Consider the following 121,896-nt stretch of genomic DNA (forward strand, 5'->3'; position numbering starts at 1 on the left):
ACTACAAGCATTCAACATATTTATACATTATTGGTCATGTACAAGAACAGTTTCCAGATTTTGATCTCGTCAACATACAGGTTTACATTAAACAGACATGTCTGGTAACTAGTACATGCACCATATGTCCCTATTTGTTTTCACCCAGGCAGAGACCTTCCCTCTTACCTAAACCTGGACCATCTGTTCTTCCCTTATCTGTTGAAGAGCACCCTAATCTTAATTGTTATTGCCAGTGCTCTGACTACAGTCCGGCCCCAAGGCCTTTCTGTTGTTTGCTGGCCCTTAAGGCTGTGCAAGGTTCATCTGGTAACCTTTAACTGCCAATGTGCTTGGAGATTTTAAGTAATTCATTCCCTTTCAATAAGTTCTTACTGTACCCCTATATTCCCCCTAATAATTACTGTATCCCTTTATTTCCCCCTTACAGCGACCCAGAGGGAGGGAGTGCAGGAGTGTGAGCCTCTGCAATTTTCCAACGGGTTTGAGGTTCTCTCAGCTTGTTTGGATGAGAGTGGGGATTGCAGGGTGGATAAGCAAACTGACCTTGGCACCATGGTACAGGAAGTCATCCAAGTGGGGGGGGAGCAAAAAGAAATGTAGTGGTAGCAGGGGACAGTATGGTAAGGAGTATTGACATTGTTTTCTGTAGCAAAGAGCGAGAGTCCAGATGGCTCTGTTGCCTGCCCAATGCCAGGGTTCAGGAAATTGCAGGGGGTTGTGGGGGGTGGCAAAAACCAGTGGTCATGGTCCATGTGGCTACCTGCCACAAAGGCAGGATGAGGAAGGGTGCTCTGCATCGTCAGTATGATGAGCTAGGTACAAAATTAAGAAGCAGAACCTCAAAGGTAATAATTTCTGGATTATTACCTGAGCCACATGCAAATTAGCATAGGACAAATAAGATTAGAGAAATGAATGTGTGGCTCAAAGGCTGGTGTGGGAGAGGTGGATTCTGATTTGTGGGGCACTGGCACCAGTATTGGGGAAAGTGGGATCTGTACCGTTGGGACGGTCTACACCTGAACCGTGTTGAGGCTGGTGTCCTCACAAGCTGCATAACTAGGGAAGTAGAGAAGGTTTTAAAATGAATAGTCGGGGCAAGGGATCAAATTTGGGAAGATGTGGTAAACCAAAGAGTAGAGACAAGGCAAGAGAGATAGGTATTAATCTGGAAAATGATAAACAGACCATGACAGGAAGGGACAGAGAGTACAAATCTAAGAGTAAATCAACGGATAAGGCAAGGCATTACAAAAATAATAAAAGGATAAAGCTAAAGGCTCTGTATCTAAATGTACATTGCATTTGAAACGAAACAGATAAACTGACAGCGCAAATAGAAATAAATAAGTATGATTTGATAGCCATTACAGAGGCATGGCTACAGGGTGACATAGATTGGGACCTGAATATTGAAGGGTATGTGACATTTAGGAAGGATAGGAAGTTACAAAAAGGTGGAGGAGTAGTTAGCACATTTCCTGACCTAAGTTCAGGAAACCAGGATGTGGAAGTGGTTTGAGTCGAGTTGAGTTGAGTTTGAGATGAGGAATGATAAAGGCAGGAAGTCACTTGTGCTGTACAGGCTCCCTAATTGTAACTACACAGTAGGACAGAATATAAAAGAAGAGAAAATGGGAGCTTACCAGAAAGGTACAGCAATAATCATGGGGGATTTTAATCTACATATAGACTGGAAAAATCAGATGGGCAAAAGTAGTGTGGATGAAGGCCAGAATTTGGTAGATGGAGTTTAACGTGGATAAGTGTGAGGTTATCCATTTTGGTGGGAAGAATAAAAAGGCAACTTATTACTTAAATGGAGAGAAACTTCAGAATGCTTCAGTGCAGAGGGATCTGGGTGTCCTCGTGCATGAAATGCTGAAAGCTAGTATGTAGGTACAGCAGGTAATAAGGAAGGCAAAAGGAATTTTGCCATTTATTGCTAAAGGAATAGAGTATAAAAGTAGGGAAGTGTTGTTGCAACTTTACAAGGCATTGGTGAGACCACACCTGGAGTACTGTGCACAGTTTTGGTCCTCTTATTTGAGGAAGAATGCAGTTGCATTGGAGGCAGTTCAGAGGAGGTTCACTAGATTGATTCCAGAGATGCAGGACTTTTCTTATGAGAAGAGATTGAGCAGTTTAGGTCTATACCCACTAGAGTTTAGAAGGATGAGAGGAGATCTAATTGAGGTATATAAAATACTAAAGAGGATAGACAAAGTAGGTGTGGAGCGGATGTTTCCCCTTGTGGGGCATTCTAGAATGAGAGGCCATAGTTTTAGACTAAGGGGTGGTAGATTTAAATCAGAGATGAGGAGGAATTACTTTTCTCAAAGAGTCATGAATCTGTGGAATTCACTACCTTAGTGCAGTGGATGCCGGGACGCTGAATAAATTTAAGGAGGAGATAGACAGATTTTTAATTAGTAATGGGTTGAAAGGTTTTGGGGAGAGGGCGGGAAATTGGAGTTGAGACCAAAATGAGATCAGCCATGATCGTATTGAATGTAGGGGCAGTCTAGAGGGGCTGAATTGCCTACTCATGCTCCTAGTTCTTATGTTCTTATGTTTAGAAGCAGTAAAGAAGATTAGTTCACAGAGGACATCAAAGACAGATAAGAGAGTGACCATATCTTTGACTTTACATGTGCAGTGCCTCAGGAAATAGAATTATTAGATATTTAAAACTTTGTAGTTCCTATCAATTGTTTATTTGTGCCAGAACACTAGGGGGAACACTTCCAGTGCAGTGTTGGAGGGTCAACTGGTTGCATTTAAACAAACAAGTTGGCTTGACACAGACTAACAATAAAGTTCAAGTTACCAATTTGTAGGTCCTATAGGCCTTAAGCAATTACAGGTTCTTGTATCTAGTTTACCTATCATTTATCAACTGTTCTCTCTGTAAAACGTGCTTCTGATGATTTAGTAAATGATGCATGTAGATATATGGTCAGGAACTTTCAGTAAATGAGATTCCAACTCCCAATGTGGAGAATTGGTTGTAGTATTTTTTGGTAAAAATCAATAAAAAAGTATTTTGAATAAAGTATTTAAGAAAAAAAGTCACATAGGATTCAAAACAATGACCATGGCATTAAGAATCCCATTATCAATCAAATGAGCTATCTGGGCTGTGTAGCAGCTCTGTGCACAAAGCTTTAATATTCTAGGGGGAAAATCACATTCAAAAGGAAAGTAAATCCATTTATTTTGTTTATTTACATGGTCTGATTTATTATGGATTGTGTCAAGTTAATTGGTATTATATGTGGGGTTTTAATGCCACTGTAGATTCAGCCGTTTCACTTTCAAAGCCCCTGGGTGCCTTTTTAGACACAGAGCAGAATGGGTGTGAGGCATGACATGTCAGTTTACTTTTGGTCCCTGATTAACTGTCTCAATCAAGGTAATTGTACAGGAGTTAGGCAAACATTTCACCCTGCTGCCAACTAGAAAGGTGCCAGGAACAATCGCGATTGTGCTGGCTGTTGCAGTGTGGGTCGAATGTGCATGTGAAACTGTTCCTGATGCCTTTCCAGCGGGTGCCAAGGGTTACAGTGTATATATTGGCCTGAATTTTCAGCTCAGTGGCTGGGCGGGCACGATCGGCGAGCCCGGGATCAGCCGGGAAATGGACCACCGACCATGATCGGCCCCCGACCGCAATTTCACACTGGCTGGCCAGTTAACTGCTAGCTAGTGTGAAATGTGCTGCCGGGGTGGGGATGGGAAGAGGGTGGGCAATGACGTCAACGTGGGTACAGGACCAAAAGCTCCCTGAAGGTAGAGAGCTGCCTCAGGAAGCTGAAGACCTGAAAATTTAGCGAATTAAAATGCTGTCCACAGAAATGTATTTATGTTTTATCTCATAATGGAAATCTCATCCAGCCTGTGGCTGAGGTTTGTTGAAAAATGCAAAGGCCGCCTGGCCGATTCACATGTCCGCCAAGGCTTGGCAGACCAGGTAAAATGACAGACAATTGCGCCATTAATGGACTTAATTGCCCTCTTAATTGACGGCGGGTGCACTTCCGACTTTTGCGTGTGCCCACCGACCGAAATATCGCGTGAGCGCGGGATGACATTGGAACACTCACCTGACGTCATCTCGCACGACTTCACACCCGATCGGGTTGGGCACCTGCCCGCCCAATCAGCGTAAAATTCAGCCCATTACCTTGTCAGGCTGAAATCGCAACTTCATCCCAAATGCAGGCAGTGCAGTGCCAACAGTGGCAAGAGGGTGTAATTACTTGTGACGTGTGACAATTCCCTGCACAATGCCTTAAAAAGCATGGGGGTGAGGGAACAACATTGGGGGGAGGATTGGAATGGGAGGGGGGAAAAGCTAGGTTATATGGGAAAAGTGTGGAGAAGGGCTTGGGCGGGGGATGGCTTGAGGAGAGGGGGAGTGGGACAATGGGGGGACAGCATTGGGAGTGAGGGGGATGAAGGTGGGGATTGGGGGACACAGGTAGATGGCATGGGAGGAATGGAATTGAGGATTGGGATGGCATAGGAAGAAAGGGTAGGGAGAAGGATGGGATGGGGTTGATCTGATAGGGATGTTATCATCCCCATAAAGACTGATAACTTTTAAAAAGAGACTTGAATTCCCACCGACTCAAAGGACCACACAACGCGAATTCACGTTTTAAGATTTTTACTGTAACACACGAACTGAAACGATATCGGCTAAGCATTACTTAGTAGACAATGAATATACTAAACTACAAAGATATCCCGCTTGTTTACTAACATGACCAGAAATCCCACACCCTGTTTATACATTACACCACGCACTCCACAAAATTTTAGTCTTTACAGGAATCAGTCCAAAGTAACTCCCAGCTTCTAATAGGCTCACTTCTTCCCGTTTCACTGAGTCATAAAGTCCAGTGTCTGTGGTAATTTCCCTGTCTTCTGAGAATCCTGGAACCAAATCCCAGCAGCAAGACCCATTCCCACAACTCATTCTCCCCGCCACACCTTGGTGAATCTCATTATCTTAAATCTCCACAGGTCTGTTCAAGCAGAGAATGAGCTCCCACCAGCATTCTGCCTGTTGGCTAACAGGAAAGCAGCCTTTTCCTTCTGCTGTTAACAGCAGCTGCTGTTTACATGTCTCTCTGTCTCTCTCTCTCCGGGACTCTCTCCAGGGTCTCTGAATCTGACTGGCTGAGAGCCTGTGTGTCTGCACACAGCAAGGCCAGGTGCTCCTTTCTTTGTGTCCAGGTGTGAAAGCTGTGACTTGAGTTTCGATAGCACTTGCCCTGGGACCCTGTGCCCATGTTAACCAGATTATAAAGGCTTATTGCTGGGCAGAACTAGTTGGAGGTCATATGTTCCCTCTTCACTACTGTCTTATAAAACCTTGCACCCATAACAGGGATGTATGCAATGTTATGGATATGGTATCAGGGGGATGGCACGGGAAGGATGGAATGGCAAGGGATGGACATTGAAAGAAGTACTGTTGCATTAAGATGCTAATCTTGCTGTAAATGCCTTTCAAGCCTCTGCTAGCACAAAGATGAAGACAGGTGGTACAATTTTAAAATGCAGAATTATATCTGTATGCCCTGATCCAATCATCCTCCAGTCTTTAACCCTGCTTCATCTGAAGGCTAAACTTGATGTTAACTCCCATTTTCCAACCTGTAGGAGATTGACTAAAAAGGGGATTGGATCACCGAGAGATGAAAGAGACTATTTTGAATGTGAAAGTAAAGGATTGAAAGTGATATTTAGTAACTAGTTCACCTCATGTTTACAGAAGGTGTTGAAGACAGAATTGCAGGAAAATTGGGACCAGAAGCAAGAAGTCATCAGCTTGTCATGATGTGTGTCACAAAATAGAGGGAGGTTAGCAAGGGGATGGTAGAGGCACCAATTATGTGTTTTCCCCAATTCTCTTAGGGCATTGCCTGCTTGCTGGATACACTTCCATGGGAGCTAATTGCCCTCTGGTATCTCTGTCAACTTGCCATTCTGCACTTTTGAGCCCTGTGAGTAATGGCAGCCTGTTTAACTATAGGGGCTATCACAGTTAAGTTGTGTGTTATTCTTGCAGCTTTCATATGCACTAGAACATTTCCGGCAGGGTTACAGGAAAGCAATCAGCAATGGAACTTCTTAATTGCACCCTATCCCCACCCTCTTTCCTGACCAGGAGGCATAGGGTTTAATATAACTGCCATACTGTCACCCTGGCTAAGATATGTTTACTCAGCATGGATGGATAAGGTCTTAGTACCATAAAAGGTGGTGCACTTATTCATTGAATTATGTAGGTTGACTTTTCAAAAGGGACTTTGATCATTAACTACTTGTTAGTTAGTGTGTAAAGATTTATTGTTAAAGAATAACCAACAATAGGGAAATCCATCCTTGTTGCTAGAGTAGCAGAATAAAACAATGCAGCAGGTTTAACCTAGTCTACCCGACCTGCCAATGCTTCACATTATTACTGGGAACAAAGTGGAAGGATGTGCCACTTCTCATTTTAGTGACTGCAAATTCACAAGTCAGAAAACATGGGGAAACTAAACTACATGGTATGACAGGATAATTAAACCCTACTGTCCATCATTGCAGTGTTATAAAATATCACATTAATGAGCTACTAACACGTGTAATAATGCTCTGTGATCTTTAAGGGGAGAATAACTGTGTTTATCTGCTACAAATTCAGGCCTGTCATACAGATCTACTGGTATTCAGCGGTATTAGTCACTCCTTTATGGAGCCTGACTGCCTGATTTTTATGAGAACTGACTGAACTGCTCCTTATCTTCTAGGAGTGCCGGGACTCAGGCACGTGACAGTGAAACTCACTTGTGACCTGGACTGGATTTCTGTCACTCACACACATGGATGCCTCCCATCTTTCTTAAGGCAAACCTAGGTGAGGCTTCATTTCCTTTTAATTTTTAAACAATTTCATCCACAGTAGGCAAACCATTTGAAATAAAAACAAAAAAACTGCGGATGCTGGAAATCCAAAACAAAAACAGAATTACCTGGAAAAACTCAGCAGGTCTGGCAGCATCGGCGGAGAAGAAAAGAGTTGACGTTTCGAGTCCTCATGACCCTTCGACAGAACTTGAGTTCGAGTCCAAGAAAGCATTCGAAACACCATTCGAAACACTGAGAATGATGAATCACTCTGTGCACCATTTGTTTTGACAACGTATAAGGTTCGTACTGGATGACTGCTAATGTATTCACTAACAATGAAAGACCTGCACTCTGGGGTAGAGATTGCCAAAGGTTCATGGTCTCCTGAGTGAATAATTTTCTGATCGATGTTGAATGTTGTTTCCCCTCTGGAATGGACACCCTTGCCTAGGAAGTCATCCTTTTGATGCATCAGAGAAACATAAACAGATAAAAATTAACAGTGAGCAAAAGCAGGCAGTCAGGCTTCTTAAAGGAGTGACTAATACCACCGAACACCAATTGTTCTGTGTGACAGACCTGAATTTGTAACAGATAAACAAACCTTAAAGAAGAATGTTAGGATGAGTGGCCAAATACTTGGGGTTCAAGAGGCAGGTTTTAAAGAAGGTCCTAAAGGAGGAGAGAGAGGTGGAGCAGGGGAATGGTTTATAGAGGGAATTCTCAGAGGACCTAGACAGTTGAAGGCACAGCCACCAATGGTGATCTGAAGGGGGGAGGGGGGTTTGGGGGTGGGAACAGGGGATGGATAGGCCAGAGATGGAGGAATACAGATCTAAGAGGGTTTAGGCCTGGGAGAGGTTACAATTGAAAAGGTTTTAGCGTTTAATACTGCAATCTTCATTCAAAGTAACATTATAAAGCATTGCTAATATAGCAATTCACTGCTAAAAAATATTGTAGGAAATAGGTCTAGAGAAATTTCAGATTGAAAGAGTCAAATTCAACTGTAATTGATACTAATTATTCAATGAAAATTCACAAGATAGAGTATGTCGGAAATTGAATCGCACAACAAACGCATTAAGGAGTATTATGAGTTTGGTTTTGAGTTGTATTAAAGAGCTAAAAGGGACATTAAGGCCTTTTACATTCTGGACCAAGCCTTGGGAGACTAATTTAACAGGCCCACTCGCATAAAATTACTTCCAAATCATGCAGTCTCCACTCTCGTGAACTGGTGTCAAAGAGAAAGCGGCATGCAAGCACAGATTGGTCATAAGATTTTGGCCATCATACATACATAGTATCAAATATGTAGTTATGTCAGTATAAAAACAATAAATATATATTGTACATGATGAAGTCATGATGCAATGTAATGACATTACAGAAACATGCTTCTGCTATAGACAACAGTTCCATTAGGACTAACAACAGTCAGAAAGACCTACTGAAAAATGGTTCTTTCTTACTGATGGTCTAATAATATCCAGTTTGGTGCATTCACTAACAATGCATTCTGCACTCTGCACTCTGGGTAAGTCAATGTTGAAGATTCATAGGGTGGAATTGTGCAGTAGCAGGCGGGTAAAATGATGTTTTTACCCATTGGCCGCGATGGTGAGGTTTTACGTTGCATCATCCCAAACCCGCCACATTAATTATGCACTCCTGGTAACCACGCCATTTCCATGGCGGGTGGGCTCTCACTCGCCTCCCCGCCATCACCCTGCCACTGCATCATGCCAGGTGCCATATTTAAAGTAGAGCCACAAACACACATCTGAGTGTTTCCAGACTATCACTGCTGCACGGAAGACATGGCCATGAAACTGAAGCAGACTGCAGCTCCCTAGTTCAGTAACACATCCCTTGAGTGCCTTTTGGGTGCTGTAGAGGCCCACTGGGATGTCCTCTACCCTGGCTCTGGCCACAAGATGGGCAGCAACAGCACTAACCCGGCTTGGGAGGTGCTGGTCAGCGCCAACGCCTTTCAAAAGAGGACAGTCACCTAGTGCCGCATAAGGATGAATGATCTCCTCCATTCTGCAGGGTAAGTCACTCTTCTCATCACTCTCAACTCACATACTCACAAACCCATCATACATCCACAGTGATCTCACTCACTGTCGGTTTAAGGGACATCACCATTCACTCTCTCACACTCACCGGCATTGTCCTCATCCTGTCCATGGGACCACTCACCTACACAGGCCAGGCATACTTATTATCTGGCCTGGCAGGCATCCTACTTACATTCTCTCCACCTCTGTTTATGCAGGACAAGCTGGCACACAACAAAATGGAGAGGTCATAGATCGGTGGTAGAATGCCCAAAATCAGGGTCCCCATGGACTTTGAAAACACAGCCATTCACCTGGCCAGCAAGGATCTGGATCATTCCTGTGCTGAAGGTGAGTTCGGTGCTGCTGTACCAAGTGAGGGTCCAACAGTGCAACATCCAGCAGACAACCATGCTGTGAGTGATGTGTCCTGTTTCACAGGGCACTGCCATGCATTAATTATCTCCCCTTGCTTCTGCAGGCACATCTGCCAAACAGCTGACAGAGTCCATGACCCAATCAAGCCCCAAAAAATCCTCTGAGGAATAAAGAGGCACCCTCCCTGAAATCCCATCACAGTGCTCACCCACACCCTCCACCAGTACAGAGGCAGTCACCTCGGTGGGACCGAGATTTAGACTAACCCCAGGATCACAATCTGGGAGCACATTACGCCGTCTTATCCATAGCAGGTGGAAGCAGAGACTTCCCAGGTTTCTGGCACTCGGAGGACTGCTGGACGCCAGAACTTTGCTGAGTCCGAATCAGATGACGAGCTTCTGGACTCAGTCATGTCACAGTTGCTGGAGCTGCAAAGGCAAGCTTGGGAACATCAGGAAGTGATGTCCGCTGCACTCCTCAGCGTGCAAGGCACAGTGGAGGAGTCCATCCGTCTTCAGGCTGAGGTGATAGCGCCAGCATGCCAATACACTGAGGTCAGCATTGGTAGGATGGCGGCCGCCATGGAGACCTCGGTCCAGGACTTATCTCCTGTGCTGCTGCACGGGCTCAACTCCTTCGCTGATGCCATAGTTGGCTTCCAACAGTGTGTACGTGAGGGGGGTGCCGGGCAGCTTGATCTCACTCCAGGTGCCCCTGCTCCTCAAGGAGTCAGCCTGGGGCCCTCGGGCACCCATAGGGAGGAAGATCATCAGGTGCACCCTCCAGGGCCATCCATCCAGGTGACTCTGAAACTGTCTGATTCCTCTCTTCCTGTTCCAGCAGTTCCAGCCCCACAAACCAAGGACGGTGCACTGTCACGCAGCAGGACCCTGAAAGCCAGCCGGGGCCCTCCGGCCCTCCCTCCAAGTCACAGAATCATAGAGCAGAAGAGGCCCTTCGGCCCATCAAGTCTGCACCGACATGTGAGAAATACCTGACCTACCTACCTAATCCCATTTACCAGCACTTGGCCCATAGCCTTGAATGTTATGACATGCCAAGTGCTCATCCAGGTACTTTTTAAAGGATGTGAGGCAACCCGCCTCCACCACCCTCCCAGGTGGTGCTTTCCAGACCGTCACTACCCTCTGGGTAAAGGTTTTTCCTTATATCCCCCCCTAAACCTCCTGCCCCTCACCTTGAACTTATACCCACTAGTGACTGACACTTCAACTAAGGGGAACAGCTGCTCCCTATCCACCCTGTCCATGCCCCTCATTATCTTGTACACCTCGATCAGGTCACCCCTCAGTCTTCTCTGCTCCAATGAAAAAAACCCAAGTCTATGCAACCTCTCATCATAACTTAAATGTTTCATCCCAGGCAACATCCTGGTGAATCTCCTCTGCACCCCCTCCAGTGCAATCACATCCTTCCTATAATCTGGCGACCAGAACTGCACACAGTACTCCAGCTATGGCCTCACCAAGGTTCTATACAACTCCAACATGATCTCCCCACTTTTGTAATCTATGCTTCGATTGATAAAGGCAAGTGTCCCATATGCCTTTTTCACCACCCCACTGACATGCCCCTCCGCCTTCACAGATCAAGTCTCGGCCCTCCAGAGGATGCCCACCAAAGTCATCACAGACAGGGCGTCACAGTCAGCAGGCTGTCTCCACCTCCGCTGTGGACGTCCAGGGAGCACCAAGACGTAGCGGCAGGATTAGGAAAGTTAAGGAGAATTAGTTGCACAGCTGGGGCACGGATGTTAATCACTTGTAAGTAATGTTCTTTATTGTCAATAAACTCCTAAAAATGTCTCCCTGCCAATGGCTCCTTGTTCTGATGAGCAGTTTTCTTGTCACTCAGATGTGAAACCTTTTTGCAGAAGATAAAGGCAGGTGTCTCAGCCCAGGGCCTCTTCCCTGTGCTTTGTGCAGCCTTCAGCCCAAAGTGATGGTGTGACCTCACACTGCCTGGAACCATTACTAATGCCTGCACTTCAGTGGTTGTTATAGGGTTGATTGTCAGGCAATTTTTCTTAGTGGAAATATTTAACTTTATTTGCAAGCCAGCAGTAGCATCAAGCTCCATAGCAAAAGAAGAGGATCCCTGCAGTGTTCACACATTGGTTTACACAGATCATGTGATCTTCCAACACAGGATTATTCTTAAAGCTACAGTTCAACATTTCCCAAAACTATAATTACTACATTCCTCCTCCTTTAACTTTTCTGTACATTTTGTATTTACAAGGATATTTATCTCATGACATTACAATATTTACACAGGTCATGAAATTACAAGTTCAGTCTTTCAGGTAGTGGAACCACGTGGAACGTCGCAGCTCCAGAACTTCAGATTCTTTTGTAGGAAACACATTCTCTGGAACTGCATTAACATCAGGTACCTCATTAGGCACTTACAGTTCAGTTCAGTTCACTTCCACTCTGACAGAGACATCAGGCATGTCTGTCCTTGGTTGAGCACCTTCAACAAGGACCACTGATTCAGCAATGGTTACAGGTGGAACATCATTTTGTTGGGGTATCTTTCTTTTTCTTAAATGATCCACATGCTTGTGGGTGATCCGGCCCTCCACTTCCACGTGATATGACAATGGTCCGGTCACTGAACTCACTTTACCAGGTAACCACTTTGGTCCTCAACCGAAATTCTTTACATATACTTCTTCTCCAACAGTAAATTGTCGCTCATGACTATGCAAATCATGAGTCGCATTTTGGTTCCCTTGACTTTTCTCCACCTTCCCATCCAAACTGGGAAGTATTAGGCTTAGTCTTATATGAAGTAATTCTGCAGGTGTTGCTCCTGTTGTAGTGTGGGAGATTGCTCTGTAGTGAAATAGAAAATGAACAAGTTTGGTCTCCAGCGAATCACCTGTTAACTTTTTCATTCCTGCCTTCAAAGCTTGTACGGTCTTTCCGCCAGTCTGTTTGATGATGGATGATACGGTGCAGCCTTCACATTGTTGATACCGTTGAGGCTGATAAATTGTTGGAACTCAGCGCTCGTAAATGCAGCACCATTATCTGAAACGATTACCTCTGGCAACCCATGGATGGCGAAGCTCTGGTGTAGTTTTTCTATGGTAGCGCTGGCTGTTGGTGACTTTACCTCATAAATATCTAACCACTTGAAATGAGCATCTATAATCAGTAGAAATATGATTCCAAGGAAAAGACTGACGTAGTCAATGTGCAATCGCACCCAGGGTCTATCAGGCCACTCAAATGGGTGTAATGGACCTGCCACTGGCAACTTTTGTAGCTGCTGACATTGCACAATGTTTTACCACATCTTCAATATCGCTGTCCATCCCCGGCTGCCAAAGTTAACTTTGCGCTATCATCTTCATTTAGGAGATCCCTGGATGGGCACTGTGTAGCTCTACTAAAAGTGATTCCCTTCCTTGTGCAGGAACTACTACCCGTGTGCCCCATAATAGAATACCATTTTGACTGCTCATCTCGTGTCATCGGTTAAAAAATGGCTTCAATTCATCGGAGACTGGTTCTTGGGGCCAATTATGTAACAACTGGTCTCTCACTCAAGACAGGAATGGATCACGATTTGTCCAGTTTCTTAACTGCTTGGCACAGACTGGCGAGGAATCTAGAAAATTCATCACTAATACGAGTTCCTGTGGAACTGGGACATGTTCATCATTCTCTTGCAAAGGAAAGCGACTTAGGGCATCGGCGTTTGCTACATGAATCCCTGGTCTATGTACAAAGGTGTGTTCATATACTGCCAAAATTAGAGCCCATCTTTGTATTCTTGGGGAGGCTATGGGAGGTATAACCTTTTCCTCGTTAAACAGACCCAAAAGTGGTTTGTGGTCTGATACTATTATGAAATGTCACCTGTGCACATATTGGTGGATTTTTTTTACACCAAAAATAATTGACAGACCTTCCTTTTCGATCTGAGAATATCCTTTCTCAGCTGTGGTAAGTGTCCTGGATACATAGCCTATCGGCCTCTCTGTGCCATCATCCATTTTGTGAGATCGTATCACCCCCACTCCATAGGGAAACGCATCACAGGTTAGCACCAATTCCTTTGGCTGGTCAAATTGCACTAACAAATTTGAAGAGTGTAAGAGCTGTTTTACTTTCATGAAGGCTTCTTTTTGGGGTGCCTCCCAAAACTAGTGCTGTTTTTTTTCTATGCAGTGAATGTAGAGGGGCTAGGACTGTGGATAAATTTGGTAGAAATTGTCTATAATAACTTATCATCGCTAAAAATGATTTAAGTTCAGAGTGTTCTTGGGTGCAGGTGCCTCTCTTATTGCTTTAACCTTCTCTTCAACTGGGTGTAACCCTTGGACATCTACCCGGTGGCCCAAATAAATGAACCCATTTGCTTGAAAAGTGCAGTTTTCCTTCTTCAGGTGCACTCCTGCTTCTAAGAATTGTTTTAAGACTTCCTCTAGGTTAGCCAAGTGTTCCTTTTCTGTGAATCCAGTTATCAGTACATTGTCCAGGTAGACAACAACTTGAGGTAGTCCCTATAGTAAGCTCTCCGTTGTCCTCTGAAAATTGGCACAGGCTGAGGAAACACTGAAGGGTAGGTGTGTACGTTGGTATTTTGTGGGTATTTATGGTGGCAAATTCCCAGAAGGAGCCATCCAGCTCTAGTTGCTGATATGCATGACTCATGTCAAGCTTTGTATACATTGTCCCTCCTGCTAGTTTGGCATATAGGTCTTCAATCTTGGGAATAGAATACCTGTCAAGTTCGGCTGCTCTGTTGGCCTTTAGTTTCTAATCCCCACCAATCCGGATGGCCTGGTTTGGTTTGAGGTGCTGCCCACTCTGAGAACTGAACTGCTTTTATGACACCCAGCCTCTCTAGCCAGTTCAGCTCAGCATCAACCTTCTCTTTCAGGGCACATTGCACCCTGTGGTGGGCAGGTGCCACAGAGTTCTCTCATTCTCTCTGTGTGCTCTCAGCACCTTTAAGGAGGGGCTGGCCCCCATCTCTTAGCATCTGTGACCAGTGAAGCTGTGCTCCTTAAGGGCTCAGGTGCTGAAGGCAGACAAAGGATCAGAGGCTTCTAAAATTTCATGGCTGCACCTCTGTATGATCCTGATTACAGAGCACAAGCAAGCTGCTCTTGGCCAGATATAAGTCAGACATTCACAGAGGCTATGTGAAGATTTATGGAGTGCCTTCACTGCATGTCGTCATCATCCTCCTGCAATCGAGCAACTATTAGGGACTCCACTGTGTCTCCATGAGAGGAACATTCTCACAGAGGGTATTTGTGCTTCCATAAGCCAGACTGGAGACAAATATTCACAGATGCGATGTGAGGATCTATGGGGACACCTCAGTGCATGTTGTCATCATCTTCCACAAATCTGGCAGCTATGTGGGCCTCCCGAGTGCACCTGCCTCGTCTAGCCAGTGCGAGAGCCTCATCCCCGTCATCGTCACCTCCGAGGACCTCCTCATCCTCATCCCTGTTGGCATCCTCCTCATTGGAGGAGACGTGCAGCTCCTCCATCTCCTCCTCATCCAGCTTGTCTCCCCATTGAAGCGCCAGGTTGTAAAGGGTGCAGCAGATGACGACGATGCGTGACACCCTCTGCGGACTGTATTGCAGGGCTCCACCAGACCAGTACAGGCACTGGATCCTCATCTTCAGCATCTTGATTGTCTGCTCCGCCAAGTTGCGAGCTGCAGCATGAGCCTCATTACACTGTTGCTCTCGCTGCAGCATGAGGCTGCTGCTTGGGTATCATCAGCCACGGCCTCTGCAGGCAGCCCTTTTACCCAAGGAGCCAACCCTGCAGCTTTTGTGGACCCTGGAAGACTTCAGCAATTTGTGACCGTCTGAGGATGTAGGCATCGTGCACACTCCCTGGAAACAGCGTACACACCTGCAGGATGAGTTTCTGGTGGTCACAAACCAGCTGCACATTCACCCTTGCGGTTGATGTAATCCACCGGGTGCAGCGATAGAGAGCTGAGCGCCACATGAGTGCAGTCAGTCTCACCCTGAACCTGTGGGAAACCGAGATCTGGGCAAATCCAATCACTCTTGCATCCTGGCTGTCCTGGTCCCTGGTGAAATGCACAAAGTTGTGTTCCCTCACAAAGATGGCATCCGTGACCTCATGGATCCATTTGTGGGTGGAGGCTTGTGATATCCCACAGAGGTCACCTGTGGAGCCCTGAAAGGAGCCACTGGCATTGGATGCCCTCCATGTCTCCGTGGCGCCAATTCCTGCAGTAAGTGGCAGATGTGACCAACCAGTTCCCTAGACATGTGCAGTTTTCAGTGACACTGGTTCTCAGTCATCATCAGGAATGAAAGGTGACATCTGTAGACCCTGGATGGCCCTCGGCGCTGACCAGTGATGGTTCGCTGTGGCTGCCCATCAGCGTGTGCGGGGGCACTAGCTGCTCTTTCTTCCTGAGGTTGCTGCTCCTCCCTCTGCACAGCCAGGGGCCTCTGTCGCTCTCTCTTCCATCGTCTTCGCTCTCTGTAGGCCATCAGGCATACAGCTCATTCACCGGGCTCCATGATCCTGATGTACTCCTCCTGCAGGATGAAAGAGAGAGACGTGGTTAGCCTGTGTGTACTAAGAACCTGAAACAAAAACAGAATTACCTGGAAAAACTCAGCAGGTCTGGCAGCATCGGCGGAGAAGAAAAGAGTTGACGTTTCGAGTCCTCATGACCCTTCGACAGAACTTGAGTTCGAGTCCAGGAAAGAGCTGAAATATAAGCTGGTTTAAGGTGTGTGTGTGGGGGGGCGGAGAGATAGAGAGACAGAGAGGTGGAGGGGGTTGGTGTGGTTGTAGGGACAAACAAGCAGTGATAGAAGCAGATCATCAAAAGATGTCAACGACAATAGTACAATAGAACACATAGGTGTTAAAGTTAAAGTTGGTGATATTATCTAAACGAATGTGCTAATTAAGAATGGATGGTAGGGCACTCAAGGTATAGCTCTAGTGGGTTTTTTTTTAATAATGGAAATAGGTGGGAAAAGGAAAATCTTTATAATTTATTGGAAAAAAAAGAAGGGGGAAACAGAAAGGGGGTGGGGATGGGGGAGGGAGCTCACGACCTAAAGTTGTTGAATTCAATATTCAGTCCGGAAGGCTGTAAAGTCCCTAGTCGGAAGATGAGGTGTTGTTCCTCCAGTTTGCGTTGGGCTTCACTGGAACAATGCAGCAAGCCAAGGACAGACATGTGGGCAAGAGAGCAGGGTGGAGTGTTAAAATGGCAAGCGACAGGGAGGTTTGGGTCATTCTTGCGGACAGACCGCAGGTGTTCTGCAAAGCGGTCGCCCAGCTTACGTTTGGGAGCAATGTGGTCTCCTCTACATTGGAGAGACCAAACGTAAGCTGGGCGACCGCTTTGCAGAACACCTGCGGTCTGTCCGCAAGAATGACCCAAACCTCCCTGTCGCTTGCCATTTTAACACTCCACCCTGCTCTCTTGCCCACATGTCTGTCCTTGGCTTGCTGCATTGTTCCAGTGAAGCCCAACGCAAACTGGAGGAACAACACCTCATCTTCCGACTAGGGACTTTACAGCCTTCCGGACTGAATATTGAATTCAACAACTTTAGGTCGTGAGCTCCCTCCCCCATCCCCACCCCCTTTCTGTTTCCCCCTTCTTTTTTTTCCAATAAATTATAAAGATTTTCCTTTTCCCACCTATTTCCATTATTAAAAAAAAAACCCACTAGAGCTATACCTTGAGTGCCCTACCATCCATTCTTAATTAGCACATTCGTTTAGATAATATCACCAACTTTAACTTTAACACCTATGTGTTCTATTGTACTATTGTCGTTGACATCTTTTGATGATCTGCTTCTATCACTGCTTGTTTGTCCCTACAACCACACCAACCCCCTCCACCTCTCTGTCTCTCTATCTCTCCGCCCCCCACACACACACCTTAAACCAGCTTATATTTCAGCTCTTTCCTGGACTCGAACTCAAGTTCTGTCGAAGGGTCATGAGGACTCGAAACGTCAACTCTTTTCTTCTCCGCCGATGCTGCCAGACCTGCTGAGTTTTTCCAGGTAATTCTGTTTTTGTTTTGGATTTCCAGCATCCGCAGTTTTTTTGTTTTTATCTCTGTACTAAGAACCTGTCCTGGTTAAGAGTGAAGGTGCCTTAACACTTCCTGGAGAGTGCTGGCCACCACTTGGATGACCAGAGATTAGTGCACTGGTTACCTTGTTAGTTCAAACCATGGGGGAGACTGGTCCAAACCAGGATGCTGACATTGCAAGGGGCTGTGAGCACCTCCAGCAGTGACTGCTCCATGGCCAGCTTTAGGGAGGAGATTGTACGATGTGTGCAGTCTTCCAACTGCTCTGCAGTCCACTAAAATGCTCATGAATTTGCTGTCAGCCTAGGGGTGGGGCGAGGGGTGGTGTGGGGGTGTGTGAAAAGCTTTGGAGCACTCGGTGGCATTTTGATGCCTCTGCAATGCTTGAGTGGGCAGATAAGCTAGAAGCCCAACTCCAATCGTTCCAATGTGGCAGTGCCTGAACTTCTCATTTGCGGGGGAGTGGTCACGTTACACAGGTTTCCCTAATGTGTGGCCACTTCCCTCACCCACCCTACCCCGACCCCGAACGCCTGTGTGCTATGTTCAATGGCAGGGCTGCCCTTGCCCGTGCACCCCCACCCCCCCCACTACCAAGTCATGGAAGGGCTGCCCTTAACTCCGACACCCCCCAACACCCCTGAAGCTTGAAGTCCAACAGGTGACCCTGGCGAGGGCTGCACAACGTTACTGTGTACTCACCTCCGAGTTCCATTCAAAGTGGAGGCCGCCAAGTGCACACCTTTTACTTGCTGTTGTGAAACACGTCGACGTGCTTTCCCGCCGATGTGGACTGACAATCCAGCAGTGGGGAGATGATTCCGGCGGGCTGGCCTGATAATGATATGCTGATGTATTACAATGAGGTTCCTGACGTCTGATGGTGGGAAATGCGGCCTGCCATTGGCGGGCTGGGCAAACAATCATGAACTGGTTTCCTGCCATCTTAAAACCGATCACTCCATATTGTCCGCTCACCCCACCGATCACACCCGACGCTGGCGGGCAAGGAAAATTCCACCCATAATCTTCTGAATGAATTATTTCCTCCATATATCTGTCCTAATTGGCCAGCCCCTGATCCTGAGATTGTAACCCCAGTACTAGGCTTTCCAGCCAGGGGAAACTGCCTCTCTGCATCTACCCTGTCAAGTCCTCAGACCATTTTATACATTTCATTGAAAGCACCTTACCTTGTTCTAAACTCCAGAGAATATTGGCCCATTCTATGCAATCTCTTAAATCCCAAGAATCATCTCAGTTGCACTCCTTCTAAGCATATCCTCTTTTTAAGGAGACCAAAATGTCACAGGACAACAGATGTGGTCTTCCAAAACTGTAAATAATTGCAGCAAGACTTCCTTACTCTTATACTCCAGCGCCTTTGCAATGAAGGTTAACATGCCATTTTCCCTTCCTAGTGGCTTGCCATACATACATGTTAGGGTTCAGTAATTCATATGCAAGGACACTCAAGTCCTTCTAAATACTAACATTTACCAATCTCTCACCTTTTATAAAAATCTGCCTTTCCATTCTCCATACCAAGATGGATAATTTCACATTTCCCCACATCTGCCTCCCTCTTGCCCAATCACTTAACCAGTCTATATCCCTTTTGCCCCATTTTTATGTCCTTAGTTTATTTCCCCACCTAGCTTTGTATCATCAGCAAACTTAGATATATTGCACTCGGTTCTCTTATCGAAGCCATTAATGTAGATTGTAACTAGCCGAGACTCAAACACCGATCCTCGCGACATTCCATTAGTTACATCCTGCCATCCCAAAAAATGATCCATTTAATCCTACTCTGTTTTCTGTCCATTAGCCAATACTTTATCCACGCTAATATATTACTCAAGTCCTATAAGCCTGAGCCTAAATGTTGTATTACAACCTCTTGTGTGATGTCTTATTGGATGCCTTCTGAAAATTCAAATATATTACATCTGCTGGTCTCTACATATCTATCCTGCTGGTTACACCCTCAAAACACTTTAACAATGATAGATTTGTCAAACATGAATTCCCTTTACTGTCAGGGACTAAGGCTCCACAATGTACATTTATAAAAAATATATATATATACATATATATATATATATATATATTCATTGTTATTTCAAAAAGTTAACTCTTGACCTTGGCTGAACAAGATCCTTGAAATGGCTGAACCTCTGTCTGTCTGTGATCCCAGAGCAAAAGAAGCCCCTTTGCAGTGTTGGGAAAACTTACACCTTGTTATCCCTAATGATCCAACTATTGGAATGTTACGAGGCTCAGTGTTTGAGTCTCAGCTATTTACAATCTACATTAATGACTTAAATGTGAGCACCGAGTGCAATATATCTAAGTTTGCTGATGATACAAAGCTAGGTGGAGAAATAAACTGTCAGGAGGACATAAAAATGGGGCAAAGGGAAATAGATTGGTTAAGTGATTGGGCAAGAGGGTGGTAGATGTGGGGAAAGTGAAATTATCCAACTACACAGCTGAAATTCAAAGAGAGCTATACAAAAGTCATCTGCATTTAATAACCCAGGCTAAGGCAAAAGACCCGGCAACCTTTCTTTCAATTCCTAATGGCTGAGAGATTTAGCAATCTTCGAAACCCAGCCACATTCCAAACAATGGATACAGGTCCTTTATTGGAGAACAGGTGGAAAGGTTGGGGTCATGTGACATAAGCCTTTGGCTTTTTAAACAAGTAATATTGTCTTGCTGAGCTGAAGAACTCAGTCTACTGTTTACCATCTAACTAGTAGCCTCACAGAAAAGGAGCACTGCCAAGGACCTATCTATGCTGTTTTTCTGCTAGAAATTCTGTACCATCGCCCACAAAATTGATTCATCTCTGCGCGCCTATCGCATCAGATGAAGTCAATACCACTGGAAAAGTGAATTATACAGCATCACTTTTCAAACCGCTGACTTCCATGAAGGAATACCTCATTGGACTTTCATTCTGGACTCTGGAACCCATGTGAAACAATATTTATTATCTCTGTGATCCCTGTATTGTAAAACCTTCTCTCTATCCCTCTTTTTACTGTACAAATGCAAGGGGGTGATGTTGCAACCCTCCTTTCTGTGTTTTGAGTATGTGCAAATAAACAAACCCTTTGAGTTCATCCCATCTCGAGTTTAATAGAAAATTGGATCACACCAAAACTGAGGGGTTGGGGAATACACCACTGCTTATCAACCTTTCTGTTTACAGACAGGTGATGAGAGGAGAAATTAATACTGTTTAAATTCGCCTCCCTCCTGTCCATAAAACTTTCATAAAAAATTGTTGACTCTGCCTAATCATTGTGTGATTTTCCAAGATCCCTGTTATTCCAAAGTTTGTAGCAGATTCTAGTATTTTCCCTATTACTGATGTCAGGCTAACAATCCTTTTAATTTTTTTTCTTTTATGGTATGTTGACATTGCTGGCTAGGCCAGCATTTGCTGTCCATCCCTAATTGCCATTGAGCAGCTGGTGGTGATTTGCCTTCTTGAACTGCTGCAGTCCATGTGGTTGCAGGTACACCCACAGTGCTATTATGAAGGGAGTTCCAAGATTTTGACCCAGCGGCAGTGAAGGAATGGTAATATAGTTCCAAGTCAGGATGGTGTGTGGCTTGGAGGGAAACTTGCAGGTGGTGGTGTTCCCATGCATCTTTTACACTTGTTCTTTTAGGTGGTAGAGGTTGTGGGTTTGGAAGCTGCTGCCGAAGGAGCCTTGGTGAATTCCTGCAGTGCATCTTGTGGATGGTACACACTGCTGCTACTGTGCGTCGGTGGTGGAGGGAATGAATGTTTATGGATGGGGTGCCGATCAAGCGGACTGCTTTGTCCTAGACAATGTCAAGCTTCTTGAGTGTTGTGGGAGCTGCACTCATCCAGGCAAGTGGGGAGTATTCCATCACATTCCTGACTTATGCCTTGTAGATGGTGGACAGGCTTTGGGGAGTCAGGAGGTGAATTACTTGGCGCAGAATTCCCAGCCTCTGACCTGCTTTCGTAGTCATTGTATTTGGTTGGCTGGTCCTCTGAAGTTTCAGGTCAACGATAAAACTGCAGAATGTTGATGGTGGGGGAATTCAGTGAGGTTTTGCCAATAAATATCAATGGGAGATGATTAGATTCTCAATTTTAAAATTCTTGGTCTTGTTTTCAAATCCTTCCATGCCCTCTCCCTATCACTGTAAACTTTTCTAACCCTACAACCCTTGAGATAACTGCACTCCTCCAATTTTGGCTTCTTGCGCATCCCTAATTTTAATTGTTCCATCATTAGCGTTCATGTCTTCAGCTGCCAAGACCCTAAACTCTGGAATTCCCTCCCTAGCTCAGTTTCTTCCTTTAAGACACTCCTTAAAGCCTATTTCTTTGACTAAGCTTTTCATCATCTGGTAAATGGGATTAGGCAAGTAGGTCAGGTGTTTCTCACATGTCGGTGCAGAATCGATGGGCCGAAGGGCCTTTTCTGCACTGTGATTCTGTGATCATCTGGTCTAATATCTCCCTATTTGACTCGGTGTCAAATTTTGTTTGATAATTCCTGTGAAGGGCTTTGGGATATTTTGCTAATTTAATTTAACTTGCATTTATACAAATGCAAGTTGTTCTTTTTTATCATTGTTGTCCCGATACCTCCTAATGTGGCTTGGTTACGGTTGCCAATCCTTTGGGGCTGGCTTGGAGCTTCCAAGGATTAAAGATCAATCTCCTGGATACTGTCGTGAGAAAGCCTGGAGAAAAATCATTGGGACTAAAAAAAAGTGTATTTTTTTTTCTTTTTCTTTGAACACTTCTGTTTATTATTGGTTTTTTGAGAACAAAGGCTATTGGATGGACAATCAAGAAAGATCTTAATGAGTAAGGAATGGTCTTTTTGCTTTCCATGTGGTGTGAGAAAGGTGTGTGCCATGAGCATGGACCCATTGAATGACCAATGGTGGGAGCTAGAACATGGAGCAGTGGGTGGCTAAAGCTCAAATGATGTAGTCTCCAGGAATACATTCAACATGAGGTGGCAACCTCAGACTTCTTGTCAAATTTTGTTTGATAAGCGCTCCTTGGAAGCACCTTGGGATGTTTTACTATGTTAATGATGCTATACAAGTGCATGTTGTTTTTGTTGTTGACAGAAGGGACCAATGGTATCTGCTTTGGCCCCCGACCATGTGACTCCCAGCCGGGAGTTAAAATGAATTGCTTGTCATAGGAAATAAAGATCACATTATTCAACTGGAGTATTGGGATTTCCATGATGTTTGGAGAGCCTACAATTTTGCCTTTTCCCGATTAGAAATTCATATTGAAAAAAACACCAGCTCGCTTTGTTAAGCTTAAATTCATCTGAGAAATCACCTTCTAATCTTACTCAAACTAGCCAATTGTTCTTTTCTGTAGAAAACGTGTTGCAGCAGCTCCCTGGAGACTAGTTCAGGTATTCCAAAGATCTCAGTGACAGACACTTTGATCTACAAACAGCAGCTGTAAGCGTATTAGCTCGGTCCAGACTTGTAGGCTGGCAGCTGTAGTCTCCCACACTCCACCCTCCCATCTGATTAAATGCCCTGCTCACTTCCAAACACGCCATGAGAGAATTAGGTCATTAAACTCCGCCATTAATTCTAATTCACCCTCTTACTTCCCTGATGAGTGTATCTAATATTTTCTGTCGAAAGTTCTGTCGAAGGGTCATGAGGACTCGAAACGTCAACTCTTTTCTTCTCCGCCGATGCTGCCAGACCTGCTGAGTTTTTCCAGGTAATTCTGTTTTTGTTTTTAATATTTTCCATGTTTATTTCATTTTGCACTTTTTTTACATGTTTATTATATATTCTGTCAAATTTCTTTGAAAACTTAACCTCCATTTTCTTTCAGTGTGGTTGATTAATGGAAGCACAGAAGTTGCACTATTCCTCTTTGCCAGAGGGTGAAAGAGGTGTTGATTTTAACTCCGTACACCCAATAGAAGTGGGATGGCCAAAAAAAATCAAAGTTGAGGTGATCAAATTACCAGTTGACACTCTACTATAATTTCAACTTGGACCTCCTGGTGGGTAGATTAGGCTCCCGCCTAGATCAGACAGAAGCTTCATTATCTCATCATGTCAGGATCCAATGATAAACTTTGGGCACTATTGCAATTCTGAGGCCATATTCAGAAGTATTAATCCAGATTTATGTGCTCAAGTCCTGGAGTGGGAGCTTGAACCCATGACCTTCTAACTGAGGCATGCCTGCTATTACAGAGCCAAACTGACCCATTGAGGAATTGAAGTTTATTCTCATACTTCATGGTATTAATCCCTTGGTATGATATGCATCTGTAATGATCTGCACTGTCTATTGTCACACAGGTAAGGATCGTTTTCTTAGATTTTTTTTTGCAATGTTTCAGTTACTCCTTACTTATGAAAAGCAATCAACCACATGAAGTAACCTAATTTTAATCCTGACCGCTCAACAGCATTCACACTTTCTATTATTTTAACCCATGAGTTTTAAGAACGTCAATCTACCCACACAGGTAGGCAAGAGCCTCACGAATATTTAGATGTCAGGGTCCAGTGACATATTTTGGCCTTACTGCTATATTAACAGTGAAATACATATTTTATACACAGTTCGAGAGCCGCCAGCAAAAGCAAGATGTTATTCTCTTATCCTGCTCAACTGCTAAAGTTTTAATGTCAAGCATGTCTTCAGATTTCTTGCTGTTCCTACATCTGGGGATGACTTCAGCTGTCCTTTCTGTAGCTTCCACCAATGAAACTATTTTATTTTTTATTCATTCTCCCTTCCCAAATTTGTGTCTAACAATCCACTCTGTCTTAATGGCTAGATTTGATCTCACTTGTTCAGGTGCCACTATATTCATCCTTTTGCTAGCAGCTTTGGGGGAGGTGGTTGCATAGAGGTATTGTCACTGGATTAGCAATCCTGAGACCCAGGGTAATTATCTGGGGACTTGGGCTCAAATCCCACCACCACAGATGGTGAAATTTGAATTCAATAAAAAAAATCTGGAATAAATCTGATGATGACCATGGAGCCATTGTCAATTGTCAAAAAAACCCATATGGTTCACTAGTGTCCTTTTGGGAAGGAAATCTGCTGTCCTTACCTGGACTGGCCTATATGTGACTCCAGATCCACAGATTGGCTCTTAAATGCTGCCTGAAACTCAGTTCTCAAGGGCAATTGGGGATGGGAAATAAATGCTGGCCTAGCCAGCAATGCCCCTGTGAACAAATAAAAGCAAATTTTTCTATCAGCATATGCTGCACCATACTTCCAGTCCTTGGGCACATTTTGCCTACTGAACCCTAACTATTACAGCCTTCTCCCATTCAGTATTAGTAGTCACATAAACTGACATTCTTCATTCTAAATCATTTTTTACACATAGAGTTTGCTGCATAGCGATGTCCACCATCACCTTCTCCAAAACAAAATGTTTAATCAGTACTTGCGATTTACATCATGATAAAACTCTCCAGTATCAGGAAGCTGAAAAAGCTGCTGTTTTATATTTCTAAAGAAGGAGAGATAATTATTTAGCACTTTTCTTTTGCAGTTATTCTGGAAGAAAACCAGGAGGTTTGTTGTCATTTGAAATGAGATGGATTAGGGCGTTTAACTGTAGATGGTCTGCCTCCAAATTTGAGGGAGGAAATCTGCTCAGTTAGTGGAAATAATGGAGGGCCAAATCCCACTAAACTGCCAAAGAGAGTTTGTAAACACATTCTAGTTTGACTTCTAGTGAGGTCAGACATACAATTCCTGTTAGACTCAGAGGAATTTGAGAAAACAAAAAAACCCCTGCATTTATATAGCACCTTTCATGACCATAAGGTGTATCAAAGCACTTTACAGCCAATGAAGCACTTTTAAAATGTAGTCCCTGTTGTCATGTTGGAAATGTGCATACAATTTGCACACAGCAAGCTGCCACAAACAGCAATGATAATCTGTTTTCGAGATGTTGGCTGAGGGATAAATATCTACTAGGACATTTCTTTGAAATACTGTCATGGGATCTTTTATGTCCACCTGAGATGCCAGACAACACATAAAACAATGTTTTGTTTTTAAAGACTACATAAAACAGCTCACCCATGTGTGCAGGTCACAATCTACAAATGCTGAAGTTGTGATTTAAATGATGTAAAAGTTGGCTTTGGCTTCATATAGTGAAAGAGTTCATGAACTGAAAAGTGCTACTGGACGAGATGGGACACAGGAGGGGAAGTGCTGAGAGAAGCCTAGTGCAAAATGAAAAGAAAAACCAACCTCACATCATTGTTACTTGCCTGTTAATAACTGGCTCAAATAAACACCCCTCATGCTTTTCAGTGGCAGATCTGTGACCTGAAAATTACTAGTAGAGTTGAGGGAGAAAATGGAAGGATTCACATCCTTACCATAAAAATGAAATAGAGGGATGTTTTAGTAAAACAATAAGATTTAACATTCGTCAATACTTTCTCTAGAAATCTAACTTGATTGTGTAGTGGTCTCTGCACTGCACTGCACTGAAAGTAACTAGAACTTCATCACTGCTTTTATGACCAAAGTTTCACTTATCTTAAGTGTTCTGGATACATCATCAGTTTATGCAAAATTTAATTGACACCACAACCAGAAAATTTGCTCCCAAAATAATGCAGCTCTGCTCTGCATGGGCTCCTATTGTTCATCTGTAAGGACAGAATAGAATTGTATTATCTGTCCTGAAGGTTTCATCCATTATGAATGAAGGAAGAACTGTACTCAATCCCCATTACTCCCTGCTGGTGATCAAATATGTCAGTAAATAAACAATCTTAAGAAAAGTCTCAACAACAGCGTTCATGTTAGAAGTCAAATAGTTACAATCAACTGTAATCAACTTTGATATTTATTCCTGCAATTTTTTTTTAACATGTTACTGTAAACGCTGAATCCTCAGGGTCAGTGGTTATAGAGGATTGACTAAGCCTGATGGTGCAAAACAATTGAAATGACACAACTGAACAGACTGGTTTAAAGAATGCTGCATTTGCTTCTGATTGCTAATGCGACCAAAATTATAAGTGGGTGTATAAGACGGATATGACCCCTGTACCTCTATTGCAACAAATTCAGCCGTTTGTTCTGGGGCTCAGTAGCTCTTCAAAGCCAGTTCTGGTGAAAGGTCAATGACTTGAAACGTTTTTATTCCAGTTATCTTGATGAGTCCCTTATGAATCGCTGGCATAAAATAAAGGCATGTAAATGCTAATCATAATTTCTATCTTCCCCGATTATTTAGTCCTGACTTTAGGCCTCCATAAACTGCCTAAAAGAAAGACTTGCAGTGTATAGTGCTTTTCCCAATTTCAGGTCACCCCAAAGCCCTTTACAACCAATGAAGTACTAATCTCACTGCTAATGTCCTATAAATGTATGAGTCATAGAACATCCCAAAAATCATTTCCTAGAAGACAACACATCCAACCACTATGATGTGGGATGTGGTTTTTAAAAATGTTTTCTTGCCCACATGTTTTTAAATCTGTCATGGAAAATTCACTCCCATGTATAATCCTAACCTTCCCTGGTTGGTTCAGTGGGCTAAAAGAATTAACATGAGTGCATTAATTCATTTACTGCTAATATCGCACAGTATAACTTTTACTCATCAGAAAAAAATTCCGAAAGAAAACAGAACTTGAAAATGCACAACAAGGGCAGGCCCCATCAGCAAGAGGAAGAGAAGTTAAAGTTTCCCTTCAGGAGAACAGCTCAACATAACATTTTGCTTACCACAAAGAAATATTAACCAAACAGCAATTTGTAAGTGATTATTTTTCAATCAGCAATTTTCTTTGCTGCATCTCTGACATGATTAACTCTTTGCTGGTGTAAGGTTCTGCTTGCCAGGGCAAGATTCAGCAGCGGCCACTGCATAATGATCAGGAGTAAAGACCCCTTGAATGATTTCCCCATCCCACAGCACAGGGTAACAGAGGAATCAACCAACTTAGTACAGGTCAGGAATTGAACCCAGCACCTGTAATACACTGCCTTTACAAACTGAGTCATCAGGGGAGTTTTTTTTTGTGTCTGGAAAATGCTTTTACTTGATGATGTTACATTGTGATGGTGCTGATAATTCTCAGTCAGTAGCAATGCTCTTTAACAAGTTTCATCCTGCAGGAATGTTGTATTATTCATTCACAGGATATGGACATTGCTGGCAAGGTTAACATTTATTGCCAATCCTTAATTGCCCATGAGAAGGTGGTGAGCTCCCTCCTGAACTGCTGCAGTCCATTTGCTGAAGGTATTTCTACTTTGCTATTAGGAGTTCCAGAATTTTGACCAGGTGACAATGAAGGAACAGCTACGTAGTTCCAAGTCAGAATGGGGTGCAGCTTGAAGGGGAACTCACAGTTGGTGGTTTTCCCATGCATATTCTGCCCTTCTCCTTCTAGGTACGGAGATTGGGATTTGCAAGGTTAAAGAAGCCGTGGCAATTTGCTGCAGTGCATTTTGTAGATGATACACACTGCAGCCATGGTTCACTGGTGGTAGAGGAAGTGAGTGTTTGAGGTGATGGGTGCAGTACAAATCAGGAAGGCTGCCTTGTGCTGGATGGTGTCAAGCTTTTTCAGTGTTTTTGGAGTTGCGCTCATCCAAGCAAGTGGAGAGTATTCCGTCGCACACCTCACATTTGCCTTGTAGACAGTGGAAAAGCTTTGGGCAGAAAGGAGGTGAGTCAGTGGATGTAGAATACCCAGCCTCTGAGCTGCTCTTGTAACCAAAATATTGATGTGGCTAATCCAGTTAAATTTCTGGTCAATGGTAAAACCCCTGGATGTTGATGGCGGGGGTTCAGCAATTGTAATGCTGCTAAATGTCAAGGGGAGATGGTTAGACTCTCTCGTTGGAGATGGGCATTGCCTGGCACTTGTATGATGCAAATGTTACTTGCCACTTATACTTGCCACTTGCTCAACCCTGAAGTTGTCCAGGTCTGAATGCAAGCGAGCATGGACTGCTTCATTATCTGAGGAGTTGGGAATGGAATTGAACATTGTACAATCATGAGCATTCATCCCAACTTCTGACCTTATGATGGAGGAAAGGTTATTGATTAAGCAGCTGAATGCAGATGGGCCTAGGACAGTACCCTGAGGAACTCCTGCAGCAATGTCCCAGGACTGAGATGATTGACATCCAACAACCTCAACCATCTTCCTTTGTGCTGGGTATGACTCAAGTGAGTGGAGAGTTTCCCCCCGATTCCCATTGCCTTCAATTTTAATAGGGCTCCTTGATGCTACACTCGGTGAAATGCTGCCTTGATGTCAAGGGCAATCACTCTCACCTCACCTCTGGAGTTCAGCTCTTTGTCCATGTTTGGACCCAGGCTATATTGAAATCAGGAGCCAAGTGGTCCTGTCAGAACCCAAACTTAGCATCCTTGAGCAGCTTATTGGTGAGTATGTGCCGCTTGATAGCATTGAGGGCTACATCCTCCATCATTTTGCTGATGTTTGAGAGTAGGATGATGGTGTGATAATTGACCAGATTGGATTTGTCCTGCTTATTGTGAACAAGTCATACCAGCAAAAATTTCCACTTTCTCAAGTCAATGGCCAATGTTGTAGCTGATACTGGAACAGCTTGGCTGGAGGCACAGCCACCTCTGGAGCACAAGCATTCAGTGCTACAGCCATGTTTTGTCATACAATAGTTTCTGCTGTATCCCATATTGTTTTTTGATATCAAGCAGAGTGAATCAAATTGGTTGAAAATTGGCATGGTGATGGTGAAGACCACAGGAGGAAGCCAAGATAGATCACCCACTTGGCACTTGTAGCTGAAGAAGGCGTCAAATGCTTCAACCTTGTCTTTTACACATGTGCTGCCCCACCATCAGTAAAGTTCATGGAGCTTCCTCCTCCTGTTAGCAGTTTTATTCTCCACCACCATTCACAGCCTGATTATGGCAGGATTTCATAGCTTAGATCTGATCCATTACACATGCAATCACTTAATTCTGTCTAAAATATGCTGCCTCCACCGTTTAACATGTCTGTCTTTCTGTGCTGTAGCTTCACCATCTTGGCATTTTATGTTAAGCATGCCTGATACTGCATCTGGGATGCTCTTCTGCACTCTTTATTGAACCAGGGCTGATCCCCTGGCTTGACAGTATGTTAGAGAGGGGGATATGCCAGAACATGAGGTTGAAGGTTAGAGTGGAATGTAATTTTGCTGCCCGCAGCACCTCATGGATGCCCAGTTTTGAGCTGCCAGATCAGTTCTGAATGTATTCTATTTAGCAGGCTGATAGTGTCACACAACATGGTGTATTCAGTATGAAGGTGGGACTTCATCTCCACAAGGACTATGTGGCGGTTACCCCTTCCAATGCTGTCATGGACAGAGTGCATCTGTGACAGGTAGATTGGTGAGGATGAGGGTTTTCCCTTAGTCTGTTCCCTCACCACCAATCACAGCTCCAGTCTGGCAGCTATGTCCATCGGGACTCAGCTAGCTCAGTCGTGGTGCTACTGAGCCATTCTTGGTGATGGATATTGATGTCCCACCCAAAGTACATTCTGTGCCTATGCTACCCTCAGTAATTCTTCCAAGTGGCACTCAACATGTAGGGGTACTGATTCATTACCTGAGGGAGGGCAGTAGGTGGTAAACAGCAGGAGGTTTCCTTGCTCATGTTTGGCCTGATTTATTGGGTCCAGATTCAATGCTGAGGAGTTCTAGAGCCACTCCATTCCGACTGTATAGCAATGTACCATGTAGTAGGACGGGACAGGAACGATGATGAAGGAGTCTGGAAACTTGACTGAAAAGTATGATTCTGTGAATATGACTATGTCAGTCTGTTGCTCGACCATTCTATGGGACAGCTTTTCCAATTTGGCACAAGTCCCAGATGTTAAGGAGGTGGACTTTGTAGGGTTGATTGGGCAGGGTTGTCTGGTACCTACATTGATGCCAGTTGGTCTGTTCAATTTTGTTCTTATTATATTATTTTATCTCTTTGATACAACTGAGTAACTAGCTAAGCCATTTCAGAGGGCAGTAAAAGTCAACCACATTGCTTTGAATCTGGAATTACATATATGTCAGACTGGGTAAGGCAGGATGTTTTGGATGGCGGGATTTCCTCCCCCACTACCCAAAGAATCGGCGGGGTTACTGGCTGCCCCCCTCAGTCGTTTAACATTCAGTGGGACATTATTTGGCTAAGGGAGAGGCTTCCGCCCCATCTAGGGAGGAAGGCCCGCCTTGGCGAGCTACCAGCCAATCAGATGGCCAGCAGCTTTGTAGTCGTAGCAGCTCCAGGTTTGAGCGGTGGCCATTGCTGGGATACAACCAGTGGGTAGGGAAGCCAGACTGAAGGTAAGTCCAGGGTATCGGCGGCACCTGGCTGGCAGGCCCCAACAAGGTGAGTGGGGAGGTTGGAGCGCGGGGTTTCAGAGGCCAGGGAGTGAGGGGGAGGTTAAAGAGGGATATGACCTTTGGAGGTGTCCCTCCAATGGGCATAGGGAAACGAGATACCATGCCCGTTGCCTGACACCAGATCGTGGAGTTAAAGCTGCCGGCCACCCATTTGACGTGGACCTCCCCCTCCCATGGTAGAATAGTGGTGGGGACAGGATGGGGCACTTAAGTGGCCCATGGGTGGGTGGGTCACCTGGTGCTTCCACTGCTTGTCTGTAAAACGGGAAATAGGTTGGGGGTAGACGGGTAGGAGATGGGTACAAACCGTACTTTAGGAGACTCCTCACCTTTAAACCTGCTGGCGGGGGTACTGTAAAATTCCACCCCAGATTTTCTTCGCTAATGGACATTAGCGAATCAAATGGCTTGTTTCATCAATGCAGCAGTTTCATAATCACCATTTCTGGTGGGGGCTTTTTAATCCCAGATTTTTTTAAATTATGTTAGTTCCAAGTGAATTTAGTTCAAATTCTCCAACTTCCATGATGGGATTTGAACTCCTATCACCAGAACATTAGTCCAGTTTTCTGGATCACTAGTCCACTAACATAAGCATTATGCTACTATACCCATAATGTTCCCTGTTGCTGAACTGTGCCAAGCCAAATCATGTCAAGTCAAATATACTCCTGTATGGTCTTGTTTAATTAACCAGCAAACATGTTCAGAAATCCTGGTTCTCCTGCTTGAGATAACTACCTACAGACTAATTGACCCCAGGGAAATTACCTGTGGCTATAGTCTTGTTGAAAATTATCAGCAGAGTTACACCCAAAACAAATATCTTCTGCTATGCATGAAAATTTAGCTAAGAAATGGACATAAAGTATCTTAGTAATCAAATCAGCTTTGTAGTATTACTGTCACGGTAATTTCCTAAATTATCAAATAAGTAGTCATAAACCATATGTATGGCAAAACTCCAGTGCCTATAGTTTGAAGTTGTAAGCAAGACAGAATCCATAAAACTGATTAATTTGTACATACAACAGAAAGGACTCCAACAGCAGGAATAAGAGTCAAACGGCATAGTTAGGTTTTAAAAAAATTCTTGCCCTGCATTTGAGGACCAAACAAAATGGTCATTTACATTGGTAAGAAAAAACTTTCTGGGATATTTAATGGAACAATAGTAACTTCTCGAGCCTATTCTGCCATTCAATTAGATCATGACTGTACCTTAACTCCATTATATTTGGATCCTATTGCTTAATATCCTTACCTAATAAAAATCTGTTTATCTCAGTCTTTTCAGGGAATTTTTACTGTCCTTTGTGTGAAAAAGTACTTTCTGATTTCACTCTGGTTCAACTCTAACTTTAAGGTTGTATCCCCTTGCTATGGATTCCCCACCAGGAAAAATAGCCTCTCTGTATCTACTCTATCAAATCTTTTTATTAATTTAAACAAATATAAACATGGGACCATGGTACACATGTGTCGTTCTCCTGAAACTGAATGAAATATAAATGTTAATATAAAAGTGCCTACAGTGTAGTAACATTTTAAAGAGCCTCACATTTCTTAGAAGGGAAGAAAGATCAAAGTAATTTCCTATTTAACAAATGCTTTAGGGGTGATTTTAACTTCCAGGTGTCAGTTACATACCATGAGACAGACTTCCACCTGAAATTGGAGGGTGGGAGTCAAAATTGGTTGGGATAAAGTCCCCACCTGTGACCTCCTTGCCCACAGGGAACCTTAGCATTATTTTTAGATCATTTATCTGAGATAACCATGGCAAGGAACTTTCCTGCCACTAACTTTTGCTAGTGGGTTGGAGACTGAAGGTATTAGTCAGGCCCACAGTTAAAATGTGGTATGTGTGTCTCAATTACGTCATGGCGACTCTGTTTTGACATTTAAATTAGGGCCCAGTTCCTCTGGGACTAAGAGTGTGACAGATCTCACATCTTGTTAGAAGTGTTAATGTCTGGAAGTTTGTCTCTTACTCCAAACATTCCCCCTACTGAGCCAGCAATTAGAGAAATTAAAACAGTCTATTCCACTATCTTGTCAATACGCCTATTTTTAACATTTCAAAAGAGCTATTCCAGCTAACCAAGTTTAATTAGCGCCTGAGCAAAGACACTGAAGTAAACAGCAAAGTAAGCTTGTTTAGGACAGATGTGCCTGAAGTCCGGCAAGTAAAAATGGTGTAGGATCAGAATTCATTGGGAACACATCACAAACCTCTGCAAACCAATCCTCCCACCCGACTCCCACCCACCGCATCACCTTATCGTTCTCCACCCCTTTTGTTCCCACTTGGTGGGGTTAAAATCACCTTTAGCCTCAGGAGAATTTTGATTGATCTTTTTTAGAATATCCATTTTCTTTCCCATGTAGATATATGGGAATTGGATCTCCTTGCTCGCTGCATGACAATATGACACTGAAGGTTGTTGACAGCTTCAAATACCTAGGCTCCACAATCACCAGCAATCTGTCAGTTGATGCAGGAATCAACACGCACATTGCAAAAGCTGCAGCTGTTAAGTTCAAGAGAGTGTGGAACAACAGCAACCTTGAGGAAAACGCCAAACTCCAAGCCTTCATCTTCAGTGCACTTCTCCACAGTAGTGAGATCTGGACAGCACAGGCTAGACAGGAGGAAAGGCTGAACAGTTTCTACCTCCGCTGTCTCAAACAGATCCTCAGCATATCTTGGCAGGACAAGATCACCAACTCAGAGGTCCTGGAATGCTAATTCCATCAGCATACGCTCATTACTAAGCCAAGGACGTCTACTCTGGCTGGGCCATGATCATCGGATGGATGACGGCCATATACCCAAAGACCTTCTGAACAGTGAACTGGCCACAGGTCATGACCTCAGTGGTGTCCATACTGCTACAAGGACACCAGCAAGTGAGAGATGAAGATGGCAGTCATTGTCACAGATAATATGGAGTCAGCTGTCAATAGCCATGACCTCTGGAGCCTGACTGTTTGCAGGGAAGACATGTGGAGAAATGGAAAACTCAGTGGCTGAGAAGAGGGCCCAGAGAAAACAGAAGTCAGTGAATGCTGCACCTTCTCAAGCTGCCTTCATCTACAACAATTGCAGAAGGGACTGCCATGCCGGAATGGGGCTTCTGAACCACATTAGGCAATGTGCAACACAGAGATAATCACAACAGCACAAAACCATCATCTCACAAGATGTGGAAGACTGCCAATGGGAACTTCCTGAGTGCTAAGTATATCACTGAGGAGAAGTATCCTACAGCTTCTTCATTAAAAAAACACACAGCACATGATAGTGAGAAATAGCAAAATTTCTTTATTTTGTGTAATGCCAGATAGCTAGGCCATAATTGAACTAATAATTCACTTTGTTCAACAATATATAAAGGAAGACTTCATTCTTCTGTGGCATTGGTGACCGATATAAGTAAATGACTACATGCAGCCATCAAACCTCAACAGTGTAAACATCTCTCCCAAACAGGTTTTCTTTGTTTGCTTCAGTATCTTTGCTTAGAAACTAATTAAACTTGGGAGCTGGAATAACTTTTGAAATGTTAAAAATATGCATGTTGACAAGGTAGTGGAATAGACTATTTTAATTTCTCGAATTTCTCAATCTGGAAATGTTTGAAGAAAGAGACAAACAACCAGATATTAACACTTCTCACAAGGTGTGAGAGCTGTCACGCTCTTAGTCTGTTTACATCAAGGAAATAACAGGAGAGGCTTAAAATAACAACTTGCTTTTATATAGTAAAAAAACAGAAAGTGGTGCAAAAAAATCAGCAGGTCTGGCAGCATCTGTAGAGAGAGAAGCAGAGCTAATGTTTTGAGTCATGTTGAAATGAGGGGAATCACGTGAATCTCACTCACAGGGTAATTAAAGAGACACATCGAAGAAGGATTGTGTCATTGACCATGTCGAAGGCTGCAGCGACATTGTAAAGAATGTGGAAAGATGGCACATCAGGGTCAAAATCTCAGAGGATGTCATTTAAGACTTTGTTAGGGCTGTTTCAGTGCTGTGGCAGGGTGAGAAACCTGATTAGGTTCCAACAGAGTTGTGGGAAAGATATGTTCGGATTTGGGAAGCAACAATACACTCAAGGATTTTGGAGAAGAAAGGGAGGTAAAAGTGGGGCAATAGTTTAGAAGGACAAATGCATCAAGGGTGGATTTTTTGAGGTGGCAAGGTGATGATGGCAGATTTGAAAGGTTGCAGAGTGGTACCTGAGGAGTGGGAACCATTACAATATCAGCTGGCATGGAGCCAGGAAGGGAAGTTTGGTGGTCAGCAGTTCAGCAGGAATTGGCTCAAGATGTTAAATTGGAAGGAACAATGAATCAGGAGTAACAAAATGGTTGGTAATGCAAAAATAGAAGCTAGGGTTATTTTTACATTCCACGGCACATCCCACAGCACTAGTTGTTCAGTTTTATTTTGGACAGGAGATTCAAACTCTGTATCTGAATTAAGAATTGATTAGGTACAATAATGCACCAGGAAGGCCTATGAAAAGACAGATCTTGGAGTCTAATAAGTGTTAAGATTTTTATTTCAGTAAGCTGTTTTGAACTCATTCCAGTTTTATAGGGAGTGAATTCCCACAAGGATTTTCTTGTTCGGTTGCCTCAAAATAGCCACTAATACCTTACAGAACAGCACAAACCCAATTTGTTGAAGGGTTTCCATGGTTCTTCCATCAGAATTACAACAAATAATTTTGGGAATCCTCATGGAAATTCATCCATGTTGCTTTTAGGGATTGTAATGATTTAGGACTTTATGGTATGATTTTGTTTTTGTTTCAATCTGATTATTTTTAGCCTATATGCACTTAGAACCATAGAAAAGTTACAGCACAGAAGGAGGCCATTTAGCCCATCTTGTCCATGCCAGCCCGAGGACACCCAGGTGCCCTTTCTAATCCCAGCTTCCTGCACCTGGCCCATAGCCCTGCAGCTTACAGCACTTAAGGTGCAGATCCAGGTACTTTTTAAAAGAGTTTAGAGTTTCTGTCTCTACCACCAACTTGGGCAGCGAATTCCAGACACCCACTACCCTCTGCATAAAAAAGTTCTTCCTCATGTCCCCCCCTACACCTTCTACTACTTATCTTGAATCTATGTCCCCTGGTTCTAGAATTCTCCATCAAGGGAAACAATTTTATTCTGTCCACTGTCTATTCCCCTCATAATTTTGTACACCTTAATCAAGTCACCTCTCAGCTTTCTTTGTTCTAAGGAAAATAACCCCAACCTATCCAATCTCTCCTCAAAGCTAGACTTTTCTAACCCTGGCAACATTCTTGTAAACCTCCTCTGCAGTCTCTCCAGAGCTATTACGTCCTTCCTGTAATGTAGTGACCAGAACTGCACACAATACTCCAGTTGTAGCCTCAACAGTGTTTTATACAATTGCAACATTATATCCTTACTTTTATATTCTATACTTGCATGGCATTTTCCATCATTTCCATGAATGAAAGGAAATTAGGCTTGCATTTATATAGAACCTCATCTCTTCTTTCAAATGTCCCAAAGCTGTTCCCAGCAAGTGAATTAGTAATCATTACTCTCATATATGATCACAACAGCCATCTTACAGAGTACCAGTCAATTTTTTTTTGATGGTAGTGGTTGAGGGATGAATGTTGGCCACAACACCAGAGAGCTCCTGCTCACTAAATGGTGTCATGCAATCTTTACAGCCTACTTGGAACTGGCAGAACACAATTACATATTTTATTTGAATTGTGTGCCTCAGAAAATGCAGCACCTCTCTAATGCACAGTAGTGCTAGCTTGTAATGCGTGCCCAATTCTTGATTTGAACACTATTTCACAATATTATGTGTTAATTGTCAGGGAGGCGATGACGTATTGTTATTGTCACTGGACCAGTAATCCAAAGGCCCAGGGTAATGCTCTGGGGACCCAGGTTCAAATCTCACCACAGCAGACAGTGGAATTTGAATTCAGTAAAAAGCTGGAACTAAAAGTCTAACGCTGACATGAAACCATTGTCAATAGCTGTGTAAAAATCCATCTGGCCTTTAGGAAAGGAAGTCTGTGTCCTTACCTGGTCTGGTCTACATGTGGTTAACTCTTAAATGCCCCCCTGAACTAAGGCAACTAGGGATGGGTAATAAATGTTGGCCTAGCCGGCAATGCCCACATCCCATGAACAAATAAAAAAAAACCTGGCCACACTAGTTCACACATTGCATGTACGGACTTGCAGGTTATAGGAAAATTAGCCTGCAAAAAGGAAACCACCTTCTCTTTGTCACAAAAACAAAACAAAGGTGTTGGGAAAGAGCCCGAACTGACATGTTAAGTTAGAAATCCTGTCACAGACTGGAAAATCTGCATCAACAGGCTGTAGCCCGAGGTCAGCTGTTAGTACAGTGGTGCAGGAGAGATTTATCCAAGGGAATGATCCAGGAGGAAAGTTCCTTTCATAAGCTACATGTAGTGGCAAAATAGTAGATATGGTCTTTTTGCCTATGTGTACTATTTCATAACATATAACGCCCAGAGGAAATATTCCTTAACCCCCCATACATCCCATATCTGTAACAAAATTTATATTTTTCAAAAAATTATCAAAACCCTACTGAGGTTAATATTTTCATTGGTAAGAGGAATACCTTGTAACAAAAAGATACTCACCCTAGATTTCCTTAATCTACTCAGCCAACTATAGAGTTGAATTTCATACGCTGATGTAGTAAGCTGTAGAGAGTTTCAAAGTATTGACACATTGATGTTTTAATCAGGACAGACTCCCTCCCTATATGTCAAATTCATTATGCATTATGGCTGATCATTTTTCCTCACCAAGCCCATCTGCCAATCTAATGCACTGGCAGTGTACAAATATCACATTCCTAAAGGAAATGTTCAGACGACACATCAAATATTCCTTACAAGCTAATAACGATGATGGTTATTCTGTTCCAATAAGTATCCAGGATAGAATTGAAAGATTGCAAATATAAAGTTAGAGGAACCTCTGCACATTTTTATGATTCTGTTTCCTCCACAACATAATGAATGAACTATTCTGTAGATGGTTTTGACAATGCAAAGATTCCTGTGTTTACCTTAGGCTAGTGTCATTCTATTGTGATAACACTGTGTGAATAACTCAATTCTAACTTTAAGATAATCATGAAGGACAAAATAACACAAAAGCAATTGGAGATCATGTGCTAACATATTGAACCCATTGAGAAAAATGCCCTGTTGATCAATTTTCTAATCAGCATTGTTATTAAAGTGTCACTTCTCTCTCCATTTCTGGATGAGATGCAGTGACTGACTCAGGTTTACTTTTCTCACATGGTGAAATGCTCTAGGGAATGATTCCTCTCATGACAGTATATAGTGACATCAAAATACATAAGAACGTAAGAAATAGAAACAGGAGTAAACCATTTGGCCCCCGGAGCCTGCTCCGCCATTCAATACGATCATGGCTGATCTTCTTGTGTTTCAAATCCACATTGCCATCTGACCCCGATAACCTTTATGATTCCCTTGCCTAAAAAGAATATATTTACCTCTGCCTTAAAAACATTAAATGACTCTGTTTCCACCACCTTCTGAGGCAGAGAATTCCAAAGTCGACAACCCTCTGAGAGAAAACATTTCTGTCCTAAAAGGGTGACCACTAATTTTAAAACAGCGCCCCCTAGTCCTGGACTCACCCATAAGAGGAAACATCCTTTCGACATCCACCTTGTCAAGGCTGTTCTGGATCTTGTATACTTCAATCAAATCACCCTTCACTCTTCTAAACTCCAGTGAAAACAAGCCCAGCCTGTCCAACCTTTCCTCATAAGATAACCCACTCATTCCAGGTATCAATCTAATAAACCTCCTTTGAACCTCCTCCAATGCATTTATATCCTTCCTAAAATGAGACCAAAACTGCACACAGTATTCAAGGTGTGGTTTCACCAATGCCCTGTATAACTGAAGCATGACATCCTTACTTTTATGTTCAGTCTGTTGATGATTTCTTCTATTTCACCTATTTCTGGTGAAATTGTAAACAGATCAAAAAAAGATCTTTATCAATTCACTCGAACAGAGGAAGGTCTGGAAACTTATTTGTGCAATTCTCATTTTTCAGCCAGAACTGACAGGCTGGCATTTTGCTGCTTTTATGCAAATGAAGAAGACCAATTTTCTATTGCCCTTTCACTGTTATCTTTAGTTGCACCTGGATTATGCCCCAATTCAGACACGGTCCAATTTCTCAGTTGGCGTTAATTTACCACAGGAATTTTATTGCATCATTACCACTCAGCTCCATGCTCACCTATCCCACCACTTCCTGTTCAAAATCTCATCCTGGTCAAAGTAGCCAACAACATCCTTGCAATGGTGGCTGTGTTGCCATACCCCTCTTCATTTTCCTCAACCTCTCCAAAGTATTTGGACAGAGTTGGACTCACCACCAGGGTACTGGCCTACAACTGTAGGCAGCTACACTTAACGTGGCCCATCTTTTTAGGACCAAGGATTCCCAGTGGGAAGTGGCCTATGTAGATACATCCTGAGGCTGATGCTGTGTGTGTGTGTTTGTGTGTGTGTGTGTGTGTGTGTGTGTGTGTGCACATGCATGTGTATAAAATGTATATAAATATACATATATCTAATTTGAGAGAATTTTCAGTAGATTGGCAATTTATAAATCCCAAGTTTCTGCCCTTAAGGGGGATCAAAATCAAGAAGAAATTATTGACATTTGCTGTCTTTTAAATGTTTAATATTTTGAAGTGTGACAAACAGGTGCTAAAATAAGTATTTATACATATAGACATGGTAGCCAAACTTCTCCTGCACTTCAAACAACATCAACTTGCATTTATATATCACCTTTAACTATTTTAATGGGTGTATTAAAGGAGAGAGAGGCAGAGAGGAAATTCCAGAGTTTAGGGCTGCCAATGGTGGAGCAAAGTCAAGGATGCTGACCCACAGACATAGAAACATAGAAAATAGGAGCAGGGGTAGGCCTTTTGAGCCTGCTCTGCCATTCAATATGATCATGGTTGATCCTCTATCTCAACGCCATACTCCCACTCTCTCCCCATACCCCCTGATGCCATTAGAGTCAAGAAATCTATTTCCCTCTTAAATATATTCAGTGACTTGGCCTCCACAGCCTCCTGTGGTAGAGAATTCCACAGGTTCACCACCCTCTGAGTGAAGAAGTTTCTCCTCCTCTCAGTCCTAAATGGGCTACCCCATATCCTGAGACTGTGACCCTTTTTTCTAGAGCCCCCAGACAGAGGAAACATCATCCCTGCATCCAGTCTATCCATTCCTGTCAGAAGTTTATACATTTCAATGAGATCCCCTCTCATTTTTCTAAACTCCGGTGAAATCAGGTCTGGTCCTCATATGGCAACTCTGCCTTTGGAGGAATCAGTCTGGTGAACCTTCACTGCATTCCCTCTATGGTAAGAGATAAAGTTCAGGGCCAGAAATAAAGGAGAGTAAATGAAACACCTACATTTCACCAGGTCGGACTCCCTAGAAATTCGGGTCCAAAAATATGCCGCATTATATCATCTAGAATTGTTTTAAATTCCCCGTACAGCCTAAATTCTGAATCTGATTTTAACATGCAGAATTACCTCAAACCAGCACAATCCACTCTCGCCACCCTTGTTGGAAACTTTAAACTGCCGATAATAAAAGTAAAATGCTGCTGCTGCTGGAAGTCTGAGGTGAAAACAGAAAAAGCTGGAAAAACTCAGCAGGTCTGGCAGCATCTGTGGAGAGAAACAGCGTTACCGTTTCGAGTCCATATATATCGGAACTGTGTAAAATCGGCAACATCTGAACACTCAATTTCCTTGTTTAACGATTTTTGCTGATCTTTTAAAGGCTGTGCATGACCGCAGGCTCCGCCCCGAGCACAGCTGCATATTGCTTTTTGGGATGTAACACATTGATCCCAGATGCTGCAGTGAGATCTACAGAAGTCCGAGTTGCCACACCGTTCTTACAGCAAGCAGCGTCAGCATCCACTGAAACTGGGAGTGGGTGGATTTACTGGACGAGCCTGAAATCACTGGGAGAGGTTGTTGCCTTTACCTGTCGCCAGGTAGTTCCCGGTTCACCCAAAATTGGACAAACATCCGGGCGCCAGCCAATGAGCGAGGGAGAGGGATGCACCTGAAGACGTCACCTGGATTTGGGGAGTGAAACAGATTTGGAGAATTGTTGAATGTTAAGTGGACAGAAGAGGGAAGTCAGAAAACAGCAGCCCAGCAAGCACACACTACCGCGCTTTGTAAACTCACTCGGATATTCCAATGAGGAATTTCACCCTCTCCACCCTGGGGATTCTCTTCCTCCTGCTCCAGGTAAACTCCGCTCTCGCTGGTTAAGAGTGAGCACCACATTAATCTGAAAGACCATCTGTCTCGTTCTGCCTGACCCTCATCTTTTGGTCGGACTCTTTTTACGAGGCGGATTCCTGCGCCGTGTCCCCCTGGCCGCACTCTTGAGATTTTCACTTTTTAAAAAATATCTTGGCCCAACTTTTAATCTGAGTTCGAGTTACTGGAGAGTGCGAACTGAGAGTAGGTTGGGGGTGGCGGTGATGTAAACTGGGGCGGGGGGGGTGGGGTGGAAACGACAGAGATAACAAAGCTGTCTTTTTCATGCTCACCTGTCCAAATTCACAGGTTTGTCGCGGCGGAACTTCGATGCGATGTAAAGGTTTCGACCAAAAGAGCTACATTTTCGCGGTGCCTGTCCTGGAGCCAGGACTAATCCTTGGCAGAGGTAAGAGCCCAGGAATTTCCTGAGTCTGAGCGGGGGAATAACGCGGCGGGGAAATGCAGGGGTGGGGAAGAGAGAGAGAGAGAATGGGGGGATTTACATGGGGAATGAGCTAGAAAAGAATTCGGCCAGGATCGGGAGTGATCCTGGAGTAACGTGGGTTGGGGAACGATATTGTTCAGTGAGAATGAATTGAAAGTAAAAGGTGCGCTGGGATGTGGAGGAATCTGAGATTGTCTTATTTTCCCTCAGTCGTCCGGAGATTTTAGAATGTGTGATAAATAGGTTTAAAGAGAATATTCTGTTACTCCCTATGCTAAGGGCGGTGGCTGGACTTTCGATTCTGAAGATCTGACCGTTTTAACTTCCTGTTAGAACTGTGGAGTACAGGTGTGTGTCTTCTAACCCCAAAGCCTCTGCGCTTACCCAGGCAACGTAATATTTCAGCAGTGAGTTGGGGGCTTTATCTGTTTTTCAGTGAATTTTTTGTTTGCATTTCGAATTCAGTGAAAGGAGAGTGAGTTCAGGTGTGTAGTCACCGAGATAACGTTATCTGGATCTGTTAACTGCGTCCCCTTGTCTAATCTGTCAGTCAACAGGGTCTGGTCTGTGTGATATTGTCAGGCTATTTTTTTCTATAGTTTTCTAACTATGGTGTACAAATGTAAAATTCTGATTAATCACTGTTACTTATATCGAGTGCAGCTAATTCTGAGAGCTTTTAAATTAGCCCCAGGGAAAAAAAAATAACTGAGCAAAACGAAATTTCATTTAGGAAAAAAACCCAATGCCTTTTGGCTTCCAAAAAAGCCCCTAATCAGGCTTTAGTGTCAATTATTGGATAGGCTGCACCCTGTAGCAGTGAGAACTTCCCTTATGCTTTAATCAATTATGCTTTCTTTCAGTTTATAAACTTCTTAGCATAACTTTGTTCAAAGGAAATGGGCTGTTAATTCTAGTCTTTTATTCTGTGTGTGTTTTGCCTACTTGTTGAAATCCCATGCGTGTGCTTGATTTGGATCTAATTTTACAAAATGGATGCCATCCAAACTTCACAACGTAGTCCAGCTCACCTGAAAATGTCTTCTGCGCCAGCAATACCATTTAGTGCCTGTAGGTGAAATGAGGTGTTTAAGATGGATAAAAAACAAAAAAACTGCGGATGCTGGAAATCCAAAACAAAAAAAAACAAAAACAGAATTACCTGGAAAAACTCAGCAGTGTTTAAGATGGATGCTTTCCACCAAAGTACTGTATTTTTCTATGTACTGGACTGAAATTAATTGGGAGAAAAATTGACCCTTGAATTCTTTGTATTTCAGTTGAAATCTGTTTTACGAAGTTTGAGATCCTCAGAGAGCATGCTGTATAATTTTCATTGTATGATCCACCACAAATTTTTCTAAAAAGCTTGTGTTGGGAAAAAAAGATAGCTGCTATCTCATTAAAGGATTTAGTTTAATACAATGCTGACTTAATGCAGCAATGATCCAATTCAGTCTTTGCACTCACTCTATGTCCACAAGTCAAAAGATCCTTTTAGTACCATTATCTGCTCCACTGGTTGCCACAGTACTAATATGTCACTGAGGTTTGCTCTACATTTAGTTTATGTTCGTGCCCTGCTTGCATCATCAGGGTAGATATAATTGAAGCACCCACATGACTCTGTAATATTGTTCCAGAGATAAAGCACAAAAGAGCAGATGAAGTGGTTCATTGAGAGGATTTTTTTCATGAGATGAAGAGTTTCATTACTACCCATGAATTGGGTAGTTCAACAAAATGCTGCAATGAATTTCTGAATGCATGACAACATAATGTATTCAATCTTGCATTTCTCTTTTCTTTCTCCCTACCTGCTGTTTGTTTTACTGTTATTATGTTTAATTGCACTTGTGATCTTTGCATTTACATGAACCTATTCACAATGAAAGGGTGAATCACAGGTGTGAAGAACAGGATAACATATCTTTTTGCATTAGAACTAAATGTACTATGTTTCCTGGTGAAGCAATATTTTTGATGTAGAGTAAGGTATCTCATAATATATTGTACTTTAATTACAAAACATCTTGCTACTTCATATCACTCCAGATGCCTTTCATTTCATATCACCCACAAACTGAGTTTTGGTTGACAACCTGAGAAATAATTAAGTTTCGTATGACTCAAACTGCATGATTATGACACATGCATATCTAATTGTGACGGAGTTTGAGGTGATGCTCCATTCTAGAAATCCTTTCTTAAACATTGCTGAAGAAAGATATATTTTGTCAATGAAAAGCTTTGGCAAAAGTCTTTTTTCAGCATTGCTCAAATCCTTTCCATCAATTCACTTACAATTATTTAACCTTGGCTACAACCTCACTTTCTAATTGTGATTAAAACTACTTTCTCGCGTGCAGGGTAAAAGCCAATGCAGACTGATTGGACTGACTGGCTTGTTTCCATGAGACAACATTTGTATGCCCCTTTGTATTGACTGGGCTTTTTATTTTAAAGAGGGCTTTGTGAAATTGTTTTGCAAGTTTATTCATGTATAGAAGTGAAGAGCCAAGATCTCATCATGTTTCCATTGTGATGGTAACACACTGAGACTTTCAATTATTTTTCTGAATCACATGTCTGCAAAAAAATGACAGGTTTGGGCGCAGAAGAAACAAAATATAGAAACTATAACATTATGCAGTTTAATTGGTTAATGGAGACAGTTTAACAAATTAGATTTTTGTAATTATCATGAATTGTACTATGCCATCAAAATCAATAGACAACTCCGCTTGTTGGAATGTGGGTATAGATAAGATGTGTCCCTTGGCTGATAAATCTAAAACTGGGGGTTGGGGGTGGAACATAGTCTTAAATGGCCTGACCCTTATCCTGAGATTGAGATGAGAAGAATATCTTCACTCCAGAGGTTGGTGAATCTTTGGAGTTCTCTACCCCAGAGGGCTGTGGAAATTCAATCATTGAGCATGTTCAAGACAGAAATCTGGATTTCTGGAGACATCAAGGGATATGGAGATAGTGAGGAAAAGTGGCATTGAGGTAGATGATCGGCCATGATCTAATTGAGTGGTGGAGCAGGCTCGATGGGCTGAATGGCCTACTCTTGTTCCTATGAATCCTGGATAAAGAAATTTGCAAATTATTTTAATGACCCAGTTCCAATTGAGAAAATAATTTACTGCCAGTCTTATCTACCAATAAACTTTCAAGACATCTATTCAAGTTCTCACAAGATTGAGTATCCCGTACCTTCTAATGCAGAGTAATAGAGTGGCCCTTCCCAACAGTAACACATATTTATGTGGGGTTGGTGGAAAGAGGAGGAAATCCCATGGTTTTGAAGTTGCTAAGAATAAGAAAGTAAGTTCTTGTTTGAAGTTCTATCAATATTATGGTACCTTTCAACCTACAACATCCAACATAAAGCACACACGGGTTCTGTTTGTCATTTAGTTCACTGGACTTGCCAAATTCAAAACAAATCTGTGTAATGAAAACAGTTTAATTTTTGCTTGAACATCATACAGGTTGTTTAATTCATTTCAAAGGCTACTCTCATCAGGAAAAATATTCTAGTTAAGCTGCCTTTTGTTTATAAATACCTGACTGCACTGATGCCATACATTACTTTGTTGCCCAAAGCAAGTTGGACTGAAGTCTATTCCCTCCTCGAATTGAAACAAAATGTATATCTGTTGAAAATAATGCCTTTTAGACTTCCAAGGGAAAATGAAGATTGACCAAATGAAATGGAAAAACAACCTTGTTCAATTTGTTTTAAGCATTAGTTGTTTGTACTCTTTGTGTGTGTGTGTGTTGTTCCCTTTTTCTTTTGCCTTAATTCCCCCTCCTCCGCCCAAAACTGTCTGCTCTAGTTTCTTTATATGTCCTGGGTTGGGGGAGAGGAAAAATACATGGTTCAATCCACATGAGAGCATCTGCCCTACTTCAGAGATATAGAGCAACCTGTAATTTGTCTGTATGTGTTTAACATATTTTACAATTCAATAATGAGTGCCCATAATTCTGAACGCACTCAATTGTTGCTCTTGGCAATCATTATCTATGGCAACCATGCGGCCTTTGGCTTGGTTGTTTTTACATTTTTGCAATGGTGCCCTGCCCAAAAGTCTTTTTAGCCACTGTGGGTATGATATGGCGTTAGCAGTAAAGTTAATTGCTAACTGGCTCAGTGGGTAGCAATCTTCCTTTGAATCACAATATTCTGGGTTCAAGTCCCACACCAGGGCTTGAGCACAAAGATCAAGGTTGACGCTCCATTGCAGTACTGAAGGAGTGCTGCGTTGTTAGAGGTGTGTCTTTCAGATGAGACATTAAACTGAGGCCCCATCTGTCTTTTCAGGGAAGGTGAAAGATCCCATGGCACTCTGTCAAAGAAGAGCAGTGTCCTGGCCAATTATTTATCCCTCAATCAACATCACAAAAATGGATTATCTGGTCATTATCACATTGCGTTTGTGGGAGTTTGCTAAGTGCAAATTGGCTGCTGCATTTCCTACATTGCAACAGTGACTACACTTCAAAAAGTGTTCCCATTCGCTGAGATAAGCACTATACCAAGTCTTTGTCTTTTTCTTTCTTCCCCTACTTAATCCATTCGTTATGCACCCAGTGAATCCAATATTTGTGGCTTTTTATAAGTCCAGGTTTTGCCTACAATGAGCAGATTTACATGTCTGAAATTTGAGGTGTACCCAATCTGTGCGTGCATTCAGGAGTCTGCTAAATTTGTCAAGTCTTTTTTTAAAAGCCCCTCAGGCAGTTGCTGAAAGCAGATATTAGGCCCCTCCATATATGAATTAAGATCTATTTGAAGACTACTGTTTCTGAATGGCAGAGAAGGTACCAGCCCTGCCTCACTCAGGAATCTTCAATGGCTGCCAACAAAGATCAGTACTTTTAAAATTACACTTTAAAAAAAATATTGGGCGAGTCCCTCTCTTCCTCAATCACTGTAGTTGACTAGTTGCCACAATTGCCGCCACCCCCACCAATGGATTTACTTTTGGGTAGCCGAGTTGAAAGGAACAATATTCAACTTCCTCAATGCGAGAACAGTCGCTACCCGAATTGCATAAAAAAAAAAGCTAGTTGGCTTTAATTTCTAAAGGTCATCAGAAATAGGAGCAGGAGTGGGCCATTCGGTCCATCGAGCCTGCTCTGCTATTCTGTGTGATTTATGACTGATTGGATTGTGTCCTTAACTCCATTTTCCTCCCCTCCACCACCACACACACACACACACACACACACACACACACACACACACACCCCACCACCCCCACCCCCCCCCACCCCCCACTCCCTGCTACTCCTCCCATAACCCTTGACTCCATGAACTGGAACAGAGAAAGCTCAAGATACCAGAGAATTTTAGGAAATTGCTGTTCACTATGGGGATCAAATTATTTACAATTTGTAAAGGTTTCCCAGATCCCAACAGAAGAACAAATCTGTGTTTTGCCTTGTTACTATGTGAATGAGTACTTGGACCTAATTTAAGTGAGATTTTGAGATGAAAACTAACTTCTGAAAAAATTTTTGCCCCTCTTTTTTTCTCTTTGCACCCACACTCCTCTAATTTCTTTGTACCCGAATGCAGGAGCCTTCCATTCTTGTCCAAACATAGTCAGTGAATGTTAGCAGGTTATCCTGCTATAGGAAATAAAGCTAGTCCCTATCCCAAGTCCAGTTACACTTTTTCTAATTGGGATTACTGGGTAGAGAGTAGGTATGAGGAAGTCGGGTTGATTGTCCTCTCTGTGGTCCTGGAGCAGTAATGCTCATTTTATACTCTAAAGACCCCTAAACTGAGATAAGCTAAACCAGCACAGACCAGAAATAACTCAAAAGATTTTCCTGGTCCATTTGACTCCATAGAATTCAATTTTTTTAAACAAACTCCCTTTTACAATAATGACATGGTATAATGCAACACTGTCATGCAGATTACATATACCATACCATAAACAAATGTAGTAACTGTCTAGAGTTGTGTATGATTTGTGACTTTACTCTGTCTGAGACCTATTTTTGAAATTGTGAAATGGAAATTTCAGCCTTTTCAGTGTTAAAAGCCATTTTCCTGCACTAACAGTGCCTTGGCTCCATTAGTGCATTGTTTAATGATAAAATGATAAATGATTATGAAAATTACCATGTAATTAAATATCTTTCTACATGGTTACAGATTCTCTTCCATTGGCCTTATCAAACTGCTCAGAGTTGACCTTTGTACCCATTTTTAGGATGCAAAGTCTTTGTGGTTACTTTGTTTTTCACAGTACAGTGTTCCTTTTGGCCAGGTTTATTTAATTAGTATTTTGCGAACATGATAACCCCTCTTGTGTGTACCTGTGTAGATCTGGCTGAGTCTCTGCAGCCACTCACTGTGCTTGGAAGGAAACCTCAAAGTGCCTGGGTGATAGAAACTCTGTTGCCATTTGCTTGACTTGGTCAGCCATAAAGATAAATCACCAACCCAAATGAAATCCATTTGCACTTCAGTAAGCATTTTGGATCAATATTGTTCAAGTATTTCTACTTGATTTGCCCAGCTGTGTTTGAACACCTTGGAAACCCCTCCAAAAATCAGCCTATTTTTCAGATGTATCCAAGATGTTACATGCACTTGATGAATGACCTCAATACACTTGATACTGAGTAATTCATTCTAACCACCATATTTTATGGACTTAGAATCTGAATTTTGTATTGTACATGGTTCTCTCCCCTCAGATACTGCTCCCCCTTTTTTCAAAACTGCTGTCACAACCATTCCCCCCTCCCCTGAACATTCTCATTCACAATCCCTTCATCCTTTTAAATGATTGCTCCCAAGTCCAACATTCCTTTGATCTCCAAAACCTTCAGTGCATATTGTCTCTCAAATCTATCTATCATTCCCACAGCTCCCCATTTGAATATCTTCAATTGTGTTTCTGTCAGTACAGCACCAAAATCACAAATGCCATTCTCTGTATGATTATACTTCTTCCTTTTCAATGCCTTTTCAGATGTAAACATGGTCAACCATGCTGGCCCCTCTGTTCTTCATCTCACTGGCAGTATCCTCACTAGGTTACAGTATTGCCTAACCAATCAAAGAGCATCTCCAGCAATAGCATCTTCTCCTCCCCATCCATTCTTATCTCTGGAGTCTACTCACTTCAAAAGATCTATCCTTGGCCTCCTTATCTCCTCATTTACATTACCCCTTGCCAACATTATATACAGACAGGAACAGATTCTGCAATTACACTAATAACACCCAGCTCCCCCTCTTCACCTCTCTCAGTTCTTTCACTGCTTCTGTGTTGGCAGAAAGTTGGGCAAGCATCCAATTTTACAGGAGTTGCAATTTTCTCTGGATAAAACGTTTGAGTAGATCAAAGTTGTCTTTGTCCCACCACAATCTCCATATCATCACCACTGATTTCCAGCTAAACTGTTGGCAATCTTGACATCCTCTGAGCTGAACTTCCAGCCTGCTATCATCCGAATCATAAAGGCTGCCAAGTTGCTCCCCTGTCACATTGCCAGCCTCTGCCCTTCACCTTATCTGCTGCTGAAACCTCATGCTTTTCTCACCTCCAGTCTCACTATTCCTTTGCTATCCTATCCCTATCTTTAATCTCCTCCAACCCCACACCCTTTGAGATCTCTGTGCTCCTTCAATTCTGACCTCTGCTGCATCCCCAATTTTGATTACTCCACTATTAGTGGCTATATCTTCAGTTGCCTAGGCCCAAAGTTCTGGAATTCCCTCCTTGTATTCCTCCGCCCCTCTACCCCACTTTCCTTTAAGACACTCTTTAAAATCTAACTCTTTGACAAGCTGACCGAATATCTCCTTGTATGTCTTGGTGTCATATTTTGTTTCTTGATGCTCCTGTAAAGCACCTAGGGACATTTCATGACATTAAAGGTGCTATATAAGTTGTTGTCCTGGTCAGCCTCCTGCCCTCCACCTGTAAACTTTTCTCCCTGTACCTCTGTCCCACACAAGTCCTGCTCACCCATCTCCCTCTCTTTCCCCCCACCCGTTACTGACCTACATTGCCTCCAGCCTTCATTGTCATTTAATTGTCTATAAATGCCTCAAGGCCCTCCCTGTATCTGTACCTTCCATTAGCTCTAACTTTTCCCCTTTCCCCCATTCCTCCAACCCACATTTCTGTGGGTTCCTTGCCTTCATCCACTGCACACAAGAAATTCCCTCTCTATTGTTCTATCACTGCAACTCCCAATGCTTCCTTTTGAAAACCCTCCATTATCTCAATTTTAGGCCTAGTGTCAATTTTTTTGATATTTCCGTGAAGTGTTTTGGAACAGTTTTCTACATAAATTCATCATAAAAATGCAAGCTGTAGTTGGTATTGGTTTAATGGGGAGGGGAAGTTTGTTTCCAGATTCCAGCTTCCATTGTAACCTCTTAAACTCTTCAAATATGATTTGTGTATCTGTCTGTAAGATCATTTATTTGAATGTCACCACATTAGAGGATGAATTACATCATTGTTTCTGAGTAAAGATTTGTCAGTTGGAAATGTGTTCAGCTAGTGGGGGTGGATAGCAAAACTAACCAAGTACCTGGAAAATCTTTGTTTCAACGAAGTTCAAGATGGTTGAATCAAGTTGTTATCTATGGCAACAATTATTTTTAAACTAATTTACAATGCTGTTTCTCCAAAGCGAGCTGCTTGATCAAATGTGATTGAAATGTAGAACTGGCCTTTTTAGCACATGGGGGCCATTGACTATGAATTGGCAGCTTTAAAGTATTTTCCCGGAGTATATTTCTGTTTGGAAAGTGGAAGTCAACAGAAAGAGTTGGTGATGTGGAATTTGATTTGTACAATTAATTTTGCACCATAGTGGATTTAAGAACAGAAGTCAGTGTGGATCACTTAGGTACTGCAAAAGCAAAATACTGTAGGCGAGGAAATCCTAAATTAAAAACAGAAAATGCTGGGAATACTCAGCAGGTCAGGTAGCATCTGTGGAGAGTGAAACAACAGTTAATATTTGATGTCTGTTACCCTTCATCAGAATGGTTCCGATGAAGGCTAACAGACCTGAGGTGTTCACTCTGTTTCTCTCTCTGCAGATGCTGCCTGACCTGCTGAGTATTTCAGCATTTTCTGTGTTTTAGTTCAGTTCCTCCTAGAACACTTGAATTCTGATTGAGGAAAGCCAGGGCAAGTTCCCAAGGAAAATGTCTGCTTTGAGTATTTTTCTTATCCTTCTCTATGGACGGAATCATCCCAGATTTGCACTAAGTTCGGTAGCGGGTGGGAGAAAGGATGGTTTATCTGTCGGCCGCAATGGTGGCTTTTGGCACCATATCATCTCGTTCCCATCTCTAATTCTGCAGCCACGGAAAAATGCTGTCCTGCTGGCAGGGGGCTTCCAATTTGCCTGCCACGCCATTACCTTGCTGCTTCCTCACGCAGGGCACCATATTTAAACTGCAGCTGCATGCACACTTCTCAATGCTTGCAGCATAGGAGGGCACGAGTGAAGACATGGCCTCAAAAGCCCCCCTGATTCAGTGACGCATACTTGGGACGCCTTCTGGCATGTGGAGGCCCGCCACAGTGTCCTTTACCCCAACTCTGGCCACAAGAAGCCCATCAGTCTCACCACTCTGACTTGGGAGGCAGTGGCAGAGATGGTCAGTGTCAATGCTGCACAAATGAGGTCAGCCATCCAGTGTAGAAAATGGATGAATGATCTCATCTGTACCACCAGGGTAAGGCAACCATCTCAATACTGAGCTCTCACAATCACAAGGCCATCACACATTCACTGGCATTTCACTCACTGCCAATTCAAAGGACGTCATTGCTTACACACACTCTCACATCACTATCTGGCCTCATCTCCTCTGGAGACTGCCTCCTTGGCCCTCACCACCTTGAGGCCACTTGCACAGATCAACATGTGCCCCCCCACACACACCCTGGGGTACCCTCCTTCCCCAGGAGAGCCCTCGCCCTTCAACCTCTCCCCTTGCCTGAGGTCACTTCTCCCCCTTTCCCAAACAAGCCGTAGCCCTGCAGCCATTGAAAAGCCACCCCTGCCTCATGGCTGATCTGGTAGGTAGAGACCTGCCCGTGAAACCCCTAAAAGCGATGTGGTGCTGTCTGCGAAGCCTGGTGCTGATGACTGCGAGTGCTGACTGAAGAAAGGTACGCAAACAAACCTCGAAGCCCCGAGCAAAGTGAAGCTCGCTAGGTGCCATGTTGCTTATTTAGATATGTGAAACATGGGCGTGCAATCACACCGATGTGCCCAGGCAATCACGATGGTGGTTGGGGGGGGGATGATTCCGGTGAGCAGGGCTTATAATTAGTTGCAAATGTATTAAAATGATGCTCCCAACATCAAGTGGTGGGAATTGTGGCCCCGCCATTGCCGGCAGAGTGGATGATTGCAAACTGGTTTCACAATGGCGTAAAACCTATTTATGGCCTTCCTGCCATAGTGTCCGCTCATGCCCGCCATGACGCCCGACACCAAAGGGGGCAGAAAGCTCCAGCCCGATATCTCTTTCAAAGAACAACTATAGGTTCAGTGCCCCTGCCTTCCCCACTTTGGAGCAGAGTTTAGAAAAAGTTGCAAAGGACTCGGGAAGCCCGCCAGAGCTGATATGTTTTGAAACATCCAAAATCAAACAGATGGGATTTTGGCTTCAGTTTGGAGGTTTTCTTTCCTGCCAATAATAACCCAAAAACCCCCCACTTCCACTTCCTTTCTGAGCTAATCTGTCTCTTGGTGGATGGGGGAGGGCAGGAGGGGGGAAAAAAAGTTTTTATCTCGAAAGACAAACCTGATTTTTGCCTTTTTTGAAATGTCCATTAATTTGAAAAGAAAAAGTTTCAGTTTTTAAAAAAAAAGTTAGTTTGATAGGGGCTCTAGATCAAACTCAGTCACTCATCATTTCTGGCTGTTTGCCAGAATGGATTGCATTTTCATACTGGTGTGAAAATGGATCATGTTTCATTCCCCAGCACTAACATGCCTCTCTTGAGGTAAAGGGAGTTCGTAAAGAGAGAACAATTGAATGGAATAATAATAGCTGCTTGTATCAAAATGTTCCACAAAACAGAATATTACATTTTTCTGTGTTTTGAGGCTCTGCAAGTTTGAGCTGAGCTGGAGTAAACGTGCAGTTAGTAGAAAATGAAGGTGCACTGGCATTATCAATATCTGTCTGTGCTACCTTACCTAATCTTTTTTCCTATGTCCCCTCTCCTGAATGAAACATTGGTAGTTTAAATTTGCTAAATTTGTCTTTTTCCCTTCTTCCCCTGCCCTTCCTGAAAAAAACCAAACACAGCAGTAGTGACAACTTTGTCACTGGAGTGTGCAAACTCCATTCGAATGCATGGCGACTGAATGTCAGCAATAGTTCCTGTCTGACTATTCACTCTCTGACTTTACAGTTGATGATTAGGTAATGCCACCTGATCAATGACTGTGGTTGATTTGAGGTGGTGAAATGAGCTCATCATACTGTCAGCCAAAATGAATGTTTTTGCAGATACCTGTAATCCTGGGTGTGCCTGAGCTGGAATGCTGCGCTGTGTAAACAGAAAGCCTGGGGCGGAAAAACCAGTTTCGGTTGTTCTAACATAGGGTGAGGCAAAATAATTGCTATCCCTGTACATTTCAGTGCCTGGAGCTTTTAAAAACCTGTCCTTGGCATGGGAAGAAAATGAGATAGGATTTAGCTCTGAAGACATTGCTGTAATGTTGTTCAGCTTCAAAGTGATGAATATATTCTATTGATTCCTTTATGTTCATAGTGGAAGTTTTTCAGGTGAAATACTCTTAACATTAGTACATAGGCCCATCTACAAACGTAAAATATGAACTGTGCTTTGGGTTTTGGTTCTAGTCTTGAAACACTGGTCCCACTCGTAACTGAATTCTCTTTCCTCCTTTCTCTCTCTCTCTCTCTCTCCCTCGCTCCTTTCTCTCTCTCTCTCCCTCGCTCCTTTCTCTCTCTCTCTCCCTCGCTCCTTTCTCTCTCTCTCTCCCTCGCTCCTTTCTCTCTCTCTCTCCCTCGCTCCTTTCTCTCTCTCTCTCCCTCGCTCCTTTCTCTCTCTCTCTCCCTCGCTCCTTTCTCTCTCTCTCTCCCTCGCTCCTTTCTCTCTCTCTCTCCCTCGCTCCTTTCTCTCTCTCTCCCTCGCTCCTTTCTCTCTCTCTCCCTCGCTCCTTTCTCTCTCTCTCTCCCTCTCTCTCTCTCCCTCACTCCTTTCTCTCTCCCTCTCTCTCTCTCTCCCTCGCTCCTTTCTCTCTCCCTCTCTCTCTCTCTCCCTCGCTCCTTTCTCTCTCCCTCTCTCTCTCTCTCTCTCTCTCCCTCGCTCCTTTCTCTCTCCCTCTCTCCCTCGCTCCTTTCTCTCTCTCTCTCTCTCCCTCGCTCCTTTCTCTCTCTCTCTCTCCCTCGCTCCTTTCTCTCTCTCTCTCTCCCTCGCTCCTTTCTCTCTCTCTCTCTCCCTCGTTCCTTTCTCTCTCTCTCCCTCACTCCTTTCTCTCTCTCTCTCCCTCGCTCCTTTCTCTCTCTCTCTCCCTCGCTCCTTTCTCTCTCTCTCTCCCTCGCTCCTTTCTCTCTCTCTCTCCCTCGCTCCTTTCTCTCTCTCTCTCTCCCTCGCTCCTTTCTCTCTCTCTCTCTCCCTCGCTCCTTTCTCTCTCTCTCTCTCCCTCGCTCCTTTCTCTCTCTCTCTCTCCCTCGCTCCTTTCTCTCTCTCTCTCTCCCTCGCTCCTTTCTCTCTCTCTCTCTCCCTCGCTCCTTTCTCTCTCTCTCTCCCTCGCTCCTTTCTCTCTCTCTCTCCCTCGCTCCTTTCTCTCTCTCTCTCCCTCGCTCCTTTCTCTCTCTCTCTCCCTCGCTCGCTCCTTTCTCTCTCTCCCTCGCTCGCCCCTTTCCCTCTCACCCCTTTCCCTCGCTCGCCCCTTTCCCTCTCACCCCTTTCCCTCGCTCGCCCCTTTCCCTCTCGCTCGTGCGTCTTGGCTCTCTCGCTCGTGCGCTCTCTCTTTTTTCTTTCCGTCCTTTCTTTTCTATTTTCTTTTCTTTCCCTCTCTCCTTCCTCAGTGAGATTTATGTTTGGCTCCTCACTGGTCAGAAGAGTGCTCCTCTAAACCCCAAAAAGAAATTTTAGGTTTTTCTTGCTTTCATATCTCCTGATCTCAGCGCCAGGGACCCATTCTGTCTATGGAGGCTGCCTCTGACCAGCATGGTTTTACCAGTTGGCTGTTAGAACTAAATCTGCTTGCTACTGCTCCACAATGGATTGCAGCACAATTTACTGCATTCGTAGCTGTATCTGCCTTTTTCTATTCAGTTAACGAATTTCCAAAGGTGAGGGAGGTCCACCCTATCAATAATTTAGTCAAATTGCTGCAATGATAATTCTGAAAACGATTTTATACAGTGCAGCACTGCACCTGCTAAGAGAGGCCAGTTACTCTTTTAGTGTGAACTTCTGTTTTAAAATGTGAATGGAGCTGACATTTTGTCAGCACCCTTTGTACTCGAACTGATACAGAGCAAGTCTGCGGTGAGACTACTTCATGGACCTAATTAGTAGCCGTTCAGTGATTGATGGTTCAAAAAGAAATCGTGGTGTTCTGATCTTGGCACAGACTTGGTGCCAACTTGGTATTATAATGGTATAAGTGTTCTCTGAAATGGGATGTCATGCTGAACAAAAGTAGCTGTAACCCATGAAGCAGTTTAAAAAGGGTTTTGCGACAACTGCATAGTAATGTGAGACATTGATGGGTTTCGGATGTGGAAACTTAAAAAAAATGCAATTAAAAGAATGGATTTGTTCACTTATTTTTATTTCTGGGATGTGGGTAACATTGGTTAGGGAGTAGCTATTGCCCACCTCTGGATGCACATGCCATACAGGACTGGAGTTACATGTAGGCCAGACAGGATTGAGGTAGAGGAACATGGGAAGACCAGTTGAAGTTCTAGAATAGCCCAACTGCTTTTAATAGCACGTTTGTGCATGCACTAGCCCAACTTGCCATGATTATTTGCTAATGACCTTTCGTTTGTCAGTCCAGGACAATAACCATTAGGCTACTGTACCCAGTTATTAATCTGAGTAATGCACTCATTTTATGACACTCTACAAGCAATTTACTCTGCATAAGACAGTTAGTGCAAAATGATATATTTGAAGAAATGTCAAAACAAGAGATGTTTGTTATTCCTATCTCTTAGCCATTCAAGTATTATTACAGGTAGATAGCTTTTATAACGTGTTGCTGCTGTAATAATACAGTTGTCACCTCAATATCATTAGAGCCAAAGTGAACCCTGGTCATCAACTATATAATTTGCTTATGTTATTGATGCCCAAATAGATGAAACGGCCAAGCAATGAGCATTGAAAAAGCTGACCATATCTTATGTGAACCCAGATTTTCAGTGCCTTGAGTGCCTTCAGTAAAAATAAAGAATCCAGGCAATCAATTTAATGGTCAAAATTGCTTTCGTTTTGTCACAAGCTGCTACTCGGCGTGGGGGTGGGGAAACAGGTAATAATTAGTTTCATGCTTGCATGTACTTATACATTTTAGGCAGGGAAATTTTACTGACGTTATTATGCAAATATCCATATGACACACTTGTTGTTTTACTGTTTTGCGCATTTCTACAACTTCCCCAGAGAATTTATAGGAAGCAACATTCAATTAATGCATCTCTTTTTTAAAAATCTGAATTGAGGGATTCAGGCTCGCAAAGGGTTACCTTGCAGGTGCAGACTTTTTCAATGTTTTCTCAACATTCTCTCTTTGTGTTTAGACTTGGTTTGAGTGTCATATTGCACCTCTGGAATTATCTCTTTGTATTTGGTCTGTGGCCCTTGATTAAACAAGATTTCAAAAAGGTATCATTCACCTTTTTTAAGTTTTGAAGTCCTACTCTTTCACAGCTTTGAATTATCTGTATAATTATAAAACCTGCTTTAAGAGGTTATTGGGGCCTGTGGCTTGCGAATCCTTTTGATTTTCAGAATCATGCAATTGTAGTTTTTTTTAATCCATTCATGTACAATGTTTGGATGTAGAAATTGCACAGCTTTTGACTTGTCCACATGTACTTTTTATATTTTTCAGGAGATAGAACAAGATATATTTTTGTTCTGCATTACATAGCAGATCTCCCCTGCTATTCACTGTTGAAACTCAATATATCTAAACCTGAGCTGAGGTTGCAGGGCTAAGTCCACCATGTGCTGTCTCCCTTTTGCAATAGAATTGCTCCTTCCTCTATTTTTGTAGCTGAAGCCATGCTTGTTGTATCAGAAATTTAATTGTTTCAATCTTGGTCTCCGTTTTCCATATGCCTAAAGTATATGTGTTGTGGCATCGAAATGGGAACTGTGTGAGCCAAAGAGTTCAGATGTGCATTTAACAATTTGATAACGCCACTTCTGTTAAACTCGATATCACTTCCTCCTCCAAAGCCTTCAGTAGTTAAAATGTAAATCAGAATAATTGTTATCCAGAAGCACGTTAGAAGACATTGGGAAAATCTGCCTTGGGAAGGAGTCAGAGTTAATAATGAACAGCTTAATGTGTAAAAGTCCAAACCAACTGCCTCCCATTTGGGCAAATTCATTGTTGTTCATTTACGAGTACTTGCTGTATCTGATTAAATATTATGACTTTGAGTGTATCTAGACATTAATTGTGAAGCAACCCAAATGCCATTGCAATGAAGTGTTGGCATAACCAACAACGTAATAGCACATTATTGATTTGTATCTGGTTGTAAACAAAATTTAAGACAAAATATAGCACCGTGGTGTATTTTAAGCATTTGAAAATTAAACCAGTTGGCACATATATTGGACATTCCCCACTCCCTCAGTATCTTGATTGTGTTCTTCAAAAACTTGTAAAGAATTTGCTGCACCAGTAGAGGGGAAAATGAATGGGATGGATAACCGTAATAAAAACAAAAAAGTCCTGAAAAACTCATTATGGAGAGAGAAACACAGTTAGGGTTTCAAGTCTGTATGACTCTTCAGAGGGAAGGGTCATACGGACTCGAAATGCTAACTTAGGTCTGGCAGCATCTGTGGAGAGAGAAACTAAGTTTTCCTGGCATTTTTTTGTTTTTATTTCAGATTTCCAGCATCTGCAGTATTTTGCTTTCATCAGTTTGGATACCCAACTTGCCCTGTGAATTCTGGTAATAGTAGTTCAAAAGGTGTGTGTTAAGATTTAGAAACAATGGGCCCAATTTTTAACTCAATGGATTTTGAATGCATTAAAATTTCTCCCAAAATGTCAGTGATAGAATATTCCCTCTCCCAATTCAATTTTGGATAAAAGCTGCTCTAATGTTCCATTTTCACGAGCCTTGTAAACTTTTTAGAACCTAAGGGGGCAGGATCTTCTGGTTGGCGAGTAGGGGCCGGGCCCCGCTCGCTGACGCGGGATGACGTCAGGTGGAACTCCTGTCATCACCCCGCATCATTTCCATTTTCAGGCTGGCGGGGGTGCAGCTGAGTCAGCTGTGCGCCCACCGACCTGTCAACGGCCTATTGAGGCCATTGAAAAACTAATTAAAGTCATCAATGGACCTGCCCGTCCAACCTTAAGGTTGGCGGGCAGGCTGGGAGCCCTGGCGGGCTTCGGAAAAAGCATGAAACCTCATCCCGCCCGTGAATGAGGTTTCATGAGGATATTTAAATTTTTATTAAGGGTTTCAATAAAAGTTATGGTGTGTCCCAACTCATGTGACTGTCACATGAGGGGACGTCAGGGAATTTTTTAATCATTTGTATTACAAGTTTTAATTCCGAGCCAATCTCCCTGAGGCAGCATCTACCTTCAGGGGGATCTGTGCGCTCTTTCTTGCGTGCGCACTCCCGGCTGAGGGAATCTCTCTCCCCAACCCGCACAGGGAGTGCATAGCACTTCCAAGTTGACGCCCACATAAAATAGCACGCCCCCAATTGGGGCCACTGACCAGAGGCACGCACGCCCACTCTCACACTCCCTCCACCGCCACCACCCCCTCCCCTCCTCCTCAAAGATTTGGGGGAAATTTTTCCCAAGGTGGTAAACATGTCTCATTTTTGAATTGAGAGAATTCTATTGTCAAGAAGAAAATACAATGGACTGGATTTTGTGGTCAGTGGTGAAAGAACAGCACTAACCATTCACTATACCTACACCTACCCATAGACTTTTCGTGGGCTTTTGAGTGGCAAATTGGAGTTACTAGAGTTTCTCTACAGCACAGCACCTTCTAAAGCAGATCTGTGGTGGGTGTGAGCAGGGAAAGCAACAACGAGGCTCTTAAAGCAATCAGATTGATGAGCTCTCACCGAGACTTGGTGTCTAATTTGGAAATATAAATTACAATATCTAAAGGCAAAATAAAGTACAAAAAGCAGAATATAAATAGAAAGCAAGAGGCAATTGAGGGAGAAGAGACAAAAGTTAAAATTTTTTTTTCTATCTCCAACAATAGTTAAATTCTGAAAGAATGAGGGTACATTTATAAAAGTTGTTTCTGAGCAGAGAAGTTGCTTGGCAGTAATTAAGACTTATCATGGCTTTAAAAATCCACTTACACCTGAATGTACCAGCCTGAACTCTTTCTGGTGTACCTAGTGAGTAAATACTGTAATTTCATGCCCTTTGAATGCTGAATCTCTCTGTGATGTTAAGATTGTGGAGGAACATGGAAAATGAGACAGCTTCCTGATTTCCGTGTTTAACTCTGCATTTGCAGGCGTGGGAAGTTGCTGGCTGCTTTACTCTATTAACATGGTCAGCACTGGTAGTCTTACTGTTGTTCCAATCACAAAATCCAGACCATCAACTCTCTGTGGTCTGATGATGTCATTGGGACCGATGGTCAATTTTTTAAAGAATGCACCTGCTGGTATTGAGTGGGTTGCCTTGTGGAGAACCAATTGAGCAGGTTAAAACAGGGTGAAATCGACAATAATCAGCTCCTGGGTGACTCAAGGGCAAGCAAATAACCAGAGTGATATTAAGGGCTGGATTTTTGCTCCAAGGGGGTAACTCAGGTTGGAAAATTTCCCGGCTTGGCACACCTGCCCACCTCGGGAAAGAGCACCCTGAATGGTGAGATTTGCACTGCAGGAGGACAAGGGATAGGTGCGGGGTGGAATCAGGCCCACTGCCCATGGACGCAGATTCGAGGCTGCCATGTTTTGAGGTGTCCTAGTGAAAAGGCCCTCTAAACTTAACCTCTGACAGTCCCACCCCTCCCCATGCTCCATCCATACCAACTCATGCAAGCCCATACCCCACCTACTCCCAGTGGCCACCATACCTTTCATGCCAAACCATGCTGTCCACCCCACCATATTTTGCCCTTGCACCATCCTTGCCAACTCATCTAGTATCCACTATAGACAGGCCTCAGGAACCAAGGTGAGATTCTAAATATCTATACAGAGTTCACTTTCCAAAAAAAAATTGCTAAAAGCCCATTCAATACATTTAAATCCCCTCAAGCATGTAAAGCCTTAAAAAAACAAATATTTGTATTATTAACCCTATATCAAGGACAGATAATTTAATAACCTTGAGCTGTCAATTCGACTGTGAACTTACAGCCTCTTCACTGTGATAATAGGTTGTGGAAAGCGGTCAAACAGAAGTAATACTATAATGATAACGCTTCGGGTTATGTCAACGAAGAGCTATTGAAGCTGCTAGAACGGGTTTTTTTACTCAGAGACAAGCAGGCAGTTTTTTTTTCAAATTTTAAAGGGCAGGGGATTTAAATAACTTTAACTCGGCAGTTCTATATACATTATCTGCCCTTGAAAAGCATTACACCCCCACCATAAATTTGTGGAGAACACACTACAGATTGAGACAGTTCCTGCAGGGAAAGTCAGATTCTCCTGTACACGGAGTTAAAATGGTCTAGTCAATTTATAATTCCCAGCTGTGCATTTCACACCTTCCCCCAGGCACCCCACTTTCCCCTATTAGAGAAAATGGGATCTTCCGGAAATGGGGGCAGGACTTCCTGATCTGGGTCCCATCCACCTTTTTTTTTTAAGGTCCCCAAAGCCTTCACAACTTGTGAAACTCTGGCCCTAATTGTCTAAAGCCTAAGTGCTTACCTGGGCAGCACTGTAATATCAACCTTGCACATTATGTACAGAGTAGTGTGAAATTCATTATCCTGTCACACACTGAGCATTTTGTACAGTACCTCAGTAATCCACAGTTGCAGGTTAATTCTATAACTGGCCTGGAGTTGAAATCGGAACATAGTCCAACTGAATTCTAAGATTCAGATAAATTACACCGGTGCTTAAAATAAACTAAACAGTACAATCTTTTAGTCAACTTTTTGGTTTTTTAATTTGCCTTAATTCTACCTGCTTAGATGTGCTTTTAAAAAGCAATCTTAAACTTGTCTGAGGTGATTTTGATATCTTCTGGATAGAATGTTCAAAGAGTGTTCTAGTTTGCTTTTCTTTTCATTCCAATTGATGTTTGAAATTATAACTCACTTTTCCAAGGAGTGACGTAATTTCAGATTTCAAAATTGAGTTGCTTGAGGCATTGGTGGTCAAAACAGTCTGTCGGTATCATGCTCTTGAGGCTGTTATGAACAATTTACAAAGGCCTGCGTTATTTATTCATTGAGAATAATTTGTACTTCAAACTGAGTCCTTCAAGCCAGCACGGCTGCCAATGCAGATCAATTCTCAGTTATTGTTAAAACATAATGACAAACAAGCTAGCTAACATAAGTCCAATTGTTATTCAGAGGCAAATTTAATACAAAATTATGCTCTTTAATGTCTTTCCAGTATAATTCAAAAGGGGTCAAAATTATTGAGGTGAGGTCTCAACTAGTAAGTAATTAACTAGTAAAGGCTTTCATCAACTTAATCGGGAATCTGGAAGCCTGCCTTTAAGCAAATACGGTATACTAATTTACATCTTTGAATATTTAACAGATTTGTTCATCCATGGAGCATTCTGCCCGTGGCCAATTTATTCATCTTTGTAATTAGCTATCGTTTTTGAAGGGGCAGTGTGGTAATTGTGCTCTGGCTTAGAAATGGTTATAAGAACATCTTGTTGCTGGGTCCCTGTGCAAATTACAAGTTGAGAATCTGCTGAGGAGGAGAATTTATGGTTTGGTTTTGTTTGTTAAAATGTTCTTGGAGGGGAATTTTAAACATGCTAGTCAGGGTGAAGGGTAAATCTCTTAAAAATGTGAAACCTAACCAAAATACCAGGAACGCATCAGCTTCCTGGCATGAGGAGTGGGTGGAGGGGGCGAGTAACTTGCTTTCAAGAGGTGGTCAGTAACTTATATGTTAATGAGATGCGTCTCAGATTTCAGAAGCCTTTTAGATTTCATGTTTGCAGGCCAGGTTTTGAAGGGTCTGTGAAAACCAATAGCTGAAGGGAGGGAAGGGGTGTCAGGTCTGTCGTGGAGGCACTTTTTATTGCATTGCTTGTGGCCCAAAAGAAGCAGGAATGGTGCTCCCAGGGACTTCGAACTAACCAGCTGCCCCACATCCCCATCGCGTACAAACCATTGGAAGCCAATTATGGTGTCAGTGATGGAGTTCGGCCCATGCAGCCGTGCAGGCCAGATGTTCTGGATCAAGGTCTCCATGGTGGCAGCCAACCTACCAATGTTGACCTTAGTGCGTTGGCCTGCTGGCATTATCACCTCAGCCTGATGGCAGATGGACTCCTCCATCATGCCTTGCAATCTGAGGAGTGTAACGGACATCCCTTCCTGATGTTCCTGAGCTTGCTGTTGCAACTCCAGCAACTGTGACATGGCCGAGTCCAGAGGCTCTTCAGCTGATTCGGACTCAGCAGATTTCTGGCCTCCAGCAGTCCTCTGAGCTCCGGACACCTGGTAAGTGCCTGCTGTGGATCAGAGAGTGTGATGTGCTCACCAGATTGTAATCTCGAGGCTTCTGTAAAGCTAGGGCCCACCGAGGTGTGTGTCTCTGCGCTGGTGAAGGGTGTAGGTGAGCGATGTGATGGGACTTCAAGGAGGGTGCCTTCAGATTCCTCTTCGGGGCTTGATTGGAGGCCCAGGGTCGTGGACTCTGGCTGTTTCCCAAGTGTGCCTGTGAAAGCAAGGAGAGCTAATTAGTGCACGGCAGTGGCCTGTAAAACAGGACACATCACTCATAGTATGGTTGTCTGATGGATGTTGCATTACTGGATCCCCACTTGGTAGAGCAGCACTGACCTCACCATCAGCACAGGAACAGTCCAAATCCTCGCCGGCCAGCTGGATGGCTCTGATTTCAAAGTCCGTGAGGACCTTGATATCAGGCATTCCTCCACCAGTCTGTGACCTCTCCCTTTCATCAGGACAAGTGCCAGCTTGTCCTGCATGAATAGACTTGGAGAGAGTGTAAGCAGGATGCCTGCCCAGTCAGATAAGTCTGCCTGGCATGTGTGGGTGGTGTGTGGTCCCATGGACGAGATGGAGGACAATAAAAGTGTGTGAGAGAGAGTGAATGGTGATGTGCCTTGAACTGGCAGTGAGTGAGGGCCCTGTGGATGTGTGATGGGGCTTTGTGTGTGTGAGTTGAGAGCGATGAGAAGAGTGATTTCCCCTGGCAGAACAGAGGAGATCATTCATCCTCTTTGGCACTGGGTGGCTGTCCTCTTTTGTAGGGCGTTAGCACAGATCTTTGCCACTGCTCCCATGATGGATTAGTGTTTTTACTGCTCCTCCTGTAGCCAGGTAGAGGGCATCATGGATGGTTTCCATGGCATCCAAAAGATGCTCAAGGGATGCACCATTAAACCGGGAGGGGGCTGCAGTTGTCTTGCCTTTTGGGGCCATATCTTCCATGCAGCAGTCGTGGGCTGGAAGCACTGAGGTGTGTGTGCATGGCTGTGCTTTAAATATAGCACCCGGCATGATGAAGTGGTGGCGGGCGAATGAGAGCCTGCCCGCCATCGAAACAGTGTCCTTCCTGGGAATGCATGATTAATGCGATGGGAGTGGGACGATACGGTGTGAAAAACTGCCATTTTGGCCAGTTAGTGAAACGTCCTTTTTCCCACCACCTACTGCACTTTTGCAAATCTGGGACAATTCCGCCCTCGTTTTTCTTTGAGCCTGTAATGCTCAGCTTCCTAGATGGCTGTTCATTGGCTAAACTTTGAGCTAAGTCCTAAAGTTTGATTCCTGCTCTGTGCTGAGTTACTTAGTCTCAGCTGGACGGCAGCAAGAGTGTTGCAATAGATGATGCTTTCTATTGCTGATCACCTATGTCTGAATTTCAAGATAGGACAGAATAGTCTTTTGTACAGCTTGGATATCCTTTGTTAATTATAATTACTTCGCCGTTCATGGCTATGCCTTCATTTGCCTTAGGCCCAAAGCTCTCTTGATTCTCCCCCTACACCTCTCTGTCTCTTCATCTCACTTTCCTCCTTTTAAGACACTCCTTAAAACCTATCTCTTTGACAAAGCTTTCGGTTATCGGACCTAATATCTCCTTAACTGGCTGGGTATCACCCTTCATTCTATAATGTTCCTGTGAAGTGTCTCATGCCGTTTCATTACATTTAACGGTGCTATATAAATATAACTTGTCTTTTAATTATTCACTGATGCTCCCTCATTCGTATTAGTCACTGGGATGGGCACCTAGAGTGTGCTCTTTGGAACTAGAACCCAGCAAAATGTCACTACTGTTAGGGGGGGACAAAGTAAATCCCACATACAATCTTGTTTTAAGCTGGAGAAAGCTTTACCTGGGCATTGACAAATGAGTGATCCAATTGTACATTTCTGCTGAGATAATCTAATTTATATAGTGAGAATCCTGCTGTATCTCATGCAATAGGTGAGGGAGAAGTGCAAAGTCCACCTAAAAGGATGGAACATTTTATAATTTATGATTTCCATTAGCATGGAAATATGTCATTCAGCTGATTCATTCACTGCAGGCTTGAGGTTTGGTCTCATAAATTACTTAGCTTTTCTTTTGACTTTTTAAATATAGTTAACTTTAACTGCAGTGGACAGAAGAGTGTGATTTATGAAACGGATGATCCCCGCTTCCAAGTGGATTCCAATGGAAACGTTCTTGTTAAAAACCCAGTGTTCCCAGATAACCAAACAAGTTTTCTTGTTACTGCACGTAATGAGGCTGAAGAGAAATGGGATGCTGTCATTAAAGTCCTAATAAATGAAGAGAAGGTAACATTTTTATTTTTCATGCAATTGGAATAATCCTAACCACTCATGCTGCATACAAATTGCAGCTGCACTGCAGTATTTGGAGAAGTTCTGTAAATATTGTAATTTTAATGAGGTTTGATGAACTGATATACCTTAGACAAAGAACATCCCAGATTTAATGGCATTAAGGAGCTGCAGCAAAATGCTAATGTTTTATTCTGTCCTGTGTTCTTTGTAAAATAAATTTAGCGCTTACATTTAAAATATTTCCTTAGTTTATTTTTTAAGATAAATAACACTGGCTCACCCAAATGTTGAGCTCTTTGTCACATGCCCTCGGATTTTTGTGTTTTAGTTGAAAGACTCTGCCGATGATATGTCAAAGAACGTGCCGGTGATACGATTTCCACGTTCTTCTGGTTCTTCACTGAGACGGAGAAAGAGAGAATGGGTGATTCCTGCAATCAATCATCCAGAAAATCAAAGAGGACCATTCCCCATTGAAATCACAAAGGTTTGTGTTCACAGTGCTTACGTTGGTACACAGTTACAATGTTCCCCCTAAGCTGTGTACACACACAGCATCACGGAAGTTATTGCACGGGTTGTTCGCAAGTCGTCCCCTTTAAGATTACGCGGCCTGTGTAAAAATATGTAAAGGCACCATACACTGAAATAAACGAGCCCCACGCAATTTTAAAAAGTTAGAGGTGACATTGCTCTGTGCCATTTTCAAGACCTTGGCATGGCGGGAGCTGTTTTTGGTTCATTGCATCACCATACCCAGTTAGTTTTAAACTCCAAAAAACTATTCAGAATTGAGAAAGTAAGAACATACAAATCAAAAACCAGGAAAACAGCTGTAGAAAAAAACTACTGAAGACTTGTACAAACAACCAATTCTGACCCACACAGGAGAACATGCCAATGAAACAAAGGAGAAGATAAGTAAATTAACAGTGTAGAATGCTTTTAAAAACCATTTTAGTCAGCTTTTTTTTCCCACCTTCAACTGGACAGCTATGAATTCCAAAAAAGACTTTTAACTTTTTAAATTGCACATTTCACAACCTGATTTCAACTTTTGCTCTGTACATTAAAGCACTTAAACATTCACACAAGGTTGGCACTGGTGTCTTTTAAAAGCCTGTGCTTGAAGTTGATATTTTCCAAATATATCACAGCCTAATTAAGTAAAACATTTTTCAGTATGCATCAATGAGACTTTTTAAAATATTCCTGAAAAAAGGGAAATGTCGAAGCTTTTAATCTTGCACTATTCAGGACACTTCACAAGAATACCAATATAAGGGGAAAACAACAATTTATATTGTAGGTGAAGAAAGTGTTGATTAGTTGGGTAGTTCATGCATTCACAGATGTAGCAAACCATGAGGACAAATCCTTTCATATATATATCATGTGTAGCTCATTGCTCTTACACAGGACGAGCAAGTGGTTTTTTTAAAGCTTACTTTTGAGCAAGGCTGTCCAATCATGTTGAACAGCAGGTCCAATGGATATGAATTTGGACCCATCATTAAGAATGGCGTGCATTTTGTTGACATGGTCACACTTGTTAAGGATGACTACTCCAGTCCCTTTGTCTGATTTACTGACGTGTACTGCCGGGTTGGCCTTAAGGCCTTGCAATGTTGTAAGACATTTATGTTGCATATAAAAGTCAGACCTGTCTGACTGGCAGATCATATCAGACAGCTTGCCCCAGCCTCTGTTCACAATGGGCAAGGTACAAACCATACCCAACGAGCCCGTGCTCGCAAAACTCAAAATAGTGTCCAACATTAGATGTGATTCTGTGATTGGACAACTTACGCTGACGATCAGTTTAAGATTGTCAATCTGTCTTGCGTTTGTGATGCATTTGCATGTACGGGAAGCTACATATGTTAACATGTAGGGCCCTGTTCTTTGCAGACGGAAGTAACATGTATGCCTATTTCAGCTAAAAATAATTGAGAGCCATTTGCTGACTCATTCCTCAGTGTAATGTCTTGACCAATCTGGGTCAAACTGCCTGTTTTGAATTTCAAAAAATGCTTGGCAGTTAACTGTCAGTCATCATCACTAGTGCATTCTCCATGGTAATGCCTCTACCAGAACCCACTTACCAATCAATCAGCACTGTCTTTGCATACAATATAAATTGTTGTTTTCCCCTTATAATTGGTATTCTTGCAACGTGTCCTGGTGAGTGCAAGACCAAAAGCTTCGTCTCTGTTTTAGCTACACTCATTCTCAAATGACACTTTTTAAATCTTGTAGCTGTGTTTCCTCATTCTGTAAGAAGACAACACACGAGTGACCATCTTGTTTCCATGGAAAATTCCAAAACATTCCGACAACAACATATTTTTCTCAGTGCAAATGTCAGTAGCAAAATTTCCAAGTTTCTTTCTCGTGTTACAAATGATTTGGAAAGCTGACGGTTCATGAAGAAACTTTTCTTGAGTATAAGCATCATAGCAGCTTGTTTTTTTCAACTTGAGAGCAAGTCGAGGCAGGGGACAGATGCCAATGGTTATGCCATCATTTTATTTTATTTCTAGGCATTAAAATGAAATACACTTTTTGTTGAACTTATTTAATTAGGTAGGAGTTACCAGCTTTCCTGATATATATAGTCATCCATGGCTGGATTTTACACCCCCCTGTAAAAGCTGGTGGGTTTGAAGGCTCATTAATTACAGCTGGCAGCCTGCCCACTGCCTGCCTACTTACCCCTTCCCTCACTGCAATTATAACAGCAGCAGGGGTGGCTACCTGCAGCCTGGCCACCAGTGGGCCAATTGAGACCCTTATGTGGGCAATGACTTCTCACTTAAGGGCCTCATCCTGCTGCTGCCTAACTGATGTCTGGAGAGGCCCACGCCAAGTGAACCAGCCTAGTAGATTTCCTTGTGTGGGCTTGGGGGGTGGTGGGGGGGGGGAAACAATCCTCCTTAACCACCTCCCTGACCTATCGGAGGTGCCCCCCCAGCCCCCTCGCTGGGCCCTGTCCACTTTTCACCCAGTGAGACCTCCCCCATACACACCTAAACCCTGATCCAATGCCAGACACGTCTGCCCTGAAGTGCTGGAGACCTTTGGCCTCTAACTGGCAGCTCTCAGATGGGACTTCCTCATCCTGATGATGGACATCCTACCCTAGCCTATTAATGGCCATTGGATGGCTGCAGAGCAACAGGAGTTCCCCTCAGGAAACCGGCTCCTTGTATAATTCAACCTCTAGTCACTAGTTTCTTGCTTTTTTTTTAAAAAAAGCGTGTTTTTTTAAATATACACCAGTGAGATGGTGGTGCATTAAGATTAACTTGTTTCCTTTTTTTGCACATTTCTCTTAATGAGGCACGGCTTGTATATTTATGAATCCAGCTGCTTTTTTTCTATAACTTGTATATTTCGTTCAGTGCTAGCATCTCTCACACTCTTTCTCTCTCACACACGCCCTCCTCTCTCTCTCTCTCTCGCACTCCTCCTCTCTCTCTCTCGCACGCACTCTCCCTCTCTCTCTCTCACGCCCTCCCTCTCTCTCTCTCTCTCGCACGCCCTCCCTCTCTCTCTCTCTCGCACTGCCCTCCCTCTCTCTCTCTCTCTCGCATGCCTACCCCCTCCCACTCTCTCTCTCTCTCTCACACGCCCTCCCTCTCTCTCTCTCTCGCACGCCCTCCCTCTCTCTCTTTCGCGCTCCTTCTCTCTCTCTCTCTCACGCTCCTTCTCTCTCTCTCTCGCGCTCCTCTCTCTCTCTCGCGCTCCTCTCTCTCTCTCTCACGCTCCTCTCTCTCTCTCTCTCTCTCTCTCTCTCTCTCTCTCTCTCTCACGCTCCTTCTCTCTCTCTCACGCTCCTCTCTCTCTCTCGCGCTCCTCTCTCTCTCTCTCTCTCGCGCTCCTCTCTCTCTCTCTCGCGCTCCTCTCTCTCTCTCTCGCGCTCCTCTCTCTCTCGCGCTCCTCTCTCTCTCGCGCTCCTCTCTCTCTCGCGCTCCTCTCTCTCTCGCGCTTCTCTCTCTCTCTCGCGCTCCTCTCTCTCTCTCTCTCGCGCTCCTCTCTCTCTCTCTCGCGCTCCTCTCTCTCTCTCTCGCGCTCCTCTCTCTCTCTCTCGCGCTCCTCTCTCTCTCTCTCGCGCTCCTCTCTCTCTCTCTCGCGCTCCTCTCTCTCTCTCTCGCGCTCCTCTCTCTCTCTCTCTTGCGCTCCTCTCTCTCTCTCTCTTGCGCTCCTCTCTCTCTCTCTCTCTCGCGCTCCTCTCTCTCTCTCTCGCGCTCCTCTCTCTCTCTCTCGCGCTCCTCTCTCTCTCTCTCGCGCTCCTCTCTCTCTCTCGCGCTCCTCTCTCTCTCTCTCGCGCTACTCTCTCTCTTTCTCGCGCTCCTCTCTCTCTCGCGCTCCTTCTCTCTCTCTCTCTCACGCTCCTTCTCTCTCTCTCTCTCTCTCACGCTCCTTCTCTCTCTCTCTCTCTCTCGCGCTCCTCTCTCTCTCTCTCGCGCGCTCCTTCTCTCTCTCTCTCGCGCTCCTTCTCTCTCTCTCTCTCACGCTCCTTCTCTCTCTCTCTCTCTCTCACGCTCCTTCTCTCTCTCTCTCTCTCACGCTCCTTCTCTCTCTCTCTCTCTCTCGCGCTCCTCTCTCTCTCTCTCTCGCGCTCCTTCTCTCTCTCTCTCGCGCTCCTTCTCTCTCTCTCTCGCGCTCCTTCTCTCTCTCTCTCGCGCTCCTTCTCTCTCTCTCTCGCGCTCCTTCTCTCTCTCTCTCTCGCGCTCCTTCTCTCTCTCTCTCGCGCTCCTTCTCTCTCTCTCTCGCGCTCCTTCTCTCTCTCTCTCGCGCTCCTCTCTCTCTCTCTCGCGCTCCTCTCTCTCTCTCGCGCTCCTCTCTCTCTCTCGCGCTCCTCTCTCTCGCGCTCCTCTCTCTCTCTCGCGCTCCTTCTCTCTCTCGCGCTCCTTCTCTCTCTCGCGCTCCTTCTCTCTCTCGCGCTCCTTCTCTCTCTCGCGCTCCTTCTCTCTCTCGCGCTCCTTCTCTCTCTCGCGCTCCTTCTCTCTCTCGCGCTCCTTCTCTCTCGCGCTCCTTCTCTCTCCCGCTCCTTCTCTCTCGCGCTCCTCTCTCTCGCGCTCCTCTCTCTCGCGCTCCTCTCTCTCTCTCGCTCCTCTCTCACTCTCGCGCTCCTCTCACTCTCGCGCTCCTCTCACTCTCGCGCTCCTCTCACTCTCGCGCTCCTCTCACTCTCGCGCTCCTCTCACTCTCGCGCTCCTCTCTCACTCTCGCGCTCCTCTCTCTCTCTCGCGCTCCTCTCTCTCTCTCGCGCTCCTCTCTCTCTCGCGCTCCTCTCTCTCTCTCGCGCTCCTCTCTCTCTCTCGCGCTCCTCTCTCTCTCTCGCGCTCCTCTCTCTCTCTCGCGCTCCTCTCTCTCTCTCGCGCTCCTCTCTCTCTCTCTCGCTCGCGCTCCTCTCTCTCTCGCGCTCGCGCTCCTCTCTCTCTCGCGCTCCTCTCTCTCGCTCGCGCTCCTCTCTCTCTCGCGCTCCTCTCTCTCTCTCGCGCTCCTCTCTCTCTCTCGCGCTCCTCTCTCTCTCTCGCGCTCCTCTCTCTCTCTCTCTCGCGCTCCTCTCTCTCTCTCTCGCGCTCCTCTCTCTCTCTCTCGCGCTCCTCTCTCTCTCTCTCGCGCTCCTCTCTCTCTCTCGCGCTCCTCTCTCTCTCTCGCTCGCGCTCCTCTCTCTCTCTCGCTCGCGCTCCTCTCTCTCTCTCTCGCTCGCGCTCCTCTCTCTCTCTCGCTCGCGCTCCTCTCTCTCTCTCGCTCGCGCTCCTCTCTCTCTCTCTCGCTCGCGCTCCTCTCTCTCTCTCGCTCGCGCTCCTCTCTCTCTCTCGCTCGCGCTCCTCTCTCTCTCTCGCTCGCGCTCCTCTCTCTCTCTCGCTCGCGCTCCTCTCTCTCTCTCGCTCGCGCTCCTCTCTCTCTCTCGCTCGCGCTCCTCTCTCTCTCTCGCTCGCGCTCCTTCTCTCTCGCTCGCGCTCCTTCTCTCTCGCTTGCGCTCCTTCTCTCTCGCTCGCGCTCCTTCTCTCTCGCTCGCGCTCCTTCTCTCTCGCTCGCGCTCCTTCTCTCTCGCTCGCGCTCCTTCTCTCTCGCTCGCGCTCCTTCTCTCTCTGTCTCTCTCTCGCGCTCCTCTCTCTCTCGCGCTCCTCTCTCTCTCTCGCGCTCCTCTCTCTCTCTCGCGCTCCTCTCTCTCTCTCGCGCTCCTCTCTCTCTCTCGCGCTCCTCTCTCTCTCTCGCGCTCCTCTCTCTCTCTCGCGCTTCTCTCGCGCTTCTCTCGCGCGCGCTCCTTCTCTCTCTCGCGCGCGCTCCTTCTCTCTCTCGCGCGCGCTCCTTCTCTCTCTCGCGCGCGCTCCTTCTCTCTCTCGCGCGCGCTCCGTCTCTCTCTCGCGCGCGCTCCTTCTCTCTCTCGCGCGCGCTCCTTCTCTCTCTCGCGCGCGCTCCTTCTCTCTCTCGCGCGCGCTCCTTCTCTCTCTCTCGCGCGCTCCTTCTCTCTCTCTCGCGCGCTCCTTCTCTCTCTCTCGCGCGCTCCTTCTCTCTCTCTCGCGCGCTCCTTCTCTCTCTCTCGCGCGCTCCTTCTCTCTCTCTCGCGCGCTCCTTCTCTCTCTCGCGCGCGCTCCTCTCTCTCTCTCGCGCTCCTCTCTCACTCTCGCGCTCCTCTCTCACTCTCGCGCTCCTCTCTCACTCTCGCGCTCCTCTCACTCTCGCGCTCCTCTCACTCTCGCGCTCCTCTCACTCTCGCGCTCCTCTCTCACTCTCGCGCTCCTCTCTCACTCTCGCGCTCCTCTCTCACTCTCGCGCTCCTCTCTCTCTCTCGCGCTCCTCTCTCTCTCTCGCGCTCCTCTCTCTCTCTCGCGCTCCTCTCTCTCTCTCGCGCTCCTCTCTCTCTCTCTCGCTCCTCTCTCTCTCTCTCGCTCGCGCTCCTCTCTCTCTCTCGCTCGCGCTCCTCTCTCTCTCTCTCGCGCTCCTCTCTCTCTCTCGCGCTCCTCTCTCTCTCTCGCGCTCCTCTCTCTCTCTCGCGCTCCTCTCTCTCTCGCGCTCCTCTCTCTCTCTCGCGCTCCTCTCTCTCTCTCTCTCGCGCTCCTCTCTCTCTCTCTCTCGCGCTCCTCTCTCTCTCTCTCTCGCGCTCCTCTCTCTCTCTCTCTCGCGCTCCTCTCTCTCTCTCTCTCGCGCTCCTCTCTCTCTCTCTCTCTCGCGCTCCTCTCTCTCTCTCTCTCTCGCGCTCCTCTCTCTCTCTCTCGCTCGCGCTCCTCTCTCTCTCTCTCGCTCGCGCTCCTCTCTCTCTCTCGCTCGCGCTCCTCTCTCTCTCTCGCTCGCGCTCCTCTCTCTCTCTCGCTCGCGCTCCTCTCTCTCTCTCGCTCGCGCTCCTCTCTCTCTCTCTCGCTCGCGCTCCTCTCTCTCTCTCGCTCGGCTCCTCTCTCTCTCTCGCTCGCGCTCCTTCTCTCTCGCTCGCGCTCCTTCTCTCTCGCTCGCGCTCCTTCTCTCTCGCTCGCGCTCCTTCTCTCTCGCTCGCGCTCCTTCTCTCTCGCTCGCGCTCCTTCTCTCTCGCTCGCGCTCCTTCTCTCTCTGTCTCTCTCTCGCGCTCCTCTCTCTCTCGCGCTCCTCTCTCTCTCGCGCTCCTCTCTCTCTCGCGCTCCTCTCTCTCTCGCGCTCCTCTCTCTCTCTCGCGCTCCTCTCTCTCTCTCGCGCTCCTCTCTCTCTCTCGCGCTCCTCTCTCTCTCTCGCGCTCCTCTCTCTCTCTCGCGCTCCTCTCTCTCTCTCGCGCTCCTCTCTCTCTCTCTCGCGCTCCTCTCTCTCTCTCTCGCGCTCCTCTCTCTCTCTCGCGCTCCTCTCTCTCTCTCGCGCTCCTCTCTCTCTCTCGCGCTCCTCTCTCTCTCTCGCGCTCCTCTCTCTCTCTCGCGCTCCTCTCTCTCTCTCGCGCTCCTCTCTCTCGCGCGCGCTTCTCTCGCGCGCGCTTCTCTCGCGCGCGCTCCTTCTCTCTCTCGCGCGCGCTCCTTCTCTCTCTCGCGCGCGCTCCTTCTCTCTCTCGCGCGCGCTCCTTCTCTTTCTCGCGCGCGCTCCTTCTCTCTCTCGCGCGCGCTCCTTCTCTCTCTCGCGCGCGCTCCTTCTCTCTCTCGCGCGCGCTCCTTCTCTCTCTCGCGCGCGCTCCTTCTCTCTCTCGCGCGCGCTCCTTCTCTCTCTCGCGCGCGCTCCTTCTCTCTCTCTCGCGCGCTCCTTCTCTCTCTCTCGCGCGCTCCTTCTCTCTCTCTCGCGCGCTCCTTCTCTCTCTCGCGCGCGCTCCTCTCTCTCTCTCGCGCTCCTTCTCTCTCTCTCTCGCGCTCCTCCTCTCTCTCTCTCGCGCTCCTCCTCTCTCTCTCTCGCGCTCCTCTCTCTCTCTCGCGCTCCTTCTCTCTCTCGCGCTCCTTCTCTCTCTCGCGCTCCTCTCTCTCTCGCGCTCCTCTCTCTCTCGCGCTCCTCTCTCTCTCGCGCTCCTCTCTCTCTCTCGCTCCTCTCTCTCTCTCGCTCCTCTCTCTCTCTCTCGCTCCTCTCTCACTCTCGCGCTCCTCTCTCACTCTCGCGCTCCTCTCTCACTCTCGCGCTCCTCTCTCACTCTCGCGCTCCTCTCTCTCTCTCGCGCTCCTCTCTCTCTCTCGCGCTCCTCTCTCTCTCTCGCGCTCCTCTCTCTCTCTCGCGCTCCTCTCTCTCTCTCTCGCTCGCGCTCCTCTCTCTCTCTCTCGCTCGCGCTCCTCTCTCTCTCTCTCGCTCGCGCTCCTCTCTCTCTCTCTCGCTCGCGCTCCTCTCTCTCTCTCTCGCTCGCGCTCCTCTCTCTCTCGCTCGCGCTCCTCTCTCTCTCTCTCGCTCGCGCTCCTCTCTCTCTCTCTCGCGCTCCTCTCTCTCTCTCGCGCTCCTCTCTCTCTCTCGCGCTCCTCTCTCTCTCTCGCGCTCCTCTCTCTCTCTCGCGCTCCTCTCTCTCTCTCGCGCTCCTCTCTCTCTCTCGCGCTCCTCTCTCTCTCTCTCTCTCTCGCGCTCCTCTCTCTCTCTCTCTCTCTCGCGCTCCTCTCTCTCTCTCTCTCGCGCTCCTCTCTCTCTCTCTCTCGCGCTCCTCTCTCTCTCTCTCTCGCGCTCCTCTCTCTCTCTCTCTCGCGCTCTTCTCTCTCTCTCGCTCGCGCTCCTCTCTCTCTCTCGCTCGCGCTCCTCTCTCTCTCTCGCTCGCGCTCCTCTCTCTCTCTCGCTCGCGCTCCTCTCTCTCTCTCGCTCGCGCTCCTCTCTCTCTCTCGCTCGCGCTCCTCTCTCTCTCTCGCTCGCGCTCCTCTCTCTCTCTCGCTCGCGCTCCTCTCTCTCTCTCGCTCGCGCTCCTCTCTCTCTCTCGCTCGCGCTCCTCTCTCTCTCGCGCGCGCTCCTCTCTCTCTCGCGCGCGCTCCTTCTCTCTCGCTCGCGCTCCTCTCTCTCTCGCGCGCGCTCCTTCTCTCTCTCGCGCGCGCTCCTTCTCTCTCTCGCGCGCGCTCCTTCTCTCTCTCGCGCGCGCTCCTTCTCTCTCTCGCGCGCGCTCCTTCTCTCTCTCGCGCGCGCTCCTTCTCTCTCTCGCGCGCGCTCCTTCTCTCTCTCGCGCGCGCTCCTTCTCTCTCTCGCGCGCGCTCCTTCTCTCTCTCGCGCGCGCTCCTTCTCTCTCTCGCGCGCGCTCCTTCTCTCTCTCGCGCGCGCTCCTTCTCTCTCTCGCGCGCGCTCCTTCTCTCTCTCGCGCGCGCTCCTTCTCTCTCTCGCGCGCGCTCCTTCTCTCTCTCGCGCGCGCTCCTTCTCTCTCTCTCGCGCGCTCCTTCTCTCTCTCTCGCGCGCTCCTTCTCTCTCTCTCGCGCGCTCCTTCTCTCTCTCTCGCGCGCTCCTTCTCTCTCTCTCGCGCGCTCCTTCTCTCTCTCTCGCTCGCGCTCCTCTCTCTCTCTCGCGCTCCTCTCTCTCTCTCGCGCTCCTCTCTCTCTCTCGCTCGCGCTCCTCTCTCTCTCTCGCTCGCGCTCCTCTCTCTCTCTCGCTCGCGCTCCTCTCTCTCTCTCGCTCGCGCTCCTCTCTCTCTCTCGCTCGCGCTCCTCTCTCTCTCTCGCTCGCGCTCCTCTCTCTCTCTCGCTCGCGCTCCTCTCTCTCTCTCGCTCGCGCTCCTCTCTCTCTCTCGCTCGCGCTCCTCTCTCGCTCTCGCTCGCGCTCCTCTCTCGCTCGCGCTCGCGCTCCTCTCTCTCTCTCGCTCGCGCTCCTCTCTCGCTCGCGCTCCTCTCTCGCTCGCGCTCCTCTCTCGCTCGCGCTCCTCTCTCTCTCTCGCGCTCCTCTCTCTCTCTCTCTCGCGCTCCTCTCTCTCTCTCTCTCGCGCTCCTCTCTCTCTCTCTCTCGCGCTCCTCTCTCTCTCTCTCTCGCGCTCCTCTCTCTCTCTCGCTCGCGCTCCTCTCTCTCTCTCGCTCGCGCTCCTCTCTCTCTCTCGCTCGCGCTCCTCTCTCTCTCTCGCTCGCGCTCCTCTCTCTCTCTCGCTCGCGCTCCTCTCTCTCTCTCGCTCGCGCTCCTCTCTCTCTCTCGCTCGCGCTCCTCTCTCTCTCTCGCTCGCGCTCCTCTCTCTCTCTCGCTCGCGCTCCTCTCTCTCTCTCGCTCGCGCTCCTCTCTCTCTCTCGCTCGCGCTCCTCTCTCTCTCTCGCTCGCGCTCCTCTCTCTCTCGCTCGCGCTCCTCTCTCTCTCTCGCTCGCGCTCCTCTCTCTCTCTCGCTCGCGCTCCTCTCTCTCTCTCGCTCGCGCTCCTCTCTCTCTCTCGCTCGCGCTCCTCTCTCTCTCTCTCGCTCGCGCTCCTCTCTCTCTCTCTCGCTCGCGCTCCTCTCTCTCTCTCTCGCTCGCGCTCCTCTCTCTCTCTCTCGCTCGCGCTCCTCTCTCTCTCTCTCGCTCGCGCTCCTCTCTCTCTCTCTCTCTCGCTCGCGCTCCTCTCTCTCTCTCGCTCGCGCTCCTCTCTCTCTCTCGCTCGCGCTCCTCTCTCTCTCTCGCTCGCGCTCCTCTCTCTCTCTCGCTCGCGCTCCTCTCTCTCTCTCGCTCGCGCTCCTCTCTCTCTCTCGCTCGCGCTCCTCTCTCTCTCTCGCTCGCGCTCCTCTCTCTCTCTCGCTCGCGCTCCTTCTCTCTCGCTCGCGCTCCTTCTCTCTCGCTCGCGCTCCTCTCTCTCTCTCGCTCGCGCTCCTCTCTCTCTCTCGCTCGCGCTCCTCTCTCTCTCTCGCTCGCGCTCCTCTCTCTCTCTCGCTCGCGCTCCTCTCTCTCTCTCGCTCGCGCTCCTCTCTCTCTCTCGCTCGCGCTCCTTCTCTCTCGCTCGCGCTCCTTCTCACTCGCTCGCGCTCCTTCTCTCTCGCTCGCGCTCCTTCTCTCTCGCTCGCGCTCCTTCTCTCTCGCTCGCGCTCCTTCTCTCTCTCGCGCGCGCTCCTTCTCTCTCTCGCGCGCTCCTTCTCTCTCTCGCGCGCGCTCCTCCTCTCTCTCGCGCGGGCTCCTCTCTCTCTCTCGCGCGGGCTCCTCTCTCTCTCTCGCGCGGGCTCCTCTCTCTCTCTCGCGCGGGCTCCCTCCTCTCTCTCTCGCGCGGGCTCCTCTCTCTCTCTCGCGCGGGCTCCTCTCTCTCTCTCGCGCGGGCTCCTCTCTCTCTCTCGCGCGGGCTCCTCTCTCTCTCTCGCGCGGGCTCCTCTCTCTCTCTCGCGCGGGCTCCTCTCTCTCTCTCGCGCGGGCTCCTCTCTCTCTCTCGCGCGGGTCCTCTCTCTCTCGCGGCCTCTCTCTCTCTCGCGCGGGCTCCTCTCTCTCTCTCGCGCGGGCTCCTCTCTCTCTCTCGCGCGGGCCTCCTCTCTCTCTCTCGCGCGGGCTCCTCTCTCTCTCTCGCGCGGGCCTCCTCTCTCTCTCGCGCGGGCTCCTCTCTCTCTCTCGCGCGCGCTCCTTCTCTCTCTCTCGCGCGCTCCTTCTCTCTCTCTCGCGCGCTCCTTCTCTCAGTCTCGCGCGCTCCTTCTCTCTCTCTCGCGCGCTCCTTCTCTCTCTCTCGCGCGCTCCTTCTCTCTCTCTCGCGCGCTCCTTCTCTCTCTCTCGCGCGCTCCTTCTCTCAGTCTCGCGCGCTCCTTCTCTCAGTCTCGCGCGCTCCTTCTCTCAGTCTCGCGCGCTCCTTCTCTCAGTCTCGCGCGCTCCTTCTCTCTCTCTCGCGCGCTCCTTCTCTCTCTCGCGCGCGCTCCTTCTCTCTCTCGCGCGCGCTCCTTCTCTCTCTCGCGCGCGCTCCTTCTCTCTCTCGCGCGCGCTCCTTCTCTCTCTCGCGCGCGCTCCTTCTCTCTCTCGCGCGCTCTCCTTCTCTCTCTCGCGCGCGCTCCTTCTCTCTCTCGCGCGCGCTCCTTCTCTCTCTCGCGCGCGCTCCTTCTCTCTCACGCGCGCGCTCCCCTCTCTCTCCGCGCGCTCCTCTCTCTGCGCGCTCCCTCTCTCTGCGCGCTCCCTCTCTCGCGCGCTCCCTCTCTCCCTCTCTCGCGCGCTCCCTCTCTCCTCTCTCGCGGTCCCTCTCCTCTCTCGCGCGCTCCCTCTCTCTCTCTCGCGCGCTCCCTCTCTCTCTCTCGCGCGCTCCCTCTCTCTCTCTCGCGCGCTCCCTCTCTCTCTCTCGCGCGCTCCCTCTCTCTCTCTCGCGCGCTCCCTCTCTCTCTCTCGCGCGCTCCCTCTCTCTCTCTCGCGCGCTCCCCTCTCTCTCTCTCTCGCGCGCCCTCTGTCTCTCTCGCGCGCTCCCTCTCTCTCTCTCGAGCGCCCTCTGTCTCTCTCTCGCGCGCTCCCTCTCTCTCTCTCGCGCGCTCCCTCTCTCTCTCTCTCGCGCTCCCTCTCTCTCTCTCTCGCGGGCTCCCTCTCTCTCTCTCTCTCGCGCGCTCCCTCTCTCTCTCTCTCTCGCGCGCTCCCTCTCTCTCTCTCTCTCGCGCGCTCCCTCTCTCTCTCTCTCTCGCGCGCTCCCTCTCTCTCTCTCTCTCTCGCGCGCTCCCTCTCTCTCTCTCTCTCTCGCGCGCTCCCTCTCTCTCTCTCTCTCTCTCTCGCGCGCTCCCTCTCTCTCTCTCTCTCTCTCTCGCGCGCTCCCTCTCTCTCTCTCTCTCTCTCGCGCGCTCCCTCTCTCTCTCTCTCTCTCTCTCGCGCGCTCCCTCTCTCTCTCTCTCTCTCTCGCGCGCTCCCTCTCTCTCTCTCTCTCGCGCGCTCCCTCTCTCTCTCTCTCTCTCGCGCGCTCCCTCTCTCTCTCTCTCTCGCGCGCTCCCTCTCTCTCTCTCGCGCGCTCCCTCTCTCTCGCGCGCTCCCTCTCTCTCGCGCGCTCCCTCTCTCTCGCGCGCTCCCTCTCTCGCGCGCGCTCCCTCTCTCGCGCGCGCTCCCTCTCTCGCGCGCGCTCCCTCTCTCGCGCGCGCTCCCTCTCTCGCGCGCGCTCCCTCTCTCGCGCGCGCTCCCTCTCTCGCGCGCGCTCCCTCTCTCGCGCGCGCTCCCTCTCTCGCGCGCGCTCCCTCTCTCTCTCTCTCTCGCGCGCTCCCTCTCTCTCTCTCTCTCGCGCGCTCCCTCTCTCTCTCTCTCTCGCGCGCTCCCCTCTCTCTCTCTCTCTCGCGCGCTCCCTCTCTCTCTCTCTCTCTCTCTCGCGCGCTCTCTCTCTCTCTCTCTCTCTCGCGCGCTCCCTCTCTCTCTCTCTCTCGCGCGCTCCCTCTCTCTCTCTCGCGCGCTCCCTCTCTCTCGCGCGCTCCCTCTCTCTCTCTCTCTCTCTCTCGCGCGCTCTCTCTCTCTCTCTCTCTCTCACGCGCTCCCTCTCTCTCTCTCTCTCTCTCTCGCGCGCTCTCTCTCTCTCTCTCTCTCTCGCGCGCTCCCTCTCTCTCTCTCTCTCGCGCGCTCCCTCTCTCTCTCAGCGCGCGCTCCTCTCTCTCTCGCGCGCGCTCCCTCTCTCTCTCTCTCGCGCGCGCTCCCTCTCTCTCGCGCGCGCGCTCCCTCTCTCTCTCTTGCGCGCGCTCCCTCTCTCTCTCGCGCGCGCGCTCCCTCTCTCTCTCGCGCGCGCCTCCCTCTCTCTCAGCGCGCGCGCTCCCTCTCTCTCTCGCATGCGCGCGCTCCCCTCTCTCTCTCGCGCGCGCGCCTCCCTCTCTCTCTCGCGCGCGCGCTCCCTCTCTCCGGCTCCCTCACCTCGCCGCGCGCGCTCCCTCTCTCTCTCGCGCGCGCGCTCCCTCTCTCTCTCGCGCGCGCGCCTCCCTCTACTTCCCTCTCTCTCGCGCGCGCGCGCTCCCTCTCTCTCTCTCTCTCTCGCGCGCGCGCTCCCTCTCTCTCTCTCTCTCTCGCGCGCGCTCCCTCTCTCTCTCTCTCTCTCTCGCGCGCTCCCTCTCTCTCTCTCTCTCTCGCGCGCTCCCTCTCTCTCTCTCTCTCTCTCGCGCGCTCCCTCTCTCTCTCTCGCGCGCTCCCTCTCTCTCTCTCTCTCTCTCTCTCGCGCGCTCCCTCTCTCTCTCTCTCTCTCTCTCGCGCGCTCCCTCTCTCTCTCTCTCTCTCGCGCGCTCCCTCTCTCTCTCTCTCTCTCGCGCGCTCCCTCTCTCTCTCTCTCTCTCGCGCGCTCCCTCTCTCTCTCTCTCTCTCGCGCGCTCCCTCTCTCTCTCTCGCGCGCTCCCTCTCTCTCTCTCTCTCTCTCGCGCGCTCCCTCTCTCTCTCTCTCGCGCGCTCCCTCTCCCTCTCTCTCGCGCGCTCCCTCTCCCTCTCTCTCGCGCGCTCCCTCTCCCTCTCTCTCGCGCGCTCCCTCTCCCTCTCTCTCGCGCGCTCCCTCTCCCTCTCTCTCGCGCGCTCCCTCTCCCTCTCTCTCGCGCGCTCCCTCTCTCTCGCGCGCTCCCTCTCTCTCGCGCGCTCCCTCTCTCGCGCGCGCTCCCTCTCTCGCGCGCGCTCCCTCTCTCGCGCGCGCTCCCTCTCTCGCGCGCGCTCCCTCTCTCGCGCGCGCTCCCTCTCTCGCGCGCGCTCCCTCTCTCGCGCGCGCTCCCTCTCTCGCGCGCGCTCCCTCTCTCGCGCGCGCTCCCTCTCTCGCGCGCGCTCCCTCTCTCGCGCGCGCTCTCTCTCTCGCGCGCGCTCCCTCTCTCTCTCGCGCGCGCTCCCTCTCTCTCTCGCGCGCGCTCCCTCTCTCTCTCGCGCGCGCTCCCTCTCTCTCTCGCGCGCGCTCCCTCTCTCTCTCGCGCGCGCTCCCTCTCTCTCTCGCGCGCGCTCCCTCTCTCTCTCTCTCTCTCTCGCGCGCACTCCCTCTCTCGCGCGCGCTCCCTCTCTCTCCCTCTCTCTCTCTCGCGCGCTCCCTCTCTCTCCCTCTCTCTCTCTCGCGCGCTCCCTCTCTCTCTCTCTCTCTCTCGCGCGCTCCCTCTCTCCCTCTCTCTCTCTCTCGCGCGCTCCCTCTCTCCCTCTCTCTCTCTCTCGCGCGCTCCCTCCCTCTCTCTCTCTCTCGCGCGCGCTCCCTCCCTCTCTCTCTCTCTCGCGCGGTCCCTCCCTCTCTCTCTCTCGCGCGCTCCCTCTCTCTCTCGCGCGCGCGCGCTCTTGCACTCCCTCCCTCTCTCTCGCGCTCTCGCCCTCCCTCCCCCTCTCTCTCTCGCGCGCGCGCGCTCTCGCCCTCCCTCCCTCTCTCTCTCGCGCGCGCGCGCTCTCGCCCTCCCTCCCTCTCTCTCTCTCTCTCTTGCGCGCGCGCGTGCGCGAGCTCTCGCCCTCCCTCCCTCTCTCTCTCTCTCTCTCGCGCGCGTGCTCTCGCACTTCCTCTCCCTCTCTCGCACCCTGCAACAATACAGCATAAACCAGAAACAGCTTTTACTCCTGCCTGATGCTGGTGGTATGCTCTTTATTTGCACATCCAAAGGTCCTAACACCTACTTGAGGCCTTGGTTGCAGCATTGGTTTCCCCAAGTGCAGTCCATGAAGGCGCTGCCTCAGGACAAACCAATCATAAAGATTTTATGCAACAAAGGAGTTAAGGAATCTACCTGAATGTGGATCCAGGAACAAGAGGCTTGCTCCTCGTGACCCCACGTTTAATCCCCCTCTCGATCACTACCATCACTGACAGCTGACCCTCACTATCTGGTGAGTCCTGGACACCTCTCAGCTGCAGGGTTGGATCCTGCACCCCCAAAAATGTGCACTCCACACTTTCTCGCTGGAATTGCTGGATAGTAATTGGGATGAGGAACCTTGATGCCCTAGCTATTTGGTTTTGTTTTTGAAACCACAATCTTCTTTATCCTCTTCACCCCCCCCACTCCCCACGCCCCCCCCCTCCCGCCACACACACGCACACGCACGCGCACGCGCACGCGCACGCGCACACGCACACGCACACGCACACGCACACACACACTCCCTGCCAAACTCACCAGAACTGATGTGATTATTCTGACTTGCGTTATGTGGTTTCAAAATTATGTTCTCATTGAATTGTGTTCATTTTTTTTTTCCAGATCGAGTCCAGTCTGAAAAAGGAAATTAAAATATACTATTATATCTCAGGACCTGGAACTAATGAGCCACCCAAGGGAGTTTTTAGCATAGATAAGCACTCTGGTGCAGTTCGAGTGCATCAACCTTTAGACCGAGAGCAAATACCTTCATATAAAGTGAGTTCCGTCACTTCTAATCCCACCTCCCCCCGCCAGCTGCCGTGACACAGTGACTTGTTGTTAAAATGATCTTTGCTACTTTGCATGAGTCAGGAAGCAACATTGAACAAAGGAGTAACAATGTCAATCAAGTGACCTCTTCTCTCCTCCATCCTGTAAATTAATGATTCTCTCATCATGATTGCTCTGTTTAACTGGGAAGATCAAAGTCTAGGGATAAGTTTAAAGTCTTGAGTAACAACACTGGTTAGCACAACCCATGCTCATTGGTTTATGCGTATATTCCAATCTAAAAATCTAGCAAAGGCTGACCAATAGCTTCAAAACAAAAACTGGCCGCTCAAGATAGAAGCACATGGCATGAGAATGAGCAGTTACCTGGGCTTTGATACTTGTCTTTTGGTGTTGGGGAAGGAAAAAATATATATAGGAAAGTTTGAAAAGGGTAAACCAAATGTTGACAAGATGAACAATGGGGTTAGTCACTCTCTTCCAGAAGGTTTTGAACCTTTAATTAAAAAAACCCAAACATTATGTTTAATTTTAAGCACTTCTGAACTTGGGCCAATCATGTTTCCTTAGTCTGACACTCAAAACTTCTGATGTTTGAACGACATAAATAAAACTATTTGAAATATGAAACACTCTGGGTTGGCAGCTTAAATTTGTTGCTACAGACTCCTGCTCCATGCTAATTTAGCTCTGTTTGCCATAACAAATTGGGTATAAATGAAACCTGTAGTAGCACTGCTGCAAAGGTACTCATTATAAAGTGTAATAGAGGAAACATGCTATATATCAATAGTTTCTTAAAATTGAGGAATATTTTGTCACTATTCTCAAGCACCAGTTAGTGGTAAAAACATCTGTTTACTTCAGTGGATTTGACACTTAAAATACTATCTCTGGAATGGGTGGGGGTGGGAGGGGTTGATTTACTAACCAACAAGGTAAAGTATATAGATCTATTTCAATCTGTTAAACAACCAACTAGACCATGGGCTCCGTAGGATTTATGTTTTTTGTTCAGTATAAAAAGTTGCTTATTGTAATGATATGGTTACTGTAATGACCATTCTTCTCATCCCTTCTGCATAGCTGATTGCTGTTGCAAAAGATGAACTTGGTGAAATTGTTGAACAACCGGTAGAAATATTTATCAATGTCATCGACCAGAATGATAACAGACCAGAGTTTATTGCTTCGACTTTCTATGGCAATATTACAGAAGGAGCTGCAACAGGTAAATGGATGATTTCTGTTCCAGATCAGATTTCCGAATCCAGAATAAGCCAGCATTTAGCTGACAATAGTTTGCCCTTGTGTTCTAATGGATCTGTATCTGATGGGGCAATCCCACAATGTTCAGCAATTGGGAGGGAAAAGAGAAATGCTTGCATTTCCATTGCAATTGCAAGGCTTTCTGGGACCTTGCACCTTGCAGCCAATGAAGTACTTTTCTTTGGAGTGCAGCTGGTCACTGTTGTAGGAAATTTGACAGACAATTTATGCACAGCAAATTCCCACAAAGTTCAATGTCATAATGATCAGATTTTTTTGTGATGTTGAGGGATATATATGGTCCAGGACATGAAGGATAACTCTCCTGTTCTTCACAGAGATATTGCAGTGAGATCTTTTATGGCCATCCGAGAGGATGGACAGGACGTCTATTTAACACATTACCTGAAAGGTGATTTTCTGACAGTGCAGCACTTCCTCCGTACTGCACTGGGAGTGTGAGCCTAGATTTTTGTGCTCAAGTTTGCAGTGGGACTTGTACTCTCAGCCTCCTGACTTGGAGGTGGGAGTGTTACCAACTAAGCCACAGCTGGCACCTTGTTTTACATTGATATCCCAAACCTAAAGCATATTAATTGATTCCTTTCATACAACTCCCCTTGAAGATCATCCATGCTTACATAACTCGAATATAGTTTTGAAAGGAAATTGCAGAAAAATCTTGTGGGGGAGAAATCTCATTGAAATTTTGATGTGAATGAGGAGTTTGTCCCCACTCTTATTAAAATTGGCTTTTGTAGCTCCAGTATATTATATCTAATTATAGTGTTGCTTTTTCAGAGTCCGTGCATGAAATCTTATCATCAGTTTATTCTAAATCTTTGCTTTGTGTTTGAATGCTTTTGATGAGCTCTGAGCAAGTCACATGTGGCTGTCTTGTTAGAAGTGCCTTTTCAATTGAGAGCAAAATTTGATTTTTAGAATTTAATGTGGACAAACAGCCGTTTAAATGAAGATCTCTAGTACAAAATATATACATGTCCTGCAATATGGTACACTTAACAAGAGTTGAACATTTAATGCAATATATTGCACATAATCAGTTTCTCATTAGAGTTTCACAGAATGATGCCGAGTCGTTCTTGTCCTGAGTCTTTTGATTTGGCAGGAACTGCAGAGAGAGGAGGTGTCCATCGCTTAATCTGATCCAGCTGTGGCCAAAAATGCCTGTCCTCCTATGGGATCCATCAAAAATGAATGGTTATTGCACTAAGCCTTTAATTGTTCCCTAAATTGCTTTTAGAAGAAAATTAAGATAACTTGTAAAATAAGCATTTACCTCTGCTAGTTCTTGCAATTGACTCTGAAGGACTTCTGAATCTTCCAAAATGCACTGGACCACAAATGTCGTTCAGAACACTATCAGGGTCTCTCTGAAAAATGCAGTGACTCACCTCTATTGTTGTTTACATGGGGGATGTTAAATGTAGCATTGCTCCAAGATCAACATGATTTCTGCTTTCGGTCACAAGCTAGCTTCTGAACGTGACAGCTTAGCTGCACAGGGAATGCTGCAGCAGTACAAATTAGCAATGAGCCTATGAAGCCCTCCTGCCCCAGACTTTTTCCAGGATGAAATTGCCTAACTTAGTTCTATAAAAAGAAACATGTATAATAGAACCATGTTGCCGCCATATAGTAGCATTCAGCACACTGTTCTTTGTACACTGGCTAAAGTAGCATCTTAACTGGTCTTCGGTAAAATAGTCCTTTTTTTCATTATGAGCAGCAGAATGAGGATAATATTGCAGGCTGAGAAGATAATTATTATTGCACCATCTCTAAAAGTGTATATGTATTTGTTTTCCTCCCTTTATCAGCAGTGGTTCAGTAGGTAGCACTTTCACCTCCTCATTCAGATGATTCTGCTCAAGTCCCACTCCAGAGACTTGAGCTCAATAATCTAGGCTAACACTGAAGGAGAGCTGCACTGTTGGATGAAACATTTAACTGAACCCCTATCTGCCCTCAGATTTATTTTTTATTTGTTCAGGGGATGTAGGGCCAGCATTTATTGCCCTTCCCCAATTGCCCATGTTCAGAGGGCTTTTAAGAGTCAACCACATTGCTGTGGGTCTGGAGTCACATATAGGCCAGACCAGGTAAGGACGGCAGATTTCTTTCCCTAAGGGACATTGGTGAACCAGATGGGTTTTAATGGTAATCGGCAATAGTTTTGTGGTGGTCATCAGACTTTTAATTCCAGATATTTGTTAAATTCAAGTTTCACTTTCTGCTGTGGGGGGGATTCGAACCCAGGTCTGCAGAGTATTCCCCTGGGCCTCTTGAATACTGGTCCAGTGTCAATACCACTATGCCACCTCCCCACTTGAAAGACATATAAGATTCCACAGCACTATTTCAAAGAAGAGCAAGGCGTTATCACTGACGTCCTGACCAATATTTATCCCACAATCAACATCGCAAAAACAAATGATCTGGTGATTATCATATTGTTGTTTGTGGGAGCTTACTGTGTGCAAATTGACTGTGGCATTTTCTATATTACAACAGTAACTACACTTCAAAAGCACTTCGTTGGCTGTGAAGTACTTGCAAGTTCTGAAGTCATGAAAGGCATTATATAAATGCAGGGTTTTGTTTTTAACCCTGGAATTTTTTTGACATTTGGAGAAATTAATGTCAGGGTTTATGTAACCAGTGTTGGTGTGAGTTAATGTATGTTTGCTTTGGTAGGTACTGCAGTCATGACTGTAGCAGCCACAGACAAAGATGAAAAAGATAACTATAATTCTATAATTGTGTACTCCATTCTGAGTCAAAATCCTGAACTGCCTTTCAACAGGATGTTTACAATTAGTTCAGCAACGGGATTAATAACTGTACAGCACGGGGGCCTTAACCGAGAGGTGAGTGACCATCGATAAGTAAGCCTGTTGAGCAGAGATGATGGGTTTGTCACTAAAATATTAAACATTGTTTTAAAGGTGTAATCAGCTGTTGATTGAAGGTATGCTCTGATACTGTAGAGTGGCAGGGATGGGGAAGATGATGGAGAAAATGTGATTGCCCTTTCGAAGAGACATTCTGGTGCAACCATCTTTCTCTCCAGCCACATTTGGGCATTGCCTTGTTATAGTCATTAATTCACTGGGAAAGGTTACATTGGGTGAGATGAAGTACACATGGAAAACTCACTAAATGTAAAACTGCACAAATGATACACAACAAATCAACTATCCCAAAGAATGGGGCCTGGATTTTCATGCCTCCAACCATGTTGGAACAGAGGTGGGGGGGGTGGTGGCTGTGAATTTAAAAGGGCCAGACGGGACCTAATTTTGGGATTCCCTCCCTCGGTTTTTGTTGGTGTGGAAGCGAGCCAGTACTGTAATGCCAGCCTGGCCGGTGTTGTTGCAGGGGTAAGCATCTCCTGTGTTATTCATGGAGTCAGGCCAGGTTCTCCGTGACTCATGGTTCATCGCCTCTCAGGAATTGTGAACCATAGTCTAGATGACAGTACATTCTGAATTAAAGACATGTAAACCAGATGCAGACTGGTACATGGAGGCAAAATAAAAAGTGAATCGAAATGGAAGACAGAATTCAAGGTCTAATGTTGAGCCTAGGAGGCTTTAAAATGCCTAATCGGAAGATGAGGTCTTTTTCCTCCAGTTTGTGTTGGCCTTCACTGGACCATTGTCTATTTAAGATGAAACTGGATTAATTGATTTTGACATAGGAAGACACAGTGCAATGAGAGAATTTGTGGGAATTGGATTAGTTTTGAATTGCTCCAACAATGACGAGAGGCCAAATTGCCTGCTGCATTATACGTTTAAAGGTTTAGAAATTCAGGCATGACTATTTTGGGTGCCTTGCCCACACAGTCTTAACAGCCCACACTCAAATGAGAAGGTTCAAGGAGTTCTGGATTTTAGTTCTTGAATCTTTTATAGTGTGGGTGGGGCTGGGTTAGGATTCTGTGTAGGTTAATGCTCCATCGAGTTGGATTGCAAGGGTCCGGAGGAGGAATGGGTGAGTCTGAGTCAATGATCGAGGTTTGATGGGGGATCAAGTAGGAAGAATGTTGAGCTCAGGTGTTGTGTTGGGCGATCAGGGTCAGGGGTGCCATCAGATCTGGTGGGAAGATTGCAGATCTCCGGAGTTGATGGGGCGGGAGCAGGTGGTTGCTGGGATGTTGAGGCTAGGACCAGTGGAGAGATCGGGGATGGGGGATCCTGGAGGACTGATGCTAGTAGATGATCTTGGCAGTGATCGGTGTTTATGGCAAGTACTTAGCTTTTTTTTTAATTTGTGTGGTGTTTAACATTGCTTGCTTTACCTGAACCAATCAACAGTGGAACTGACTGGCTTTATGCAAAACTGCAGCAAGGAGCAGAAACAGATGTTGGCTCCTTTATTTGCAAATGGACTAACGCCTGCTTCAGTAAAGGATGCCTCTTGTTTGTCCTTTATCAAAATGGAGTCCAGCATGATCAAGCACCATTTGATCAGGCATCTGTGGCACCTGTACAATGCTCATATAGTGTTTGACCACTATTTGTCAAGCTACCAATATTTTTAAATAAAGGCGCATGAGAAGCTGAGATTTGTTTTGAACAATTGCGACTCAAAAACGAGAACGTTGGCCGCAAGAACATTAGTGCACTCGAACAGAATTTGATATATAGATATATAATATATGTGTATGTTCTTCCATCTTGTTTTCCCCCAGAGTGTGAATAAATATACACTTGAAATTCAAGCAGCAGATTTGGAAGGAAACGGTTACACCACCACAACCAGAGCAATAATCTCTGTCACTGACGCTAATGATAATGTCCCACAATTTGTGACAAAAGAGGTAAATTTTTCTTATCAAATGAGTTCAAAATGTCTCTGAGTGTGGTAACTGGTCCTTTAAACTTAAAATGCAAGTGAACTTTTTTTCTTATTTCATTGATGTGGATTTTGAGGTACTGTGTTCCAAAACAGTTGCGGCCATAACTTCTGTGGAATGGCAATCCCAGTTGGAATGCCGCTCTGCTCCTAGTTATTTACACTGAAATGCAGCCGCACCTTTCTCGCTCGACCTTCCAACTTGGCTGGATGTACAAAGTATGTTGCAGGAACCCTCTCAGTTGAGTGCAGGAGAGTTGGGGGAAAGGACCCTCCTCTCCTCTTATTGCACAAGCTGCCATAAGGTTTAAAGGTCCAGCCACTTTGAAAAGCCAGGGACAAGGTAAACGTGTAAGGTAAGTGGATAGGATGGGATGGGGTGAGGTTGGATGGGTGTGTGGGCCATGGGTGGTGGAGTGGAGTGGAGTGGAGTGGAGTGGAGTGGAGTGGAGTGGAGTGGAGTGGAGTGGAGTGGAGTGGAGTGGAGTGGAGTGGAGTGGAGTGGAGTGGAGTGGAGTGGAGTGGAGTGGAGTGGAGGTCGGGTGCTCGCCGTGCGTGACGGATGGTGGGGGTTAGGGGAGGTCGGGTGCTCGCCGTGGGTGACGGATGGTGGGGGTTAGGGGAGGTCGGGTGCTCGCCGTGGGTGACGGATGGTGGGGGTTAGGGGAGGTCGGGTGCTCGCCGTGGGTGACGGATGGTGGGGGTTAGGGGAGGTCGGGTGCTCGCCGTGGGTGACGGATGGTGGGGGTTAGGGGAGGTCGGGTGCTCGCCGTGGGTGACGGATGGTGGGGGTTAGGGGAGGTCGGGTGCTCGCCGTGGGTGACGGATGGTGGGGGTTAGGGGAGGTCGGGTGCTCGCCGTGGGTGACGGATGGTGGGGGTTAGGGGAGGTCGGGTGCTCGCCGTGGGTGACGGATGGTGGGGGTTAGGGGAGGTCGGGTGCTCGCCGTGGGTGACGGATGGTGGGGGTTAGGGGAGGTCGGGTGCTCGCCGTGGGTGACGGATGGTGGGGGTTAGGGGAGGTCGGGTGCTCGCCGTGGGTGACGGATGGTGGGGGTTAGGGGAGGTCGGGTGCTCGCCGTGGGTGACGGATGGTGGGGGTTAGGGGAGGTCGGGTGCTCGCCGTGGGTGACGGATGGTGGGGGTTAGGGGAGGTCGGGTGCTTTCCCTGGGTAAGGGGTGGGGGAGAACTATAATTACCTAGGAGCTAGAAGTGGTTTAATTCTAAGTTTTCCTGGCTAGCTATTCCTGAAAGAACCATCCAAAGATTGCAATTTAAATCAGAGTTTCAGATGGTTCCCAGTGCAGGGCAATTGCCCAACAGAAGTTTGGACTTCCTGGGCAATTGCTGTACAATCCTTATGTGGGGGCCTCTGGGAGATCCCCCAGTGGTACACCCTGAATATGATGCGCTGGGGATCGGAAGTTATGGGTCATGATGTATTGTATTAATATTTCTTTGTTTTCAGTTGTGTTTGCAAAAGTACCTTTACCTTGCCGGGAAAATCTTATCAAATTCGGCTGACTTTGTACCCAAGCCACCGGTGAAGGAACAATGGTTTCACATAGTTAACATGTAGCCAGCTACAAATTTACAGTTGACTGAATTTTGATGGATCATGCATTTCTTTAAATAGTTCTAACATTGAATAAAGAAAGTAGTGGATTAAAGGGCATATTTGATCCAATTTTGTTTTCAGTTGATTTAATAGGCACACCATGAAACTAGTGGATGTGTGTAGATAAATCTGAATTTGAGTATTGGTGAAAAATGACATGTCGAAGCTTTTTGTCCTCTTGCACCCATCAGGACGTGCAAGAATATTAAATCTAAAGGGAACAATAATTTACACTTCATGAGAAGTGAGTGCTGATTGGTTGGCAAGTGGACTTTGATAGAGGCGTTGCCATGGAGAATGCACCAGTTAATTGATGACCAACAGTTAACTGCCATGCTTTGCTTAAATTAAACCTGGCAGGTTGATTCTGATTGGTCAAAGCATTGCCCCAGAGAATAGCTGTCACCTATTTAGTTCAGTAGGCACAGGCAGAGTGCTTGTACATGTTCTTTCTGTCTGCAAAGCACGTGTAAGTGCTCCACACTGCGAGCCTGACTGGTGATTTCAAATTGGCTGTCAGTGTAATTCTTGATACAATCAGGATTGTTCAGCAAGTGTTGTCCAATTACAGATTCACATCCAATGTTGGACACTGTTTTGAGCTTTGCAAGCTCGGGATGGTTGGTTACAGTCTTTACCTTGCCTGTTGGGAACAGTGACTGGGACACGTTGTTTGATGTGATCCATCAGTCTTTGGGACGTACGACTTAATACCTAGCATCACACTGGCACTGAAATTCATCTACCACATTATTCATTTGAGAGATAGGCAGAATATCTTTTTGGCTTGACGGCAGCCTCCTGTTAGTGATGAACACCACTTGTGCTGCGAATGCATAGGAGCAGTGTGGAACAGCTAGCTTCACCTGTTATTCAAACTTTTGAGAAACCTTACACTTCCAGGATAATCTGAGGTAGACTGGGCACTTTTTAGAGGTTGCCAATCGGTCCCAGGCCATTTGCTCACCATGCAAACCTGATGCTGAAATGGGGTGAATCAAAGCCATCCTGTGAAATGAGAGCTACGCTGATCCGATCATTGCACACTGCACATTGGGCAAACTCATGAATGGGACTAAAGCCATCACTTTCAGTCCTGGAAAGTGCCCAGTGTACTTGAGATCATCCTGGAAGGGTAAAGTGTTGCAAAAATTTGAGCAACAGGTGAAGCTAGCTGTTTCACGCTGCTACTATGCAGTAGCAACATGTACAGCATTCTCCATTAACAGGAGGCTGCCGTCAAGCCAAAAAGATATTCAGCCTATCTCTCAAATAGGTAATGTATTATATGAATTTCAGTGCCAGTGTGATGCTAGGTATGTCCCAAAGACTGGTGGATCTTATCAAACAGCTTGTTCCATTGGCAGTTTCCCAACAGGCAAAATACAGACCATACCCATCAGCCTGGGTTTGCAAAACCCAAAACCGTGTCCAACCGTGTGATTGGACAACATTTGCTAAATAATCCTTAGTGGGCTAAGAATTACACTGACAACCAATTTAAGATTATCAGTCAAGCTTACTGTGTGGTGCACTTGTGTGTGCTAGAAGCTAACCAATCAGCGCACTCTGTTCTCATGAAGTATAAATTGTTTCCTTTACATTTGGTATTCTTGTGAATGTCCTGATGAGTGCAAGACGAAAAGCTTCATCTGTCTTTTTTTTCCAGGATTCTCAAGTTCTGTATTACCAAATGACTGTTTGTTTGTAAATCTGAATTTCTGCAAATGGTTTCATCCAATGTTATTAGTGACCTAAAGGCCCCACCTAGTGTTATGAAGCCCTACAGGCTGGGAGGTCCCAGTTCTGATCACTGATGCACTGGATCATAATCCAGGGCCACTTGACGCTAGTAACAGGGATCAAGGTTAGAATTGCTTGTAATGCTGTGAAGGGGCAGTAGGCTCCCACTTGATGAATGGCCATTTGGACAAAAATGTCAAAGGGTTGGACTTGTGCAACAATTCAGCAGCAAATTATTAGTTGTTTCAGGAGGTTGGCATTGAAAGAGGGAGCAGTCATCCCATCAACCTATGCTGAATTTGAATCCAGATCTTGAGATGGGGCATTGTGCTAATCTACTTTCTCTAACGACTATATTTTTCTGACCTGTAGGTTACTGTAGAAGTTCCTGAAAATGAAGTGGATTATTTCGTAACAAGCCTCTCTGTCACTGACGATGATGAGCGAGGTACACCTGGCTGGAAAGCAGTTTACAGGATAGTTTTTGGGAATGAGAGAGGACAGTTCAGTGTGAATACTGACACAGAAAATAATGGAGTCCTTAAGATAGTTAAGGTAGGTCATTCCATTCTGATGGTAAATGTTGTTTATGTTGTTAGATAATTCAAAATATTTGGCAATTGATACAATCTAGGAATTGGTTTCCCACATGTCCTGCAGGCCATGGGTGTGATAATGGCTCCAGGGTCAAACACCAGGTGTGCACTAACCCAGTGACGATATTAAGGTACTAAGGTATAATGTGTACATCTATTGGATTTTATTTCTCATTTTGATCATCAAGATGACTTAAAAGCCATTTTTAAGGGGTGTAAGGGAATGGTCTAACATTTATGTAATCTATGGGAAAGCTCAATGTTTCAGTAAATGTTAAAGATTTTTTTGGGTCTCCATACAGAAGGAAGAAGAAACAAATTAACATCGCTAATGGTATCATTCATTCAAAGGTCATAGGGTAAATTTTGACTTTGTCAATGATGTATAACAGATGACAGAAAATTCCATTACCTTCAATGGAAATAAAAATAGGAAAAATATAAAATGAACTGATTTGCTATCACCCATTTTACACTACTGCGCAGTCAAAATGACTTCCACCTTATTTTCGGTAATGATATGAGAGAATTTTGTTGAGAACGTTAGCTATTAATGATTGAAAACTATTCAAAATGACATTTTAGTGAAAAGGTGGACTATCTTCAGCAGTTGTGTCAGGAGTTTCACTTTTCAGGTACTGCAATAATATAGTTTTCGTTGCAAAAGAAAAAGCAACCTAACGCTCCCTTGCTATAGCGATACAACAGATTTGGAAAAGACCCAGCAAAAGCTTATAATCAACAGAAAATGGGATGTTGTGTGCAAGTTTTGTTTAAAGTTTTCCAGAGACTCAGTGGTACGTTATTGTGGCTGAGTGCTATACATTAGAATCGTTACGTTAGTTTGAGTTGTGCAACTGAGCCTCAAAGACATGGGACTGGATTTTATACCCTCCCCCTATCTCCCCCGGGGCAAGTGTGTTTTTGTAGTGGGGGGGGGGGGGGGGGTGTAGCAGCATGTAAATTCTGTCGGGTGGCTAGCCCCCCACCTTCCTACTCACCCCCAACCTGCTCCCCATACTATGGGGGTGTGTAAGGCACTCACTAGCCTGCCAGCCCATAGGCTCTTAACTACACAATTAAGGGGCAATTAGGGCTTCAAAGGACTGAAGTCTGCCTGTGCCACCATAATAGTCTGTCTTCCACTGGTCAATTTAAAGTGGGCAGGCCATTTTTTCACCAACTTTGGTAAAAGGCTGGGAAGGAAGGTATCACCTTTTTGGAGAGTGTCTTGTGTGCACTGGGGGCACCTGGCCCTACGATCATGCCCCTCCCATGCCTCCTCACCTGGCTTTCAAAACCCACCTCCACCTCCCTTGCACCCCTCCCTAAGCTCCCCAGTCCCTTTCAATCCAAAGCCCCTGACTTAACCAAGTCTAGTGGCCATGTCCTCTTCTCACTCTTCAGTCCTGAGGCTGCTAGAGCTTTAATCAGATGGGCTGGGCTTCTTCCCACTGAGGGCCGCGCATCATTTAAGGCCACCCAGAGTGTGTATTGGTTGCAGGGTGGCTTTGTTGAAAGTTACTCGGTTTGGCACCGACTTTTACCTACCCCTGTAAAATTCAGCTGCTGGTATTTTGTGGTCAAATGGCTCTAACATCTTAGAAAAAGTGTCTTCCCAAATTTTCTTTCACAAATAATGAGCAATGCCATTTTGTTAACATTGTACAGGTGACATTTCCTGTGAATGTGACTCATTGTCATATGCATTTCAGTAAGCTTCAGTTTGTCTACAAACTTTTTCATGGAAATAATGCCTCTTTACTGCTGCATGTTTGAGTTTGTTGAACTTTTGTCTTTCTATATGTAGCCCTTGGATTATGAGAAGAGCAAACAGCATCGGGTGATCGTAGAAGTAAAGAATGAAATAGAATTCACCTCAACCATGCCACTCTCTTCTGCTACAGTCATCATCAATGTAAAAGATGCTAATGAAGCACCAATATTTAATCCAGAAATAAAGGAAGATCAGCAACCTGAGAACCTGCCAGTAGGAAGTACAATAACCGCATACACTGCAAAGGACCCTGACACTGCTCAAGTGCAAACCATTAGGTATAAAATAGATTCTTTGGGAACATTTTCAATTTAGTGCTAACGTCCTGTTCTGAAATGTCTGGCAGATGGAGAACGTGCCACTGGAAGCTATTCAAAGCATTAACCTGTTGTATGTTCCCTGTTGTTGGGAATGTTGACATCTCAGGGTAGATTCTAACTGTGTTGGTGCAAAACAGATGGTTATGAATTGGCTAAAGATCATAGTTAGATTCTTAGGCAAGCAAGTAGATTTTAAAACCTGTAAAATGGCATTCTAATATTTTTGCTCAGAATTTGCAGGTGTAACGACAGTGACACAGTCAGTATTTGTCATTGCTCTGTAAAATGGACAACACATTCTGGCATTCACACTTGCATTGTTAAATATGCAAACCTGGAAGTTGTTGTCAGGTCAGAGGCTAGGAATCCTGCAGTGAGTAAATCTCCTTCTGACTCGCCAAAGCCTGTCCACAATCTACAAGTCACAAATGTGATGGAATACTCTCCCCATGCCTGGATGAGTGCAGCCCAAACAACACTCAAGAAGCTCAACACCATCTAGGACAAAGCAGCCTGTTTGGCACCCATCCACAAACATTCACTCGCTCCACTATGGATGCAGAGCGGCAGCAGTGTCAAGCATCTACAAGATGCACTGCAGAAACACATCATGGCTCCTTGGACAGTACCTTCCAAACGCACGACCACTACCATCTAAAAGGACAAAGGGCAGTAGATACATGGGAACTCACCACCTGGAAGTTCCCCTCCAAGCCACTCACCATCCTGACTTGGAAAAATATTGCCGTTCCTTCACTGTTGCTGGGTCAAAATCCAGTGAGAATAATGCTTAAGTTAAAATTCATGTCAACTCCCTGATTTTATACTGATTGCAGCTGTGAAGGCTGTAACAGCACACCCTGTAGAGGAGCAGTGTATACTTTTTTCTTATTCATTCAAGGGCTGTGGACTTCACTAGCTAGGCCAGCATTTATTGCCAATCCCTAATTGCCTTTGAGAAGGTGGTGGTGAGCTGCTGCTTTCAACCACTGCAGGAATTAGGAGTAACTGAGGTTTCAGTGGGCTAGGTCATCAATACTCAGCAATGCCTCTGGCCCTGAAAACTTTTTATTTTAAAGTGTGGAATCTAATTCCCTCTGAATAACATTAAAATCACAGAATTTTAATGGCACAAAAGGAGGCCATTCATCCCATCGTGTCTGCACTGGCTCTCTAAATGAACATTATGACCTAGTGCCATTGCCCTGCCTTTTCCCCGTGCCCCTGCACATTGTTTCTATTAACATAATCATCTAATGCCCTCTTGAATGCCTCAATTGAACCTGCCTCCACCACAAAATTTGCATGGTCCTAAATTTTATTTTTTAAAGTTTGAAATTTCAGTCCTCCCTTAATCTCATATGCTTGTCCCAATCTTTGTTTCTTTTCTGTACAATGATTAAAATGTGAATTCTAATTTTATTTCTCAATTTGTTGTCTAAGTATTTTACAGTCTGGTTGATCAGCTTACTTGTACTGTTGCTCAACACTGCAGATGGTGCCAAAATCAACGTCATGTCAGAATAGAGGAAATCCACACTCTGGAGCCTCTTATATCTTTGTGGGCATTTCTTTTTTTCACATCTGCAGTAGGTGGCAAGCTTTGGTGCTGAACACAGAACCCAGACTTTGTTTTTGTCTTATGTACTTAAGCAAGTCGTTTCACATGCGATTTAATTCCAGTCAATTGCACCATAGCTTTAGTCAATGGTGGTACACTCCTTGCTATTAGAGTATATCCAAGCTGTAATTAACTTCATTGTCTTCTATGTGTCCTTCCATGACTGAAGAGTCCAATGCAAGATCAGCATGGATACCCACAGAACTGGCTGTTCATGTTGTTGGTGCTCGGGAGAATGTTGGCAGTTGCACCACCTCTGGCCTCCCTCTGGGCAAGCTTGGCGTAGATGGTCCTCAAAACATGCTGAATCAAATTTGCCTCCAGACGGGCCGGTTGGCTGCAGTGTTTTTTAAAGACTGGTTGTCTGCAATACAGAAGTTTGTAAGGCTTGAGCCTTGAGCTATTAGTCAGTGAGCTTGTGTTCACACTGCTTCATGCATGCAGCCTGCAGATTTGAGATCACTGCATATTTTTGTATCATTCTTTAAACTGAAAGAGGCTGGGAAATATCATTAGCTTATTACAAGATGTACTGCATTGCTCTTGTATCTTCCTGTGTATTGTCACCTCTCTTTTTTATGTTTTATTATAATCTGTTTTTTCTTTTGAACAGTAAATACATTGTTTTCTCTCCCACTTCACTGGTTTGTAAATAACTAATTTTACAATCGCTTCCTCTATGCTTTTCTATTGTCTCCTCCAGTGTTGTCATCTCCTCCCCATGCCCTGGCAAATGCCAACATGTGATGAGCTTTTCAGGACTCAAACTCTGTATCACTACTTGATGTCATTCAACTTTGCATGACGGACATATTATCTAACTGGTATTATCTGATAGAAATTGGAAACTTGAAAAAAATCAATAGCTTGTCTGTCATTTTTCTTGATACAATGTGTATGCCCCTGCCCAGCCACAGACTGACCAGGTATCAAATGGCATAGATGGGGCCTCCTTTGCATCCATGACCCCAACTGTTCTAGAGATGAAATTGGTGCGATTAAGGGTTCACTAAACCAACAAAATGTTTGACATGTGTTTAATGCTAAGATTTTTTTTTTAAAACAAGCAATGCTCATTTAAATTGTCCCAAAAGAAGTACAAATACATTTTTCTCACATGCCATGATTACACAGTCGCAGAGCTTGCTACAGGCATTGTAATTCTATGCTGAAGTATTTGCTTACTCCTAAATGGCAGATTTGAATGAAGGTATATTGGGTTTAAGATGGAAACTGTTTTTGCCAATTTTTTCTGATTTTTTTTTAAGAAGGTATTTGTGGCAATTTTTGTTGTGTTTTCCAGATACCGAATGGGGAGTGACCCAGCAAAATGGTTTGAAATTGAGCAAGATACTGGCATCATTAAACTAATTAATAATATGGACAGGGAATCAGAATATGTTAAGAATAGTATATACACTACAACAATCCTTGCTTACGATGATGGTAAGTATAACTTGACTTTTTCAGTGTTGTTCATGCCTTAATAGCTTGGCATCATTTACCTGTGACTGCTGCAATATTTGTCTTCTAGGTTATGTCACAAGTTAGTGATGTGAATTGTCTTGGCTGATTTGGCAATTAGTTTGAAAATTCTTTTGTTCAAAATGCAGCAGTTTTTTTCTGTGGTGTCTCCAACTTCTGGTGCTTTAGACCTGGTCAGCTGACGTGAGCCATAATGGCCATATCCTTTTTAAAATTACCACCTCATAAATGTCGCTCTCCATCCCAACTGCAAACAGTAGGTGAGGGGAAAATGAAACAGTTTCTAAAAGTAATACCTTCAGATTAGAATCAAACTGTACAAAACACTGAAAAAAATTAAATTTTTATTGGTGTTTTCTTCTTCCTTACCTTGCTTCTAAATTGCCTGCCTGCTTATCATGGTATGAGTAATGAATTATGATGGTACAACTTGGCTAAAACTATATAATGCCACGACGCATTGAGCTTCCACAGTTTTAGTTTGTAAATCTCCAACATTTGAAGCCCAAATAAAATTTCCAACTCCATGATTGAAACAAAACCCCTCTCTTGTGCCCTACAGAGAGACGAGGCTTTGAAATGGAGTAGTAGTGGAGGAATGTAGGAAATTACAAATTCGTATGCATGGGTAACTTTAATGACATAAGGAATCATAAACATTTAGCCTTGGCTTTCTGCTATAGGAGGGTGGGATTATCCCTGAAGGGTGGATCGAGGAGAAACTTTAATTCCCCCCTGTCCTGATACCTTTGATCCTGGCTGTGTTTTTAGCCAGGGGGTATTTGCTTGCTGGATGTGAGTTCACCAACATCCCATAAGAATAATAGACTGGGAGAGACTTTCTGGGGCAAACCTGAATGGGTGGGGCTTTCACAATGGGAAGAAGGCAGTCGCTGAGCTGCTTAATGTTTTTATTTAAGAGAAACAGCTTATTCTGTCCATGCGCTTAGTGTGCTAATTATCCCACTGAGGCCTTTAATGCCAACTATAGAATTCTGGGTGCCAGGACTAACATGTAGCCCCTGGATCCAAGGATTGAGTAGTGTATAAAAGTAGGGGGGGAAGAAAAGTTGTGTTTAACTCACATTAATTTCGCTAGTATGTACCTCTTCTCACATGGACTGTTGAATTCAGGCCATCGAATCCACCCTCAATAAGGGGAAAAGAAAGGTTATGGTGGCGCCAGTTCTAAGCCCTTTCCTAACCCTGCCCATGCCAGATCCACTTGAAAAGCTAGCTGTAGCAGAAAAGCCTCTGCTTTTTTATTTAGCTTAGAAAAGTTTTATGAGTTGGGTTATAAATGAAGAAGGCAAGTAGAACTGTTTTGAAAAGTAACATCTGATGTGACTAGTTCTGCAACTTTGTAAGAGATTTATTTCTTTGATTTCTTTCCTCCATATCCTAGCTAATCAGCACAGTTAAGTTACTTGATTCAATGGGAAATGCATGGTAGTTTTTATCTGCTGCAGAAAAATTGTGCCACCCACAGATTTAATGTGTGACAAGGCTTTAAAGAATGTAAATGATGCTCGTTTAAACCCTTTAAAAGCTGAAGTTTTTTGATGAACAATGAGAAAGTTAAGAGGGCAAAGCCTTTGGGAATGATATTTGCAAGCAATAAGACTAAAACAAAATAAAATTGTAACCTTGAGTGAATTGTTCCCCAGCAACTCTAGTATTCTGTCCTGTTTCTTATTGGTTATGTTACTGTTGGTCTTTAACACACTATGCTGAAGGAGGGAATTTCCTTGGGTGTTCTGATTAGCCAGTGTAACTTGGAAAAAAAATCCCCTTCATGCATTTGACCATTGACATTTCTTATAGGAATGATTTTATATAAGAACAGAAAAATGTTGGTTTTAAATCTTGAAAGGTGTCATCTGAGAAGTGCCAAATTAATATGGAAAAAGTAAATCTGAAATGTTACTTTAAATTGAGAGTAGGTCAAGGAAGCAGAGGTTCAGACTAGTAAAAGGCAAATTTGCCTTGTATCAGAAAGTTGTTTCACATGCGTGGAATTGATAGCGCAGTAGAGGCAACAAAGCTAGAGCCATTTAACATTAAACCTGGTGCAGCGATAGGGAGACTTTCGAATCTTTTCAGATTAATGAATTAAGGTGAGTTGACTGGCTCCGCTCATTCACTGATCATGTAAAAGGATACTGACTGATTCAGTCAACTAATGAACTTTCACCAAGCTTACTTTAGGATTCAGAATTGCATTTTTGTCTCAACAGGGACTCCAGCTGCTACAGGTACTGGGACACTCCTCCTGCAGCTTGAAGACATCAATGATAATGCACCCATCGCCACTGCTCCTTTACACCTTTTGTGCAACAATAATGCTGTCCCTGTCAATGTAACCATTATAGACAAAGACATCCCACCCAACACCTCACCTTACATTGTGACGCTAGTTCATGGAGCTGAGCAAAACTGGACTATCAAAAATACAGAAAATGGTAAGCAACATGAATTTGAAAGGATAGTATTATTCAAAAAATAAATAAATTCCTGTCTATTTTTCCCTTCTTTCCCAATCACTTTGGTCTTCCTCTTTCAACAATTTTTTCCCCTCTGGAGCTGTTGACTGCTTGCTGAACATCAGCATTCTTCTCTACTGGGAATCATTGGGGAATGATCAGACTAAGTGAATATTTGTGCTTCCCACATCCCAACTCCCACAACAATGTGCATTTATCTAGCCTTTAACTTAATTTATCCAGCCTTTAGCTTCATGAAGCATCCCAAGATGTTTGATAAATGGGCACAAGGAGACTAATGCTAAGCTGGGAAGAAAAAGAATAGGAGAAATGACTGAAAGGTTGATCAAAGAGATTGCTTTTTAGTGATGGAGAGGATCTCTACAGAGATTACTGGTGGCTGTTTCTCCAAAAGTGAAGTGAAGTGGAGGGAGAGGAAACCGAAAAAGCCAAAGTTAGAGGAATGGTGTTGGGGAATGCAAAGCTGATGTAGATCACAGAGGAGGATAATGAGTGATTACAACTTAGCATATGTATGCATGAAAACTTGGTCAGGTTGAGTTAACTGAGATTGGAAGTACAAGACCATGAGGGAAAATGTCAAAAAGTGAAAGTGTCAGGCATGTTTCAGGATCTTAAAAGCAGAGGGGATCAGTATGGATGGAAATGGGTGATGTTGAGGAGCTGGTTGAGTGGTTTGGTGATGGTAAGGATGCGGGACTTAAAGCTCAGCACAAAGCTGAACAGAGGGAGCAATGTTTGTGATGTTAAGACAGAACATTTTAACCACTGATAGCTAGCAGGAGAACTGACCAGTCAATGTCCAAACCTTTCTGATTTGATCTTGATCATTCAACAGAAAATCCACCACCTCAATGTCTTTTAGCTTGTAAAGGCAATTTAATTGCCTGTCAAGAACTCCTGGGTTTGGGAGTTTGTGATTTAAGAAACTATCAATTGTTAGCTTATTATGGACATCAGGTGGAATTGCACTGCTTGATATCCTTGGTGATTTTGAGAGCTAAGCCTCATTGCTTTCTGATTAGTGAGCCAGTGCTGTCTGCAAGTTCAGTGATTGGTGTGGGCAGGAAAATCCAAGCTCTTCTGCATGGAGCCAGGCTGGTAGTAATTGATAGGGGGTGAAGGGGTGGAGGTTATGCCAGCAGTAGTTGACAAGATTTCTGGAAGGCTACTTGAGTATTACAGCGTTTCTAGCTGTGTTGTCAGAATAGCCTGCAGCAGTTTCTTTAATGTCCTCTGGCCAACAGCTGCTACCATTTGGTGAAGCATGTGTTGAGAATAGCATAAGGCATCATTTGACATGTTGAAAGGATCATCCTGCCTGAAACAGCCAAGCTCATTTTCAGGATTGTCAAAGATGACAACTGGTGTTGTAGCAGGAATTAGCCATTAATTGCTGCACCATGGATTTTGCTTATTAAAAAAATGTATTTTAGCACATTTCAAGTTAATGAATCATTTGATTGACTAAGAGTCATAAAGCAACATATATAACACCTGGATTTCCCCCCCCCCCCTTCAGCTGATGTGAAGATGTTACAACTGATAAAAGAAATTGACCCTGGCATGTATGAAGTTCCTTTGAAAGTAAAAGACAGTGGAGAGCCAGAACTGTCTCAAGTCACAGGGCTGCGGGTGGAGGTGTGTGACTGTCACGACAACGGAGCATGTAAAGACAGGATAGCTGCTGCCTCTTTTGGAATATCTGGCATTTTGGCTATTCTGGGGGCTATCTTAGTATTGTTGAGTGAGTATCGTTTACATGCAATTTAAAACAAAACTTGCATCTAAATAAATAACTTAATTTGCACTCCACGTTTTCAACAAATATCCTTTGGAGTAATTTTGAGTATTCTTACTGTTCGATTCACAAAAGAAAATTTTTTTTTCCTTGAGTGCTGTAGCATGTGAATATTGATGTAGTGCATGTAATGTTAAACTACTGCATGAAAGTACTAAAGGATGTGAGAATCAGAATGCTACAGCACAGAGCAAGGCCATTCAGCCTATCATGCCTGTGCTGTCTCCAATTAGTCTCAATTCCTTGCCCTTTCTGCATAGCCCTGCATTTTCCCCTTCGTGTGTTTATTCTGCTCCATTTTGAAAGTTGTTACCAAGTCTGCTGCCACCACCCTTTCAGGTTATGCATTCTAGATCATAATGTCTTGCTGCTTCAGGAAAGAAACCTCTGCTCGTTTTGCCAATTACCTGATATCTATGTCCTCTGGTTATCAACCCTTCAGCCACTCAAAACAGCATTTACTGTATCAAAACCCTTCATGATTTTGAACATCTATTAAATCTTCCCTCTACCCTTCTCTGTTCTAAAGAGAACAACCCCAGATTCCACTAACGTATTTTAGTTGCCCTTTTTAACCTCACCCTATCTGTCAATAGAAGTAGTGATCAGCATGAGTTTTTATTAATTTCCCCATATATCGCCTGGTTATGGCCTTGGACAGGACCACTGATAGATATTTGCCCTTTACTACCTCCTCCAAATGAAACTCTACTTTGAGGCATGGTCGGCAGAATTATAGCTTCTTGGCCTGGTTGATGAGTATTCCCTTCCTCCAAGATCTTCTGAGGACCAAGACAAGTATTCTGCTATTAGTTACATGTATTAGATATGTAACTAATTAAACAGTATGCAAACTCAGCATTCCTGAATAATTAGGATGGTGTACTGTGCCACTTGTGGGGCTGTTTTATATATAATATGAACAGGGCCTTGGAGAGGAGATCTTACCTTATACACTACATGGACAGAGGTTATGTGGCTGAGACATTCAAGCCCGGGTTTTCACAAGTTCAATTCTGATCTATTCAGATTGAGATTTTTAGATATATAAAGGGTAAGAGAGAGGCAAAAGTTTACACTGGACCGCTGGAAAATGACGCTGGAGAAGTAGTAGTGGGGAAAAAAGAAATGGCGGAGGAACTGAGTAGGTACTTTGCGTCAGTCTTCACAGTGGAAGACACGAGTGACATCCCCAACGTTCAAGAGAGTCGGGGGGGCAGATTTGAGTATGGTGGCCATTACCAAGGAGAAGGTGCTAGGAAAACTGAAAGGTCTGAAGGTGGATAAATCACCTGGACTAGATGGATTACATCCCAGAGTTCTGAAGGAAATAGCTGAAGAAATAGTGGAGGCGTTAGTGGTGATGTTTCAGGAATCACTGGAGTCAGGGAGGGTCCTAGAGGACTGGAAAATTGCTAATATAACCCCCCTGTTTAAGAAGGGAGAGAGGCAAAAGACAGGAAATTACAAGCTGATTAGCCTGACCTTGGTCATTGGTAAGATTTTAGAGTCCTTTATTAAGGATGAGATTTCAGAATACTTGGAGGTGTATGGTAAAATAGGGCAAAGTCAGCATGGTTTCATCAAGGGGAAGTCATGCCTGACAAATCTGTTAGAATTCTTTGAGGAGGTAACAAGTAGGTTAGACAAAGGAGGGCCAATGGATGTTATCTACCTGGACTTCCAGAAGACCTTTGACAAGGTGCCGCACAGGAGGCTGCTCAGTAAGATAAGAACCCATGGTGTTAGAGGCAAGGTATTAGCATGGATAGAAGATTGGCTGTCTGGCAGGAGGCAGAGAGTGGGGATAAGGGGGTCCTTCTCAGAATGGCGGCCGGTGACTAGTGGAGTTCCGCAGGGGTCAGTGTTGGGACCACAACTTTTCACTTTATACATTAATGATCTAGATGAAGGAACTGAGAGCATCCTGGCTAAGTTTGCAGATGATACAAAGATATGTGGAGGGACAGGTAGTATTGAGGAGGCGGGGAGGCTGCAGAAGGATTTGGACCTGTTAGGAGAATGGGCAAAGAAGTGGCAGATGGAATACAATGTGGGGAAGTGTGAGGCCATGCACTTTGGTAGGAAGAATAGAGGCATAGACTATTTTCTAAATGGGGAGAGAATTCAGAAATCTGGAGTGCAGAGGGACTTGGGAGTCCTAGTCCAGGATTCTCTTAAGGTTAACTTGCAGGTTGAGTTGGTAGTTAGGAAGGCAAATGCAATGTTGGCATTTATTTTGAGAGGACTAGGATATAAAAGCAGGGATGTGCTACTGAGGCTTTATAAGGCTCTGGTCAGACCACATTTAAAATATTGTGAGCAATTTTGGGCCCCGTATCTCAGGAAGAATGTTCTGGCCCTGGAGAGGGTCCAGAGGACGTTCACGAGAATGATCCCAGGAATGAAAGGCTTAACATATGAGGAATGTTTGAGGACTCTGTGTCTGTACTCGATGGAGTTTAGAAGGATGAGGGGGGATCTGATTGAAACTTACAGAATACTGAAAGGCCTGGATAGAGTGGACGTGGGGAAGATGTTTCCATTAGTAGGAGAGACTATGACCCAAGGGCACAGCCTCAGAGTAGAGGGAAGACCTTTTAGAACAGAGATGAGGAGAAACTTCTTTAGCCAGAGAGTGGTGAATCTATGGAATTCATTGCCACAGAAGGCTGTGGAGGCCAGGTCATTGAGTGTATTTAAGAGTGAGATAAATAGGTTCTTGATTGGTAAGGGAATCAAAGGTTATGGGAAGAAGGTGGGAGAATGGGGTTGAGAAACTTAATCAGCCATGATTGAATGGTGGAGCAGACTCGATGGGCCGATTGGCCTAATTTCTGCTCCTATGGTCTTATGGTCTATTCAGTCCCTGGCCTCCACTGTCAGTCAGGGCAACTGACTTTGGTTCTCATGAGTTTGAAAGAGAAAAACAAGACTTGCGTTTATTTAGTGTTTTCACAATCTGGCTGGGGGTGGTCCCAAAGCACTTTACAGTCAATAATGAATCTTTTGAAGTGTGGTCACTCATGTAACCTAGGAACTAAATTGGTCACTTTTTCTTTGTAATTATATCCCTCACATTTTTAAAAATAGGAATGGCATCCTTTTATTGAATTCAGCATCCAGCAAATTTGAGAATGTGAAAGGCCATCCATTCTGTTCAAAAATATTTTTTAAAAAGAAGAATCATTATGTTGAAACCAAGCCCTTACATATGCCTTTTAAATAACCACTGATTTAATCTGAGTAAAGTTTATCTCAGTACAGTTGCTACATGCATTGGGCTGCTGTAATGCTTTCATGTTCATGAGCATACAAGTTATGTAAGTTTGTGTGATTATGGTGCCAAATACTGGGTCTGAGTTTTGGAATTTAAAAACGGCAATTAAAAAATCAAATTTTCTTTCAGTTTTGGTGCTGCTACTCCTACTCTTTGTAAAGAGGAGGCAAAAAGTCAAAAAGGAGCCCCTACTGCCTGAAGAGGATGTCCGAGACAACGTTTACCATTATGATGAAGAAGGCGGTGGCGAGGAAGACCAAGTTAGTATCAGGGTTTAAAATTAAACTTTTCAAGATAATCTTTATATTGAGTGGTTTACCCAGCACACTTGCACTGGAATCTGTTTTCAACACAGGACCCACTTATGTCTAGTGCAGTGTGATTTCATTTGGTGTGAAGTATATTAGACACTGAACTCTATTATTCTCAGCTGACCTGTGCTCCTCCAAATAGAGCTGCATTGTTAAACATGAATCTTGCTATGAAAGATGGTAATATGGGTATACTCTACGAGAGTGTAAATGCATCATCTTTCAATGGAGGGGTCAATTCCACATGAGCTGGACTAAATGGATACAACATCCAAAAAGTTTTGACTAATCTGCTGTCAATTTCATAATAGTTCATAAATCACTAAAGTTGAAATTTGACAGGTGATCTAGGTCCCAAAAGGCACAAAACCAAAATTCAGTGATAATGAATAAACAATTTCATTGATATGTAGAACTGGTTGAACTTCACATTCCAATTACCCAACTTGTATTAGGTCCACATGCCGATAATTGGTTTCAAAGTAAATGGTGAAAGTTATTTTCCAGTGTGATGAGATTGCAGCTTTTTTTCATCTCGAATGACTGGAAGACAAAGGATGTAGAATACAGGGCTTTTGAAGGGTTTTCATTTTGGAAGGGTAGCTCCCAATTTTTGCAGGGCTTCAAAGTTTTGTCTTTTTGGCTAAGGCCTTTTCTGGTTTGATAGCACTCTTGCAGTATAGCTTGTGACATGGCTAAATGGTGTCCCCGCATTGATGGCGCTGCAACGGAAACCAAAGGCCTTGCGTTTAGAATCACAATGACAAGTTTTGAAATTTGGTTCAATGAATTTGTGTACACAAAATACTTTAAATACTAAGCCTGACAGGCAGCATCTGTAGAGAGAAACAGAGTTAACATTTCAGGTCAATGACCTTTTATCAAGATGTGCAGAATGTCATTATGCTGGACTTGCATTCCTAATGCATCAGAACATTACCATCTCAAACTGGGCGATAGTTCCTTTTTTGCTGTCTTAGAATGTGACTGCTGATGTAGGTTGATATCTGTAATGTGCAATCCAGAGATAAAATGCTATCCAATTCTGCCACCTAGTATTTCAGGATAGTAAATTTATAATTTACTAAAGTTTCTTTTGTAACCCCACTTTCTTTAATAATTTGATAAGACATTCTCAAAAAAACAATTTTTTTTTTAACTGCACTTTGCCATGAAACCAACCGCATGTGGTGGATCATAAGACATCAGTAAAATAGGAATGATTGTAAATAAAATTTTGTGACAAAGTTAAATAGGCAGGATGTACATGTTTTGGTACCAAATCAATTTGGGCTTTGACTGTTAAATCCCTAACTTTACTGAATCCAAATTATCCAGTATTCAGAATCTAGAATTAGCAATGTACATTTTATTGGCCATTTTTCATTCTGGTTTTATCCCATTTCTCAAATTGGGCACCAATGGAACTAAAATAGAGAATCTGCTAGCCCTGTCAATTGGCAATGGCCTTTGTCAGTTCTAATTTCTGAGTGAGCTTGAGTCCTGGCAGCTGGTTCTTTATTGAGTAACTGTAAAAAGAGGACACCTCTACAGGAATTTCTCAGGGGTTGTGTCCTAGTCCCAACCATCCTCAACTCTTTAATGGACTTCCCTCCAATATAAAGCCAGAAATGAGATGCTTGCAGATGATTGCTCAGTGTTCAGTACCATTTGCAACTCTTCAAACTGAGGCAGTCTGAGCCAATATACAAGACCACCCTGGGCAACATTTCAGTCTTGGGCTGATGCGTGGCACACAAGAGCCAGGCAATTCCTATCTCCAACAAGAGAGAATCTAACCATCCCCTCTTAATGCTCAATGGCATTACCACTGCTGAATCCCTCACCGTTAACATCATGTGCATTGCCATTGAACAGAAATGTAACTGGACCAGCCATATTAATACTGTGGCTACAAGAGCAAGTCAGAGATTGGAAAGTCTGCAGTGAGTAACTCATATGATGCCCCAGAGCCTGTCCACCATTGACAAGGCACCAGCCAGGTGTGTGATGAAATACTCTCCAGTTGCCTGGTTGAGTGTAGTTCCAACAACACTCAAGAAGCTTGACATCAGGACAAACAGCGATCTTGATTAGCACCCCATCCACCAACATAAACATTCACTTTCTTCACCACTGGTGCACTGATTTCAGTGTGTACCATTTACAGGATGCACTGCAGCAACTCACTCAGGGTCCTTTGACAGCGCTTTCACTTTCTAAACCCCTGAATTCCACCTAGAAGGACAAGGGCAGCAGATGCATGAGAACACCACCAGTGCCTGCACATTGTCCTCCAAGTTTCACACCATCCTGATTTGGAATATCACCATTTCTTCACTGTCACTAGGTTAAAATCCTGAAACTCCCTCTCTAACAGCATTATGGATGTACCTACACCAGACTGACTGACAGCAGCTGTTCCAAGAAGACAGCTCACTACCACTTTCACAAGTGCAATTGGAGCTGGGCAATTAGAGATGAATCTTGTTAGCACATGCCATGAACAAATGTGGGGGAAAAAAGTTAGACTCCCTGTGCCATTTTTGGATTTTCCCACCTGGCCATCACCTGTACCGAATCTCGTTCACTAATTCTGAGTGGTATAGGTCAGGTTGTCAGCCTTGTCCCATGATAATTAAAGAGATCCTCAGTTATTGGTAGGTAAATCTGGATGGAGCTTTGGAGACATTATTCTGACAGTCATATATTGGTTTTCCACCTTGACAGATGTAAAAGCTTGTATGGTTGCAGCTATAGGTTTGGCACATGATATCTGCTTTTACTGCTTCTGTTTCAGCCGAGAAATACTCCTCCTTTAAAATGCTGCTGCAGGCTCTACCACCTGATTTCTCATTTCAATCTTGGCTTACTGTCCATTGGGAATATGTCTTACTGCCAATCGTACAGATTTTACACTGACTCCCACAGGCTTTTGGCATGCATATCCAATCCATTTATTGCACACAAATAATCATCCCCAAAACGCCATTATTCCCATGTTAAGTAAACAATGTTTAAAAAAGAACTCCACTCTAATATCGTGTATAACCAGTTTCCACTTGTTTAACAGGATTATGACCTCAGCCAACTGCACAGAGGCCTGGATGCAAGGCCGGACGTTGTTCGTAACGATGTGGCTCCAGTACTCCTGGCACCACAATATCGGCCGCGCCCTGCAAACCCAGATGAGATTGGCAACTTCATTGATGAGGTAAGGCACGAGCCATTATCAAAATGTGAAAATTAAAAGCGAATCTTATAACTAGTATCTTTTGTGCAGGAATGTGATTTTCTCTTGGTTTTTGTTTTCCTTTACAGAACCTGAAGACAGCTGACAATGATCCAACTGCTCCTCCTTATGACTCCCTCTTGGTGTTTGATTATGAAGGTGGTGGTTCAGAGGCAGAATCTTTGAGCTCAGTGAACTCGTCCACAAACTCTGATTTAGACCAGGATTATGACCACTTGAACACCTGGGGCCCACGCTTCAAGAAACTTGCTGAGATGTATGGGGGCGGGGAAGAATGAGAAACTGGCATTGGACAGCCATTTTGGAGACTCGCTTTTTTTAATCATCCTGTAATGCTTAAAAGCAATGTGAATGGGCCACATAATGGGAAATGAATACGTGGCACTATTTGGTGACAGGTTAGGGTCAAACTGAAATTACACTTGTAACTGATCTTCAGTATTTGAAAGCAAGTTACTAAATTGCCACTAAAATTTAGATGAATAACAAGTTTTTCTAAGCTGGTCAGCATGGATTTGCCTGGAGAGCTTTGTTTCCAATAGTCCATGACTCATGCAGTTGAATTTTCCCTAAATCTAAATGAGCCAAAGGTTATTCAATTTTATGTCCTAGTAGATTTTCTTCCTGGTCCAGAATCTTACTACTGAAATCATATATTTTGCAGCATGTTCTTTTCTTTGACAAAGAGACTTAATGTGAAGTATTTAGGAATGCTATAATACATTTTAAAATAGCTTTGTTTTAGTTAAATATATGTTGCTTTTGTTTCACAGATACAATATTAAATTGATTTCCTTAATTAATTTCCACCACGTGTAAAATTCGGATACATCACCTATGTACTGCTTGAAAAGGCATTGTTAAATCAAACTATCATAGCTACTGGCCAAAATTGTTATAAGTTGATAGCACATGTGTTCTCAGGAAATGTTCATTTGAGTTTTTAGGAAAAGCCGAACTTTATTTTTAAAAAGTAACTATTTCCCCCTTTTTATGTACTAACACCTTGGGTAGTCAAAAATAAAATTCAAAAGAATAAAATCCTTCTTTTATATCATGGGTTTGAAGCCTGGTTTTGTGATTTAAAAGGTAGGCATTGAGTTGCTTGACTTGAGTTGAAATCATGCATTTTCTAAGTAAGTAGTTTAACTATTGTATGGTTTTATGTAACCATTGCGCAGCAATGTGCTTTAAATGGATTGTGCTGTTAGCCCATAATTTTAAATGTCAATGCCTAATGATTGGTATTGTAATCTAAATTCTCAGGTTGCAACTCCAGCATTATATACAATGGAGAGGAGATGGGGTATATTTGGAACAGCAATTGGGAATCTAAAATTTGGATTCTCCAAATTTTAGATATTCCTAACTGAAAGAGACTTTTATGTGAGCAAGAAACTTGCACTAGAGATTCTGATGCATTTGGAACCTGGAAGTTATAGGTTCTATGTATTACCTCTTTCATCCCATTCTCATCTTAAACTGTCTTCAGTGCAGGTGAAGATTTTTGATAGGAAACTTAAAATAGATCAGTCTGTACATGAAAATGTGCATCTCATTTTATTTACACTTTTAAAGCAATTCAGGCACAAACAGATTCTATTCCCTTTTTTTCTACACCCCGCATGTTTGGGTCAGTTTGCTTTTAAATCCATACTGACAAGCAATTACCTGTTTATGACCAATACATGTTAACTTGAGTCATGCTGGAAGACTAAACTATTTGTTCATTCTTATTGGAGCTCTCAACACAGCACTCATGTCGATAAAAGTTTATTTTTCCTTATTGTAGAGTTTTATAATTTTTGCTAAATTCTGTCTTTAGTTAAGGACATAATTTGAATGATGTGAATTGCAATGCAGACATTTGGATATGTGTGGAGTGCAGTTTTAGGCACACTTCAGTAAACTTCAATGCTGGAGAAAGGGTTAGATCAAAATAGTCACTGCTATTTTTCTACCTGTTAGATTGAGCATGGTCTGGTATTCAAAAGAAAATAATTGCTGACAACCAAAGCTAGTGCCTTTATTTTTTTAATGCCTTTATTTTTTTAGTGCCTTTATTTTTTTAGTGCCTTTATTTTTTTAGTGCCTTTATTTTTTTAGTGCCTTTATTTTTTTAGTGCCTTTATTTTTTTAGTGCCTTTTTTAGTACCTTTTGAAGTTCACTGTAAACTGTCTAATGTACTGGAATGCCTTTGGATGTTTTTTCTGAAATGGCCATTTCAATTTATTTTTAATTGCTCAGCCATTGACTACAGTAGTGATGTGTGTGTTCCTTTTTAAATAAATTTTTTTTAAAACATTTAGCTTTGATTTCGCAGATTTTCCCTGATTTTGGTCAACCTATTTAGTTTATAATCATGTTAGAATTTTAAGGAGTTATTTTCAAATAAGTACTGAATTAAATTAAATGAGCTATATATTTAATGGTGAAAGGGCAGCACTCATCGCTGACCTTGATAAAGCTCTCTACAAAGATTTAGTGGGCTCTGTGGTGTCCCTTTCTCTCTCTCTCCACACCCCCACCCCCAATTGTGAAGTGGCTTTCATTCTAGCACCATCTATGGGGATTCTGTCACAAACTAGGCAAAGTGAAGTCATTAAGCAGACTGAGCAGCCAATCAACTTGAAAAACTCTCTCAAACAGGAAACTAGGACGGAAATGTCCCTCGTCTTCTAATAGTCAACATTTCAGTTTGCTACCTGGATTTAAGAGGTCTGGAATGATGGACTGCCACATTATAAAAACACCATGACCGTTCCCAGGGTATCTGGTGTACATCTGCATGAATCTCTTCTCATGGTTGCACCAGAGCTGAACATTGATGGCAATAATGTATTGTATTTGATTGTGTGAGCTAAGCTAGTTCATATTTCAGCTCTTCACCATATGCACACTTTCTAGCAAGGACCACTGGATTGCAATCAGAAGCTGGAACCCTGGTTGGTTTTTCTCTCCCTCACCTGGGTGGCTGAGGCATTCGGAGCACCCCAAAAACTACCTTGGCTGAGATCAACTATGTAGCTCTGAGAATCAAAGTTGAGACAAACCAATGTGCAGTTTTACATCCCCTTGATTGTTCAATTAGTAAAGGCATTTTGCTTCAATAAAGGGATTTATTTCTCGGAATGAAGTTAACAGTACATCTAGCAGGCAACTACACTGACTACTAGATATTACCAAGGTTAATGTTGCAAAGAAAAAATGAGTCATATAATTGTTTCATTGAACCCTTTAACCTTCTATTTCCTATTTTATAGCATGTTCCCGGGGAGGGGGGGGGGGGGGGGGGGGCGGGGGGGGGGGCGAAGGATGTGGAAGAACACATTTATGAACCAGGATAAGGTTTGGGTGGTACAGTTAGTTAGAAGGCAGTTATTTAATTTCCGGAACCTGGGCTTGAATCCAATGCAGAAAAAGTGTCCAAGGTCTTTATCTGCTGGCTGTTAATGGATTTTATTAACTGAGATGGAGCAATCTCATTCCAGCTTCTAAATTATGTAAGGAGACACAATGTATCAACATTTTGCAAAATCTGGTATTGATTTAGCGATCCTGCTTGGATACCAATATCATGGACTGGATGGGAAAATAAATATTTGTACTGGTTATAATCAGTACTGATTTGAGGTTGAGGTGCACAATGGTGACCTATAGGGGAATTTGTTATTATGCTGTTTTCATTTATGATCTGATAATGACTCATGCTGCCAATAAGGTGGCAAGAGGATGGGAAAGTCCAAAAATAATTCTCAGATGACTTATGGGAATCTGTTATCTCAATTAAGTGACCAAATGTTTTAAGCATAGATTTCTCATGAAATTGACTCCAATCCAAGTCTAGAATTAGGCTTCATTTATCACAGAAGAATATTTTTAATGCTTCTGTTGTTGTGGTACTTTTAGAATGGAAAAAGCGCATGTTAAATCAGTTCTCTATGCCCTATCTCAATATGTGGATTAGAGGCTTGAGTAATTACATAAAATGATCCCAGAACTCCTTGCTCTTTTTAAAGCAGATGATTCTCCCCTTCTATAAAAGTACACAATTGGCTTCCATTCAGTGCCCCCTGTGATAGCACACTTAAAAGAAGGAACTTTCAAGTGTAGGGAATTGCGAGTAAAGCTTAAGATCTACAACTCAATGGCACCAAAAGCTTTAAATTGTAAGCATCTACTTGGAACCTGTCACTTTATAGTGTGTTACATAAGGCAATATAACAAAATCTCTGCATTTTTTGATTTGTCCATGGGATGTGGGCATCACTAGCTAAGCCAGCATTTATTGCCCATCTCTAGTTGCCCTTCAGAAGGTGGTGGTGTGCTGCCGCCTTAAGCTGCTGCAGTCCATGTAGTGTGGGAACACCCACAGTGCTGTTATGAAGGGAGTTATAGCATTTTGATCTAGCAACAATGAAGGAATGGTGATGGTCCCAGGTCATGATCGTGTGTGAACTGGATGGGAACTTGCAGGTGGTTGTGCTTCCATGCATCTGCTGCCCTTGTCCTTAAAGGTCATGGGTTTGGAAGGTGATGCTGAAGGAGCCTTGGTGAGTTGCTGCAGTACATCTTGTAGCTGGTAGACCCTGCTGCCACTGTGCATCAGTGGTGGATGGGGTGCCAATCAAGCAGGCTGCATGGTGTTGATCTTCTTGAATGTTGGAGCTGCACTTATCCAAGTAAGTGGAAGTTATTCCATCACACTCCTGACTTGTGCCTGTAGATGGTGGACAGGTTTTAGGGAGTCAGGAGGTGAGATACACCCCATAGAATTTCTAGCTTCTGACCTGCTGTTGTAGCCACTGTATTTATATGGCTAGTTCAGTTCAGTTTCTGGTCGACGGTAATGCCCAGGGTGTTGATGATGGTTGAAACAATCATAATCTCCCACAATGTCAAGGGGAGATCGTTAGGTTCTCTCTTGTTGGAGATGGTCATTGCTTGGCATTTGGGTGGTGTGGCTGTTGTCAGCCCAAGCCTAAATTTTGTCCAGGTCTTGCTGCATTTGGAAATGGGTGGAAATTTTCCATGCCTGCTGGTGTCGGGCATGCTTGTCAGCGTGAGCAGACAATGTGAGAAGGCCAAAAATTGGTTTCACAGTATCATGAAACCAGTTTGCAATCGTCCACTCTGCCCATCAATGGCAATGGCGTTTCCCGCCAGCAGAGGTCAGAAACCTCATTGTAATATGTCTGTATATCATAAGGCTAGCCCGCTGAACTCATTGCCCACCCCCAATACACAGGATCGTCTGCCTACATTGGTGCAAGCTGACATGTTTCACAACCGCACACAAGTGACGTGCACCTGGTGAGCTGCACTTTGCTTGGGATTTCAAGGTTTGTTTACCTACCTTGCTTCAGGCAGCACTCATGGTCATTAATTCGAGGCTTCACAGACAGCACCACATCACTTTTAGGGTGGTTCATGGGCAGGTCTCTACCTACCAGACCAGCCATAAGGCACAGCTGGCTTTGTATGGCTGCAGGGCTAGGGCTTGCTTTGAGAAGGGGGAGAAGTGGCCTCAGGCAGGGTGAGAGGCTGCAGGGTGAGGGCTGTACTGGGGAAGGGGTAACTCAAGGTTTGTGTGGGAGCACAAATTGATCTCAAGATGTTGAGGGCTGAGGCAGCAGTCTACAGAGCAGGTGAGGTCAAATGGAGATGTGAGGGTATGTGCGAAAGAGTGAGTGGTGATGTCCCTTGAGCTGGCAGTGAGTGAGATGCCAGGAAATGTATGGTGGACTTGAGTGTGTGAGTTTAGAGTGATGAGATGATTACCTTACCCTGGCAGAACGGGTGAGATCATTTATCCTCTATCTGTGTTGGATGGCAAACCTCTCCAGTGCAGCATTGGCACTGATCACCACTGCCTCCCAAGCTGGAATAGTAATGTTGCTACCCCTTCTGCGGCTAGAGCAAGGGTAGAGAACATCAGAGATGGTCTCCAAAGCGACCAAAAGGTGCTCAAGGGACGTATCATTAAGCCTGAGGGCTGCAGTCGTCTTGCCTTTTGGGGCCATGTCTTACAGCAGTCCTGAGCTGAAATCACTGAGAGGTGTGCGCAGGTCTGTACTCTAAACGTGGTACATGGTGTGATGAAGCAGCAAGATGACAGCGTGGTGGGCAAATCGGAGTCCTCCCGCCATCGAAACGGCATGTTTCACGGGAATGCATAATGAATGCGGCAGGTTTGGGATGATACGGCGTGAGAAGCCGCCATTGCGGCCGGCAGGTAAAATGTCGTTTTACCCACCCACTACCGCATTTAGCACAAATATGGGACCGTTCCGCCCATGAGCTACTTTAGTTGTGAAAGGTGCTGAATCATCCACGAACTTCTGATCTTATGATGGAGGGAAGGTCATTGATGAAGCAGCTGAAGATGGTTGAGCCTAGGACACTACCCTGAAGAATAGGGTAGTCCCATGACTGAGGTGATTGACCTCCAATAACTCCAATTATCTTCCTTTATGCTAAGTTTGACTCTGAGTGGAGAGTTTTCCCCTGATTCCTGTTGACTTCAGTTTTGCTAAGACTCTTTTCCATCACACTTGATCTAATGCTGTATGCTGTCTTGATATCAAGGGCAGACACACTTACTTCACCTCTTGAATCAGTTCTTTTGTCCATTTTGGACCAAAGCAGTAATGAGGTCAGTAGCTGAGTGGTTCTGGCGGAACCCAAACTGAGCATCAGTAAGTAGGTTATTACTGAGTACGTGCCATTTGATAGCACTGTCGATGATCCCTTCCATTAATTTGCTGATGATTGAGGGTAGGCTGATAGGTTGTTAATTGGCTGGGTTGGATTTGTCCTGCTTTTTGTGAACTGGGAATATCTGGGCAATTTTCTACATTGATGGGTCTATGCCAGTGTTGTAGCTGTACTGCAACAGCTTGGTTAGGGGCGCAGCTAGTTCTAGAGTACAAGTCTTCAGCACTGTTGTCAGAATGTTGTCAGGGTCCATAGCTTTTGCAGCATCCAGTGCCTTCAGCCATTTCTTGATATCACGTGGAGTGAATCAAATTGGCTGAAGACTGGTATCTGTGACACCGGGCACCTCAAGAGGAAGCCGAGATGAATCATCCACTTATCAATTCCAGCTGAAGGTGATTGCAAATGCTGCACCTTTGTCTTTTTGATTGATGTGCTGCAGCTTCTCCCATCATTCAATGAGAATGAGTATATTGTTTAATTGTCCACCACCATTCACAACTTGAAGTGGAAGGACTGCAGAGCTTAGATCTAATCTGTTGGTTATGGGATCGCTTAGCTCTGTCTATCGCATGTTGCTTCCGCTGTTTGGCATGAGGTAGTTCTGTGTTGTAGCTTTTTTTAGTAAAAATATACTTTATTCATAAAATATCTGAAAAAAAAACATTTTGAAATGGCCATCACAGTGCAATGATATTCAAGTTATCTACATAGATGATGTTGCACTCAGAGGTGCTTCAATACGATTGTGATACATGTAATATTCACTGTAAACATTCAATGTGGGCCATATAGCCCGAGGGGTTATACACCATTATCAGTCCCTCCGTGCACCATGGCTGAAAGACATTAGACAGTGGCCTTTCCCCATTGTGTCTTTGCAGTGGCTGCCCCAACTTTTAGTGCGTCCCTTAGCATGTAGTCTTGGACCTTGGAACATGCCAGTCAGTAACACTAGATCGAGGACAACTCTTTGCACTGGAAGGCCAACAAGCGTTGGGCAGACCAAAGAGTGTCTTTCACGGAGTTGATGATCCTCCAGTTGCAGATGATATTCATCTTGATGCGCATCCCTGGGCACGTCCCGTAGAGAGCAGAGTTCTGCATCAGGGAGCTGCTTGGGATGAACCTCGACAAAAACCACTGCATCTCTCTTCATGCCTACTTTGCAAAGGCACATTCCACAAGGATGTGGACATTGGTCTCTTCCCCATCACAGCCACCTCAAGGGCAACATGCAGAGGGTGTGAGACTCCGGGCATGTAGGAAGGATCTGACGGGGAGGGCCTTTCTCACCACCAGCCAAGCTACACCTTAGTGCTTGTTTGAAACTGATGATGAGGCTTTCTGCCAAATTACCTTGACTGGCTTCTCAGGATCAGGGTCTGACAGGATCCACCACCTCCTTTTCCCGCAGGGTCTCTATGATGTTACGTGCAGATCACTTGCCTGATGAGTTTGTGGTCAAAGGTGTTTCTCTGCATAAATTTTTTCACAAAGGAAAGGTGGTATGGCATGGTCCAACTACTTGGAGCATTCCACAGCAGCATGTGCAAACCCATCCCTCCCAACACCGAGGACAGGTAGAACCTCAGCGCGTAATGACACTTGGAGTTTACGTACCGAGGGTCTATGCACAGTTTGATGCAGTGTAGAGAAAATATCATTTTTCCAATTTTACTGTGGGATACAGTGAAGCAGGCTTCTGGGAGGTGTGTGTGTGTGTATGTGTGTGTGACTAATTTAATTAAACTAAAGACAGTCAGACTGCAAGGTTTAAATCATTAAATGGCTAAAGTAAAAGCAGGCATTTTTGAAGTCGAGATGAACAAGCTAAGATGGGATACCAGTAGATACAGCATGAATAGGAATTTGCTTTAGGAGATAAATGAGGAGTTGAGTTTTTAGCTATTGAATTTCAAAGAGAAATAAAAGGAAGTTTTTATTTTTCCCCGAAAGTAGTGGCCATAAAGACAACATGAAACATTTTATATTTTGGGAAAGGTAATTTCCAAAGAAAGTTAAGAACAATGGGTTTGAAGATGAAGGAGAAAAAATATATTTAAGAAAAGATTGAAAGCTGTATGAGAGGTGTGGCCATGTGATCTTGAAGAGTGTGCTGTGCAAGGACAGACTGGTGAAGTAAGCAGCCTCTAGCCACCCCAGAGAAGTGTTTGTTCCAGAAAGCAAGGTTTTGTTACGAGCCTTGGATTTCCATTGTTGAGGGAGAGGGGGAGAGGTGCTTGTGAAATACCACCCCTGTAGCAACAGTGGGTGCCTTGCAGTAATATTACTAGATTTTTTATAGATTAAGAATCTACAAGGAATGTTGCCTGGAAAAGGTTGTTTATTTGTGAGTCTAGCTAAGTAGAAATCTTTAGGGAAATGTTATAAGACTAAGCTTAGCTGTGTAACTGTAATCTTGTGTGTTTAAGTTTTCTTTTCTTTTATTAATAAATGCAATCATTTAATATTTAAAATCTCCAAAAGTGGTAGTGGAATCTTTACTTCTGACTTCAGTACACATACCTTCTCATAATAAATATAAATTGCAAAATCGTTGCAATTTTCCCTTTGGGATTTGGTCAGCCCGGCAATTACCATCTACCATATCATAACAGCAGCCACACAGAAGGGTGGCCATTCAGAATGAGGGTGATGTTGGGCACATTTTTTTCCCTTTTATCTAGAGGTTTGTACATTGTGTACCTGCAAACATTGTCCATTTTCAATCTCTAGATAAAGCAGAAGATGACTCGAGTGATTGCCACAGCGCAGGAGTAAGGAATGGGCTGATCTGTACCACATGTAGCAACACTGAGAGTGCCTCACACCTGATTACCAGGTTCTTACCAACAATGGAGAGGAAGCATCACTCCTACATGCCCAGTTTTTTTTGACCATAGCCACTCGCTCCTTCCAGTTTTTAACACATGCCCTGGTCCCTCCGTACCATATTCCCAGCACATTCAGGCAATCTGAAAGGATCAGTTAGCTTAGTTTCCAAAGAACATGGCCTCGCTCTTGCAATGATTTACCTTGGCTCCCTAGACCAATTCAAATTTGTTGCAGATGCTTATCAGTCTGTGCACTGACAGTGGATCCGAGCAGAAGACAGTGACATCGTCCACGTACAGTGAGGCTTTGACCGGAGTGCCTTCACTGCCTGGCGTCATCACTCCTTTAATGCCTGAATCCTTCTTGATGGACTCAGCTAAGGTTTCTCTGCAATACACGAACAGGACAGGGGAGAAAAGATACCCCTGCCTGACTCCAGATTTGATCGGAAAATTTTCTGATTCCCACCCAATGATTGAAACTGCACTACTGATGTTTGCGTAGAGCAGTTGAATCCAATTGCAATTCCATCCCTAAACCCCATTTTGGACAGCACATCCATCATGTAGGTGTGCGATACTCTGTCAAAAGCCTTCTCCTGGTTCGAGCTGATGAGGCAGGTGTCCATCTCCCTTAGTCAGCTCATCCAGAGTTAGCAGTTTGTCCAGTTCCTCCCCTGTACTGTCATCTAAGACCCCCATCATAGAGGACAGGAAGGACTGTGAGGCCGTGCTGTCTGTAGGCTTCATGTCATACAATCTGGCAAAAAAGGATTTGCTGATCCTCAAAATGTCGGACTGCGATGACTTTACTGAGCTGTCTTTTCCCTTCAGGCTGGTGATCACAGCACTCTCTCTGTGTGTACCTTTTGGAAGAAGAAACGTGAGAATGTCTCATCCTGCTCCATGGAGCGGACTCTGGACCAGAAGATGATCTCGGAGGCCTCCAAGGCAAAGAGTGATGCTTGCTGGCTCCTCACCTCTGGGAGGTTCTCTTTGACATCGACCCCCATCGACTGCAGCCGAAGCAGGTTCTGCATGTTTTTCTGGAGTCAGGACATTTCCCTCTGTTCCTTTCTATCCTTCTGAACACCTTTGAGGATGAAAAACCTCTTTGTCCCTGATTGCTCCCCACCAGTATGTCAAGGACTCAAAGAGGGGTTTCACGGTTCTCCAACCTTTGTAATCGTTTGAGTTCCTCACTGTTTTCTGGGGTCAACAGTTTCATGTTAATCTTCCATGTCCCCCTGCCAACCCTCTGGTCTTCTTGTGTGAATGTTGGCCAGTAGGAGCCAGTGGTCAGAGAAGAACACTGGCTTGACATCGGTAGATCTGACCACAAATGCTTGGGACACAAACAGGAAGTCAATCCTGGAACGGATGGACTCGTCTGCAGGTACAACAGGTAATAAGGGAGGCAAATGGAATTTTGGCATTTATTGCTAAAGGAATAGAGTATAAAAATAGGGAAGTGTCATTGCAACTGTACAAGTCATTGGTGAGACCGCACCTGGAGTACTGTGCACAGTTTTGGTCCCCTTGAGGAAGGATGTGGTTGCATTGGAGGTGGTTCAGAGGAGGTTCACTAGATTGATTCCAGAGATGCAGGGCTTGTCTTATGAGGAGAGATTGAGCAGTTTCGGCCTATACTCGCTAGAGTTTAGAAGGATAAGAAGAGATCTATTTGAGGTATATAAGATGCTAAAGGGGATAGACAAAGTAGACATGGAGCAGATGTTTCCCCTTGTGAGGCATTCTAGAATGAGAGGCCATAGTTTTAGGCTAAGGGGTGGTAGATTTAAATCGGAGATGAGGAGGAATTAGTTTTCTCAAAGGGTTGTGAATCTGTGGAAGTCACTACCTCAGAGTGCAATGGATGCCGGGACGCTGAATAAATTTAAGGAGGAGATAGACAGATTTTTAATTAGTAACGGGTTGAAAGGTTATGGGGAGAGGGTGGGAAATTGGAGTTGAAGCCGAAATGAGATCAGCCGTGATCGTATTGAATGGCGGGACAGGCTTGAGGGGCTGAATTGCCTACTCCTGCTCCTAGTTCTTATGTCTGGCTGTGACCAGGTGTATCTACGCTGCAGAGTTGCTGAAGATGTCGTGCAGCTTGGCATCCTTCACTGTTTCCATCAGGTGTCTGGACTTGGCATCCAGTCTGCTGTCGGCCATGCCAGATCGTCCAGCCGTATCGATGATGCAGTTGAAGTCACAGCCTGGAATGATCAGCCTGGAAGTCACCAGCAGCAGTGGGAGTGGCTGAGGGACAGCCAGCCATTCGCTGTCTTGAGCCGGAGTGAACACGTTAATTAATCGGACAGGAGCGTTATTGTACTTTACGTCTGCTATGAGGAGGCGCCCGCCCACCACCCCTTTAACTTTGGAGATAGTGAAGTTGCCTCCCCGCAGCAGAATATCCAGGCCAGAGGAACGTGCGTCATTTCCACCTGAGCAGATCGATGGCCCATGGGAACACCATCGGAACCATTGTCTGTAGGAGCTGAGGTGTGGCATCGCACACTCATGCAGAAACTGCAGGTCAGCTTTGACCTTGGTAAGGTAATCCAAGGTCATAACACATCGCACAGTAGATTTAATGCTACTCACATTAATAGACAGAATCTTTTTAAAGTGTTAAAGTAAACCCCATTTTAAAGTGTTTTGTCGCTTACCAGACCTATTGTCTTTGACAGTTCCAGTCCTTAGGTCAGGTCCTGCATATCCATAATGCTCACAAATTGTCTCACTTTTGAGGAAACCGCCCCGTTGGAAATGTTCCACCTGGGTGATGTCGGGAGGTTCATGCAAGGAGCAAGGTTTAGATAGTTCTCTTTTGGAGACAGCTTTCCCATCCATTCTCCCTCAGGAATGTTGGTGCTCCCGGCTTCCCAAAGCTAGGGTGCACTGAACGTTTCACTGCTCCTGGATTCTTGGAGCTGGGCTGAGCTGGTCTTTTCACTTTGAGGCCAAAGTTGGGGTATGTTGGTCTCTTTGTCATTTCCAATGTTGTGGAGCTTGGGTATCTCCTCCTCCAGCTCTCTGGAGCTATGCCACTTCTTCTGTAGGTGCCGCCCTTGCCTTTCTTCATCTAAAGAGCAACAGCCCCTGTCATCCATGTCAGATGGAAGATGCTTCTTGCCAATCATCTGGGAAGTGGCTAGGTCCCTTCTTGGATCTTTCCTCTTTTTCTTCAGCTGACAATCGCCCGGTTGATCCTCTGCTGGTTACCTGTCCATTGATTCACTCTGCTGAATAGTGGGAGGTTCGGGGTTGGTGCTGTTGTTTGGCTGTCTGCCTCCTCACTCTTTACCTTCCTCCTGCCTCTCCCTCTGTCCTCCTTTGTCCTATTCTGCTCACTGGAGGTTTTGGTGGGTGGAGGTTTGCAAGTCCCCTTGACATTATTCACATTCATAGTTTCATCTGCTTGCTCCTACTTGGTTTTCGCTGCCTGTGCATAAGTGAGACAGTGTTTGGGGAAGGCCTGTAGAAATGGCCTACCCCACCACACAGGTTGCAGTACTTAGTCTGCTTGCAATCCTTTGTCTGACGCTTTTCCTGCTTGCAGTTCTTGCAGATAATGGCACTGCATTTGGCCACAGCATGACCAAATTTGATGCAGAAGCGACAAACTTTGGGCTGCTCAGCATTGACAGGGGTGCCACAGCTTCCCCGAAAGTGAAGCTGGAGGGACGGTGGAAAATTGCTCCTTGACCATCCATTTTGAGAGTCACCTTGACCTGCCATTTGCTGGTCCAAATCCCGAAGGCATCCTTGGCCTCGGTGCAGTTCCCAACCGTGCACCTGGTGAGGAAGGAAAGCACATCACCAACAGGAACATGGGGGTTGTAGAGGTACACAGTCACCAAGTAGTCCTGTTATGATAGCAGAGTAAACAGCATTTATGCTGTGAGAATTCTCAGCTGTGGTGGTTCTCCCTTCTTCTCGAACACCTCCTGGAACCTCATGCAGGCAGCGATGTTCCTGAAGGTCACGTCAAGGTATCCAGTGCTGGGGAGGTCCTGCAGACAGTAGATGTCTGCAGCTTCAAATCCACAGGATTCCAAAAGGATTCTTTTAATGAAGAAGGCACAATCAATGTGTGTACCTCCTTCGCTGTCTTTCACCACCATCCTAATGGTGTTACGTACCCCCTGGTTTGGGGCTCAATTGGTTGCAGCCATCACCTCTGAGTTCCTGATGTGTAGCGTCACCGGGTTGATACCTCATTTTTAGGTGCTGCTCCTGGCACGC

At 45.1% G+C, this 121,896-nt stretch overlaps 1 protein-coding gene across 1 annotated transcript; it reads left to right on the top strand.

The window, feature by feature from the left end:
- Positions 1–40,937: 40,937 nt before the first annotated feature.
- cdh31 (cadherin 31) lies at positions 40,938–109,136 on the top strand. The gene is made up of 16 exons (XM_041191149.1): positions 40,938–41,344; positions 41,669–41,768; positions 64,844–65,040; positions 65,378–65,536; positions 81,452–81,607; positions 82,709–82,853; positions 85,610–85,782; positions 87,612–87,740; positions 91,509–91,691; positions 93,543–93,787; positions 96,754–96,896; positions 99,173–99,397; positions 100,962–101,186; positions 104,650–104,780; positions 107,905–108,045; positions 108,153–109,136. Exons 1-16 carry the CDS (start codon positions 41,294–41,296, stop codon positions 108,360–108,362), a joined length of 2,613 nt encoding a protein of 870 aa, XP_041047083.1. The 5' UTR covers positions 40,938–41,293; the 3' UTR covers positions 108,363–109,136.
- The last annotated feature ends 12,760 nt before the right edge of the window (positions 109,137–121,896 follow it).

Source organism: Carcharodon carcharias, chromosome 7 (assembly GCF_017639515.1).
Source record: "Carcharodon carcharias isolate sCarCar2 chromosome 7, sCarCar2.pri, whole genome shotgun sequence".
NCBI classification, from domain to species: Eukaryota; Metazoa; Chordata; class Chondrichthyes; order Lamniformes; family Lamnidae; genus Carcharodon; species Carcharodon carcharias.

Excerpts from the sequence above, each read along its gene's own strand:
- cdh31 (XM_041191149.1), top strand. The coding sequence starts at position 41,294 with ATGAGGAATTTCACCCTCTCCACCCTGGGGATTCTCTTCCTCCTGCTC. Across the intron at positions 41,769-64,843 it reads AGGACTAATCCTTGGCAGAG|TTAACTTTAACTGCAGTGGA; the intron begins GTAAGAGCCCAG and ends TTTTAAATATAG. Across the intron at positions 91,692-93,542 it reads GAGTCCTTAAGATAGTTAAG|CCCTTGGATTATGAGAAGAG; the intron begins GTAGGTCATTCC and ends TTCTATATGTAG.